Source organism: Phalacrocorax carbo, chromosome 2, assembly GCF_963921805.1.
Source record: "Phalacrocorax carbo chromosome 2, bPhaCar2.1, whole genome shotgun sequence".
NCBI lineage: Eukaryota > Metazoa > Chordata > Aves > Suliformes > Phalacrocoracidae > Phalacrocorax > Phalacrocorax carbo.
Window position 1 is genome coordinate 26160947 of NC_087514.1, and position 129414 is coordinate 26290360.

The following is a 129414-nucleotide window of genomic DNA, read 5'->3' on the forward strand; positions in this document are numbered from 1 at the left end:
ATAGAGCATATCTAATTGACTATTGTTTGAACACTGTATGGACCCCCTCCTTGAAAAGACCCATTTCAACTCATCTGTTGGTGTACAACATGAAGTATCACTTTTCCCTTGAACATGCCTGCAACATGAATAAATGGAAGAGGCAGAAACACAAGATGCAAGCTTAAACAAAAAGGATTCTGATTTCTTGACTCCTCACACATCTTTACTCTCCCCTGCCCTCAGCTATTCTCCAAAGGGAGAGTCAATGGGCTTAGGACAAGGCTTGTGAAAAGGCTGTTGAAAAAAAGCACTCCAGATCACAAGGAAATCTGCAGTTGGAGAAACCCTAGGTCACATTTAATCAATTATGCTTAGACAATAGCTACCTCAAGTTGTGTTCTTACCAGGTTTAAGTAAATGTGCACTTGTTGGTTGTGTCTTGCGTTTCCCTTTGCCTTACTCACAGAGCTCAACTGAATGAGCTATTTGTTTTATGGATAAGAAGCCATTCCTTTTGGTCATCTGTGATCTTCCTGCTCTTGACCAAAATGAACAATCAAGACCTTCTTTCAGTGTAAGTCTGGAAATTTATGAACAATTTACAAGTTCTCCTTGCATCAACAGCATGCTGCTGCATCTAGGGGCTTCCACATGGATAAACGTAAGCAAGCAGAACCCACTCGCCACCAGCCCAGCTGGGACAAGTTGTCCACGCCCTCAAATGCTCCTTTCCCTGAAGACATAAAAACCTTAGGGAAGCAGAAGCTGCAGCATATCTTAGGCCCTAGTTCAGAAACAAATATTTCCAACCAGCAGGATACAAAAATATGTAGGACCTAGAAACTCAGAAGCATGTCTTGGAAATTCAAAACTCACTCAGAGATAAAGAATTGCATTCATTTTTTGAGAATTTTTTTTCTCCTTTTTGAAGCTAAAATGAATGTGCTCCAACCTTGTGCACATGGCCAGTATAAATTGAACATGTAACCTTAAAAACATGCAAAAGGTGGGATTTCCAGCTGTACTTAGGGCTTGCTTTATTGTGCACCCACTGAAGTCATGGGAGTTTTCTCACCCGTTTCAACAGGCTACAGGTGACAGTAGTTACAATAAGGGTTTGGGAAATAACATAGAGTGGTACCTTGATTGCTTGAAAAGACATTTCCCTTATCTGCTCAATAGGGATTCAATACCTGCCATTTTTTCCCACCCAGCCCTCTCTTACAGCTATTACTCTGTCCCTCTTTTGCCCTTCTACATTCAATAAGAATGTTGAAATTGTGTTTGGGAGGAGGCTTGGTAATATATTAGTAGGCCATGCATCAGGTTTTTAGTCATACTTTAATCTTACATTCATTATTTTAATTACACTGAATCAGAAATATTTAATCTTCTTTTAGTTTCAAAGGAGACCTTCAGCAGTTCAAAAATAATGCTAATTTTTCATACACAGAAATAGATAAGTATGACCTACCAGCACTTAGCTTCTTAATCATCAAGAAACGTACTTCATGTGTCACCACTGATCCATCACACGATGGTAGATGTAGTGAAAAAATAACCAGAGGAAAGAAAGAGATGATAAAGTTTGGATGTTCTGCATATACACTGGTGGACAGTAGACTTGAGAGTTGGCTAATTTCTTTTCAGATTCATTAGTTTGCAATGTGCATGGCTTTTGCAAGGAGACAAAGCTCTGTAGAACTGTTATAAAAACAATTTATTTGCAAAGGGTTGAGGTAATGTGTGGACCAGCACGTGACATTTCACACTCTTATAAGAAAGTCAGAGTAAAAATACGGGATTTCCAATCACAAATGCTATGATCATTCCCAGATGGTGTCAGACAATGACTGTGCAGTGATACCAAACAAGGAACTGATCGCTCTTCCATATATTGAAGAAAGAAATAATGTGTGCTCAGAATATCAAATGAATCTCAAACTTCTCCATGTGTTTGTGCATTCAGATGCACATCCTTTATGCACAGATGGAAGTATATGGTGGGAAGAGGTAGGCAGGAGGGAATTTCTTCCAATTATGAAGCTTTCCACTAAACAAATCACACCCAGTCCAGTGACTATGTTAACAAACAAGTGGGCATGCTCCAAGGAAATAAAAATTTGAATGTACATTTGTGGTGGGTTGGCCCTGGCTGGGAGCCTGGTGCTCACCAAAGCTGCTCTATCACTCCCCTCCTCAGATGGACATGGGAGAGAAAATATAATGAAAGGCTCATGGTTCGAGATAAGGACAGGGAGATCACTCACCAATTACTGTCATAGGCAAAACAGACTCAACTTGGGGAAACTAATTTATTACCAATCAAATAAGAGTAGGATAATGAGAAATAACTAAATTTTAAAAGACCTTCCCCTCACCCCTCCCTTCTTCCCAGGCTTAACTTTACTGCCCATTTTCTCTACCTCCTCCACACAAGCAGCACAGGGTGACAGGGAATGGGGGTGGGGGTCAGTTCATTGTCTCTGCCGCTCATCCCTCCTCAGGGGAGGACTCCTCACACTCTTCCCCGGCTCCAGCGTGGGGTCCCTCCCACAGGAGACAGTCCTCCACAAACTTTCCAGTGTGGGTCCCTCCCACGGGCTGCAGTTCTTCACGAACAGCTCCCGTATGGATCCCTTCCCACAGGGTGCAGTCCTTCAGGAACAGACTGCTCCAGCGTGGGTCCCCCACGGGGTCACAAGTCCCGCCAGCAAACCTGCTTCAGCATGGGCTCCTCTCTCCATGGGCCCACAGGTCCTGCCGGGAGCCTGCTCCAGTGTGGGCTTCCCACAGGGTCACAGCCTCCTTCGGGCATCCACCTGCTCCGGCATGAGGTCCTTCATGGGCTGCAGGTGGATATCTGCTCCACCATGAAACTCCATGGGGTGCAGCAGGACAACCTGCTTCACTGTGGTCTTCATCATGGGCTGCAGGGGAATCTCTGCTCTGGTGCCTGAAGCACCTCCTCCCCCTCCTTCTTCACTGACCTTGGTGTCTGCAGGGTTGTTCCTCTCACATGTTCCACTCCTCTCTCTCAGCTGCTGTTGTGCAGGTTTCTACTCACGCTTCTTAAATCTGTTATCCCAGAGGCGCTACCACCATCGCTCATGGGCTTGGCCTTGGCCAGTGGCGGGTCCATCTTGGAGCCAGCTGGCGTTGGCTCTATCAGACACGGGGGAAGCTTCCAGCAGCTTCTCACAGAAGCCACTCCTGTAGCCACCACCTCCCGCTACCAAAACCTTGCCATGCAAACCCAATACAACATTCAACATGGTCTATTCTGGAAGGACCAAGAGGAGAAAAATACTTTTAAGTTACTTAAAATACTTCAAGTGTTTTTGTCAGGAAAACACCCTTGTGCCCCTCAGCTTTGCTGAGGTGAAGGCATCATATAGCAAACCTGGTGCAACTCAGACAATTTTTAGACAAACAGAAAATGTATCAAACTAGTGAACTTTGGAAAGAGCATAAACTTATAAATGAGTTTGAGTCACGTTTGGAAAAATAATTTTGGCTGGGATTAAAAAATGGATTAATTCTTTTTTATGTTGAAACTTTTCATTTAGCAAAAGAAATATTTGGTTTGGGAAATGTTGAAACATCGTTTTTTAATATTCTCAAACAGAAATTCATCAGCTTTTCGTTTTGAACTGGTGTCTCTCTTTTTAAAAATTAACTTGTAAGTCTGTGTAGGTGACAAAAGGGAGTGGAGGTAAAGACCACTTGACTCACATCCACCAGGAAAAGAATTGTGGTGTGAAGATATGGCTAGGGAGCTGTAAGTTGAGATCTGCCCTGTAAAGGAGAAAATGTGCTCATTTTGGCCAGAGAGCTCCACAAAGCCCTTCTTTCGGTATGCACACACGTCTTGAGCTCTGGATTCCGAAGGCCCCTTAGTTTTTGAGTAGTCTCAAAAGTGTGTTAAAAGCTTAACAAAGATGACAAATGTTGCCTTTAAGGTTTTACGGGCCTTAATCACACAATCTGTTACACAGAAATGGGCCTTTCTATGCTCGTCAGAAGTACCGCACATTTATATAGTATTAAGTATAAAAGTGGCCTCAATTTCATACCTATTGGCGAATGGGGGTGAAATTATCTCTAGGAATGCAGGAGTTCGTATCAATTTATCATAACTGATTTTTTGACATCCGTGAGTTTCTGATATTTTCCCAGCTATTCCATTTCTAAGTTATAGGTTTTTCACCACATTGTTCTTCATGCACCTTATTGTTTTGCATAGAAGCAGGTAAGAGTGGTCCCAGAGAATGCCACAAAGGTGCTCAAAAGGATCACGTTAGCAGGTCAGGTCCGAATCCTGCAGTCTCCTTGTACGGCCGGCCAGCATTGCTCCATGGATTTCAGTGGCATTTCTCATGTCTGCCAATGTCCTCCTGTGTTACTCAAACTACAGGATCAGGGTCTTGGTCAAAGGAGATGGTCACAGGTTTTTAAGGGATCTGCACTAGAATTTTTATCATACTTTTTATGTCTCCAATGCGAGCGTGGTTAAATAACCCATGGACTACAGCCACTGAACATTTCACTTAGCTATCCAGGGGTGAATATTACCATTTATTTGGGGACTTGTCAAAGTATTATTTTCATTACACTAATAAATACTGTAAAAGTCAAAATAAAAAATGTTATAGGTTCTGGAACATGTCTTATCTAAATCTATATGATCTGGAAATATTTAGCAAGGGAGTTCAGTAATACAAAACAGAAACAGAAAGGGTCCTGGGTAAAGCCTTAGGGAAATGCCAAACTATTAATTACACATTAAGTGGATGGTTTTTATTTTTCTGTTGAAACAGCAACTATTCAAAGTCTATGCTACAGTGCAACAAAAATTATTCTCTGGTATAACTTAGAATAGGAGTTCAAGCTATTTTGATCCCTAGAGTCAAAGTGCTTTAAAAGATGAAATAAAATTGTGTTGGGACTTTTTTAAATTAGGAAATAGGAGAGACAAATTCTGACCCATTAGCACAGAACTTGGCAAACACTAATGATAAATCAAAGCTATGATCTGCAAATATTCTTGCAAGTTTAACTGTATACTTGCAAATTCTTTTTCCCACCTAAATGATTCTCCCAACTTGAATTTAATATTTATAAGTATCACCAATACTGCTAACAGTTCTGATGAAGTCAAAAGGACTGCCTTCGTGTGTTTACACATGGGCAGTTTTAACTGCCCATACATGAGAACATTTGCCCAATTAAGCCCAACAGCTGTTACATGTTGTTGCTTGCACTGATGGCCATCCCTTAATATTAATTATAAATAATGACGATTATCTAAAAAGGGATCCCAAAATACTTCACAAGGCATGGCCATAAGCCTCTTCACACTCTGTACAAACATGGGAATCTTGCTTTTGTGTGCAAAGCCCCTGCAGTACCCAAGTCCTGTATACACTTGTGTGTGTTTATGCAAAGGCACAAGCTGCATCATCAAAATGCAGACACTTCAAGGATGGAGCAGAGCCTCTAATCAGAGTATGGTATGCTTCTTTGCTCTGGGGAAAAGGTTACATTTTGGTCAGGACATGGGGATAAATCCTCCCCTCGTATGTAAAGCACTATGGGATCTTTAATGTCTGGGCTGAGCAGACATGACCTCAGTTTTCTAAGGTTTCCTTAATTCCTCAACTCCCACCTGTGAAAGGTCACAGAGCAGTTCCAGTGTTATTGAATTTGTGCTTTGCTTTGGATTTTTGGGAGGACTGTTTTGGGTTTTAGGGGTTTTTTTGACCAACCTGTTTCCTCCCCAGATTTGTCTGGTCTTCAGAACCATGAAGTCAGTTTCTGTGAATGCCTAGGATCTGGTGTGGAGGGGGAGAGGTAATCTGGGATCTGAAACCAGACAGGACATATCGTTCCATGAATCTGTGCTCATCTATGTCCTTTTCAGCTTTTAATGGAAGCAGCCTGGAAGCAGCAAAAGTACAATAATATAAGGATGGATCAATTTGGACAGTATGGAGAGGAACTGGAGAAGTCAATGTTCGAGTTACCCACAAAATCAAGTGAAAATGAAGACACAAATCTCCCTTAGAGCAAAAATACTTCCCGCACTAACTATAGTCCTTCAGGTATTCTGCTGTGAATGAAACCCTGTGTGTTGAACTCACCATCCAGCACTGAAGAGACCTCAGGAGCCCCTGAATGTCCAAGAGAGTGGAAAAGAATTGCAGAGAAATTTACAAAAGAAATCCTCAAAGATTCTTGTTTAGTGGAGACCCTTCTTCTGAGGCTTCCCACCCAGGAAAGAGGTACCTCTCTCTTTGTTCATCATGATTTCTGCCAGCTGTTGCAAGTGAGCAACTGCCTTCCTCTAGGTGTGATTAGTAACCTACCTAAGCACCTGGGACTCTTAGCACTGTCCAAAAGCTCTTCCACAGAAGATGTGTCTAAGATTTGCAAAGGTGTATGAAATTTCTATGACTACAAATTAACAAAGTTCCCATTTCAAAGGACTGCAATTTTCAGGACAAACCTGTGATCCCTTCCCAGTTATATCCTGAAATCCATAAAACTGCTGCATGTGAAAGAACTGAAAAGCGTGGATCCCTGCTCACTAGAGGATGCACTGTAATTCATTGACTTGGAGCTGGATGCAAGCTACAGTGACTCTAACACCCTGCAAGTCCTCCATCAGAAAGTAACATGCCAGTGATGAATGCTCCTTCCAATGCACATTCTTACTTTTTTGTGTGTGCGAGCATTCTTCTTTGTGGTCTCCCAGGGAACCTGAGAGAGGATATTCATTATTCACCCTCACAAAATCCTCCCTCCCCACCAGGATATTGTCCACTTGACTCACTAGTTAAGGTCAACGTAACCTTGAGGAAGTTATCACGGTAAAGCTACATGCATTTGTCTACAGCAGGAGGAATAGCCCAGCACTCTGCAGAAGCAAGGGTTTGCTCTGAGGAACTTCACAGACCTGAATCAGGTGACATCTCATAAAGTGCCAAGGCCAATTTAAACCCGCAGCTGATCTGTGTCCGCTGACACGGAGGGCTACCAAGGAAAACAGGGTGGAAGTCATTGCATAATGGTGGAAGGGAGGGACTGTCCATAGTAGTTCACCCTTCCATTTCAAAAAAGTCAAAATAAGCTTGCCAAAAGATTATTTATCTTTTTGTACTCTGTCTTATGTTCCTCTGTCTGCCTCCTCCCCTGAGTTCCACTGGTTACATCCTTTTCTTATTACACTAAAGGCTTAAAAAATTGTAAAAATACCTTCACCTATTGACCACTCTTAGATATCGTAGTCCACAGCTCCTTTAATGAAGCCCTCAGGCAGCATTTTCCTGTGTCCTTATCTGAGTTTGGTAATAAAGCATATCTTAAGCCAACCTCCTTTTACAATATATGAACTAGAGCTGGGCAAGCTTTTCATAGCACATGTTTTATTTAGTGGATTAAGCCTTTTGTTCTCTTTGTGAATTATTATGGACAAACTTTGACTTTAATTCATCTGGTTGTTATTCACAATTGTTCAAATAACTGTGTCAGTGAACATATTTCAGCTGTTTAGATTGTTCTGCAGTGATTCACTTCAGTTCTTTCTTTTGCTATTTGTTATATGCTATTTACTATTCAAAGGCTGTATTTGGTTTTACCTACCCCACCTGGTGACAATATTACATGATCCTTATATCACTGGAAGGTCTATATAGAGGAGCAAAATCAAAGAGATTTCCTAATGCCCTCTCTTCCTACTGTTCTCTTCACAACAGACATTTTGTACAGAATTTTGTACATAGATATAAATATCTATGCTGAAACCTATTTTCCACAAATAGCCTTTCAGTAAAAGTAATTAGGTATCCCCATGTTAAAGGAAACCATTAAAAGATCTGAGAATAACGTCTAATTGGACTGACAGGTTCAGTCAAATACTTAAGATTCCACCTAGAAATAACAAGGCAATGGGATACCACACTTCATTAGTTCTGCACCTCACTGAGCTCCTCCTTCTGTTGAAACAAGCATTTCTAAATATTTTTGTACAATATTCACCTGTCTTTAATGTGAACTAAGTAGCATACGTATCTTCAGATTTCCAATACTGCCCACAAGCATAAACCAGCAGTACTCCAATATAACTGCAGAAATATACAGTATGTTCCTGCAAGTATAAATCCAGTCAGAATACATCCCACTAAAACTATTTCAAATTATTTTTATTTTTATACTTAATATAATAACATATCATGCACATAATAATAGATAGTGCATCTATTTTTTGCATTTAAAGAGATTCCCAGAAACTGTAAAACTTTTATCCAAACCTAAATTTGACTTGCAGCAAAATTAGAGTGTACAAGTTCAGGCTTTTGGTTCTGATCCACATCATCTGTATTATGTGCCTCAAGGCTCTGAAAATACAGTTTCTACAATGGTTTCCTCCACACATGCACAAACAAACAAAAGCCATACAGATTTGTAAAAAAAATAGGCTAAAAGAACTACAATGGGCCAAATTACATCCTGAAGTCAGCACTGGAGCTGCAGGCACTTTTTTGAATGGAGACTTTAGCCCCTCAGTTCTCACGTTTGAGCAGAATATGTGGTAAGCTTTTTCTAGGATTCAAAAGTTTTGTTTTGAACCCTAATGAACTGTCATTCATTGAACCCATTAAAAATACTTGGCCAAAATCTCTTCAGGTGCTCACTCCTTTGTCAAAAGCTTTCACTTACTGTGTTATGTGTTCATATGTTTTCCTTTCAATCTGTTAAAGTTATCAGCCATGAGAATAAGTTCTTCAGATTTCTGCTGAAAAAAATTTTAGCTTTAACATTTACTGCATTTTAGCAATTTATCACTCTTTCTACCCTAGTATAGCATGAGGTCTTCAATTTGCTTAAGTAAATGTTGGCAACAAATCAAAGAAAGTAATGTAAGTCCATGGAACACAATTTTGAACTAACTATGGAAAGCCTGCCAGGGATAGCCATGATGTTAAATGTGTTAGGCTTACTAATTTTCCTATGTGGTATATTCTTTCCCAACTATATGCACACAAAGGAGAAAACAAAACCTAGGAAATGTTATATTGTCTAGTTCTTACAATACCTTCAGAAATAACTCTATCCATTTTCTTTCAAGGGTCACTACAGCACTACTTAGCACTGGCAACCTGACTAATGACATTTATTAATCTTAGAATCCCATTTCTGTAAAATTTTCACTAGTGACATTTTTCTCTTACATCTATACTTTCTACAGTGTAGTGTTATAGCTTTGTATTATGCTTTCTTGGTTACCAGGAACTCCAGCAGGGCACCAGAAAATAGTACTATAAAAGACAATTGGGATCCTGCCTGTGAACTTGCTAGGGCTTGCATACATCCACCAATGGATATTTCCACCAAAGTGTGGCTTGCAACATGCTAGGCACAAGCTGTGTTTAATTCAGCAGCAGTGTAGTCAGGACCCTGTTAAGCTCCCAGTGGAGTTACCCTGGATTTATACCAGTGTGATTGTGATTAAGATTTAACCCAGACTGTGAGATCTAGCTGTAAAAATTTCTCTCCCTCCAACTTCCAGTGGCTGTAGAGCTCAGCCTTCTCAAACACTTATCTTCTTTTCCATAAACTGCATGTAAACTACATGCAGGTACCCCAGAGCATATGAACACATTTAATACTCAAGACTCTAGTGTTGTCCTAAAGGAATTGTAATAAATAATGGAAAACCCATGACTTACCAAGAAAAAAACTGTAATAATCCATGATTCACATTTTCCATCAGATCTGTACAGAAAATACAGCCTTGCTGCAGGTGCAGTTTTACAGATATTGTCATTTCTTGCCTGGAAAATAATCACAATTCATCATAATGATTATAAAATGCATGATTATATAAAACTCCATTTTACATTCATCAGATAACTTTGCTTTTGCAGCCCAGATTTCATTGGATAGTATTGGTCTTCCCATGCTTGATATAGCATGGGCATTTGTAAAAACAAATAACAGAAGAAAATTTTAAAATGTACTAAAACTAATAACCTGCCTTCAGAGTCATACAGGAGGTTGGTGCTTGGGTGATAGGCACAGGCAACTGTTCACACTTTGGTCTCCAACAAACAGCAAATCCTCCCAGTTTTTCTCCTGGAGGAGACTTTTTTCCTCCCCCCTTGGTATTTGAATAAATGTAGCCTGTGATGAAGTCAGGAAGCACCAGGCAAGCACTTCTGCACCCAGCTTTGTCATGAAAGTGTTCCCCTCATTGAGATGTCTGCCCATCTCAGCCACCCTCATTCCTCTCCCATTTCTGCCTGCAAGCACAGCGGATCCTCCTCCCTCATCTCCTGCCCCTCATCCTCCGCTAGCTATGTCTTATCTCTAGGAACAAATCTTTCCCCTCTTTCTCCCATAGGAACCTCAAACTATTGCCAGTTCTCAAGGCTGGGAGGTGACACACTGTCCTGGTTTAGCCCCAGTCAACAACTCAGCCCCACACAGCTGCTCGCTCACTCCCCCCTGGTGGGATGGGGGAGAGAATCAGAAGAGTAAAAGTGAGAAAACTTGTGGGTTGAGATAAAGACAGTTTAATAGGCAAAGCAAAAGCCTCCTGCGCAAGCAAAGCAAAACAAGGAATTCACTCACCACTTCCCATGGGCAGGCAGGAGTTCAGCCATCTCCAGGAAAGCAGGGCTCCATCACAGGTAACAGTTACTTGGGAAGACAAACGCCATGACTCCAAAAGTCCCCCACCCACCCCCCCGCTTCTTCTTCCCCAGCTTTATATGCTGAGCATAACGTCATATGGTGTGGGGTATCTCTTTGGTCAGTTGGGGTCAGCTGTCCCAGTTGTGCCCCCTCCCAACTTCTGGTGCACCCAGCAGAGCATGGGGAGCTGAAAAAGCCCTTGACTAGTGTAAGCACTACTTAGCAACAACTAAAACATCACTGTGTTATTAACATTATTCACATACTAAATCCAAAACACAGCACTATACCAGCTAGACTGAAGAAAATTAACTCTATCCCAGCCAAAACCATGACAGTATATGCCCCTTATTCCATACCATTTACATCATGCTCAGGTCCCACGCTATCCAATACAACCTCATTAACCACCACCCCCTTCGCATCCTTTGATATAATACACAGATATCATTCCCTTTTTCTATGGACCACCCCTCTAAAATGTCTGTAAAATGTCCACAAAGTGTCCATTGAGTTCGTTTAGTCCATGACTTTGGGCTTCAGTACAAAACCCAAATACCAGGTAAAGCTCAAGGTCAGTGTTTTAATAATAAATCTCCAAGATTTCTGGGTGACTGGGGTTTCCTATTCAAGCCTGTTGGCTGATCAGTAAGCTGTATCCCTGACTCCAAAATCCAGGGGTTGACCTCAGGTCTCCCCTGGTGCTTTCTGCCAGAGGCTCCAGGGAGGGCCATTCTCCCCGGCTGCAGTGTAGAGCACATTTCTTACATCTTGTCCTGCCCGGACTGGCCCAAGGGCTACTGCATGAACTATCTCCTGTTTAATTTTTTCAAAAGCTTGTCCTCTGTTCGTTCAGGTGGTTCCTGCTATAGTAATTCCTATAACATGTAACTCAAACCACAGGCTACAACAATTTAAAGGTAGAACAATTACAATCTCCACCCCCCGTCCCTTTGGGCCAGGTTATAGGTTTTAACATTGCAATGAACTCCTCCCCTTGCTCCTAGCCTGGCTAGCAACAAGGGGTGTCTGCTAAAGCAATTCTCGTAACATGCAAAACCACTCTTTCAGGGTGGACTTCAGCAGTACCCACAGAATGAGCAGATGTTTATGCCTTGCAGGTAATCGACAGTTACAGCTTGGATTGTCTACAAATAAAAATACTGTGGAGCTGGACCTTCTCTCAAATGTACTCCCCAGATAAATGGTAGAAAGAGATTCATTAATCCCATCCCATTGAGACAGACACAAAGAGCTGCATATCTGCACTCTAGTCTTAGACAAGCAAGATTCACTAAGCCCAGCAACTTTGTGGTTCTGACAGTACAAGAAGCAAGGACTGAATGCTGAAACCTGCAGTGCCTGAATTGTAGGTGCTGAAATAGAAACAAACCCCTCCACAGCTAGGCTTCCCATGTGGGGAGTTTGAGTCAGAAATCCCAGGAAGGGATCCCAACACCCCCAGGACCAAGGGGATGTATATCTAGAGCTAGCTAACATGGAACATGGACTGCAATAGGGTGTCAGCAGCCTCCTTTCACCCCACAGCTGAAGCTCCTTTCTTTGTGCTGCAGAGCCCCCTTCTTGAGATCAAGAGCTCCAGAGTCACTCCTGAAGCCTTTCTTTCAGAAACTAGCTACAGATCATTATGGTCTTTAAAAAGCTGGTGTACAGAGATCCCACCATTAGTGTTTTACAGAGTAGCCTACTGGATAGAGCACTTCAGCAGTTCTTCCCTCTGCCTGAAAGGTTCAAGCTCCCTGACCTAACCACAAGACATCCCTCCAGGCTCTCAGGTGAAAATCACGTAAGCATGGCTGCATATCCTGCTGGGACACTCACCGGGAAAAAGTGGGACCCATGTTCCAGTGTGTTCTCAAAGACCTACAGAGATGTTTTCCTACCATTAATTATTCAATATGAAAGAAAAAAAAATCACTCTAAACACTCTTGGAGAAGTAGGTCCCTAAAAACACCTCAAAGCTAACTCCATTAATGTAACAACTAACAAGCATTAAATGGTACCCATTGAGTCTTGGGGGTTTTTTTGCACCACAAGAGGAACTGAGAACACCTCTCCAAACAAGAGAGACTAAATCCTTTTCCCAAAATGGGTGGGAAAAATAGTTCTGGATTTTTTTGAGCAGGGGATGGAACTGAACCGAGATTTTCCACATACTGGGTAAGGGCATTAATATCTAGGCTTTTGGAGTAGCAGCTGGTAAAAGAAGATATAGCCATAACCTGTGAAAGAAAGGAGGCTCTCTTTGCACCATTTTCAGGATTTATTGATGCTGTCCCTGAGAGCTGGGCTCTGAGAACACCTAGATGATCTGTCCCATTTTGAGACCTAGTTCTAGATCCCCACCTGGTTTAGATGCTATGACTCAGGTGTCTACGAGCTTGCCTAGCAGCAGAACTGCAGGCAGCTGAGGAAATATGAGATAAAAAAAGAAGTAGGCACCACTTGCAAAATCCCCAAAACTGCGGCTCCGATGCTGCTGCCTCCCTGAGGTGCTTAAATCCCATCTAAGTTTTAGGTACCTAAATCTACCTGGAATATGACCTTCAGCTGCAGATGTCCTGATTTGTTTATGTTACTGAGAAATGCTGACATTTAGTTGAGTGAAGGTGATGAGCTCTGTCATGCTCACACTAAGATAATTCATGTCAGTGCTTACAGGCGGCCATTATGTAAAGACTGTTACCCAACAACAGGAAAATATGAACTACCTCATCCTAGCTACCAGCAAGTGTTTAGGAGACCTGTCCAGTTTCCACGTTTCATAGAATTATCATTGGAATTGCTAGTACAGAGACATGTATTGTGTTTGCAATTCCCCTTAATCAGAAGAGAAAAAATGAGATAGTTCCATAAGGGTTATTACTGTTTATTTCTCTTCATGCTGCTTTTCTGGGTCACAATTTATATGAAATTTCAGTAAATTTGTTTTCTTTTTGACCTGCAGACTTTTTCAGACTACTGGTAATCCCACAGAAGCCAAGAAGGAAAAAGAAAGCCCATAAAAATATATACTCTGTAGAAAACAGAACTATCCTCAATAAACAACCAAACAAGAGAAAAAACATTAATTCATTTGGGATCAGAATATTCATTTAAAGAGTTTCAAAGAAACAACCTGCTCTTCTCCAGACACAACCAATTTCCAAAACATAAAACCGGTTTGGAAGGTGTCATTCACTTTCAATGGCATTAGACACGGAGAGCAAGGAGCAGTGGGGTAAAATCAAAATTGACATATATCAGGAGCACTTAGAACTTGTTATCTATAGAAATGTGTACTTTATTCCCACCTCAGATTAATGAAACACCTCACAAATGTTGTGCATTTGTGGAGAGCACACAGGTCTGTACGCAGCATACAGTGTGCACTACTCCTGAGCATTGCTTTCGAGCATCATCACCAGAGGCTTTTTAAGACTCTGCAGCCATGGAATTAGCTGTGGTATTGCCAGCCAGCTGTGTATCCTCCACGGACTTTGGAACAAGCTATAAAAGTAAAAAGAATAACATACGTTGCCAGCTCCTCACAAAACAGAGCCAGCGCTTTAAAACCAAGTGGGTCCTTTTCTGCCCGGCAAATCCTGAGGTCGGCCTCACAGGTCACCATTCGGGATTACGTCAGGGACCAACCGGTTGGGTTCAGGCAGGCTCGGGTTGGTCTGGCAGGCTGCGTGAAGCAAACAAAAGCCAGACCAAGACAAAAAGCTGAGGGAGTGGGATAGGAGGAAATGAAGAAGACTGTTCCAAAGGCTTTTAAATTATGATGGCCATGTTGCTGCAATATTGGAAAACTAAATGAATTGCTCCCTTCCTTAGACCCCTGCTGCTGTGGCTGTATTTCTTTTAGCCGAGACCCTGTAGTCAGTAAAGATGCATCCAATTTCCATGCTGTCCAAATGCTTGTAATCACTGCAGAAGCCAGATAGATTTCAGTAAACTGGGCTTTCATGATAAACAAGGCCGCTCATCAGGTGGCTCTTGGCCTTCAAAGTTTTCAAGACAACAGAACTGATGGGAGAGGGTCACAAATTTACCCTGGAAAGAGCTGATTTCCACAAAATTCCACTCACATATTTTCTTAAAAGCAGAGGACGTTAAAGAGTGTCTGTTCAGGAACCCAAAAGCTGAGGCACCTTTACTCTACAGTCACTACTGAAAAAAAGCAGACTATCTTTATTATGTTTTAATTCACAGTTACGTTACTGGAAAGCCAAAGGTTTTCTAGGCACTGTAAAACCACATAATAAAAGCAGTGCACATTTTCGGTAGAAGCCGGGGGCTCTGTAACTTCACAATCCATAATACAATTTGCAAGGACGCAACTACACGGACACCATTGCTTTTTTAGTACACCACAGTAAAAATAATCTAAATTTTGCACAATGTTTGAGCTTCACCTGGGACAGGTTGCCAGAATCTCATTGGTAGCGTTCCAATAAAACGCTACTTGTTACATACAAGACCTATCACCCTTTCTTGAGTTGTTCTGTGGCCATTAAACATCCCATGAGTGCCATGACAGCCATGTAAGCTAGCAAGTTCCACAAAGAACGATGTTAAAAGAAATTGAAACTGCAGAGCATGAGAAGTTGTGAATTTCATGGTGGATTCCCCTTCCTTTTGTTTGTCCTTCTTCTCCCCTTAAACACCCAATGTGTCTCTGTAAAAAGTGAGGGTTGTTTTCTGTTTTGAGTTTTGTTTCCTCTTACTTATATAACTCGTTGCAGACTTCAGGACAGTAACCCCTACAGAATTTGCTAGTGGCCCACAGAGCCAGCATAAAATAAAAAGTTACAAGTCCACATAACCTTAATTTTATGGTTATAAGCTATATTTACTGCTAAATCATAAGTTTGAAAAGACTGCTAAGTGTTCAGTGTGGGAATGCAGGGAATTTCTCTTAAGTTAGTTTTATGGAGAAATGTGTTGTTAAACTGTAGGAAAAGTTACGGTCCTTTCAAGTCCCCCAGAGCAGAATGCCTATTAGGTGTTTTTAGGGTATTTATAAAATACCCCAACCACTCCCTCAGTATCATTCATTGAAATTCAAATGCAGGACCTTTGCTCCATTCAAGTCCCGTTGGTTTTAACACCGTAAACTAACCTGAGTGAGAACGCTATCAAAAATCAAGGTGGAAGAATTTGCTTTTTAACCCTTGCCTGCCTGCACTTTTTTAACTTTGCAAGTGTTTCTCACCGCAGCATACAAATATGGTGCAGTCCAGTGAGCGTACAGCGTACTGAGACTGCAGCAACAGGAGAGAAGGGAGTGCTCTTGGTACATCTGTCCTCATTTTACCTGATAAGCCCGGGCAGGATACAACCTCCTGAGTGCTTCAACTTCCCCACTTGTAAAACTACAATGATAGTACTCACTTGCGAACATGCTGAATCCCCTAGTGACTTGCCAAAGAACAAATGCTAAGCAAGAGAAAGTACCGTTGCTCCACAAATATTTTGGCCTCCCCTTGTCCCTTCAATCCCTCACTCTCCTCTTCCAAGGCATGTGCCCAGCTTGCTGGGTGGCCACACAATAAGCTGGAGTAAATGCTGCCTGCAGACAGAGACCTAATGGGATGCCAGTGTTGTGGAGTCAACCTGACCATGTACAGTAAATCCACTGCCTCCAGAAAGTGGATTGGCACAACTGTTATGGGACAGGACTGGCCAGGATGTGGGGACAGGGTCAGAGGACACTTCATCTGCCCTGCATGGTAGCTACACCCCTGTCTGTCCTCCAGACATGCTCCTACCATGTAATGTGGGGGGCTGCAGGGCTTGGACCAGAACAGGCAGGAAAGGCAGAAACCCAGCACTGAAGGCTACGCGCTGCCTGTGGTACCTGGGTACCCCATCGCTTCGTGGTTTCATACACAGCTCACCTCTGTCTTTTTAAAAATCTCCTTTCTTATATCTACTTCTTGAAATTATGTTTGTCATTCATATCCACCGCAACTGATGAAGTTTCTCTCCTCTCCTTCATTTTTACTTTAATTCTGCATTTCATTTTTATAAGGAACAGTTCATTATTTTTTACATAATTTCAGGAGGATCTCAGCCTGAAACAAGCCTTTGCAATTCAGCCTAGAGTGTCATTTAAAACAGGAAAATAAATTGTGTGATAGAGACACTGAAGAGCAAATGCTTTCCGGCATTAGTTTTCTCTTTCAGACATTAGGGTTTTCTAGAGTGCAAGGGAAAATTCCTTTTATCTTCCAACTACAGAGTTCGCTAGCAGCATCTTTTGGTTTTCAGTGACCTATAATCTACTCTCCCAGTGGAGATCATTATAATAAATTTTAGACCGGCCAAACAGCCCCTTGAAGTTCAGTTTACCTTCTACCAGCTTGGCCTAAAAAACAGTAATGTCACCCTGCAATGCCCTCTGCTGGGAGACGCGACTTGGAGCTGGAAGGAGAGCTACCTGTTCGTGTCCTCACGCAAGGAACAGGTATTTGCAGTGAGATGGACTGGATTTTCACCTTCTGTGTGAAATCCTGACCCCGCTGAAATCAGTGGTGTTCTAGCTTTTAATTTTTACTTTGCCCTTAATCATTCTCCCTTTCGAAAACTGTACTGTTTTTAGCTACCCTGGTTTATTTCAAGTCCAAATGAAAATCTCATTACTGACTTACAGACATCTCCTTTTAGCATTTACTGAGCTCCCAGTGAGAGGTTTTATAAAGAAGCATTCAGCTGCAAAAGACATTGTTCCTCCCCATTTTCACTGTAAAAGTCTGTACAAAATCACATATCCAAGGAGCATTCATGTTACACAGGTATGATCCTGCCTAACATATATTTTCACTGAACAGGATTTTTGTACTGAGAAAAGGAAGCCGGGTGAATGTTATGCAGCAAAACAAAGGAGTATATCTGGAACCTGATGTGTGAGAACACCAACCCTCTGAACTGCCACCACCGACTCTGAGACGCAGCATCCTGGGGCCTGAGGAAGAAAAGTCTGAATCAGCCCTGCCGAGGAGCGGCATACTAGCGTGGAGTTCACGCAAACAGCGATCTTCCCCCTCACATGCATATTGCTGCCACAACCCCATGGCTTACAGGCTAGTTATTCCCAACTCACAACTCATCTGGAGAATCATCCCTCAAAAATATTTTCCAGCCTTGGCAAGGGTGATGTAACACTATCGTTGCTTTGGTTTCAGCTCCTGTGTCCCTCGGCTAGGATGGTCTTGCGTGTTGTTTGTCTCTCACCACAGCTGTGCAATGGACCGCAAGTAGGAAGTATTTCTCCACTACAGCCCCCAGTCCTCTCTACTGGACGCTTGCTCCTTACTACTCAGGTTCCACAGCTTAGGTCCTTCCTGGCAGGCCAATTATTTTATATTTACTACTACTTATTAGTTCTATCTTTCAGATGGAAACATTTTTTCCTTGTGATGAGATGTTTCCCCTGCATTAACCTGCTTGATCACCATGTGCCTCCCTCTGCCCTACTTTACAGGGACAGACACCCTTGGTGCCAGAGAATGCAGGTGCAGTAAAGCCACACCATGCCTTACAACACCATTTTTATTTGAAGTTACACATAATTATCATTGATTTGGAAGTGTGACCTTCTTGATACACAGCCTTACAAGCTAACAGTTTTTTTCCAGAAACGACTTTACAATGTTTATTATGCCCTCATGGAGATCGAAATGGCATGGTTATAAGCAGTTTTCAAGACTATGCCAGGTCCATTAAAAGGCCCCCAGACAAGTGGTTTTCTGCTTTGTACACTGCCCTGAAAGCCTTCTGCTTCCCTTGGTAAGCACCACAATGTTGCACTCATTTGAAAATGGGCACGTGTGGCTACAACGTCCAAAAGCATTGTTACCCCTGACAGCAGGGTCTCAAATCATCACTCTGGACACTTACCTGCTCTTCTCAGGAATAATTCTTTTGCAAGAGAACTGGGTAGCCAAGGGACCAGGTGGTGGGTGCTCACATACCCTAACCCTGCAATGATTAATTTGAGTAAAGGCTGAAAGTAACTGAAAGTTCTTCCAGTCCTGATGCCAGTCTGGTGCCTCATGGGTGAGGCAGCTGTGCCAGAAAACCAAACTGAAAATCCACCCTCTGAGCTGGCACCTTTGATGGAAGGATCAGCAGTGAAGTCCAAGACTGAGTTGGCCTCCAGCTTAAACTGTCCTCTGATCCAAGGTTGTCTCTCAACATCACAAACGAATAACGTTATATGAGGAATCTTGCACACGCTGCTATTTTTGCTGCCAAGCAGTCTTTCAAGAAGTTGTCTCCCAAGAAGTTGTCTCCCAATCTGATATCTCTACACAAAATAATTTCATCCACAGAAATTCTTGCTAGTGGTTAAATTATGGCCAAGAATTTACATTCAGCTTGAATTTGCTCATGTTGATGCATTGTACCACTACTGTAAAATAAGTGTAGTGTCACTCAAAATGATGTTATACTGGAGTGTGATCAGGAATCAGATTAGAGCAATATCCTGTGACTGGGAGCAAGAAGCTGAACTGGTTCTACATTTGCTGAAGGCAACAGAACACCTTGGTGAGATGCGGCCACTTTGCTACCTCCACCCCAGCTTCTGGGGCAAGAGATGTGAAGACACAAAGGGCTGCAACACGGCATCACTGCATCAAAGAGTGACCCCCTGCATTTATTACCCTCCTGGCTGGCAGCAGGTAGCACTAGGAAATTACAGCTTTGGTATTCCCTGGCCCTGCTGACCTCTATCATCACGCAAGCCCTGGAGAGTTCATAATTCAGAGAAGAGAGCTGAGGAAAGCTCTGCTCGACCTCAGTTAAGGCTCTCTCTACTTCCCAGAGAAAACAGAGGGGGCAAATTAACATTCTGCCCTAGGAAGTTCTTTTGTTCTCATCACTGTGGTGGCAAAATCCAGTTTTATCAACACCACTGAGAAAGCCTGCAGTAGCTTGAGGATTAGAGAACATGACGGCTTTCACCCAGGACAGCCTTCCATCTTTCTGTCCTCTTATTCCTAAGGATAGCCTGAGAAAGTATCAAAAATCAAAAACAAGCTTTATCATCACAGTGGTCATTCCATACTTTTCCAGCCCTCAGCAGTCAGTAACCTTTGTGTTTGCACAAATATAAGCCCAAGCTGCCAGTGGGAGACATGATTTGCACAAGCAAATTCGCTCATTTCCTGAGAGAGGGCAAAACTCAGGGCGTGACCTCAACTCCTTTCTCCTGGCCACAGCTTAGCTGAAGGCCCAGCATGTCAGATTCACCTCAGTGTGATTCCAGGGACTAGTCTGGAATCAATTTGACCCAGTAAGTCTCTTTGATTGCATCAGGCCTTTCAGAAATTTTGAACAACAAGGATCCAAACAGCAGGCAGCAATCTGCACAAAAACAATCTCTGCAGTTTAAGGAATTTTTGAAGGTCTGTGCCTCCTTTTTTTTCTTTTCTTTTCTTTTTTGTTTCAAGTGCTTTCCAACTGAGCAAATGCTGCAGTGGGTTCATGAGAGAAGGCCTTGAGGCACCCCTGACTTTGGCACTGTTATCCCATAGACACTCCATACATTTTTGGCACCTTGCAGCAGACACATTGACAGCCACGGGATTGATGGAAAGGGAAAGAAGCTGTTTTGCAGGCAAAAGAGAATGTACTCAGATTTCTAAGGCCATTTGAAAGAATGCCAGAATGATACTGGATTTTGGCATTCTTAAGCTCCTTTAAGATGATGCAGCAAGCGGTCTTTTCCACATGTGATGATGTATTTCAGGACAAGAGTTTCTTCAAGATTTTCCAAGCCTGTGGGCTCCTGATCCTTTTTCAAATTACAGAGATGATAGCATACCAGGGAGAATTGTGATTAGTTTAAACTCTCTACAGCTGCAAGAGATGAATGTAAAAATTCCACAAAAAAATCCACTTCTTCTGGATTGAATTTACCTACACGACACCGAGACCAAGGGACCACTTAAAAGAGCTGGAGCAGCATCAACACTATTTAGTTTCTTCCATCACATCAACCCAGGGAAGGCTCGCAACTGTTCTACCCAACACATCTCCCCCAGCAGCACTGCCATGCTACGGGCTGGGGTATTAACGAAGCTCTGAGATGTGTGGGGAGGAAAATGGAACGATGAAATACAAGCTTAAGTACAAGGGAATACAAACAGGGCTTGCAACTCATTACTTGGAATACCAGGAGAATTGTAAAACACCTTGTAACTGAGAGGCTTTGCTTGGAGCAGTTAAGGACCGCAGTCCCCACTTCATCACGGGCTGACAAATTTTGAATGGGCTTGGCAATGGGGGGGGGACGAGCACTGAGCTTTTCGTCAGCTGACCTGAGGAGACAGCAATGCTTTGCTTTGCTTAACAGGAGCTCTCTCCCTCTCAATTGCTTCCTAGGATTTCTAATCAATCATAAAAATATACAACATTCACCTCCATCGTGTCTCTCAAAGCGCTGGCATTGACAAAGTTGGCGGTGCACCCACCTTGAGATATTTCACCTTCTGCGTGTCTCTGAAGCACCCCCTACGTTCGTCTGGATTTATTAACACAGCAATAAGTGAGACCCTGTTTTATGGGACTTTCCTCAAAAAGGCTAAGCAAAGTGGAAAAAAAAAAAAAAAAAAAGAAATGCTGCTTGCTTAAGTTGCTTCTTTGTCAAGGAAAGGGAGACCCACAGTACTACTGCAGGAACCCCCAAAACCCCCACAGCCAAGCGGGCGGCGGCGCGGGGCTGCAGCTGCTTCCCTCAGCGCCTCGGCTGAAACTGGCCAGAACCAGTTGGAACCGGCGGGATCCAGCTGCCCAGCCCAGTACTGCCAGCATCGCCCCATCCCTGCCAGAGCCTGCCCGCGTTCCCCAAATGCTGCGGGGGACATCTGCGCAGGAGCGTACCTGCTTCTAAGGGGCAAGGGCCGTTCTCTCAACAAGTGTTTCCAATCTACGCAAAAAAAAACACCCCCAGGCTTCTCCAGCACCGGCAAAGTGCAACCGTTTATTTCTGCTCTAAACAGGCCAATATACAGCATACTGAACGGTATTATAAATACATGAAACATAAACTCTATTTTATGTCTTTCACACCACCCCATGAGGAGACATGCCCTCAGTACCAAACCATAGTCCTCAGAGTTGTCTCGGGTAACGTTTGCCTGACAGGCTCCCGAGGGCGGGCGGCCGTGCCCCTGCGGCCCGCTCCGAGGCGCCCGGAGCGGAGCGGCCCGGCCCGGCCCGGCCCCGCGCGGCGCGGCGCGGCGGCTGCCGGGTGCTTAGAGCTAGTGCGGCGGGGAGAAACAGCGCAGTATCTGTAGTCGTGGCCGAGTGGTTAAGGCGATGGACTAGAAATCCATTGGGGTCTCCCCGCGCAGGTTCGAATCCTGCCGACTACGAGCGGAGCTGACTGGTTCTCTTTTCTATTTTTTTGGTGTTTTTTATTTTCCTTTCACGCGGGTCACGGGGCTGCAGGCGGGGCGGGGCGGGGGCCCGGCTGCGGACAAGCTCCACAGGCACCCCCACATCCCGCCGGGCACGGAGACTCCGCCCCTGCCGGCGCCGGGGCCGCCTTGGCAACCGCTGGCGGCGGCAAGATGGCGGACGACTTGGACCGATTACTGGATGAAGTGGAGAGGCGGCTCTGCCGCCTGCCAGGGCGCGGGGCGGCGGGCGAACACCGGCACGGCGACGAGGAGGAGGAGGAGGAGGAGGAAAGGGCGGCGGCGGCTGCGAAGGAGGGCAGGTTAGCGGTCCTGCGCCCGTCCCGACCCTCAGCACCTCCCCGCCGAGCGGGCTGGGGTGGCACGCAGCCCGCCCTCTGGGGCGGGAGGGGGTCGGCGGCCGGCAGGAGCCCGCGGGAGCTGCAGGTACCGAGGCTCGGGAGCCGAAACGCTGGCCAGGGGTCAACGAATATCCCGTCGTCCTTGTTTCTAAACACCCAAGTCGTGCGCCCGCGAGCTGAGTAACTTCAGATAGTCTTTGTCTCTTAAGCGTATCCCAACCTCGGATTAAATATGGCGTTAAAAGCTACTCTAATCTGCTCGTGAGTTAGGATCGGGGGTTACTTAGCTCTCTAACTGACCTCGTAATATGTCTAAAATATCTATAAATCTTGAGATTTAGAGCGGGGAGAACTTCAGCAGTAGTATTACCAAACGTTCTATTCTGTTGATACTTCATGTACGTATTCTGTTCATACTTCTTCTAATAACTGTATCTTATACAGTAAGCTCATAACTTACACTCTACACTTTCATATATCCACCTCAGATTTCACAATTTTCAGAATGACAGTCTGAATACCGACAGTTTTGGTCGTGACAGGGTCATTGCTGACAGTCCTGCCAAGCGGTCTGCCACACCGCTGCCTGACCTCAGGTTTCCATCCCAGCCCTCACTGGTGTCTCAGACTCCGTATGGAAGGTGTGTGGACCAGAGGGGCTTGGCCAGATGTCTCCACAGGTGGGCAGCTGAGCGCTTACCCAACAGGCATCTCGGAGTCATGGGCAAGGATCTTGAAGAGAATAATACAAGACCAACAAGCCCACTACCACTGGCCACATTACTGGACTTCCCCGTTGTTTGCATAATGGTTAGATGAGCACCTAAATTTAGTCAATCTAATTACCATATTTTTAAAAAATCACTGTTTTCTTCTTTCCCAGGAGTAGATTTGTTCTTGATTAGTTGATTCAGGAGCACTACAGGCCTCCCTTTCTTTGACAAAGAGCTAGCAAACAGCAGACTTGAGTGACAAGACTCCTCACCTCAGTGAAAGCAAAGTGCAGGTGATCTCTCTAAATGCATACAGTTTGGCAGGAATTCCTTCAGAACCCCTGCAGTTGTATAGCACAAGGAGAGAACTCCCTCTGACCTTTTTATATTCCTGGTGCTAAGGATTAACATGAAAAATCAGGGCTGTCCAATTTGTTGCTCAGTAAGTGCTGCATGGGTTATATTATCATAGTTTTATTCAGGTTTGGAAGTGGTTGTAAATAAAAGCAAACAAAAATAAGACCTGTGATGGGATAGTTCAACAGGGACTGAAAGGCGTCATCCTGCAGTCCAGTCATGTTTTAGATGGTACTACAGAAAATTAGTTACAGCCTTTTTCTTCTAATATTTATGTTTTAATTTACAATTCTTAGAACTGCTCTGGTCGTGCTACAAAATGAAGGCTGATTTGTTTGGTTTTCAGATCAGCTAAACTGTTAATAAGTGCTGGCAGCAGTGAAGAAGATATAGACGACATTATTGATGAAATCTGTAATGACAGCGGCTTTGCCAAAACACCTCTGGTGAGTAGGAGTCTGGAGAAATGCAGAATGGATGAGGTTCAGCAACAGAAAGAAAAGCACCGTAAACTAAAACTGTTTTAAAGCAACAAAAAAAAAAAAAAACCACAAAAAAACCTAAAACAAGCTGTAGGGTAAACTTGGAAAATAAAGCAGAAGGGAAAATGCAACAATCCTATAGTGAGGCACAGGAGAGGTATAAAGAGGTGGTCTTACCCAGGCAGTAAAACAGGTAATTAAAGGAAATGCTAGTTCAAGATAGAGCACAGTGTGAAATATCACAGAATCATGGAATGGTTGAGGTAGGCAGGGTTCTCTAGAGTCATCTGATCCAACCACCTGCTCAAGCAGGGCCACCTAGAGCTGGTTGCCCAGAAGCGTGTCCAGATGGCTTTAGAATATCTCCAAGGACGGAGACTCTACAGCGTCTCTGAATAACATGTTCCAGTGTTTGACCACCCTCACAAGAAGTAGAGAAGTTTTTTCATCTGTTTAACTGGAATTCTTGTATTTCAATTTATGCCTGTTGCAGCTCCTCCTGTCAGTGGGCCCCACTGAGAAGAGTCTGGCTACATCTTTGTTCTTCCCTGTCATGTATTTTTGTACATTGATAAGATTCTTCTGATCCTTGTCTTCTCCAGGCTAAACAATTCCAGCTGTCATAACCTCTACCTGTATGTCAGATAGTCTAAGTCCTTAATCACCATTATGTCCATGTCAGTTTTTTACTGGGCTATGAAAACATGTCTGGAGTACTGTGTCCAGTTCTGGGCTTCCCAGTACAAGAGACAGATGGAGCTACTGGAGAGCCTCCAGCAAGGGGCCATGGAGATGATGGAGAATCTTTCATATGAGGAGAGGCTGAGAGAGCTGGGACTGTTCAGCCTGGAAAAGAGAAGGCTCCAGGGGCACCTTGCCAATATGTGTAAATACCTGTTGGGTGGAGTAAAGAAGGTTGCAGACTCTCTGTAGAGCCCAGTGACAGGACAGGAGGCAATGGGCACAAACTGAAACACATGAAATTCCATCTGTACAGAAGAAGACACTTTTTTACTGCGAGGGTGGTCAAACAGTGGGACAGGCTGCCCAGAGAGCCTGCAGAGTCTCCATCTGTGGAGACTTTAAAAACCGAACTGGACACAGTCTGGACAAGCTGCTGAAGCTAACCCTGCTTTGAGCAGGGGGTTGGCCTAGGTGATCTTAAGAGGTTGCTTCCAACCGAAATGATTCTGTGATTCTGTCTCATCAGCGCTGAGTACAGAGGAAGGATCACCTCCCTCGACCTACTGGCAGTGTCCCTCCTAGTGTCACCCAGAATGCTGTTGGCCTTCTGCAAGGGCACACTACTGACTCACAGGCAACTTATCATCGACCAAATTTCCCACAGCTTTCTCTGCAAAGCTGCTTTCCAGCTGGTCAGCCTTCTGTGTGCTCTGATACGTGAAGGTTATTCCTCCCCAGGGGCAGGAGTTTGCATTTCCCCTTAGGTGAGCTTCAAGAGGTTCCCCTCAGCCCATTTCTGCAGTCTTGTTGAGGTCCCTCTGAAGGGCAGCAGAGTCATCTGGCACACCACCTCTGCTCCCTGTTTTCGATCATCTGCAGGTGACTTCTGTTGTTTGTCAGCAGGAGATAGAGATGAAGCTGCAAATTTACATTGTCAAGACAGAGTGATAGAAGGCACTGAAAATAGATACTCATTTAGGTATCATCAGTAGAAAATTGTGTTATTTACACATCATAATGCCATGTGCAGATTCTCTTATTTTCATGAGCAATGTTAGGTTTGGTTTGTTTGTCTTTGATTTCTTAAAGAGTAGCTAAATCTGAACCAACGAAAAAACATTTGTATACCATGATATGTATGTCTGAATGAGAGAGAATTATGTCAGTAAATCTGTATAATTTTATCATCTCATATCCCTAGGACTTCCCATTTAGGACCTAGAATTCTAGTATTCTAGAATTCAAATAAACTGTTCTTTGAGCAGCAAATAAGGAAGTTCTTAAAGACACTTTATCTTTTTGAATAATATAAGTCCTTATGTGTTTTCAGTAAAACAAAAGCTCAAAAACATTGAGGGAGAAGGTTTCTAAATTAAAATTGTTTTTAAAAGCAAAATGATTAAGAAGAGGGCATGAAATACTAAGTCTTGATTGTAAAGTCAAAGTAATTATGTGGTGCTGAATTTCTTCAGACAGAGCTGGGAATTCAATATGGGAAGAGAAGCCTCATTCCTCATTTATCTGTTATTTCAGCAGCTTTTGCCTCAAGAAGCCTCACAAAAACCCGAGCAAGAAAATTGCCAAATTCTTAGTCCCTTTCTTCTGTGACTGAGATTTTCTGGCTCCTGCTCATTAAGTAAAACAGAATATTGTTACCTTGCTGTAATGCTGCCTTTCATTCTTTAACTGCTTTTTAAATAGAAATTGAAGCCTAACTCTGCAAGTCTCACACCTGAAAGCAATAGTGCTGTTGTTGTACAGGCTCATAGGAAGAGGTAAGTGAAAAATGTTTTGGCTAGTTGAACATAGCTTGATTATTGCTTGTTGCCAGTCTAATAATATTGCTACTGTTTAATCTGTGTTGACATTAACTAAGAAAGAAACTGAGTATTTAGAGAAACATTCTTTTTAAAGATAAACAAAGATAAACAGAAAGATAATTTTGAAGGATTACTAATGTGCTTTCATGTGGTCAAGTTATTTATTATAAATTTCCTCATTATTTAAGTTATTGAACAACAGCTTGCTTTGCCTTATGGACATACATATTTATCAAATGCTGCAATATATGGCCCCATGTATATTTGGTGCAGAGCATGGTTGTCGTAGAGCTTTTCTTTGAACACCTTGGTAATGGAAGTCTTAAAATTCCTTAGTTTGAAAGCATTTGGATGCTTTGCCTACAATTAACAAATATGATTGTAGAAGTGCCATGCTGTTAAACTAGGAGAAGCATTGTACTTTCTCCAAAATGTTTTGCTGTAATTTAAAATTTTTTAATGAAATCCATTCAGATGCTGTCCAGTGTACCTGGGTGGAAGCTCTTCACCACATGGCATAGGAACAAGTATTTCAAAAAGGTAGGAAACATGAAAAAAATGTTCTACTTACTTTATCGTTATTTTTATTCACAACTGTGTTTCTGTGGTGGTACAAAGTTCTGCATTTGAGCTGGACAGGAAAGCCCTATATTCATCTAAACATGTGGATGCCTGTAACTGCAGTTGAAGTCAGCTGGTCCATTCCAGTCCTCTGTTGTTGACCACTAGATCTTTTGCTTGTTTGAGGTTTTGAAGGACATGTGCAAATGAGACTTGAGACTCCAAAAATTAGTAACATGTAGTTAAGGAAATGGCTGCTGTAAAGTATTGTTATTTTTCCCTGCCTCTCTTTAGCTTTTTATGTGATGCTGAATATGTGACTTAAATCAGTGAGCTGGTTTAAATCATCCCAGAGCCTGAACTGAAATTAGCCAGAGTGCTTTGCAACTGCAGCTCAACTTAGTAGGAGAGGTACTTTAAAGATTGTGCAGGACAACCAGGGGATCAGGCCCAGCCAGCATGGGTTCATGAAAGGGAGGTCATGCCTGACCAACCTGATCTCCTTCTATGACCAGGTGACCCGCCTAGTGGATGAGGGAGAGGCTGTGGATGTTGTCTACCTGGACTTTAGTAAGGCCTTTGACACCGACTCCCACAGCATTCTCCTGGAGAAGCTAGCTGCTCACGGCTTAGACAGGTGTACTCTTTGCTGGGTAAAAAACTGGCTGGATGGCCGAGCCCAGGGAGCTGTGGTGAATGGAGTCAAATCCAGTTGGTGGCCGGTCACGAGCAGGATTCCCCAGGGCTCCGGGTTGGGGCTGGTCCTGTTTAATATCTTTATCAATGATCTGGATGAGGGGATTGAGTGCACCCTCAGTAAGTTTGCAGATGACACCAAGCTGGGTGGAAGTGTCGATCTGATCAAGGGTAGGAAGGCCCTACAGGGGGACCTGGACAGGCTGGATCTTCGGGCCGAGGCCAATTATATGAAGTTCAACAAGGCTCAGTGCTTGATTAGGTATTAGGCACTTTGGTCACAACAACCCCATGCAACACTACAGGCTTGGGGAAGAGTGGCTGGAGAGCTGTGTGGTGGAGAAGGACCTGGGGGTGTTGGCTGACAGCCGGCTGAACATGAGCCAGCAGTGTGCCCAGGTGGCCAAGAAGGCCAACAACAGCCTGGCTTGTATCAGGAATAGTGTGGCCAGCCGGAGCAGGGAAGTGATAGTGCCCCTGTACTCGGCACTGGTGAGGCCACACCTCAAATCCTGTGTTCAGTTTTGGGCCCCTCAGTACAAGAAGGACATTGAGGTGCTGAAGTGTGTCCAGAGAAGGGCAACGAAGTTGGTGAAGGGTCTGGAGAGCAAGTCTTATGAGGAGAGATTGAGGGTCCTGGAGTTGTTTAGCCTGGAGAAGAAGAGGCTGAGGGGAGACTTGTCGCTCTCTACAACTACCTGAAAGGAGGTTGTGGTGAGGTGGATGTTGGTCTCTTCTCCCAGGTTACTAGCGATAGGATGAGAGGAAATGGCCTCAAGCTGCATCAGGGGAGGTTTGGATTGGATATTAGGCAAAATTTCTTTACTGAGAAAGAGTGGTCAGACATTGGAAGAGGCTGCCCAGAGAGGTGGTAGAGTCACCATCCCTGGAGGTGTTCGAAAAACACGTAGATGTGGCACTTCAGGCCATGGTTTAGGAGGCCTGGTGGTGTTGCATTGATGGTTGGAGTTGGTGATCTTAGAGGTCTTTTCCAATGTTAATGAGTCTATGATTTATCCCCAATATCCTATAGAACATTATTGCATTTCCATGTGGGATTTTCTGTAGTAAGTAATTATGCATTTGATGCATATTTGGATGCTGGTCAGGTGCCATACCAGTGAGGAAGATGAAAGAGAATATATCAACAGAATATCCGTTTATTTTATGTATTCAGTGAAGTTAGGAACCTGTAAAAATAATACATGATCATATAGTTAGAACACATACAATAATGAATGTGCCAGAGATGTAAAAAATTTAAGATTTAACCTTGCTTCTAGTATTTCTGAGTGAGCGCTGTACTTTAGAACAGTTATGATCTGTGTAGCTTCTCTGATTGTGATAAGTTCTTGGAGCTTTCTGTTCTTTTTTGACCAGAACATGTGATCAACTACGTTGTACTGCTTGCGACTTCCGTGTGTCACTTTTCAATGACTACGTCTGGGATCAGTCCTGTGATTATCTTTTTTTCAGGTATGTCTGATGTGGGTTTGGTATTAGTATTGTGTTACTGTGCTTTGGGGCTTCATAGGAATGGGAGAGATTAAAAGTCCTGAGCATTCCTGTGTTACCTAAAAAGGAGCATGTGCGCAACCTGTTTAGTGATAAGGTGGGAAAGTCTGCAGGGAGAGGGATGAGACATCTCCCATAATCTGTTTTCATGCCTTTCTGTTTCTTCACCCATCACATTCTCTCTCTGCTTTTAAAAAGAATTCAAGTTCCATGGATCAAAAGGCAACCTTACTGCTGAAATAAGAAATAATCTGTGTGTTGGGTTGGCCTCTGTTGTGCCATTGCAAGATGCCTACAAAATAAATGCAGGCTGTTCGGCACATACTTCTCACCATACCTTCCGTCGTACAGACTGTGAATGTTTCAAGTCAGATTTTCATTTTTCCAGTATCAAGTATTACGCTCTCATGTTCAGGGAAAATCAGATAGTTTGATTTCTTAACAGACTTCTTATTGAAGCAAGGTTTCATTAAATGGAGGGGTTGGAATTTTGTTTTCTTCTTATACTGTGGTGTCTTTGACTTCAATTATTTCCTTTTTTTTTTTAAGACACTATAATTAAGGAGTTTTTATGTCCAGTTTCTCTAAAACTGTATCTAATGCCAAAACTTAGTGAAAGGTAGTGTAGCAGGCATGTTCCTAATACAGACATTGAATTTGAATTCCTCTTATTTTAGTAAACTCTGTATGTGCCTGTTGACTGACAGAAGTAGTGGATGTGTTCAGAGTATGTTCTTGGCCACGGGGGGGTGTGGCAGCTGGAGTAGAACAGTGGTGGATACATCATCTCCTTTTCCATTATTTTTCTTCTATTACAGGTTAGGTTTTTCCTTCCAGTTTCGAAATTTATATTTCTCTTTGAATGAATATCTGATTTTCCCATTATTTAAAGCAGCCTTAAAAATATAGTGCTGCACCAGTCCCCTGAGATTAATCTGGTTACTGGAAAGGTTAACATAATATGATTCTTGTATTTACTCAAAGTCTAAATCATTCTGCTTCTGAGATCTTGAAATTAATTAAATTTTAAAAAAATACATGAATGGCATTAGTATCAGATATTTGTAACATTGATCAAAAACTGTAATCTTAAGCAAGATATTTAACTACTTATTTTGACTAACCTGAATTTTAAAAAGCACACTTGAAGGTTCAACATTTGCCTTCTAAGAATAGGTGTCTGACCTCTTTTTTTAAAAATTCCTCCTTTGATATTTGTTTTGTTTTTTTTTTATTTAGCTGCACTTGTTAATGTTGGTTTTGAGCAATTCAGTGGCCACTAATTGATGGCCAGGAGGAGCTCCTGAGAGCAGGGATAGTTAAAATGCTACATTTTTGCTTGTTTTTTGAAACAACTTGTTTTTGTAATAGCCGTGCTGATTTTTCAGTTGTTGTGGTTGATGCTTGCACAGGAATTATTTGTGGTTTGATATACATTCTTCTCTCTGATGGCTACTTCATTTCAGTCTCTTTAACAACCATACGGAGTAACAGTTCCTGATGAAGTTTGACTCTAGTTGTATCTATTCTGCATAGGGATTTTTACAGTAAGTTTGATAAATTAAATACATTTTTTGATAATTTCTTAACATGAGAATTATCTGTACCTGGTTTTCTTCCCAACTCTTTCCCTGGAGGCTGACACTGGGAACAGAGAACACTGATTACAGAAACATCAGTCTCCAGCTGATCTGAGAATACAGCAACTACGCACTGAGACTGCTCTCAGGAAAGGATTGTGTTCAAAACAGAATTTAAACTTATCCGTAAATTAATTCATAACAGTGGTACTCAGAAATGTCTTAAAAGTCTTTCTGAATTGAAATGGCCTCATGAATCTTTTTTCTTGGAAAAAAAAAAAAAAAAAAAAAAAGCATGATCCTAAACTGAATTCACTTGATTGGCAGGAATAACATGCCTGAGCTCAGTAAACTAAGAGCGAAGATGAGAAAGAAGAAAGGAGCGCGAGCATATGCTTGTCAGTGCAGCTGGAGATCCATTGGTGAATTAACTGACCTCCAAACAGACCAGCAACTTCGATGGGTTTGTGGTAAACATGCAGAATGACGTCCTCGTGTGTGTGGTACCTACTTGTGTGGAAACAGGTCATAAACTCAATTTGTTTCCTACGCAGTTTTCTGAGAACAGATGGAAACCTGAATACTTGTACCTAGAAATAGATTATAACACCCAGACTTCAACCTGAAAACTTTTTTTTCAATTTAACTGTCTTGCAAGCAATATGGGGAGTTGAATTATTAGAAGAAACAACCAATTTGGAGGCTTCCAGAAGAAGCTAAATGAGGTTAAAGCTCACACTAGTAGTGTTAAAGAAAGGAAGAGAAAATAGACAGATTTGCTTTGCATGGGGCAAAGCACGTTGTGACTGTTCCTCATATCTAGCAGAGAGCCTTGTTTCGCATGTCTGCAAAGTCTTGGACTCAGAATGGTGGGTTGGGATGCAGCCATGAATGAATTTCTGCACGGAAATTAGTACTGCTGTTCTGCTTTGCTCATAGCTGTTAATGAGCAAGTGGTTGTAGATCTCTTAAAAAATTACTGCGAGATCAGCTCTCACCTCGAAGGTTTCAGCACACCCCAAAACTTTACTTTCTTTCACCCACCAGCAGCCAAAAACTGCAGGTGCTGGAAATTTCTTTCCAGTTCCTACTGCTTTCTTCAAAGCACTTTGTGCTGACTAAAGACTTTTACCACAGTGAATTTCTTGGACTTCCCTTCAGCATTCACTGCAAGAGGTGAACAAGTTATTGTGCAATTACTAAATATTGTGCAATTTTAAAGAGATTCTGAAAAGTATTTCTATCAATATTTTCAAGGGAAAAAGGTCTCAGGCTTTTAAGAGTGAGAAAACATATATCCCCACTGACATTCAAATTTGGATTTTTTTCACTTAGATTTCACTTCAGCTTCACTTCAAAATACTACATATTCAGAAGGTGCAACTGTCCTGTTTCAACACGCTCCCTTCCCCCAGTAACATTGTAAAACGACTTTCAGTATCATGTTACTTGGCAAATTGTCTTGGTTACAGTTAATGTCACTATAGTTTATTAGCGCTTTCTTTTCATGATATATTAATAACACAGGAGATGGATTTGGGGTTTGGGCAGGCAGAGAGGAAGGAAAGGATTACTAGTCCTGGGTATTACTACATTGAGAAGTGTCTCAAAATGGGAAGTCTGTCAGTATTTCTGCTATGCAGTGTGTGATATTGTACAGATAAATTCAAAATTACTTACTTTGTGCAATTCTCACTATACAGAACCACTTCTTTTTTTGTGAAGTTTTGCTCACAGTCCTAATCTGTACATTGTCAATCTGTTCTTTTTCTGAGCTTTTCCAAAACAATTGTATGATCTTCCTTATAGAGGCCATCTCTTGAATCTGTCGCTTTGTCTGTACCCCTCTGAAAGAGCAGGTCCCCATAGTGACCAGAGGCATAATGTGCTCTGCATCCTGCTCCCCTTCCCCCTCCGTGAGTGGATTTTTAGAACCTGCAGAGGACCAGCCGTGTTCCTGGGAGGCCTGGCAGTGCTTAGCACGCAGTGCTTCAGTGCTCTAGAGTGCATGTTCCCTGCCCCATGCGGCCTTGCGAGGGGGTCAGGGGTGAGTTGGCTTTGGAGGGGTACTACTTGGCGTACTGGTATAGACATATGTAGGGTTATCTATCGTTTTCAATGCAATTGGTGTTTCAGGCTGAAGTTCCAACTGCTAGAGTATAAAACTTCAGGTTCAGGAGAGAGAGACCCAGAGACTAGTTGATTAATGCTCAGTCAGCTACTGGAAGAGGTCTGCTTGCCTTTCTGTGGTTTGTGAAGAGATAGCCCCTGTGTGGACTGCCAGCAGTAAAGCGTTCCTGGGTTTTCTTCAGGTGGGCCTGAGCCATTTCCATTCCCAGAGGACATTAGCGCTAATGGTAAGAGAAGAACCCAGCAGTAGTATGCAATTTATTAACAAGCTGTAGAGAAGAATAAACCTACTTTCCGTTCTTCTTGAAGAAGAATGCATTTCAAAAAGAGGTGAGTTGCCTAGTTGCCTTGGCTTGCCTGGTCCAGGGCCATTTGAAGCTGACGACCAAGGAGCCCCACAGGATGCTCTTTTGGCCTGGATTTGCACTGGAACTTGTGCCGCATGTAGGGAACAAGTTAAGTTTGCAATTTGTGAGCAGGAAACAGGGAAAATACTGACACCCATCTCAGTTTGCGAGACCAAGTCTTACATGACTTGGAAAAGAAGCATATCTCCTGTACCCTGCTTTAAACAAACTGACAGAAATAGTCACCCCCTCTGGAACTGTTTGCACTACCAAGCGTGAGGAGCAAATTGGGCAGAAACAAAAGTTCAAGACATCTGTTCTAGTGATTTTTATGACAAGAGGACAGCCTGCAGCACTTGAAAAACGGAGGCTAGGAAGGAATTGAGACAAAAAAACTAAGTGTAGGAGAAGTAAAAAGGATTAACACTGGTATCTATTGACAACATTAGTCAGCATTTCTTCTCAGTCACCTCATCCCTCAGTCTTGTTAGCCTAGAGAGTTGTAGAAACAGTTCTTTTTCTGGATATTGTTGTCAGGCGATTGTATCACTAACACCATTAAGACTGCACTCCAAGCACTGAAAATGTGAGAATATAATGTTAATTGGTAAGTGGAAATCTGTGCATTCCCAGGAAATCATTGTGTTTATTCAAGTGTAGTTACTTGTTTCTGGCCTTGGTCAGAATGGTGGGATACGATAGCTCTTTGTCCAAGTGAATTTTAAATATGTGCAGAAATAGTGCTTATTGTATTGGGTTTTATTACAGAATTTAGCATATTTCTAGATCTGAGAATAGTTGCTATGTCATTAAATATAATTATTTTGTTGGAAAAAGAAATGGTATTAAGTATTTGATTTGCCTTCCTTTGCTTTCTTCAGTTACACGTTACAAACCACTCCAAAGCCCTCAAATGAAAAGAATGTAAAGAAAGGTAAAATTAGAGCTTGACTGTTCATTTGATGAAGGTATTGTAAGATTGCACGAGGTTTTTGAGAGGTACCCCAGACCCTAAGTGATATTTCGGTGTCGGTTATCTGAGATAGCAGGGCTTAACGTAAAGAATTTTGTTTAAGAATGCCATTCAGCTGTTGTCAAACTGTTGTCAACTGGAGAACAGTTTTGATAAGTATAAATGTGACCATTGTTTTCCCTCAGTTTTTTGCTTAGGGAGAAATAATACCATTTCTGTTTGTGAAATGGGCAAGGTGAAAACTTGAGACTTTCATTTTGCTTGGGTGATGTGCTTGGAAATTTTCTAGCCTGCAGCATTAGTCTGTAGCAGATCCTTCAACAAAACAAAAGCAATGAAGGATGACAGAATGAGAATCCACACAATAGCGTTCACTTGGAAATGTATTCAGCCATTTAATGTCGTACCAGCTTTTCTAAACCTGTGGTCCTGCAGTACTCCTGGATAGGAATCCAATTCTGATGTACATAGTACATCTTGAGAGCTTCTCTTTATCAAATTTTAATGTGCTGTTCTAAGTATATCTCACTTGTTTTACCTGCAAACTGTGGAGGGTGTCCAACCCAGATGCTGAATGTTATCTCAGAAGAGTAATTATTAAGGATCTTGCCCTGCCATAAAATTTAACTGACAGAAGTTTAATAGCATTACATATTGCAAGCTCTGCACTGCATAGAATTGAGTAGAGGTTTTGTTTTTCTAAACACCAATTTCAGTTTTATACTGAAGGTATTCTGCAAATGCTAGCCACTGGAAGCTGCCACTTGTTGAAAGACTGCTCGCATCTCTTGTTTCCTGACATGTGAGTCTTTGGATCGTGTAACCAGCACGTGTGGTAGTCACACAGTAGGGCAGGGTCTGTGCTGGGAGCTGCATAGGCAAATTTTCCTTTTCCTCAGAAAAAGAGCTGCCGGCCTCTCTTTGCAAAAGACTTGGCCAGTTCTGACTGTTGTGTGACACCCAATAACCGCAGACAGGCCAGCCTGGAAGGGGATGGAGTGAAGGAGTGTCAGGTGCTGCTTATTTGTGAGGGCTATGTATCCTGCCTGGGATTTGGCACGTGTGCTTCAAGGAAAGTATTTTTCAAATGTCGACACTTCAATTAAATGAAAAGTTGGAACAAATCTGAACTGTGTGTTGTGTAAATTCTATTGTGTTGTTCCTCTCCAAGAGAAGCCTTGTGAAAATGAAGAACCACGTTTTCTCTGTCAGAAGGGTTATGAAATGCCCTTAATATAAAAACCTTGCCCAGCTCCTAAGAAACAGTAAGTACTTGGATGTTTTCTCACATCAGTGGGGATATAGCAAATACCTGAGAAGTAAATGAGCTGTAACGTTCTTTACCAGATAACATGAGGAGAGCACATTAAATTAGAGAAAGCTCAGAGAGGTGGATGTGTTTACCATGTTGCTTGGATGTTTACTCAGAATAAAAGGTGGAGCCAGCTGCTGTGGCAGGTAGCATATAGCTGAACCTCTTGCAGAGTGGGCTGCTGGTACCCTGTGTATCAGTCAAGGCAGGTTATCACAAGCTTCATACTGGTCACTTAAAAGAGGGATATCAAGGAATCGCAGCATTTGCTGTGCCTGGATCTTGCTGTAGAAAACCGTTCTTAGCACCATGGAAGATGTTGGTCTACGTATGGGAGTTGGAACAAATCTTGTCTCTCCATCATGAAGAAATGCTGCATGGCGTACATTAGAGTCACAGACATAAATACTACTTGCATTCTGTTCTGAATTTGGCCTCCAGGGTTTGGTGCTATTCAGGCAGTAATTACATACCAGACGTAGTGGCCAGTGTGGACTTGGTGAGGAGGGCACACAGAAAACACCCACTGCCTCAGGAGTGCGCCTGACTTACCTTCCTTACGACTTGCAGTGCCCAGCGCACTGTGAGAAGGTAGCGGCCATGTTTGCTTAATTTACATCAACAACTTTTATTCTGTTGCATTAGATGTGCTTTAAAAGTATGCCATTTGGGGTAAAATGTGATTATATGATCTAGTCTGCAGAGGGCAGAGCAACACCACTGAGTGTTACAGTTCAGGCTCCTACTTCACTACTACAAGCTCTGGCTTCTTTTTTTTCCGGAATAGTGAAGGTTTACATTCAACAGACCGAGGCTTCTTGTATTTGTTTTCTAATGGTGTGATTTTAAGTGGGGTAGCCAGATCTGTGGCAACTCCATTGATTTTTCTGTGGCTTCATCCAAAAGGTCCTCAAGTGGTCCTTGACCAATACTGAAGCAGATCAACTTTTTTAGGTGTCAGCTGAAGAAGCATAAAAAGAAGGGGTGTGTATTTGTGTATATATATATACGTAAGTGTATGTATGTTTATCCTCTAACAACATCAATGGAAGAACTAAATTGCCTTTGGGATTTTCCTTTCACCCTGCCCAAATTAAGGTTCCCTGAAAATGTTGTTAAGCGGTTTTGGCATGGAGAGTTTGTGTACTTTACGTTCTCGTCACGTCCAACACAAAATTTATATAGCAATTTATATTGTCAAGATGTGACAAGATAGCAGATCTTAAAGAGCAAATTGTAAAAGGCCAAGATTTTGAAATACCAAAAACCTGTTTCCCTGTCTGAAAGCCGGGCCGATGACCAGAGATGCAACAGAGCAGTCTGAGTGACGGCAGTGAGACTCGTCCCAAGACCTGCAGCCTGCAGTTCATCGGCCACAAGCCCTGGCTAAGGTTTTGGGGAAGAGTGAGTTTTAAAAGGTTGTGCCAGCTGCACGTTTGCAAACACCCTGCCCCATGAACGTACCCACATGCACACGTACACACAGAGCGGTTCTTTCAGTCTGAACTCTCTTCTGGTTCTTTGGGAATCCAGTAAGTGTGAATGTACAAAGTAGATTTATAGAGGATGGAAGTAAACATGATCTCCGATAACCGGTGAAGTTGTGTGTGTTTCTGTAGAAGTGATGAGGTGCTTTTAACTAGAAGCACAAGCATATCTAAACCATGAAACTAGAGTTTGTTTATTTTACTGGTAAAGTAGGGAGTATCATCTAAATTTAGCCTAGTTACACCATAGGTGAGTGATCTCTGTAACACTTCATTTTTTACTTCCTTCCTTCCCTGTAATAGGAGAAATACTTGAACAAAAAGCTTTAATAGAGAAAATAGGACCAAGCAAGGCTGAGTAGCACACTGAGAGAGGCTGCATATAGAAAAGTTTTGTGAAAACATTTTTTCAGGCAAGAAATAAGCCATTGTTTTTTGTTTGCTTCTAAACTCAAGAAGACACACCTAAGTGAAAGAAAACAAAAGCAGCATGCTGTAGGGAGAAGTTCAAATGCCCACAAGCAATTTGCCAACGGCAAGGACAAAAATTCATGAGAGGTGTCCTTTCTCAGAGGCTTTTAAGACTGCAGTTCCAGGGGCTGGCCCAGAATCCATGCCCCATCCACTGCCCTTCAATCCCTTCCATCCCAGGAACCCGAGCTGCATAGGGAAGCAAAGTACTGGAGGGACTTCACCCTCACAGGCCACCTGCTTGCTTCCACGTGGGGATGCTGTGGAACACGGGAGCTGAGTGTGGGTCGTTTGGGTTTGGGGGTTTTTACTCTAAAATTTGCCAGAAGGGTTTCCTGCAGTATTTTGAAAGCTCTTTCCTGGTGATAGGTTTTGGAGACGAGCCAAGATACTCAGATATTATATTTAGGTATTACAGTTAGATAAAAGAGCTAAGATATTCAGGGCTGCTAAAATCCTCTTAGACAGAGGTTTATAACTGTTATTCAAATACAAGCAAATGATCTTGAAGTTTTTTATGAGAGTTTAGTGAAACTGAAACCCTTACAGCCTCGCAGCTTGTACTAAAGAACTGGGAGGCAGAGAGGAGGAAGACATTTTCATACTGGTCAAACAAACATAATATTCTAGCTCCAAGTACATTAAATACATCTATTTTAAAATACGGTTGTCTACAGAAGGGGAAGAAAGTGCTAACTAGCTTTTGAATGGTGGTAGGATATTTATAAAGTAGCCATCGAATTTTTCAATACTGAGGGCAAGCAGTATGGCCTTACTCCAAGACAATGCAATATATGTGGTGGTAACCAAATACAGTGAGCGTACATCTTTCAGCTAACGCGAAGAAGCTTTGGAATAGTCAGCAATCTGACTGTGCTGGGAATACTGTGTCCTGACCTCCTCCTGATGTAAACAGCATTCACAGGAAGAGGGAAGCAGCCACCAGAGACAGGAAGGTTGAATTTAGCATCAAACTCCTTATCTAGGCAGAGCGGGCTGCTCAGGATGCTCATAAGAAGCAGCGTACAAATTGCTACAGCAGACTGTGATAGCTGCCTGGCCCTTCCTGGGAAGACCATTCACACTGATGTAATCAGGGTACAATCTTGTGCACGCAGATGAGTTTAGGAAAAGATTATATCCTGGGGCCAGTTATCTAAAATAATGCTTACCTCGGTGTATTACGGTCTCATTCAGTCTCAGTTACCATGACTTGCAGATTGCAAGAGATTGATATGCGTGCTGAAGTGGGAAGGTGTGCATCTTTTAAAAATAAAAACTTTATCGTAGTAAGAGTTATTATTAGTTTTATTAGCCCTAAAGAAATATAAGCCTTTCCTGAATCCTAATACACACTGCAATATCTGGTTTAATTTTTAGATTATAGGTTTCGTCTCAGAGCTGGCACAGCTCTGCTTCCAACACTTCAGAGGTAAAAGCTGTTGCGGCATTGTTTTACGTGCTTTGGATCAGTGAAGTGTCTTGTTTACAAGTGGAAGATAAGCAGCTTCAAAACACTGTGCAATGTAAGAGGTTGCTCATTAACATACGATGCCCAGTTTCCTTTTGATTTCTGTGTATATCTCAGGAAATCCATCTGCTCTGAGCTGTCAGCCCAGCAAGGCACCGTTCAATCAATACACGCTCCTCAGTGGCTGAAATTAAGAGTTTGCACAAAATTGCAGCATCCTCTGCATTGACGTTCCTATGAATGATGACTCTTATTTCTCCCATCTTCCCCACAGTATACTGCAAAATTATGTCGGATTTTCTCAAAACTTTATTCAAGCTAAGATTGAGACCTGGAAACTCTTTAAAGCAGGCTTTTAGTTGCATCTTCCCACATATGTCTGAAACACCTTTTTTCATGTTTTGTTTTTTTTTTTTTTCCTTACTAGATATATATTTAGTTCAATTCCAGTAAGGAAGGCTGGAAAAAATTAAACTATGAAAAAGAGAGCAGTATAAAAGAGTCTACCCGTGTCCTGAACAGCAATAAAATATATCTATCCTGGGTAACTGCAAAGGGAACATTCTGCATTTGAGTTGCTAAAACAAGTACAGCCAAGAAGATATTGGGGTCCATCTGTTCTGCTAGCTGAATGTGGGCACCGCACATCACCAGTCTCCTGAGCACAGGAGGATACGGTGACACAGCCGTCAGCAGTCTTAGCACCGAGCACCCAGCCAGGTGCTTCACGCCAGGGTTGCTAGTGTAAGCTAAAATCCTTAATCGCTCTGTTTTTGCAAAAGACTTTTTTCCCCTGTGGTATATTGGAAATCCCTCCTAAAACCTGGAGATCATTACTTCTTTATAAAGACTATGTTTGTAAAGTGGATAATTTCCAGATGTCAAATGGTTTCTCAGACCTTGCAATAACAATTCGCTACTCAGGGTTCTCAGCCAGCGCTGGGCATGTGGTTACCTTGGGTATTTTCAGGATCCATCGTAAGGCAAATGACACCTTTAAAGAGGGGAAAAACAAACAGCCTAATAGGCACCTCACGGCAGAGAGCACCTCATCAGGTTTGTCCCAACACATTCTCACGTCATTGTTCGATAGGGTAACAGGCCATAAAAGAACGAAGCAGCTACTTTCCTTTTCTGTCAGATGTTGCAAGTTACTCATATTTCCTGTTCTGCTATTTAAAGGACTAAGGGCTGAAAATGAACTTGTCTGAAATGAAATATTTTCCTATCTTTCTACAGCCACATTCAAATGAATGACATAAATGCAGGCCTGGAAGGCACCTCTGAGGAGCAGGTAGTGCCTTCTGCCCTGAGACAGGACTACCCGTGCTGTAAGCTCAGGCTGAGCCCCGGTGCAGCTTGCCACCAGAAATCTCCCTCCGATCTGCAGGGGCGCTGGGTATAGTATAAGTCACAGAAAGAGAGACCAGCAGTTTCCATGCCGGCTGTCCAGCAGGTCCCAGGAGGGGCAGGAGGAACACCTCTCTCGCCCTGCTGCCTGATGGGTTGGACTGTATTTTGGCCAAGAACAGAAGTACATGGGAAAATGTGGGAGAATTTCAATAAGCTAGCACCAGTGGTATTTAGGCACCAAATCCCTCTCTGTATTTTTGACAGTCTCCCCTTAATAGAGCACATTCACACTTCAACCATTTAAAATTAAATGTTGCTTCCCACACTTTTTTTCTTTTCTGTCGGCTGTTTTCTTTACAAACTTGAAACTATGCTTATTCAACCTTCAGAAAAAAATGTTATCTCCATCTGGACGGCCTGGGAAAAGCTCAGGGCACGCTTGCAATGCAAACTTTGAGGAAGTAAATTTAGTTTCTCAATGAGTCTAACCAATTCGACTGTTGCATTAGACAGCCGTCCTTCTAAACTTTTGACAGAGAAGGCGTTTGCTGCTCTGGGATGTGCAGTCTGGTGCTGCAGGCCCTGACGTAGCTTTGCGCCCCAGGAGGTCACAGGCCACATCTGAGAGGCCCAAGAAGGGTAACTAAGAAAAACAAATCTGTTGTCAGCAGCCTTAAATTTTCTGTGCTGGAGTCTGTACTGCTGGGGAAAAAAAATGTAAAGGTTTGCAGATTGAAAGAAAGGTCTGAGAGCAAGGCCACAAGTAGGGCAGCAGCAGCTGTGATGTTTTCCAAAATACAAAGGCAAAGTCTTCTTGAAATGCAAAGATGTTTGCAGGAAAATCTTTTCACTCTAATATATTCTCTCAGCACCAGTATGTAAACTATAGACCATGAACATACTTGTGTACAAATGTCCTCATGTGAGTTCCTGCCATCTGGGTAGGTGTAGGTGAGCACTGAGGAGCCTGTTTACTGGAAAAGCACACCTGAGGAGCTCCCCTCGCTCTGCTAATACTCTAGGGATATCTAAGAACACTCTAGGAAGCTTTGATGTATGACACTAACCCATCCTGCTGACTACTGGGCTCCATTTTCTAATTCATGTACCTAAACACAAAGAAAAAGGCTCCCAGCAGGAGCTCCTTGGTGGTTGCTGCTAGAAGAGTTGCAATGGGTTTGAAAAGGGAAGGAGATGGAGGACACTGCCTGGGAGATGAAAGCCAGCAGAGATCCTGCCACACATCTCACTCCCCTAAATCCCACACAGGTAGTGGGGATTTGGGGCTCTGTCTTGTAAGAAGGAGCCTGGCAAGCCATGAATGTGCTGAGCCTGGGGAAGGCTGACACCAGCAGCTGGAGAGCAGGGCAAGAGGAGAGGGAGGAGGCAGGGTGCAGTTTTTTAAAAGTTTGGGGAGTTCACACAATAAACTAATGACATGCATTACTTACCTTTTAAAATCTCTCCATAAACTGCTAGCCATTAAAAAAAAAATTTAAAGATCACACCTCTCAGTGAGGAAAGCAAAAAAACCTAAAAACCACAAGCATTAGAATAAGCTACAGCCACATCCTTAAATCAATGTAAATAAAATGTGGTCCTGACCCAGAGACTTATAGCCTTGAGAAATTATCTTCATTTGATTCATAAAATAAATCAACCTGATGCAACCAGTATCAGGAACTTAATAGTTTTGAGAAGAGCTGATGTTAAAATAAGGTACTGAAACACCTCCCAGCAGGACGGCCTGACGTGTGGTTGTGTAATGGGGATAAGTACAGTATCTTTGGAGCATTAACCTGAATTAAAGGATGAAATAGCTGGGCAGGGATCAAGCGACACTCCTGGTCGCTGCTGAGGCCTTGAGAAGTATTAGACAAATTGCAAGACCATCTTTTAAATACAGAAACTCTCTACTGAGGAGCGCAGCAGTTCTCTTGCAAGGGATATCTTCTCCCTGCAGGACCAGATTGGCTCTTAGGGCAGCTGTGGCTGGAGAGGAGGTGGTTCAAGGAAGTGTTCAGCATCTCCACTATCACAGCTGCACCCAGCACTTGAAGGGCACGGCTCCGGTCCGGCCCTGCTCACCCCGCAGGCTGCAGTGGCTCTTTGCAGACCTGGGTGGTGCTTTGCAGAGCCGGCAACTGGACAAAGCATTAGGGGCTGATGCAAAACCAGTTTATTCTGTCTATTATGCAGCTGCGTCGGGAATTACATACCTAAAATACCTGTGCATCACAGTGGGGGAATGCTCCCCACGCGATGCTGCTTGTTGTCAGTAATCCTCTCAACTCGCTGCTCAAAATACAGCGTGCGGCAGTTGCTGCCACGCCATGGAAAAAACGTGGTACGCACCAAAGTCACGTAGAGCCCGATCTTCATCTGGGGTCAGGCCATGTGAACCAGGGCAATGCCGGCTGCAGACAGTCCATCCCACTGTGGGCATTCCTTCCCGTGAGAGTGGCAGCAAGGCCACACACCGACAGGAGGCACCGCTTTAAATCCGGAGCCCTTCAACAGGATTATTCCAGATTTTCCTTGGGGAGCTAAAATCTGAATGTAGCCATTAGCACACAGACAAATGCCATTTGCTTGAGTTAAATCCACCAGCTTTGCTTCAGTTTGAGAGCTACCTCCAAGGAACAAACGTCTCCACGTACTTTGCAACTTGAAAATTGACTTTAAGATGCTACTGCCTGCATTAGACCTGCAACAAACTGTGCCCTTGCATAACTGCCTTGTATCTAGCAAACAGCACAATCATCGGCACAAGCTTAACCCTGTCATCTCCGTGACAGCACACTGTGTAGACTTACTGCAAAGGCTGCCCACAGGGGTGGTATTTGCCTTCAGTAAAGGGAAGACTGGTCCTTGTGTAAACATATTTTTAAGGCACATTTTCAAATTATAGAAAAATGACAGTCAGAGGTCTTGCCCACTAGATGAGGACTTTGAGGCTCCTAAACGCTGGCTTACGCTGTTTCCAGCAGCCCCGGGTCTGCCAGGTTTCCTCTGCTGCTGATGTTAATACAGCTCCCTGGTTTAGTTGCAGTGACTTTCACGCTTATAACTTCCGGACGGGATGAGCAGGAATGCCACACACATATCCCTTCAACTGTCACCACTGCTAGCTTCTGGGGGGCTTCTGCTGTCAAAACCACCTCCCAAAATTGTAACAGAATAAGGCCTGAGTCAAATGACATTAACATGTAATTGCAAACCAAAAAAAACAAATCTTCCTTTGCCACTGATTAAAGGAAACATGAAAACATTTGGCTGATGTGTTCCCCTAAACTGATCATGTGTCTGGTAAATAGGCAAGTCAAGCTGCCTTTAGGAGAGCTTCCCACTAGGACCGGTTTAACGTGTGCTGGGGAACAAGTGATGGTGCCTCCACTTGGTTTAGAGAGTGCCAGTTACATCAAATCACCTAGGATGATTTTGCATCATCCTTTTCAGCTCTGTCGAGAGCTAGGAAGCCAGAAATAAGAGTCATCCAGACTTTGATACTCTCCTAAGAAAACTAGTTTGAGAGACATACCTCAGGAGCTTATCTAAATGTAGAATTACATTAATTCAACAGAAACAATTAAACTAATTGAAGCTTTTGCAAAACGCTATTCATGTACTCCTGCCTTCATACCTGCCTCCACTATCGCTTGCTCCAGTGGTTTTCAGTGTGTGCTTCCTACACCTTCAGACAGGTCCAAAAAAACCAAGAAAAGCAGTTTGGCAACAGGTTTTAATTCCTCTGGGGTAAGCACCTGAAAGTATCTGGGCAAACGACAAATTTTAAAAGATCAAAAACCCACCAGCTTGCTTAGTTAGTTAAATGTACATGTAGCTAAAGCCTGGGGATAAAACCCACTGCTCCCTCAGGTGACAAGGCCTCGGGAGCGATGTGGCCAGCTCGCACTGCAGCACGGAGCAGAGGTGCTGTGGCAGGGTGGAGACTGAATAGCTACAAAGTGGGAACCCACCCTTTCACTTATTTTCCCTATGATGGTTGCCTCAAAAATAATCACAGCCAGTCACCACCCTCGCTTCAGCTAAGCCCACTGCTGCTCAGGTCTGCTGTGATATCCAGCGCATTGCTGGCCAGCTGCAAACCTGGCCCTTGCTCTCGGGCACTGCCCTTCCCACTGTCCCCTGCCAAGAGATGTGGTCCTGCGGTTTGGTGTTACAGGGAGCCCTCCGCCTTGCTGGTAGATGGCAAGTTGAGCCAAGCTGGCCCTTGGGGGAGATTTTGCGTGTGTGATTTCTTGTTCAGTACTCCCCACAGCTAAAATACAAAACGTTGAGGCTGAAGGGTTTACAGTCTGTGTCCATGCTAAAATGCACTGATTATTTTACAGAATTATTGCTGTATGAAAGCGTGCGTTTCAGATCCCCTCTAAGGCAAATTCTGGTGTAGTGACACATGGTGGGAAGGAGAGGGCTTACTGGGATTTCAATCCCTTTTCATTCTTTAAACCACATCTTCAAAATACAGAAATCATATTGCGCATCTCATCAGATCCCAGACTGGCAGAACCATTCCTGACAGAGCTGTTCTTAAAGTGTTTAACCTTTAGAAATAAATAGAGGTACATTACAAATAACTTCTGCCCATTGAAATGTCTGTTCACTTACCATACACTCACCACTTTTTCAGTTTGACAGATTTTTAGGAACTGTTTTTGCAGAGGCAAGAAAGTGGCATGAATAATCAAGCAGACTTTCATTGTCTTTCCCTGCTTGTGAATTAGTGGCATTTAACTACATGTTTAACAACAATCGCTCCTAGATACATCAATTATAGCTGAACCAATGGATGTGCTTAAATGTAGCTAATAAATATGGGAAATTTAGAGGGGAAAAAAAGTCTACCAAGAAAGAGAAGCTTTGGGGCGTTTGTGTATGTATATGTCTTTTTGCCAAACTGGTATTTAGATATCTCATAAAAGCGAGGGTCTGGAGCAAGGAGCTCACCTATTCCTGCAGTTCTTTAACATTCATTTAAAGCATTGTGCATTTAAAATGCAAGAGAATCACCTCTGTAACAGCAAATAACAATCTGCAGATGTTTCCTCTGATCAATGAAAGTGCCTGAAGCTTACAAACTTTTCTTTTGCCATCGGAGCAGATGGGCATTAAGGCAGGCGAGAGACTGCTTATTTGACACAGAAATTATCTATCGGCGGCTGCGCCATCACTACCACCAACACGCATTTGGCGGGGAGAAACAAGAGATGCTGCAATGAGGAAAGGTGACACTGAGGAGCGCAGAGCATGACTAGCAGCCAAGCAGTAGGCGGGATGCTGAATATAACTGATGAAGAAGCTTGAGGAGGTAGCACATAGCAGAGAAGAGCTCAAGTGTGCATGGGAAGTGCAAGACCTATCCGCCTTTCCAGAGGAAACACAGGGTGGGATGGGGGCAGATATCTGTGCAAAGGAAACTGCAAGGGACAGTGATGGATGCAGCACAGCAAAGGGTGACATAAATGCTCCATTAATCCTGTAGCCTCACGGCCTGCACAGAGGAGCCCTCACTAAACCTGACCGCAAGCAACAGGTCACTCAGAGCAGAAAGCCCCTTTAGGACATGGTGGGATGCTCTGCCCACCAATGCCTGCTTAGACATTGGCACTGTGGCAACTTTGGGAATAGCAAATTTACAAACATGCTGGATAAATTATGTACAGGTTTGAGCTCCTTCTGATTCCCGCTGGGAAATACTCAGCTTGCAGAAGAAAAGCTCAGGTACTGCAGGAATGAGAAAAGCCAAAAACCCTAAGAAGCTACAGATCCTTGTTTGTGACTCTGGTGCTCTACCCTGCATTGCAGTCCCATCCCTGCTACAAGCGAAAATCAGATGATCAAAAATGTGAGGTGAGTATCCCACTAAAAGACAAAATAAAAGCCAGAGCCTCAGCCTGTAAACCCCATGTGTGCCTCTTCCAGGAATGCCACAGCACTGCCAAACACTGGGAGCAGCAGGTAATACCCTTGCCTATATAACACCATTTTCATTGCTTTTTCTTTTTTTTTTTTTTAATTTAATCAAAACCTAAGCTCTGTTCGGAAACATCAGGCTGCTGGAAGAACATCCTCTAGTCCCACAGGGTGTTCATAACCAGGCAAGAGGGTGTAAAATGGCACATGGGCCTGTGGGGCCTGAAAAGCCCTTCTCCAACAGATGCTGCCCACATGCCAGACTGAAACCACCCCCGGACGAGGTGCCACAGAACAGGGGAAAACCGCCTGCTGGGCTGGATCAGGCTCCGCTTCTGGCCAGGGATGCTCATCAATGCTTCTTTCAGAGAAGCAAGTTTAGCATGAGACACCTGAGCAAATATCTCTGCGTTTCAAGGCTATTTGCATGTCCTGGGGTTTCCTGATGTCGCCCCCTTGCCACCTCAGGTGGCCCCAGCTTGGCAGCACCCTCCTTTGCACACCGTAGAAGCGGGACCCACATCTTTACCCAAACCCGCGTGCCTAGAGTGGTTCTGAAGCAAGTTTAGCCTCACAGGTACTGACTGTGCCGGCCCTTGATGCTTCAGCAGCTCTGACCTGCTCGCAGAAACAAGCACTGCTTTTTTTGATCAGGGAAATAGCTGTAGCAAAAGAAAAATGTTCATTCCTTTGGTTTTCTTCCCCTCTCAAGAAGACTTTCAAAAAGCAGCATTTCTGTGGCTTCAGCCTCTGACCCTTCTGAGATGTCTTTCAACCACAGCTTCTGCAATGGCTTGGGTGAACAAGGGGCATTCCTCTGAGCTTGCAGCACCTGCCCCTTGCCCCAACCGGTGAGCCCCTCGCCCCATGCCCTGCACTGCCATGAAGCTTTTCTATAGCTCGTGCCTTTTCTGGTGTGGGGCATTGCTAGTGTAAATATTAAAAAAAAAAAGCTGCTTTGGCTCAGTCGGAGTCTCTGTGAAGCATCCATATGGCAGAGCTGCCATGGGTGGGTTGCTCTTAAAGAGCTACAGAATTTATTTTTCTTGCACTAATCTGATTTGGAGCAGGTAATGCTGGGGAGGAAAGTCCGCATGTTTGGAGACAACTGTAAAATCAGATGTGCCTTTACACATGTCTAAAGTGAGTTTGGTCCAGAGAGGCCCATGCATCCATATGGGCCAAGATGGGGGACCTTATTTTCCCCACTGGAGAAACTCGTTTGAGAGAGGGCAGGAGATGCCAGTGAGGGGCAGGAGGCTGCAGCAGGCTGCTGCTCCCCATGCCATGAGTTTAATAACCCAGTTTTCTGTAAGCACTGTGAAAGACCAAAGACTGAAGATTCACACTAGCTGCACAAATATTGCAAGCTCAGGGAAGCCAAACTGCACCCTAGCCCAGCTCTCCTGCCCGTGGTTCACAGCAGTGCCACCAGGCAGTGCCCGCCTGGGGCTCAGTGCCATCCCTATGCCCCATGGGGATGGGACGGGGACCGGGAGCTGGCACAGGCACCATGCAGCTCTTCATCACAAAGTGCCTGGAGAAGGGTGGCATGGGCTGGCCCTGCGGCACCATGCAACCACCCAGGCAGCTCCAGCTCTCAGCCAGCCCCCATGTCGCACGTGCCGGCTCAACGGCTGCAATATTTAAAATTAGCACTGCCTCCATGGTGAGACCTTTCCTGACATGCAGCAGCATCTCCTGCGTTTGTAGGTCCAGCTGAATGTGAGTTCCATGAAGCACGCGCCATGCCAATTAGTGCTAATCACTGTTTACTCCCTGCATCCCCTCCCATCTGCCTACTTGCAGCAAGTTAAAATAAATGAATAATATTTAAATGAATAGTGCATTTGTGATTCCTAGCAATTTCCCTTGAAGTAGTTATGACGAGTGCATTAACTGGTACTAATTCATCATGCTGCTTGTAATTTGGCTGGGATTCAGACAGGAGAACCTGTTTTCATAACAGCTAATAAACAGTGGTTTATTGCTGCCCTACCAGGTGTCCCGTAGCCGCAGCCTCCTTCCCAGCACAGGAGCCATGAACATCTGCTTCTCTTGGCACGCGCTTCTGGTTAGAGAGATGATACTTTACAAATAGGCCAGGTTGGTTATGATTCAGCCCCAACCACCACAAACAGTCTTGCTGCTTCATCAAGGGAAAACTGGGTGGAGCAAACATCTATCCATTGGTTCCACCTAACGCTGTGCAGCTCAGGCGCATTAAACAGCACCTGGAGCCCAGGGATATGTTCGTAGGCCTTGCCCTAAAACTCAGTGCAGGCTTAGTAGATCAAATTATACAGTGACCTTGCTTATGCATCACGCTTACAGCCGTTTCAGGTTATGCAGGTGCCCCACACTCCTGGGGTTCCTGCTGAGACCGGACCTGTGATGGAGACGAGCCAGGCAGCACCGTGGGCTCCGACCCAGCGCCAGGAATTGATGGCAACATGGGGAGCCAAGGGAAAAGGTTTGCAAGGGGTTGGCAGGATCCCCAGGTCCACACAGGCAGTCAGGCTCTGCGCTTACCCCACCTCAGCAAGGCAGGAAATAAATTAAAACCTGGATTATGATGGCTGCGTGGGCTCTGTTGACTCACGCCAGGCTGTCAGATGAGAGGGCTCGACTTGTTAGCCGGAGAAATGGCAAGGCTATGAGAGGAAGCCAGGGCTGAGATTTTCATCCCACTCTTGCCAGCACACCCAAATGCTGGAAGGGACCGTGCTCGCCAGGAGACTGAGTGGGAACCACTTACAGCAGGAGGATTTGCTCGTTGATGAGCCCCTGTAATTTAAAAGGGTTTGTCCTGGTGCATGCGAGGACGAAGGGTGCATACCCCTAGGGGATGTAGGAGAGCTTGCCAAGTCCTTCCTTATGGCTAAAGATGCTAAGCCTCTGCTAAAACCATCAGTTAATAATAGCTAATAGGAAAAGAAAGAAAGAGAATTGGGTTTGGTGGTCCCGGTCAAGGCCATATCAAGACCCTGAGCCAGCAGTATGCTGGTGTTGCTAGTAGTGTCATGGAAAGTTGCAGTGGGTTTGCTTTGGATCTGCCTCTGTAACTGCACAGAAGCACCATCCCTGCCCCATGGGGTGCTGGAGCATCCCTATCCTACCCCTCCACTCACAGCAGCCAACTGCACTTCGTGCCTTGCTATGGAGCTGCCAGGTGGGGGGAAAAGCCATTCATCTGGGAGCAGGAGGCATCGCAAGGTCCTTGGGTTAGCTCTGGCTCTCCTCCTCTGCAGGAATAGTCTCATCGATACCAAGTGCTTCTGGCTGTCATAAGTGATAAGCAAGTCCTGGTCCATCCGCTTTTGCCCACTGCTGATGATGCGCTGCCCATGCAGCGATGGCGAATCTTGTGGGTATCCAGCCACAGGCTCAAAATAGAAAAAGCCTCACGGCTGCATGGCCACAGCGGTGAGCCCGACCCTCTCTCCATGCAGTCAGATGAGGAGCCGCCACCACCAGCGGGCAGCATGTGGGGACCATCCCAGAGGAGCTGCTGTTTGCAGCAGCACCCGTTCTTTGCTCTCCAGCATTTCAGAAGATGCGCCATGAAAGATGTTACTTTTTGGATCCAGGCTGGTTTTACTCACTCAATACTACTTGCAACTTCAGGAAGATTGCAACCAGGCAGACGAGTTCTGGGGCATTACAACAAACGTGTAGCTTTGCCTTGTAAAAGGACAGTCACTCCATGCCTCAAGCAGTTATTTTGCTTGATATCTCCCTACTCAAAACCTGGACAAGCAGCTGTGCAAAACAGGCTGTGGACACTCAGTGGGGTGCTGCAGGTTTATCTGGTATTTAGCCAGGCAGCAGCTTGTCCTTCACCTAACGATGAGGCTAAGTCAGGCCTCGATGTTAGAAACTGCATTTTGATTCCTCACATGCTTCACCAGACCACCAGAAACCGTGTCATTATTTTAAAAAAAAATGCAAAAGCAAACCACAGACACGACTGGTATGTTTTAAAGTGGGTGGGGATCATTTATCACACACTAATGCAGACTCAGATTCCTTCTCCAAGATGCAGCTAATTTCACGTTAATTATACTTGGGCATCTCCCCTGTTTCCGAGGCACAGGTCTCATCTAAAGTCCAATTGTCTCTGTTAGCAGCACAGAGAAGGGCTAGGGCCAGCCCTGCGCTGAGGGGTGAGAAGGGGCATTTTATAATCTGAAAAGCTACAGAAACCAAAACCTTTGTGCATTTTCTACCACATTATCCTGATTTTCTGCTGTAAATTCTAGAGAGACCTCACCCCTGCAACCTCTTCTGTAAGCCAAGTTTTTGCAGCTGATAGCTTGCTTGGCCAAATGACTAATCGGCACTTTACCCCTGCAGGTAATCCTGCCCCTCTCCAAGGGGCGGGCAGGGTTTGCTCGCCTCTCCAGCACCCTCCATCCCCTGGGGCTGGGCTGTGTCCATCAGTAACTCCGTGCCCACAGCAGCCACATTGCCCAGCTATCGCCCTCCCCCCACCACCCAAACCAGCAAAGGGATGGTGGCGGGCAGCAGCTCCTGTCCAAGGATGGTGAGACACTGGCATGGACCCCAAAATCATACATGATGAAGGGCTAAAAAACCACGTGTCTCACCTTAGCAAGGGGGTTCCCATTTGGGTGACAGGATGCAGGGAGCCACATCCGAGCAGCCAGCTGCCCACGAGGCTACAAGAAGGGCTGAAAAGTGCGTGTCCTTACTGCTTTTGAAATAGAAAAATCAGATCCCAGAAAATTTGTTTCAGTCAGGATGTTTAAATGGTTTTTGAGATGTCCAGAGGGAAAAGGGCTGCTTGAAGCAGGGGTTTTGGCTTTTGATATGAGCTGTGCTACTGCTGGGCTCCACTCAAGGTATGTGATGGGAAGCTGAAGGACAGGGATCAGCACGGAAAGGAGATGCACTCACGCTTGGGCAGACCCTCGTGCTGGGCAGCACCCAAAGCAGCAGGCTCACAGCCAGCCCCCAAACACAAAACAGTGATGGGGGCTCACAGGATCCAGCCCTTGGTCCTAATGGCGCCAGGGACCCCATGCTGCACCCCAGCACCTGCAGCCAGAGCACAGACCAGCAGTGCTGGCAGGGAAGAGGGCAGGGACAGGGCAAGGACCACATCAGCCCCAGCCCCAGAGGAGCACCAAACCCTCCGCTGCATTAAAATAGATGAGCAAAAGTGCTCCTTAGTGGACCCACTCCAGCTTCCCTCTCAGACAGGGTTTTTTATTAGCAGATTATTACTGATTTTTACATTATCACTGTCTACAAAACTACGGCTCTGTTTCCTCCTGCCTGGGGGAGAGACAACCCCACCAAGACGAATGTCCAGCAGGACAAGAGTTGTCCCAGACCAGTCTGACCACATCTCAAATCCTGGTTCTTCTTTTTTTTTTTACCCATTTTACCCTCTTGTTCTCTAATCTATCTTACCTTCCTCTTTCTATCTCACTTCCAGGCCTTTCTGTCCCTTTTTTCCCTTTGCAGACTCTTCCCTGGCTGTCCTCCCCTCCCTTTTTGCAGCATTGCAAGGAAAACCTTCACCTCTGAACATGGCTACTTGTATTTGCAGTGCAGATGATGGCCTCATGTGCCCCCCATGTAACCTTTACCCTGCAGGCTCAGCAGCTACATTGCAGACTCACAGCTCCTCCCTGTCTGCATCGGAGCAGGCAGCAGTTGAAAAAACTTTCTGGACCTTGGCAGGAGCCCACAAGGTGCCTCCAGCAGCGATCACACCACCAGTGGCTACCCGAAAGGGAGATGCCAGCTGCAGACCTCTGCTGCCGGAGCTTTGGCAATGAAAGACGCTCCTAAATTATTAAGCAAGAAGAGGGGACTGCCTTGTTTTAAAGGGTTCGTACTTTTAGACCATTACACCATTTGCCACAGAGGCCAAGGGTAAGGGATTGGCCCAGGAAGAAGAACCATAGGCGAGGAGAGCGGAGATGCACCCAACATGACAGAATCAGGCTTTGGAAAGGGCTTCAAAGCCATTAGCTACACCATGGCTTAACCAGGAAAGATACCAACCGAAGCAGCCAAATAGAAGAGAAGATAAAAAGCAGGAGCAGGATAGCACCTTGCACGGAGTTGCCATCTTTCAAAAATCCAAACATCACAGGTCACACTTAAAAAGCAAGAATTTACATATAATATACTTGGGCTCTTTATTTCTTCTTCAGATTGGGAGCCTTTAGGGTTATGTTTCAGTTTTCCTCCCAAACCACTTACTGCATAATGAAACCTGACATTTTGATGTACTTCATGTTACTCCGGGGAGGTGGAGCTTTAGAAAAACACCAAATATATCAAGAGCCGGCAGCACTGCTTTCATTGCCCTCTGCAGCTGGCTGCGATGCTAATAGCCAGCAAGAGGGCTCCTCCGCTGCGGGCTGCCAGAGCAAATTAACCGTCCTGACGTGTCTGCTGAAGGGGAAAGCTGTGCGGTGTTACCAACCCAAAAGAAATTACAGCAAAACATGAGAGGGGCAGAATCTGGTTGGGAAGGAAATTAACGACCAGCCGCATCATTCACTCACCACCGCTTTGAGGGAAGCATGGCTGAAGCAGCATGCCGCCCTCGCGCCGGGTGATGCTACGGCGTCGTCCTGCCCACGGGCAGGCAGGCACCCGGCCTCGCTTTGTGTTAGGAAAACACAGTGCTGTATCACTAACCGAAAATGAATGCACAGCGCTGCCGGGGGTCTCCGTGCACACAGCCTCCAGACAAACTCTTGTCATCTCTGAGGGCTCTTCTCATTCTTGGTTTCTCATCCAGTTTGTGTTTTGATACTCAGAGTCTAGCCCGACCTTCTGAGGAAAGCAACTCTTCTCTCTTACACTGCACACACACATGCCTAAATAGTATTTAAACCTGCTTACTGTATTTTAACATCATTTGATAAGGAAAATAAATAAAAAAGGTAGAAGCCTTGAAGCCTGTGGAAGTCTTGTGAAGACAGAGATAACAAATAAAGATCTTGCCATCGCCCTCATGGCAGGACAGGCTGATAAATTAAGCCAGCTTGCGTCAAGCATCAGGGAGTCCTGCAGCAGAGCATGCCCTCAGAAACCCATTTCTCCTGGCTCACACAGCTGCCTATTTACAGCACTTCTGTAAAACTCTTGCTATGGACAGTTAGAGTATTTCAGAAACGCATGCAGCATCTCTCTAGTCCTACGTGGCAACTGCTTCATGTTGCAAACAGCAGCTCTGGTGCTACATGTCAGCTACACGGGTACCAGTGGGGCTGAAGGGTTCAATGGAGAAAGCCCCTGGAGGGTAAGGTCACTCTGCATGATAATCAGCAGATGCCCTTTGTGCCACGGAAAGCACAGTGTAAGCAAGGTTATGGCAATGAGAAGGTTTCTCTGTGTGCAGCAGTCTCCCTGTGATGTTCTCCGCATCTAGGTGTTACCCAGTTTGAATCATGAGCCTCCTGACTGATTTCCTACCATGATAAGGCTTTTAATAACTAACTGCGTATACAACAAAGTAAATATTCAACCAGCTCAGAGCTAGATTGCAGATCAAATATCTTCAAATCTTTCTTCTTTCCCTTTTAAAAACAAAAAGCCACATATGCACCCTGCAGGGGAAAAGATTGCTCGCTTAGCACTTCCCTCAGCATATCAGATAAATAAGCAACTACCCGTTCTGTACTTTACAAAAAATAGGTGAGGTCGCTGCTCCACAGCATACCGTTGTAATGTGCTGGTGAAGGGCCTGATGCCTGCCAACGTGTGGCTCCTCTCCTGCAATTGCTCTTTAGCTCTGTCCTCCAGCCCAGAGTGCTGGCATGCTGGCACAGGCTGCCCGAGCTGTCTCTGGCCGGGAGAGGAGGCAGGTGCCATCTCTGGAGTCCTTCCTCACCGAGTGGTAGGGCTGCATTCATACAGACTTAGGCTAACGAAAAACAAGAGAGAGAGAGAGCGAGCATGGCTACAAAGCCCAGGCGCAAATCGGAGGGAGGAAAGAGAGAGTAAGAGACATATCCTCTTCCCTGGCTGTGGATACTGTGGAAGCAGGTGCCAGCCCCAGCATGGGCTGTCCCTGCAAGGACCAGACAGAAGCAGATGTCCACCCATGTCTGCAAACCACCAGGGCTCAGCGGGAGGACCTTCTGCAGGGCATGGCAGTGGCCAAAGGGGGTAAGGGGGGTAAACTCTCCTCCCCCCAGCACTGGGGTTATTTCACCTGAGGAGGGACACAGGTCCTTGCATAAAACATCGCATGGAAACAGCAGAGCGGGTTTGTGCCTAGCCTCAGCCAGATGTTCAACAAGTTACAACTTCATCAGAATCCCCGTCCCCAAGCCTGAGCAAAACGATAACCAGCACACTCTGCAAAGTGCTTTGGGTCAGCTGGGAAGTTACTTTACAGTCCCTCTCACCAGGTCAGGAAGCTCTTATTCATACAAGCTCGCAAACCAGACCTGTGACTGGCACGTGTTTGGGGCTGAGCAGTGGCACTTGATTTAGAGCAGTACTTTGTTGCAAGCAGCGAAACTAAGATGGGAACAGTCTTAAAGCTTCTCATCTGTGAAGAGTTGAAACTTGAGAGACAGAGGGAAAACCTAAAATTAACACTGCACTGTTTAAGCGCGGCTTTGGCTGCCCACAGAGCGTTAGTGACGCCTGTGACTGTCCCTCCACCTCTCATTCTGGTGGAGTAACACAGCTGGGTCTCACTAACAGCTCAGTATTTGCTCCTGTAGCACCAGGTACTAAACAATTTCCCCATGGGACAGTCACCTACCTACAAGCATTTTATCAGGGTGGGAGCTCGAGTAAATTGTGCATCTCTGTTCATGTGAGTTGTACTGCTACATTTGCTGTTGGGCCCACAAGGATAAGGATCCCCTTCAAGGGTGTCAACTGCTACCTCTGTTGAGAATTCTTTTGCAAAAGCAACTGGCAGCACCTAAAAACTGAAGTTTTCTTCCTTGCCCTCAGCTTATAAGCAAACAGCAGAAGCTAGCTGCCTTTCGCTTCCCCTCTGTACCTTTCCTTCTTTCCACTGCTGCATGCTAGGGGGAGAGCAGACAATTTTCTTTTACAGGTGCTCCTCTATGAACCCCTTGGGAAGCAGCCTCCATTTTCATATCAGGTGCAAGTGTTCCCATTTCTGTCATTGCTCCCCAGGTTGGAAAAGCTGCCCTCCTCGCAGTTGCAAGGAGTTTCATGCCTTCGCCTCAGCAGAGCACATCAAAGCAGAAGCATTGCACAGCCCCCACCTTGGCACAAGGAGAGGGCAGAAAATGGACGTAGCCCTGCTGCTGGGGAGCTTCCCACTTTGCAGCCGCCCACCGCAGTGGCTCCTGCAGCCCCCACCACCCCACATTGTTCTTAAACTGCATTGGAAATCCCTTACGCACAGCTCAAGTTATTGACAGTACCAAGCTAATGTGCAGGGGATCGCAGCATGCGCGAGGGGAACGGGAGGATCAATGCCCTCTTTGATAGGATGAATGAGTCTGGGTAGAGCGGGGGACTTACTTAAAGATTTGGGGGAAGGGTTTCTGAAGGCACCGGAGAGCTTGGTTGGAGGCTGCTTCTCACACTCCGCTGTGAACTAGGCCCCACTCAACCCTAGTCACATCCCTGGGAATGGACCGTGCTCAGCCCTGGGGACATGGCCGCTGAACAAGGCAGATGCCATCCGGGCACAGGCGAGCTCTGATGCAGCAGGGATTTAGATCGTTTACAAAGCATAAATTGCACCTTACATCCACCTGCTAGAAAAGCCCTGGCAGCTGCTAGCAGCTAGTACAGCAAGGGCAGGGCAGAGCGGGCACAGCCCAGCCTGGGAAATCCTCTCCTTTCCCTTTCACCTGCATGAGTATGCAATTCTGCTTTGGCTTCTCCGTGAATAGAGACCCCAGTTGCTTGGTCACTAACAGGAGTTTGCTTTAAACTGTACATACACAGCCCTCTCCCAACCCCCCAATACCCCTAAAACATCGCTCTTAAAGTCCAGTTAGCACCGTTGTATGGGTCACACACCCTATATGGTGGGGGACTAATGCAAAGAGGAGCCTGGTACAACTTTCCTGGAGCCACAGCAGCGCTGAGGGTGTTCCTGGTGCAGGGCAGGGGGATGGATTTGTACCCAGGTCCCTAGTACCATCATCCTTCGCCCTGAGACAGCTGAGGGTGCTGCTTCTGCGAGAAATGGGAGGTCGGGCCTTGTCACCAGATCGCTGTGATTGACTAGGGGAGGACACTACACACAGCAGAGAAAAGGAGACAGGAGGAAAGGAGCACACCAACAGCTCCAAACCCTGCCCCGGGCTTCTCTCACATTGACCTGAACCAGTTGTTTCTCTGTGACTCATATCCCCTTCCTCTTTATCTGCCCTTCTTTCTTCCAAACTTGTTAGAGAAGGCAGGTCTAGGCATTTATATGAAGTGAAGCAACAAAGAAGCCCTTATCTCAGCAGCGATGCAGGGCTGTTTCTGTAAGAGCCAGGGTGTTGCCTTTCAGAGGTGTTACAGCCAAGCAGGACCAGCACCGCTCCTCATCCCCGCCAGCCTCCCCACCTGCAAACTGGGTGATACCTGCACCAGCACACACTTCTTCTCCAGGGCAGACATGAGTGCTTAATGCCAAGGCAAATGCCCAGCCTCATTTGCTCGGTGGTTCGTTGCTTCAGTCCAGCTTCTGGATGGTCAGAAATACAGCAGCATTGCAAGCCATGCCAGGAGGGATATGGTTACTGCACGAGGCAGAATATTCCTCTGCCTGCATTAAACTGCTTTGGGCATTAAGGTCAAACACATTTAGGTGAGGAAAGTCCTCTTCCCATTACCATAATCTGCCATGGTACCAACACCCACAGATGTGCTGTTTTAGTAATAGGTGGACCCACAGGTGGGGCGTGATATGCTGTGGGCCATGCGTCATCTGGGATGCAGCCACCCCAAACGCAGCAGGCTACGCCAAGGTGTTTGATGCTTGAGCTCCAGGCTGGAGCAAATCAAGTCACCACACTATGCTGGCAAGGCCAAATTGAACCAATGTCAGCACTTATGCTACAAAACAGAATATGAAAGTATTTAAGAGGTTAGATAATAGTTCTCCCACCTAGAAAGAAATACAGTATGGGTAAGAATGCATGGCAGTGCAAAGGGACGGCAACAGGGGGAGGGAAACATTCTTGTATGAAAAACCTGGGTACAAATAAAGAAAGTACCAGTAGGTTTTAGAATCTCTTCCTCCATCTTTCCAAAACCATAAAAATTTAAGCTTACTCTTTTTTTTTGGGGGGGGGGGGAAGGATACGGCAACAACGGGGGACCAACAAAACTGAAATCAAGAATGAAGTTACCAAAAGTTTATAGATGTAAACCAGCACTTTATGATCCAACTTAATGAGGCAGAAACATGCCTTTGCAGCAAAGGCGGCTTAAAAGTTTCCCCAGCTGCATGAGGGAAAATACTGTAGGTGGAGGGAGGTGATCTGTGCTCAGCACAGGTGAGGCCACACCTGCAGTACTGGGCTCCCCAGAACAGGAGAGACCTGGACATACTGGAGAGACAACAAAAGGCCACAAAGATGATTAAGGGACTGGAGCATCTCTCCTATGAGGAGACACTGACAGAGCTGGGAATGTTCAGCCTGGAGGAGAGTAGGCTTAAGGGGGACCTTACCTGTGTGTGTAAATACCCAAAGGGAGGATGCAAAGAGGATGGAGCCAGGCTCCTTTCAGTGATGCCCAGTGACAGGACTAGAAGCAATGGGCACACACTGAAACACTAGAGGCTCCCTCTGAATATCAGGAAACACTTTCTCACTGTGAGGGCAACCAAGCACTGACACAGGTTGTCCAGGGAGATTGTGGAGTCTCCATCCCTGGAAATATTCAAAAGTCTCCTGGACATGGTCCTGGGTAGCCAGCTGTAGGTGGCCCTGCTTGAGCAGGTGTTTGGACCAGATGACCTCTGGAGATCCTGCCAGCCTCAGCCATCCTGTGACTTCACATGGGAGAAGGACAGGCACTGTCCTGCTTCCCCTCCCAGTTTACCCAAGTACAGCAAGATCAAGAAAACAGCTCACAAATTTTTCTACAGCCAAGGGGTCAGGAGAGCCCTGGCCTCGCATCACTGGTCCGACTGTCTCCCACAGCATTCTCCTGGAGAAGCTGGCTGCTCACGGCTTGGACAAGTGCACTCTGCGCTGTGTTAAAAACTGGCTGGATGGCCGAGCCCAGAGAGCTGTGGTGAATGGAGTCAAATCCAGTTGGTGGCCAGTGACAAGTGGTGTTCCCCAGGGCTCCCTGTTGAGGCCGGTCCTGTTCAATATCTTCATTGATGATCTGGATGAAGGGATTGAGTGCACCCTCCGTAAATTTGCAGATGACACCAAGTTGGGTGGAAGTGTCAATCTGCTGGAGGGCAGGAAGGCCTTACAGGGGGACCTGGTCAGGCTGGATCAATGGGCCGAGGCCAACTGTGTGAGGTTTAACAAGGCCAAGTGCTGGGTCCTGTACTTCACTCACAACAACCCCATGCAACGCTACAGGCTTGGGGAAGAGTGGCTGGAAAGCTGCCTGGAGGAAAAGGACCTGGGAGTGTTGGTTGTCAGCCAGCTGAACATGAGCCAGCAGTGTGCCCAGGTGGCGAAGAAGGCCAACAACAGCCTGGCTTGTATCAGGAATAGTGTGGCCAGCAGGAGCAGGGAAGTGATTGTGCCCCTGTACTCGGCACTGGTGAGGCCACACCTTGAATCCTGTGTTCAGTTTTGGGCCCCTCAGTACAAGAAGGACATGGAGTTGCTGGAGCGTGTCCAGAGAAGGGCAACAAATCTGGTGAAGGGTCTGGAGAGCAAGTCTTATGAGGAGAGGTTGAGGGAACTGGGGTTGTTTAGCCTGGAGAAACGGAGGCTGAGGGGAGACCTTATCGCTCTCTACAACTACCTGAAAGGAGGTTGTAGCGAGGCAGGGTTGGTCTCTTCTCCCTAGTAACAAGTGATAGGATGATAGGAAATGGTCTCAAGCTGCGCCAGGGGAAGTTTAGGTTGGATATTAAGAAAAACTTCTTCACCAAAAAGGTTGTCAGGCATTGGAACAGGCTGCCCAGGGAGGTGGTTGAGTCTCCATCCCTGGAGGTATTTAAGAGGGTAGACATGGTGCTTGAGGATATGGTTTAGTGGTGGACTTGGCAGTGATAGGTTAGCGGTTGGACTTGATGATCTTAAGGGTCTTTTCCAGCCTTAACGATTCCATGATTCTATGACAGAGGAGCAGAAGGGACCTCGCATGGCATTGCAGCAAGGGACCAGCTGCAGGCAACCACGTCATATATATTCTGTGGCCCGACGAGCTCCCTTTTAACCCTGCTTAGGTTGCCACTGCATGCTGTAATGAATAGTATCAGCCACAAAACCGGCAGGGGGAGAAGCTGGCCTCGGGCATTAGTCACCTGTATGTCAGGCACTAATGCTTGCACAAGTGGGAGGCCACCTACGTGCACCTCTGATGCTCTTCTGACACAACCGAAACAGCCTCTTAACACAGGTACCGCCAAAGAGCTCTGGATCCAAGACAGAAACTGCAGATGAAGCTTCTTAGGCAGCAGCTTCAGTGCCAGGTATTTATTGCCAAGCCCCACCTACTCGACCAAAACCAGGTGACACGTACGTGACATGCCGACGCTTGCCGCTATGAGCGGATTGCACTCTCTGCACTCGTTCTACTAACCAACTGCAGACTTCACCCACACCCATCTGTACCCCAGTGTGATCCTCCCTGCACCCCCGCACCAGCTCTGAGCTGCTCAGCCCCCCTCGGGTATGGTTTACAGAGGCACAGCCAGGCAGCAAAAGAGCTCTCAGCATTATTGAAGTGCTGCTGTAGAGCAGCCAACACCACTGGGCAGCCTGCTCCAGGGCAGACAGGCACGGGGCCTTTCAGATGAGACACAGTTCCTTCCCCATGTGTGGTTTTGGAACAGCGTGGTGGGAAGTCACCGGTCCCCAAAGCTACACCAAAGGAGCCTCCGGCGTTTGCACCCACTAAGGATCACACACTGCACTTTTTCAGCATTACTTTATACATACTGACCAGCGACAGCAGTAACTGTTTTTCCTTCCAAAATTGCTCCTGTCCCTTGGAACAACGGTGACAGGGATGGCATTCACATTGTGCTCATCCACCGCTCAAGACCTGCTGTCATCACCTGTAGGCCTGAAGCCACCAGCTTCCACTGTGCAGCACATGGGGGTTGCTTTATTTTAGGCATGGGCAGAACTGCACTGCGCTCATTTGAATCATATTAAATACTTCCTACAACAAGTAAAATGGGTTTATTCACAAAAATACTTTTTCTTGGACTTACCACATTTAGCTTCCATTAAGGGAGGTAACAAACCCTTTTCATTATGCGCGCTACAAACGCTAGGAAGCAAGTACCCCAACACAGGGTAAGTCTCCTCTGCTGCCAGAGATCTCATATGAGAGGAGCTCACTATCCATCACTATATCCATCACTAAAAGCCAAAAAAGAGAACTGTATTCAAAATGGGCCTTTTCATGCATTCCTCCTCTCGTACACTACTGTTTCAGTGTTGTCAAAAACATTACACAACTCTCCTGTTTAAAAGCCAGGCTGGTCCTTCCAACCTTTAAGACTCCTCTACTCAAAATGCCAAGTTATATATAATAAAGGTCAGGTCAGATGCGCACAATGAGTAATACTATCACAGACCTATTACCGAATGTCTTTTTTTTTTTTTAAAAATACTAACTTTAGCTGCAGAATAAAAGCCCCAGAGCAGCTTCCAGCCCCTCTAAGGCCCATTCCCACCGAAGCTGGTTGCCTTTCCTCCTGCACCTGGCAGTAAGCTCCACAGCACTTTGCATGCTCATGACAGACTGAGAGGTCTTCCCTTCCAGACAACGTGAATTTACTAGCATGTTCATTTTCTCAACGTAGCAATTAGCTCTGTTATCTTCCTTATTCCCAGCACACATGTACACATCCCACAACCCATCATAACACCGCAACAGCACTCACATCACCCGTGTCAGGCAGGAGAGGCAGGCTCAGCCCTCGGTTATTCACCTTACCTTCCTGGGCAATACGCTGATAAGGCAAGTATGAAACAAGCCAGGTAGGGAAGGAAAGAAATTACTCTACCTACATATTTATACATACAGAAGCAGGTATCCCCATTTCAAGCAGACCAAGCAGCTCCCCTTCCTTTGCTGCTAGACAGCCTTCTCAGAGCCTGCTGATGTTATGCAAACCCACTACAAGCTCACAGGTTAGAAGTCTTCAACAGCAGCACCAGGCTTTATACAAAGCATCCAGCAAAACCCCAACTCTTACTACAACGCAGACTACGATTAAATTTGCATACAGGCAACAGCTTTTGGAGAGAAAAATCTAAATATTACATCTAGCCAGAAGTTAAAATGACTTGCTAGCAAGCCACTCACACCTGTGAGCTGACCACACCTACTTTTCATCAGCAAAAAAAGCTTACCTAAAAAAGGTGCTCTGGAAAATCTGATTGTTGAAAGTTAAGCCCTTGAACTCATTAGTGTTATGCCTCAGAACATCTGAATAAAATGGGCTCTTGCTTTCTGCCTGAACACTACTTAGGCTGGGACATCGTCTTGTGTAAAAGGATTTCTACAGGTTTCTTTTAGATATGTTCTTGCCATTTAATCCAGTTACCCTCTGTGTAACTGAGAATGACCCAGTCATTCTGGGGACAGGTGGGGGTGGAATCAGGTGTCTCTGCATCACCTTCGGTTTTGCTGCTGCTGCTGCTGCTGCTATTTGGTAGCTTTTTATGCTTGCAGAAGTTAACCCGAGGCAGTGTTTCTTACAACACTATACACAAGCAACTGCAAGTTTTATAAATGTAAAACTTCATCCCAATGGAAAGATTATTCCACTTAGGCAGGATAAACAACAGTTAGATGCACTAAGTGGTCTCTTGCTCCTTCGCAGATTATTTCACTGTCAATTCAATGTACACTGTTAGTTTTTATCCTAAATGTGCCCAAGTGCAGTAGAAGTGTTGCAATTTTTACTCTGGGCACAGATAGTATTTTACAGACCATTAAAAAAAATCATTTAGAAAACAACTAATCTCCAGTGTGAAGGTCAAGTTTCAGACTTCTTATTCCTGATGGGGCTTAAGAACGTTTTTGGGTACATGCAGTACGGCAGAGCTGCCTGTCACTGTACAGCAGAGCCGTCGTCGCTGTGCTGCACTCCCCGGCAGCTCCAAACTCAATCACAGCAAGGGAACAGAGCAGAGATTCTTCCCGGCAAGAGCACCGGCTACCCGATGAGTCACGGGAGCCTGCGCTGGCAAGAGACCGGCTGCAGGCACAAACAAGTAGCTCAGATTTCATCAAATGAAAGGCAGTAAACAGCCACTTCCTAATATTTACTACAATAATTTGCTACTGGGGGAAAAAGATAAAATCAGTACTCCAACTCTGCTCTCAGAACCAGGCATTCTTCTATGGGTTCAGGGATATTACAGGAAAATACAAAAATCACAATAATACAATCCATAAGCTGCTTCCACTTACACATCAACCAGCAACGATGATAACCACCCTTTCATTTGCATTAAGAGATTAGCTAAAGCATGTCCCCAGAGGGAAGGTGCCACATAAATACAAGGTTTCTGCATGTCATTTTCATAATCTGCCTGTTACAGAAGAGACCATAAAAGCCTGGCTGCGAACTCAACACTCACTGATCCACTCGCCCTTGGTTTTTTTTAACTTTATTTTCAACTGAGTAATGGCGCTTGACCCTCACAGATTACTCATTAGCTACAGGAAGTTCAGCTGCAAACGTGAAAGGAAAAGAGTCTGATGTATCTTAAGATCAGCAGTTTAGGTGCAAAGGCTAAAATTAGTAGGCTTCAATTAAAACCTTCAGAAGAGAGACTTTTCCCTTTCCTTTAATATTTCCAGCAAACAAACTATGAAGTACCAGCAAAGAGTGTGCAAAATGTGAACTCAGCTAAAGCAAATAAGTACTTATTTCTTCTGTATAGCATCTTCTACAGTGCGGAAGCTGACCGCAAAGCCTTGCAAGAGAGACACCACGGGCACTGCTGCCTTTCCTTCCACTGGATGTGAAAAGCTTATCAAAAAAGAGCAGGTTAAGACTACCGCAAACCAAAAAAGTACATAAAATATACAGAGACTGACCATATTTAATCACTACTTTAAAATTTTAAGAGTGTAAAAGGTCTGGGAGAAGTACTAAGTTACTCTCTGCTTTGACACCATCAGAAGTTTCATCCCCAGCGGCGGTTTGACAGGGCCGAGCAGAGGCCTGCAGCGCCGGGGCTGGGCTGCTCAGCACCCTGCCTGCCGCACACCGGGGTCCTCCAGCCTCTTCCAGTGGCTTGGCTGACACTGGCCCAACAAAAGCCAACTTTGCAACACGCTTGGTCATCCTTGTTTTAAACAGTTACTCGATTGCATAAGGGTTTGGTTTTTATTCCTAAATCCGTAACTACATTTATTTCCCCTTTATTCTTAAATCTCCTCCTGTATATAATGCATACATTAAGTATAAACTTATACTCCCAGTTTATTAATCCCTCCTGACAGTGAATAAACTTGCTAAAATACTTGTCAACGTAAAAAAACCAGCCGCCCTGTTTTCTGTCACCCTTGAAGGCCCACACTTAAAGAAAATTAAACACATAGGCTTGAAGCTACACAGTATATTTGTAAATAAAATAATTTGACAGAACAAGATTACAAAGTACGAAACAAGCCCTTTCAGGAATTTGTAAGTACAAGAGAAGTCGATATTAAGTCCACTTTGTAAAGTTTTGAACAAATAACACTGCAGGATAAGAGTGTTACCATAAAACGCTTCTGTTTTTTCCTTAATGCTTTCTCAAAAAGCTTGGACCATATACATCCATTTCAGATTAAAAATCCCACAGACGCGCATTGGTTTGGTTACAGCTTCAGGGACCAGTGCAGCACAGTCCCAGCAGCAAGTTTCATTCACAGATAAAGATAAATTTGAAACAGGTACAAGAACATTCTGCAAAATATAGGATGGGATCTAACTTTTAGCAACCCTTTTCTCAGCCCCTAAAAAGTGCTGAAAAGCAAGCACAACGTATAGAAACACCAGGAAAAACACACAAGGAGACGGACTCTTTAACAAGATACGTTAATATTTGACAGCTTAAGAAAAAGGAAGCAATTGCATCAGGAAGAAAATGCTTGTTAGTCATCAGAAGGTGTGTACCAGGGAGGTTTGTACTTTGATTCTGCAGAAAAACTGAAGTTGACAAGTCTCCATTCCTGAATATTGAGTAAGAGAGGTACAAAAAGTAAGCACTATTAACTGAAAGTGCCTTCCCAGAATAGCCCGTTTTCACCTGCTGCAGGTCATCATTTCCTCATCTTTCAGGGAATACGTATACATAACTACTCATTTCAGCTAGTCTCTGAGTACACGCTATTGTTCGTTGCTTATCTGGCAGTTTTACAGAATCTCCCTGGTTCCTAGTCTCTATCAGAAAGCATTTTCCCCTTTTTATGTTTATTTCAAAGTAGGTCAAATACTCTTCAGTGCTTTAAAGAAAACACCCTTATTTTCAGAAATTTCCCAAGCCAGAAATATTAATGCAATTTCCACCTGAAGCAATGTATGGCAGACTGTTAATGCAGAGTGCCTCCCTAAAGACGCTAAGTGCATCTTTAGCTACCAGAAATCTCACAGAGGGCTACAGCTTTGAAGTGCTCTGTTAATTTTTATAAAAGAAATTATGACTGACATTTACAGCATACAGAATGGGAGACTAGTGCAATATGCAGCATTGATTGTTTATTCAATAAATATTTAACCCAATTATTGCCAACCAAGGCAAACAGTGCAGAAATTGTCACTTAAAGAGATACAAAAGTTTAACATTTTTTTCTATAAAGTCAGTTGCTACTATATTCATACAACTATTTCAAAGAGGTTTTTCTGCTTCAAAATTGACGCTACTATTATAAAAATATAGAAACATAGCATCTGGGGGTTTAACAGGTCTTTGCAGGTCTAACGTTTACATTTATATAGGAACATGACATTTCTGTATTCAAGAACTTATTAAAAGTAAAAATGAATACTATGGTAGAGACATTTTCTGCACTGACGATTTCATTATAGTTCTTAAATACATTTCTCTTGGTCCTTGGTATACATTTAGAATGAAATAACTTGCATCTCACATTTATCCTGAGGTCAGCTGTGTAAAAAGGAAAGCCAATTTTATAAGGAGACTCGCAGGCTTATTGTTCAAAATACGAGGTTCTTTTTAAACAAGCCAATAACACTCCTGGGGGCAAAAAAACCAAACCCAACTCTCACCAATGTTTTAAGAAGCAAATTTAGTGTCATTTTTGGGACTTATTTCCAAAAATATACAGGCTATCACATCCAAATGCTATCTAAATCACCCACCTAAAATTTCAGTATGCATCTGCCAAATTTGAAACTTCAAAACCATTCTGAAAAGAAAAATGTATAAATCCCCGCGAAGGGTCACCCTGAGCTTCTCATCTCAAGACCCTGACCCACAATGCGACTCCTGCAAGGAGAACCCCGCTGAAGCCTGTGGGAATCTGCAGAGTCTTCAGGTCTGCCTGCACAGGCGAGGACGTGTGACTCGGGTCTCTGTCACCCACCACGGAGTACAGTTACGACCTTGTCAAAGCTCCACTTTGAACACAGCAGTTATTTTCAATAGCACCAACAATCTCTCAGATACCAGCATCAGGCAAATACAGACAACATAGAACAGGTTTGTTTCTTCCTGAATCAGCACAATTGGTACAAGGCACTGCTTGGCATAGGAAGTCATAAATAAGAGCAAAACAAGACAATTTCCAAGTTTTGTGACATTTAAGTTTGCACGTTATGTCACATTTCAACTTACTATATACCATGGTTAAAAAAACCAAGATGGTCTAAGGGATTAACCAAAACATCACTGTTCCATGCATGCTTACAGTTTTCCTCCCCATATCTGAAAAAAACCCACCCAACATATCAATATTACACATTAGGGAGTATGGGTTGTTAAATTAAGAAAGTAGATTTTATTCTCCAATATTCCACAAAAGTCTAACCTAGACACAACTCAAGTATAAGAAGTTGGTTCTAACAACATTTGCAACAGTCTATCCCTGCAGAGGAGTGAAAAACCTATTGTCTAGAGAATTCAAAGATTGAGGCACATTGCAATTGAAGATATTCAGGCATATTTTATGGCTAGAACAGGATTTTTCTGAGGAACCTCACTATAGACTTCCCCAAAAGCAGCTCCATATGGTTTGAAACATAAATTGCAACACACAGGAAAACGTTTGGTCCTTAATCACTACTGTCTTCATCGTCATCATCATCAGATACATCATTTAAAGATGATTTAGGTGACTGGCTGTAGGAGTCTGATCTAGTGGACTGACAAGCAGCCATCTCCCCGCTAGAAAGAAGATCATAGCAGAAGTCGCAAATTCGGACAGGCTTGGAAGACTGGCTCGGGAGAAGAAACCTCTTTTCAGAGCAAGGCCCGCACACAACAAAGCCGCACTTGCGACAGTGGTGGCGGCGGTTGACGGGCGTGAATTTTGCTTTCTGACAGCGCATGCACACAGTGGCTTCCGAGTCTGGTACCCAGACAGCTGCATGTTCATTGCTAGGAGTCTTCCCACTTTTGGAAAGCAAATCGGAAACACACTTATTTATGTGGTTCATCCACTCAGACTTCTCTGTAGCAGTGGCAGCATAAACTGCAAAGGACTTTGTTGGTGTCTTGATAAGCCACCCGTTCCTTAAGTCTCCCTCATCCTGGATGGAATCAATAGTGACGTTTTCCAGCGGGATTATGTGCTGTTTATTGTATTTCTTCTTCTGGATGACAATGTTACCATAAACAAGAATGTCATTGAACAGGAAGAACTGCCTCGCTTTGGGCTTCTTCCTACACAGCTTTGTTAGCACTCCCTCTCCAATCAGAACACGACCAGGAATAGTCAGAGGTTGACCAGCTGCTCCAAAGCAGTTTTCCACTATACTTATTCTTCTAGTATTTGCCTCGCTGTTTGCCAAGCGATCCACCATCTTTCACAAGTATCCTAAAATTAGAAAAAAAAAGTCTGTTGTTAGAACAGGACTGATTCAACAGCAGCCTTCCCCAAGGAAGGTACCAACCCCGCATTTCTTAAAATATCTAACAGAACCCGCTGGCTCAGAGGCACCAACTTGGGCTAGATTTAAATAAGTATTAACACCTAAGAATTTTTAGCAACCAATTAGTCTTTTTTTCAACAGCAAGAATGTTCCATCCATCTGACAGCTATCTTTACCATGCAGGCAGCACCCACGGCACCGCTCTTGAGAGCCTCTGGCAAGAGTCTAGGAGGCTTCCCCTCTAACAAGGTTACTGCATCGGGTTTAATGCTCATATTTCTCTGCATATCCTCCTCCGCCTACTCTCTGGACTGCAAAAGAAAGTATCATCCATCATTCCAAATTCTAACACTGACAGAAACAACTTAACTGAGCAGCTTGGAGATCCACATTACTGTTAACACAAAAAACCAAAAATTATGTAATTGATGTTCACATAGGAAACCACCATACTCAAGCTCAGTATTACTCTTTTTTCAGTATGTAAACCTTAAATCGTGGGCCAAAACCACAGAAACATTTTGTATAGGCCACAGCTTGCACCCCCCCACCAGCTTTCATGGCAAACTCTTGAGCCTGGAGCAGGGAGCGAGTCAAGTCTGGTGGCCCATCGCCTGCTTGTTGCTGCCTTTTTGCGGTGGCCCCACAGTCCTTCCCTCCTTGCCTACTCAAGCCACATCTGCATCCATCACGATCAGGCGATGTACACAGCAGAGCAGCACAGAGGTCAAGTCACACAGCTCGTAACTGCTCCTGAGAAAGGCTAAGTGACCTGTACCAGTCTAAAGTTTAGGCAAGAAGGCTTTGTATTTCAGGAAGCTGATAAACTACAGAGTACGTACGTTCCAATTATGGATTAAAACCACCCCTTGTCCTTCCTCAAGTAGCAAATAAGACTTTCTCTTGTAAGGGTAAGAGATTCCTAAGGCATCCAACAGGGAACTGAAAATAAGAAGTTGGCAAAGTGATTCATATCTCTGCAAACCACTCTTAAGCCTGTCTTTTACCCTAGAGCTTCCTGGGCAGAAGTCAGGCAAAGGAAACTCCTGCCAGTGTGATCCAGATCTGCTCCCTACAAGCTCCTCCTGAGTACAGCCATGAGCACAAACCATGTGCTTGACGGATCAGTGAGACAGCTGGCAGAGGTGAGTACTAAGGACAGACCTGTCTCTTGGCATGCAGAAGACAGCTCTCCTGTGCCTTCCTTTCCAGTTACCACAGGGCAGACGGTTTGGTAGAAGTCAATGCTTTGAACAGGCCTGAAGGACAGCAGAGTAGCAAATACTCCAGTGCCTGTTACCTGCACTTCCCAACATGATCCCAGTTTGGGAAGTCCCCTGCATTCACCTACCTCTTTTTTTAGATCCACGCTGCCTGCCATCAATACAGCATCAGCCTATAACCAAGATGAAACTGGGCTGAAACAAGGCTCAGACTTGATGCTGCCCATACTCTCTTGTTCTGCCATAACCTGATCCAGTCAATCTTCTTCCTATAAATCAAAGCTCAGCTTCTCCCTTACAAAATAGGGATGAAAATTCCTGATAGAAACTTGATGGCAGAGAAATCTCTCATCAGGCCTCATCTAAATAAGTGTTACCCACGATTTCACAAATCCACATGCCTAATGTTTAGTGTGATTAAAAAAATAACTTATAAATTACTGTTTTGAGAGTCTAATTAGCTCCATGCTAAAATAGTTTGACAAGTGGGCTTACTCAGATACAACTAAACTGATCTTTTTTTAAAGACATCATCTTGTGTCAAAGTCTGACACTGAAGACAGAAGAATCTATTAAAGGTATTACTCAGCACTTCCTTTGAATTTTACATGCCTTACAGCATTTTTTACAATATGTGAGTATTGTGTTAACCAGTTTTATGGTTAGTGGAATTACAAAGCCACCAAATCTGAAATTATTTTGATCTGCAGAAGGTCAAGACAAAACACAAACTGAGTCATAAAAAGCATTCAAGAGATTTAATTGTGCTGCATCAAGGCACACAAGTACACCTATGCTGTTTCCACCAGGTATGAGTCAAACCTTAAACAAAAAAAAAGCCAAACAAAACCAAAACTAAACAAACAACAACAAAAAAAGGCTGACATCCTCCATTACCCTGTCCAGTGGCTCCCCATTTGATCAGTCAGGAAGTATTTTCTTAACAGTAAGCTTGAGTCATCTTTGCTGCAAAACAAATGTTTCTTTTTGTTCTTCAGACAGAATAACCATCACTACCTGCTTTATTACGCTTTCTGAGGACTAATGGGCTTGTCACCTATCTCTAAGAGAGAAGACTGGGAGTCCAAGTGGAAGGATAAAAAAAAAAAGAAAAATATAAACAACCACCCCACGTTATTTCCATCTCCTTCAACAGCCCTACTTTTCTGAATCATTACTCTCATCAAGGTTCTCAAAGTTTTTCCATCATTCTCCTTAAGAGATGCCCACAAAGGGACACTGTACTAAACCCCTAAATCCTTCTGCAACACCAGGCTTGGCTGATATGGTTCTGCTTTGCTTCCTTCTGATGGCGATACTAGTTTATGCTATCTGCCTCCCTCCCTGCTCCCTTCTGGCATTACAGAAGCTACACAGTGAATTAGATCAGAGGGCTGATCAAGCTGAGAACAAACCAGAGCTTTAGGGCCCAGGCTGGCAGGACAGCTGCAGTTAAGGGAGACCATGGAGGAATGGGAAGGGAGGTGCTTGCACAGCACCCTGCATAGGAAGTGCATTGGCTTAAACTGATCAGTAAACAGAAGTATTACAGTATATTATTTTTCTCCCAGAGAACAGCAGAAGACTCAAATTACATCAGTACAATTCTTTTTTTTAATGCTGTATCTATACAGGCCTATCCAAAATATACCTTTCAACAGACACCTTATTTCTTTCAAGTATTCCAAGCACCAATACTAATTTATACACATGGAGACACACAATACCCACCTTTATATGTTTTATTCAGCATTAAGATCTAGCCACTTTTTTTTTTTTTTTTATATACACCTCCCAACTACCTACTACCATATGGCAAGGAGGCACACTGGCATGCGTGAGTGAGTTTTCTGGTTAAGTGATTGGCTTTACTTCTACTACGGCCTTGTCTAATGCAGAGATACGACTCCACAGAAATGCTGTTGGCTTGTCCCAACTATTATCTCCCTATCTACCAAGGAGAAAGTACTAAGGAGGGAACAAAAAAGATAAACTAGGAACTTTCTGATGTGTATTTGCTTTAGTCCTAAACTCGAAAATCAAATTCAGGTGCCTGACTGCCAAAGCCCAGGGATTTGTAATGAGCGTTAACTGCCAAGTAACCATTCCCATCTAACAATATACTAGCAACGAAGAGCCTCTGCAAGAGTCAAAGCTGAACCAACAGCTGCTTTGGACTTAGAAAGCAAGAAGTCAGTCTGAAGTTATTTAGTAATCCCATGTTCCCTGTGAAGTGGGGAAGGAAATCAGTCAGCAGAGTGGAAAGGGGACAGACCAGAACAACATGCATTACTTCTAAACTTACATTTTAATACAAATTATCTGCAAGTTAGAGCAAGTTAAATGCTTTTGCTAGTCCACAAGGGCGACGCACACCCCACCCCACACCCCCCCCGCCAAACCCCACAATCACACTGATGAGTTTCAGTGAAGCAAGCTCTTGGTGTGAAGTTACAGCAACTTGTAGGAAGCACTCACTGTTCCACAACTCCAACTCGGCACTCTCTGCAGTCCCTGCCAATGAACAGCAAACTTTGTTCAAGGTCACCATGAAAGCTTTCAAAATACAAGTCACTGGGAGAAGAAAACAGGGGGAGAGAATGCTAAAGGTTTTAATTAACTGTTGTCTAGGACAACCTAAGAGCAAACAACTCTAACCAGGATCCTTTAATAATCATCATGGCTTGAAACCAAGACACATGACTCCAGAACTTGTGCTGAAGACTGTACTTTCAGCTTGTTGTGAAAATAATCACTTACTGGACTTAAAGCAAGAATCCAGGGCAAGTTAAGGACTATTAAGTCAGACAAGATAATAACATCTCTGCTAGATTGAAACTTTTGTCTATAACGTTCAACAAATTCTCACCTACCAGCCTCAGTTAAGGTAGTAAAAGCCACAGACTGCTCATGGATTATTCTACCTTTCCAGGGCATGAATTGTATTTTCCCTACACTAATAGATTAGACTTTTTAAAATAAGCACTCTAACATTTTTCTCATCAGTTTCTAGAGAACTAAAAATTAAAAATTCATCTGAAGTCCTACACACGCTAATGTTCATTCACTTTCAGCAGCCTTTTCTGAGAACGGAAGGAAGTTCAGAAATGGATCATGAGAAACTACCTGGAAAGTATTATGATTATAAATAATAATGAAACATGGTAAGATAGACCAGGAATACAAAAGAGAAGCTATCCTTAAGTCACAAAAGCTAAAGTTAGGAGAAGAGGTGCACCTCTTTGTCATGAGCACACAGACCAAGGAGATGTTAAATTAAAATATTGTCTGGACACACAAAGCAACTTTTAACCCCAAGACATCACAGTCCAAAAGCCCTGCAAGGTTATCAATTACCAGTCTTTTAAAAATATAATAACCTTTTCTTAAAGCATATGCAGATATATTGTAGAAGATAACAGATCACACCCTGGAACTGGGTGGCAATATCCTCTTCTCTGCCAGCTAAAACTTTTCTCTGAAGTTTCTACTGTTGGCCACTATAAGAACCACATACTGGGTTACTGTCCTCAAGATGCAGAATCTCAAGACCTGATCAAACAAAGCAATTCCTGAGTGATGGAAAATTGCTAAAAACATGCCCCAGTTCTTCCCAAAGCAAGTGAGGAATAAACCAGAACCATGTGCTTCAAAATGACAGGCTAGACACCCTTTAAGACCCCGTTAATGGGAGAGTGGGAGCATCTTGTACAGAGTCTTGGTTTATAGATGCTATGAAGTCAAAGAACCTCAAACCTATTGTTCAGACATATCACATTTGACTCCAGCATACAAACTTCCGAAGGTCCCCAGGCCCTTATGCAAGGACGACTCCATTTGTCTATAACAACCATCAGTATATCACATCAGATTCATTTTCTATGTTCAGCCTGCAGTGTAGTACTAGCTGCTAGTCGAAACATCACAAAAATAAATACATCACCTTGTAAGAAAAATTAGCTACATAGAGCTCCACCATGAGCAGGGTTTAGCAGCCTTTCCAAATAAATAAATCTCAACTCTCAAAATGCTCCAATTCTTCCAGTTTGTCCTCCTTCTCACACACATGCTCTCAGTAAGCCCATTTCAGGATGAAGATGCTAGGCAAAGGCTTTCATCTCTGTAGTGTAATATGCTATTTAAAGGTGACAAAAGATTTCATGACACAGAAAGCCCCAACCCCCCTACCACATGCAGAGCTGCCTTTGACACTAAGTTATTTCTACTTTTACTCACAAGAAGCTTCTACAGAAATAATTCTGTTATCAAGATGTCTAGATCTTCTTGCTTCCCTATTTCATGCCAGTTTTACATCTGTATCCTGTTAGTGAGCACAGTTATCTTCAAAGTGAGCAAACATAGATGTTACTGAAACCTTTGAAGAACTAACAAGTTGCCCACTTACAGAAAACACAATCCATGTTGAGGAAGTCAAATATTTACTAGAGTTATTAACATTCCAGGCTACTGCAGCAGGAAATAGATGGGATAGAGTGTAACCTCAGCAAGTTTGCTGATGATACCAAGCAGGGAGGAGTGGCTGATAGACCAGAAGTCTGTGCTGCCATCCAACGAGACCTGGACAGGCTGGAGAGCTGGGCTGAGTGGAACATCATTAAATTCAACAAGAGCAAGGGCAAGGTCCTGCATCTGGGGAGGAACAACCCCACGCACCAGTACAGGCTGGGGGCTGAACTACTGGAAAGCAGCTCTGTTGAGAAGGACCTGGGAGTGCTGGTGGACAACAAGTTGACCATGAACCAGCAATGTGCCCTTGTGGCCAAGAAGGCCAACAATATCCTGGGGTGCATTAAAAGGAGTGTGGCCAGCACGTCGAGAGAGGTTATCCTGCCCCTCAGTAGACTAGAAGACTGAGGGGGGTTTCATCAATACCTATAAATACCTGAAGGGTGGGTGTCAAGAGGATGCGGCCAGACTCTTTTCAGTGGTGCCCAACGACAGGACGAGGGGCAATGGGCACAAGTTGGAACATGGGAAGTTCCACCTAAACATGAGAAAAAACTTCTTTCCTGTGCGGGTGCCAGAGCAGTGGAACAGGCTGCCCAGGGAGGTTGTGGAGTCTCCTTCCCTGGAGACACTCAAAACCCGCCTGGATGCGTTCCTGTGCCCCCTGCTCTAGGTGTCGCTGCTCAAGCAGGGGGGTTGGACAAGATGATGTCCAGAGGTCCCTTCCAACCCTTATTATTCTGTGAAAATAATTCTGTTAGGATTGCTGTGCACTGACAAGTCACTTCCCACGTAATTGTTTCTTTCTGCCACCGTATCCTGGTGACCAAACTGATGATCTCCCAGGACTAAAGGCTTCTACAGAGCTTATTTAAAATAGGATGAAGTTTATTTTATATGCTAGCTCTGCTCTTGATAGAGGCCAGACTAAACTGCACAGAAGAACAGCTGTAGTTGAAGACAGACATAAGGAGTCAACTAAAAAGAAAGCAACCCTGACGGACATAGCTACACCTAATTCAACACTGCCAGAAAAGTCTTCCATTACATTAGCACTGTAGCAGCTGGCATGATCACCACAGTGCAGAACCATAGATAACATAAAGGTGCTGGAGGGGAGAAATGAGATGAAAAAAGCTATTATGGTGTAGTGATGCAGACTGCATACAGCTCAGCACAAAAATATTTCCTCACCTCAGCTCAGTGTGTGCCACCATCACGACCAGCACTCCCTTTAGACTGCAGGACAGGCACAAAATCTATGTAGGAGAGGGACACAACCTGAATTCCCAAGTTTCTTCAGCAATACAGCAGAACCAGCAGTGCTCCACTACTTTCTGGCATAGGCAAGAACAAGCCTTGTCCAGTACACAGTCCCTGCTAACAAGCATTGATTAATACGCACCTAAATTTTAGCATTATTTTTCTTCAGCACTCCTTCAAGGGAGGAAAACGCTACTGGCCTTGTCGTAACTGCCAGTTCATCTATCATCACTTTTACAATTAGCAATTAGGCTGTCAACAATCACATTTTACACACTACATTAATACCAACCAGCTAGTCTAGATTTCTCAGAGCCACGGTATCAGGATGGAGGCAGCTCATCCATTACTATGTATATTCACAGTTAAGGTGACAGCTTTAAAGAAAAAAAAAAAAAAAAGTGTATTTAAGCTGCTGTAAAAAGTACAAGAGCTCAAAACTAATCACACAGAGGCTCATCCAGTCCTAAAGCAGCAGTAGATCCTGGATGTTTCCAAGCCAGATTCAGTAACACAAGTTCAATAAAAAGATGTTACTAATCACAGTATCTGATCACACCATTAGAACGGATGAAATGAGATCTAGATATTGCTGCAGTGAAGCAACTGTAGAGAACAGAAAAAAGACGACTTAGAAACAGAGGAACACACAAGAAACAGAATAAAGAAAGAAAAGGTAGAAATAGTTTTAAATGAAAGCACACTGTACCTTGCCACTCAATAAACTTCTAAATAATTTTTCAGCTGTCATACAGAGCTGCTGTTCTCACACCTGCATTTGCACCTACAGACAACATCAGCAACTATGTTTCACCACATAAAAACTAATCCATTTTGCTTCTTGCCTAAGATAACATGTACATTTCATAAAAAAAGTTCGTCTGAAACGTTTTTTCATGTCTGACTCCACAACTCAAAGTCTCTGAATCAAATAGAGATTTCAAACAGAACTGAATCTTGCTTTATAATACTTAATCACACAAGTTAAACATACATGGAATGTACAGAAGATCAATAAAACTTTTACAAGACAGAAACAAATTGTAAACCTGAGACAGACAAGGACTATCTGCAGATCAGATACCAGATGTGCATTAAGTGACTGGTTTGTAAAATGACTCCTCTTTTGGATCCACAAAGGAAAAACATCACACTTTCCTTAAAAGAAGTTCATCAGGCAGAATCAGTCATTTAGTACAGTTGTTTGTTTGGGGTGTTTTTTGATTTTTTTGAGTTTGGGGTTTTTTTTTTAGTAATAGGTTTCAAATAATTGTTATATATTATATTATCACATCATGCTCATTCAGCTTTCCTCTTACACTTTGCCTATGCAAGGAAGACACACTAATTTGACTTACAGGTGAATAAACAAAGACAATTAAGTTACACAGAACGCTCATACATCCCTCCGATTTAAAGCTCTGTCTGAAGTAATATCACTACTTTTTGTGAACAAACTTTCAGCTCTAAAGGCATCTCAGTTCCGTACTCAGTACTCTAATCTCTATTAATATTAGATGTATTGCTCTTAAGAGAAACACTTGACTTTTTGCACCACCGCCAAGTAAAACAGTGTAAATTTCTTAAGTGCAACTTGTTTAAGGAACCTTATCAATGTCTAATGCTCTGCAAATAGCTTTAGTGTGGAAAATTGCTGAACTAAACACACGCACAGCAGATGTTCTAAGCTTCTGATAGAGGTAGGAAGATAAACGAGCAATAATTAAATCTTATTTTGGCCTTGCTAGTTGCAGCTCCTACACAGCCTCCTTCAATACATACAGAGGAGGATGATACCATTGCTTGTCCTGAATGTTCCACTGTGTCATCTTTGTTGGCAAAATTAAGCAATTAGGTCTGATTAGCAGTAATCAGAATCTAAGCGTTCACACACAAGTTAGCACTACCTGTCAAGGACCATAACTGTAATAACGATAGCTGGATTAAAGATGATGTAGAAATACCAGCAAGAGGTATTTAGTTAAATTTTATTTCTATCATCTGGTATGTAGAATAAAATATTGAGGAAAATGAAGTTTTACATATCCATTAACCCATTTATGAATTCATTAATATTTCATTCTATATTTTACTGTTAAACATCTATAACAACTAACTGCAGGTTTTCCAACATTTATATATTTCCATTATTCTCCAGTTGCTTTTTATAAAACAGTAAAGCGACCAATTTGACCATAAAGTTAAGTGAAATTAAAAGAAATTTCACCCCAAAAGTATTACATTGAGAGGAGATACAAGTATGACAAATGATTTCTGAAGGTCTTTATCGCTGCTAAAAGCTGACATGACAGTAACAACTAAACGCCTGCACTGTGCGGGAGCTAGCTGTCCTGGAAGCTATTTAAAACAAGAGACAACAACTGTCACTTGAGGAGAAATACAGCCTTCTAAAAAGCAGTTCTCTAATAATTCTCTTCATAGAAGTATTTCCAAAACTGCTGTATTTAACAAACTGCCTTGCTATTGCTACTGTAACCAGCTGGCTAGGATGCAGAGGATAACCTGATGATATCTGAAAGATATGAGTATCAAGAATGACAAAAAGCTACATCACGATACTGAAAAGAAATAAGGACCAAGAGAGTAAAGAGACGACACCAAGGTAGAGATGACAGCAGGAAAGGATGCAGTAAGATCCCTCTGAACTTCAACACAGTCTTTATCCAGAAGCCTTTTGACTAATCTGGTTCATAGCTGCAGCATTCAGGAAAGTTCTGGTAGCACGACAAACTTTGACTTGAATTACAGTCAAGAAAAAAAATTATTACCTTTTGCTTAAGGCAATGTACACTTTTGCCTCTTTGCAGAATTTTTCACACCCTTATTCATTATTGGCATTTAATAAAGTCAAAAAAACAGCAAGATAGAACACCAGAAAAGGATGGTGGCACTACCAAGGCTGCTTTGGGTTACTCTAAGGAAGCAAAGATACTTGTGACATTTTCACCAAACGCTATAGAGAAAACACAGCGTAAGCATCAATCAATACTACCCTGGCAGGAAAGCGGAGTAGATGATACTGTGGACCTCTCTCAAGTCCCATTTCTGTGATTCTCAGTGTAATGTTTTCTACACAAATGTAATTTTTTATTTTTCCTTCCCCACTGTGAAGACATGGCCTCCTGCATTGCACAAGCCTGTGGAGCAATAGATGCAGCGTGGGGAAACACAATGAGCTAACTCACTCCCTTACTGGTATATCCAGTATGAACGAGCAGTCTTAACCTTTCATTTGTCTCAACCTGTTGGCTAATGTTCTGGCATCAGCCAAGACTCACAGAAACCATGCCGGAAATACATTAACAGCAACCAAGTTACTCCATACTGGGTGCCCTGTGAATACTCTGCCTTGCCAGTATTTTGGAAGTCTTTAGGTTATTTCTCAGTCCAGCATTTAGTCGTGTCCAAATACATCATGAAAACAAATCCACACATTTGTCTAGTCAGATGTCTAGATCTAGATCCTAAACCTCTAATTACTGTAATAACCCAGACAGATGTGCTTGGTTTTTGTTTTTAAACTGCTGCAAATGACTGTCAAAAGTCTAGTCCCACTAAAACTCTTCTTGAGGGTACAATGCAGAAATCCCTATTTTAACTGCATAATCATCTTACAGTTTAGTAATTCTTTCAAAACATTATAGTTAATTTTAGCATACTCTAATTTCCAGCTTCCGAGGAAGGACTGCTGTTTCCCTTTAATTGATCGGTTGTGTGAAAGTTGCTCATGGAATGTAAAGTATTCTAAATAAAGAATAATCAAAAAAAAAAACCACAAACCACCCTTTATTATCAAACCTGCATGGCAAGTGCGTTACTCCTCAAATTTGCAATATCCATTATCCAACTAAGCTAAGAATGCCTAGAAAGGCCAATTTCATTTTGGGGATGGAGATCATCTCTAGGTATATCTTTCAAGATGTATGACCTTATATTCCCCAACCCACTCAGAAGCTAGTTTGGGTACAGGAAGCTATTTTCAGCAAAAGACTATCGGTTTTGCCAAGCAGCATATGTATTAGCACAGCATGAGCAGAGCAATGCTGGTTTACTATCCAAGTTTCTCTGCTGAACAAGTTAGCACACTGCCTGAGCTGCTATATGCAGGCAAAACCACCCAAGTTCCGCACGCTAGCTTCTCACGAGGTTTGGTATTCAACACAATGAACCTCAGCCTGAAAGAGAATGCCAATTCAACCTGCTTGTAAACAGAAAGAACAGCTCCCACATCCTGAATGAGTTGTAACGCTACATAATCATAGAGGACACCTGAGGAAAATAAAGGCAAGCGGAAGCAGGCTGTCCCACCAGACAAGTCTGGCCAGTTTGCAGGCTGCCCCATGCGAAGGGCAAGAGGAACCACCTTGGCCATAACACCACGTGCTGTAATGCCAGCACCCCTGCTCCAAGCAAGGAACGTGGCACCCATTAAAGAGAGACAAAAATCCAGAACTGTCGAGTCCCAAAGCTGTTCCCACTACCTTCTGCTGCTTGGCATTAATAGAAAATATGAAAGGTGGAAACCCAAACACTGCTGAATGGTTCATATCACAGGAAAGCGCATGATCAGGAGAGCCTCAGTCCACTCCTAGACCAACTAAAATGGAAGTGATTGTATTTTTCCCCCACCCCCAACTTCATTAGAAAAAGTCCCTGAATGCCTCCTCTTAGGGTAGAAGAGACCTCACTGCAGAAGCCCAGGAGCAACGTTCTTGTAAGAGATCCAGATTTTTAATGAAATCAGCTGCTTATTACCACTGTCAGGCTTCTATTTATAATGAACCATGGTAGCTAATATTGTTTTTGTCTCCTGGCATGACAGAGACAGAGCTGCCACTAGAAAACAATACACAGCTCTCCACCCCCCACCTCATAGTCAAGGGCTGGAGCAAAGAAGAGAGCAACTTCCTAAATTCTGTTCATCTCCATGTCCTTACCTGTCTGCCGACAAGCTGAGCACTTCCCAAGCACCGATACAGGCTTACACAGCTCTGAACAGCACACGTGAAACACAGTACTGCCAGCTGAACCGCTGACGGGAAAATTCTTAAGGCCTTTCAAGATGCAAAGGAAGAGGTAGCCAGCATGTGCATGTGGAAAACAGGTAATGGCTAGACTTAAAGGAATTTTTAAAAAGCAAAAAAAACCACCACCCCACAGCACACAGCCACACAACCCTAAAAGCTTGAGTTCTGCAAACAGAGGTGGGCAGGCAGGCCTGACCCACCATGAACAGTGTTTCCAGTTCAACAACAAACTCATCTATCAAAGCACAGAAAGCAAAATCCAGGCAACTATGGGCATATCAAGTACTTGCAGCTGTCAGCATACTGAAATGGGTGTAAGTAAAACAGCTGAGGTTTTGTATGTTTTATATAAATGTGTGTGTATACATAGTTTACAAATATATAGTTTTTATATATATATATAAAACACATATGCCCTTTGAAATTAACCAACAAAAATTAACTGAAAAAAGGCCGATATTCAGATCAAATTTTTGCCATCATGGGAAAATATCCTAGTATTCCAACTTTCCATTTGCATGTATTTAGGAGCACCGGCAGCGGTTAGCTTAGCCTCTGGTGCTAGCAAACTGCATCTTTCATCTTAACCAAATACTGGGAACATACACCAGAATAGGGTTTCAAAACCAGCTTCCGCAGATTTTGAGCCCAAAAAAGTTCAAGTTCCTTCCAAAGTTCTGCACAGCTGTGAGTAGCTAAAAGGCATCAGAAGAACAGCAGATAACAGACCAATACCTTAAAAATGTGCCAGAAGTGTTAAGGGCAGAGAAGCCTGGGATCCTGCTCCAGCAGACACAAACCCCATGTGTTGGGACGGTGCCTAAAGGATCAGTCGACCAGATTGCGATACCAACTCTGGAATATATTTTTCTGTTTGCAATTTAGTGTTTCCCTACTCCATTTTTTTAGCTGTTCAAAGAGTCTCTCCCAGCAAATGTTATTTTCCAGTTTGGCAGCAGTGATTTACCCCTCCCTTCCAGGCTGCCTGGACAGGCGCCAGGTGTGCCCTTCCCATCTGATACGCTGCCTGCGAAGGAACGGCTTAACTGACAACAGCCCCCTTCGGCAGCACCACAGCACCCCTATGCACTAGCAAACAACTTGCCATACACAAATACTACCACACTAAACATTAAATGGATATTGGGTGAGAGACATGAAAAATCAATCTAAAGGATCTGACCAGTTTCAGAACAAGCCAGATCCTGCCTTAAGTTTTGCTAACCCAGCACAACAAAGAGTATCCACAGCATCAACATACCTTTTAAATCTTGAAATATACAGATGTATTTAAATTCTTTTGTGGAAAGGACACAGTATCATTAGTATAGAAAAAACAGATCCAGATACAGCTGTTCTACAAGAAGTCTTGCCAAATCCATCTTGCATGCAGTTCTCCAAAGCCAGATTGGTTGTGTGGTTTGTTGTTGTTATGGATTATTGTATTTAGAGCACACACGAAGGCAACTTGGTAACAGCAAGCTAGACCATCTCTCAGTCAATGTGAAAAAGAGGATTTGGTCTTTGGTAACTGAAATAAACAGTATCTGCCAGCACACTTCTTGCAGCATCTTTAACCTACAAGTAGAGAATAATTACGGAAAGATTTCCGATGTGTATCTCACATGTAAGTATACGCTAAAAATAGCGCCTCCTAGATTTCAGAGCACCTGCATGTTTTAGCACTTGAGAGCTACCAGAACACCTACGTGTTCAAGTGAGCTTCCTCAAGTTCACAGAATTTTGTTTTCACTTTCTTCATGAATGCACACCTGTGACACACCTGACTGTTCACTGGCTTATGTCTTTTTAGAATGCACAGGTACTTAAAACAACTGGTGTAAAAAAAAAATTTCTTTTTCAACTTTTCTTTAGTTTACCTTTATTATCATTATGAGAGAAGCTACTGAATTTTACTAACAGCCCAGCAAGGACTAGACTATAGGTAATTGATTATAGCATGACTATGCTATAGGGAGAGTTACCAAGTAATCAAAGCTAGGCAAGAGCCATTAACTTACTACAAATTACTGCAACACAAAAGGACTTTTGCTTTTAGCCAAGCATGTTTTAAAACAGAGCAGTTTTCCCACGCACTCCCACAATTTACAAGCACAGCAGCATAACCACATCATATTTCATTTCATTATATCAACATTCATTATTGTCACATGCACGTGTCCTTTAAATTCAGATATCCTGTTATAGAAAAAGAAGCTGCATGATAAAGAGGCTTCTTTTACCAGCTCAGCAATTCCAAGCACTTCTACAAAACCAGAAAAGACACAAGTCAAATAACACTCAAACTCTTTCTCTGACCAGGTGTAATCACCTCAACTTTCTGCTGCTCTTGACCTAAGTAAGTTAAGAAATGTCCACTTCAGGGGGCAACCCTAGTACTATATTATACTGTAGAAATATGTTCAGGAGGCCAGGCAGCTGGCCGCTACTCTACAGGGTCAAATGAAGCATTGCTGCAGCACATTTTCAATATTATAGTAGGAAAACCAGAATATTCAGACCTACTTAGTTCCTTAAAATTCTTAACTGCTTTTAACAAAAACAAAAAAAAAGCCAAACAATTTCTACCACTATTTCACCAGCAAGAACAGACTAAGGGCAAGTATGGCTGGCTGCAGGGAATCTTCTTCCTATTATTTAAACCTCCTGAAAGAAGTTGCTTAAATCGGTACCAAAAAATGGCTGAAGCCCCAGTAACCATGTGCGCAGCAGGGCTGTTGTCAGGCTGCAAACCACCAGCCCAGCAGAAACCAGGGGGTCGCTGGAAGCCGAAACACAGCTTGGGGCTTGGAACAAACCACATATTGCGATTTTCAGGAAGCTCGAGAACTCTGAAGTGCCGCAACTGTGGACCTGTCACTGCCGACCCTCAGCAATAGTTAAAATGTATTTATTCAGCAATATTTAAAATACATAAGTCAAGCACTGCGTTGCTCTTTCTTGAGCAAGGGACATAAGCCCTTTTTTACACCAAATGCTGCTACCTGGTAACACATAGGTGGATGGCGACCTTCTAGAAAACTGACATCTGACAGCTATCAACAGAAAGCAAAAGGAAAGCAAAGCTTTAACAATGATACGGTAAATAGAACTTGTCAGTCTTCAATGTAACCAGCTTTTCAACCAGGACCTGTGTGTTAAAAGGGCAGTTCACTGGCCTCCTTGCTGCTAACCTGGATCAGAACTGGGGCAGGGGGAAATCACTGTCACACACAGCCTTCAGAACAAAAGTATGGTGAAAATCAGTCTCAGAAGTTTTACATTACCAAGTATTGACAGCTAAGTCAGGAGAAATTTAAAGCAGAAGGGGGGGAAGGAGTAATTTCCTGAAAGAACTCCGTGACACTGCAATACTGTAGGTGGCCTTCCTGGTAAATGCATTCCCTTTTTCCCTATTACTGCTTGTCAGATGTGTTTGATGTTATTTTGAAGTTATATGGAAAGCACTTGGAGTACAGACATGAGAACACTCGGCACAACCCAGTCCTCCGAGTGCGATAAACAGCATCCAGGGGCTCATGGTCCACGTGATTCTCATCCAGCAAGCCATTTTCCTTTGCTCTTAGGCACTTATTGCTGCAGCAAGATGACACAATCTAGAGGAAACTGAAAACTGCACAAGGCTTTGCACTGAAGTTAACCTGCACAGCTCACTGTTCTGAGAAAGATGCTATTTGACAACCTGAATGGCAGCGTGTACAGTACAGTCTTTAGTATTAATTTGCATTAACAAATTATGTGTACACTTTAGAAATGCAAATGTCAAAAGAACACGCTGTAACTTTTCCTTTTGCAGAAGGCATACTAAGTACACTAAGTACTTAAAAGCAAAACAGTTACCTCTAGATGATATGTTTGAGGTGCAAGAGGTACCTAGTGAAAGCTAAAGCTGCTGATAGAAAGATCAGATACATCACTGTCTCGCAACCCCCCCATATCCGTTTGAATCAGTACAACTTCTCAAGAGATTGCACCTCAACACAGTAACTAACTGCTTGCATGTCATCTTACTACATTCAGGAACGGAAGGGAGGTGTGGGGGGTGTGATGTAGAGAGAACATTCCTGTATTTGAAATCCTTACCTTGCAACTGTGTTCACTTCTACATTTACACAAAGTGCCAAAATCCTGCTATGTTACGTACACAATATATTTAACACTGTTTTATCATAAAACATAACAAGGCAAATTAAAAAAAAGAAAAAAAGCCACTCTCTTCAAAATAATCCTTAAGTTATTTCTCATCACCAGTAGGTTAAAAAAAAAATCATTACATCCAAGGCAGTAGGACTCTTACCTATTTACGTAACTTTAGAAACCCAAAGTAAACATATGACTGCATTTTTTACTATCTAGTGCTGAAATGTCAGGCTGAAAAACATGAAGTACTCTTCTGTTCAATAGTTATGCACAGTAATATCTTTTTTCATAAAAGGAGCATCTTTGTCTACAACTCTCAGTCAGGTCACTTCTCATGGAAGCAGACTCGTTTATTTCAACAGGACTACTCACTTGGCTCAGAATTTGCAGGACTACTTGCTAATGCAGCTGTCATCACATCTTATAGCTTACGACAATGTTAAAACAATCTTTAGTATGGTAAACATATTCTACCACACCTGTCTACAGAGTAGCTTTTCACCCCTCTCAACTATAAAAGCAAGTCCTCTGCTAAATCATGAAAACAAAGTTATTCTACAACAGCCAACTTTGCATTTGCTGCACAGGGAGAAAGTTTTAAATAGGCGGTTCTATTTCAAAAGCCTATTTTTGCACCTTATTTATTCTCTTTTGGAACAATCCCAGTTATCACACTTCCATCAAATTACTCAATCCTTGCAAGTAGTAAAATATGCATATAAAAAGCATCATCTATCATTAAAAAAAAGGACAAAAATTAAATGGAAAAGTAAGCTTGACTATTAACAGAGCTTGGAATAAGTCACAAATGTACCTATAGAACTTGAAGCAGCACCGAACAAGGTTTAATTTCTTAATACAAAACCCAAGAAGTTAACTAAGTTTCTCTAAGTATCTAAGAAACTTATCCATTGTTAATGCTGGGGTTTCCGTATTTGACATTGCCCACTAATAAATGGCCTTTAAGAACAAAAACTTGCATGCCATTTGTTTGCTTGACCAGCACTTCTAACATTTTGCCTAACAGATACTTTTTCAGAAAATTATATCTGCAAGTATTAAAATCCTCAACTCTGCCTCATCCACATGTCATGCCTTGACCCTAAGCTTTCATTTTAACACCCCTAGCCCTCTTTGACAAGCATGTTACCAAAAATGCCACAAGTGTAAGCCAGTGTTTGTACACTGCCAGCAGACAGCACTTTATTGCCCTCACTTATTTACCTCTTGGGGAGGTAGATGAGACATGCCAAGCTCCATCATATCATATACCTCACCTGAAACTGCAGTTCCATATCTCTTTACTGCCGTGACTCAGGAGAGACAAAACCTTCCTGCATCCTAAAAATGCTGAAAGCTGAAAGTCACAATGCTGTTTGACTATAAAAACTATTTTACCAATAATAATTTTTATAAAATAATGGGCTTCAGGATGTTACAGGTAGATGTCCTGTTTATCCAAGGACATATGTAATACTAGGGTTAAGTCTCAGCCCATAATTTAAGGGAAACAGAATGCAGCTCTTGCTAAATAATGATTTCATCACTGCATATAACGAAAACTTGCTTCTAGGTGAAAAGACACTACTCCATTTCTTTTTAGAAGATATGGCAGAGGAAACCGATCCAGCTTCCCCAGCTCCAAACTTCCACTAATGGGTTTTCATTTTGCATTTAAGAGGCCTCCTCTGTGTGGATTTCTGTGCAGGGCAAAACTAAGAGATGCTCCAAAAGGCACGTGGCCAATTTATATTGAGAAGCAAGAATTCAGGACTCAGGCTTACAACACTTCACTTTCACTGCCTTTTTCAACATAAGTAACACAGCCCTAATACAACTAGGAAAATGCTATTTAACAAACTGAGCTGACATACATGACATTTAACTACATAAAGATTCTTATTTGTCACTTGATTAGTCAACAAGTATTTAGATTATACAGTTTAACAGCAAAAACTTCGCCTTCTGAGCTGAAGAATTCCCTTCTGCATGTTGAGTGCATACAAACCAAATAATCTGTAGCATCTCAACACTGATTGCACTGCCATCTTTAAATACTTCCCTTCTTTCAGATAGCCATCCCTAAAATAATCCAATATACAAGTCTTAGAGCTTGAGAGCTGAGTATTTAAGTTTTCTTTATTTCAGGAGAGAAAGAGGAATTAGCAATCTCAGTTCTAAAACCGATACCAGTGTTGTGGGTTTGATTTTAGACTTACTTTGCCTACTGTATTAACCTCATCTCAATTCAAGCTGTTAGGTACATCAGAGCCTCAGATGTAGTCTTTGTCAAATAAGCATCAGCCCCTAGAGTAAGCACTCAGCACACTGGACAGCCTGAGTTCAGACTTAATGGACTTCTGGAACCACTCATCAATTCATCCAAAACAAAGGCAAATGAATACTCTTAATCTCTGGCTAAGGATATAACCAGTCATTTTGGTTATCAGCAACTATTGCACTGAGACTTCGTGTCAAAACTTGAGCTATAGCCGTTTCTCTTAGCGGCGACAAAGTCGATGCCAAGACGCGCTGCTCAGCAGACTCGCTCTTCGCTTTCTTGCTGTGACGAGCAGTTTTGCCATTTATAAATATCGGTGTCTGTGCACACAGTATTTCAAATGAGGAGAGAGGAAAAACATGTGGCCGTCTTTTCCTGAACCGCTTTCAGAAAACATCTTATGCGCCACATGGATCTTAAGCAGACCAGTCAGGTTCCTCTCCCAAAATACAAGAATTTCACAGGAAAAAAAAATTAGCACCTTACGGTCGCAGCCGCGCCACTCGCCGTTCCGCTCCTGGTTTTTGTGGGTTTTTTTTTTTTTTACATCAAGACTTTTCAGGCGACTCGCTCCGAGAAGGACGAAGAGTTTAAAGGGGGGGGAGGCTAGGCGCTTTCCCCGCGGCGGGCGCAGCCTCCGGGGCAGCCCGGCGGGGCCCGCCGGGGAAGGAAGCGCCCTCCGCCCCGTCCCGTCCCGCCGCCCCACGGCGAGCGGCCGCCGCCCGGGCCTCGGCGCCAGTCACGAGAGGGGGAGTTTCAGGCATTTATGTAACACCGCGGGGCCCGTGCCGTTGTTGTTTCCCCCCGCTCCTGACGGCGAACTCCTCTCCGAGGCCGCGCAACTCCCTCAGCGCCCTGGGACAAGCCAGCGGCCGCCGCCACCACCACTCCTTTCCTCCCCAGCTCCCTCCCGCCCCGCCACCTCCCTCCCGGCCGGGACCGCCCCAGCCCTGCGGCGGGGCAGACCCCCGCACAGCGGGACAAACCTCAGCACGGCGGCGGTTCAGCGGAGCCCGGCGCCGCCTCCCGCCGGGGTAAGCTCCTTCCCCGCCAGGCAGCCCCCTGCTCCCAACATGGCCGCGGAAAATCGGCCGGAGCCCCGGCGGGAAAGGGCTCCGCGAGGAAAGTTTCCCTCTACCCTGCCCGGCGGCCAAGCCCCCCTTCACCCAGGACGCGGCTGGGCCCGCGGTGCTCACCCGGCGCCCTCCGCTCCGGCTGCCGCCCCAACGCCCGGCTGCCGCCAACCCCGCCGCCCTCTCCCCGCTCCGCCGCGGTCATACACCCCGCCGCCGGGGGACGGGCTCCGGGACACCGCCCGCGCGGGGCGGTGCCGCCGCCATCTTGGGAGGAGCCAGGCGGCGGGAAGGGCTGAGGCGGTGGCGTCCCCTCCGCCGCGGGCCTGGCCCCGAAGAGCCGCCCTCCGTGGGGAGAGCAGGGCAGGGCCCGGCGCTTCTCAACCGACGGGTAGCACCTCGTGGAAGAGGAATTCTCAGTACACGAGAACATTACCTCAAGTTTTTTTTGGAAACTCCACATTTCCATTCTTTGTGCACTGTCCCGGATCCATGTATTCTGTGCATGGCGCCAAGCACAGTCTTCCACACGATAGTGACGTTTTTCATTACCTATCTCTACATAAAGCTTTTACAGCACCTGGAAGGGAGTTATGTTTTAGTTTGAAGGGTTGCCAGTCAGATCGGAGAAACTACAGCTGGCAAGCTAGCACGACTCCCACCAGGAATGCTGCTGGAGGCACAAACACAAGAAGCCCCTTCCCTCCTCCATATCATCACTTTTCAGCATCTCTGCATCAAGCCAACCAGAGCAATATTTTCGAAATCTAGTGTGCTGATCAGCAGCTAACCAGGTCCTTTCGAGATTCCCAGACGTTGGTGGGTGCTACCAGAGTGGAAGGGCAGCTGGGGTGTTTTGGGGAGCTGGGAGCTGTGGGGCAGGAGGGAAGGGGTCACAGCTTCCCTGTTTTGGCGGTAGCACTGTGTACTGCTACGGTGCCCCTGCGGTGCCCAAGTCTATGCTCTGGAAAATGGCCCAAGGGGGTTGTTTTTTAAAGAAAGCGTCACTTACATGCAATACAGCAGGGTTTCATTTTCCGAATTTCACATTATTGGGCAATAGCTTTTCTGGGGAAAAAAATAGAGTAGTTAGGTGGTGGGGCTTTCCAGTGGTAATAATGAACCCACTGAAGTTCCTGAATTTCATCTGAATTTTTCACCCCAGCTCAGATGGGGACACGGATAGGTAAGAGCCACATCAGCGAGCTGGGTCTCTCCCCCTGTGAGAGAGGGACATGGAGGGCTGAGCACATGTGTCCTCCCACCGGGCACCACGGCAGCCTGGCCATCTGCTCCTCCCCTCAAATCCAGCCAGTGCTCAGCTCAGCCCGAGCAGAATGCTGCCCTAAGGGTTTACTGAGGGACAAGAAATGAAGGAATGGTGCTCTTTCACTGTTGTGACAGATGTAGATTCTGGACAGGGGGCACATTCAAAAGCTTCTGCATGGGAGTGTGACAAGTGACATGGACAGCTGTAAGAGACTACTAACACGTTCAGGTATGTTCCCAGCTCTGTGAGTGGATTTCCTACAGAGCCAAAGCAAGCAGGGCTGCTGAACCCACATCCCTTCTACAAATAACAGATCTGATCCCTTCCAGTGGACCATGATGAAGAGCCAATAAACGGTGCTAAGGAAAAAGCTCCTGGTGAAGGCGAGCAAATCTCCCACTGAGACAAGGAACCCTTGGCAAGCTGCTTGAATTCTATGCAGAAAGCAAACAATAGCTAGAAAACCAAGCATGCATGAAAAACATTTTTATTAATGCTTTTTCTTGCTCTGAACAATATTGTGGTAGCTTTTTTAAGCCCTGGTGTAGACCCATATATGTTGCCTATCAACAACAATTTTATTTTTTTAGAGCGTTTCTGTAAAATATGTTTTCTTTTTCACTCTTATCACTTTCTACTTTTTGGGATCTGTTCATTTTTTTTGTAAAAGAAAACAAAAGAAAAATAACCCCAACAAATAAAAACTCCATAATGGTCAAAAGAGGCCACTCTGTTCTTGAAACTCAACAGCAGCCATAAGTGGTGTTTGACATCCCTTTAACTTTGTGCCCTGTCCCCAACAGTGACCACTAGTGGAGGCTTAAGAAAACCAAGTAAAAATAGAGCAATTAAGTATTTATCTCATTAACTGAGCTTCTAATAAGTCTTTTTTTTTTTGGGGGGGGGGGGGGGAAATGTGGGCTTCATGTGATAGAGGTTGGAATTAGTATGCTCCTTAATAGACACCAGCTGATAATGAATCCCTAAATTTATCAAATTCCTTTTTTCACCTTCATAATGCGTAGATTTATTTATTCTTTGAAAAGTCATTATTCAATGATTGAATGATTCAGTTCATTATTTCAAAATAAAATATATATTATCTATAAATAAGCGTTACTAACATTTTGCCACCATCTATTTCTATACATTCTATAGGATCCAGCACAGCTAAGAGTATAGTTGGTATTTGGAAAATTATTACACTTGATTGCTAACCTTTGAGCCGTTAGTTCTTGGCAAACCCACCACAGCTGACTAGAGGCAAAGATGAACTGCAGAAACTTGCTGTTAATCATTTCTGAGCACCTTGGTTCTTTGAACAGAACTCAGGTCAATGGGTGTTTTACCTTCAGCTTGGTCAACACAGTGTTAGAATTTTACACTCAGCATAGGAAAAAAAAAATTGTTAGAAGCAAACAGACCACAGTTGCAATGGAAATAACTGAGTGAGAAGTAAAGATTCTTCACACCATTTGTATGGAATTGCATTGAACACTGGTAAAATGTATGTATTATGGCTCTTGTTTTCCATGTAACACTAATGAGAACAGACAAAAGAATTTGATTTGATAATTGGCTTTAAGCATTTCCCTTTTAAAAAAATAACATGTACATGTATGGGCAGAATTCTTTTTGCTGTGAAAAAGCACAACATTTATCTATCTCATGTATTATAAACAACATGTCCAGTAAAACAGGACCATCTGTAATTTTATATAATTTGAAAATGTTTTGTCAAGCTTATGTTAGTAACATGAATTTCTGGCTGTTAGATATCTTCCAAAAAATTCATTGCAAAGGTTTTGAGAGTTGCATTAAAATTACACGTACCGTTCCATACCGGAGAGCTTGCACTGATGTATTATTATGAGAGCCAGTATCTGTACATGTGCAATAGAAACTAAACCTGGGGACTCAAATTCAAGACCACAGATTGATTCCCAACTTCTCTGAGTTCAGATTGCTTAAGTGTGTTCTGTAAATTTAGCCCCAAGCTGTGAACTTGAATTCGGATGGATAGAATCTGTAGTTTTTGTCTCCGTTTTTGGTTGAGCTCCGTCCATGTACAACTACTACCAGAGTTTAACATTTCAACCTACCCTGAAAGCTAAATGGCAAATTGATAGGTTGCTTTTGACATGAGTTCAAAATAGTCTGCAATGCAGTGCTTTTTGTTTTTGCCCCTCTGCTGTATGTACCATACGGGTGAGACTCAGCAGTAACCATTTATCGCCAGATCTCAACAAATGACAGAGCCAGAAAGGCACAAGCCCAGCTCATTTTCCGATGGATCACTTCTCTGCCACTGATGGACAGGGTTCGCTGGCTTTGACACAGTAAGGATTCCTGCTCACCATCTGTATATTCAAAACCTCTTTGGAACTTGAGGGCAATTCCTGATCGGCCAAGGGAAAACTAACAAAATCCATCCTTTGTGATCCGAGGTTTCGTATGATGAGAATTCATCAAAACCAGAGGCTGCACTCATTGTATGCCTAAGGTAGGAAAGAATTTGGCAAAGAAGTAGCAACACCAAGCAAGGCCTGTCCCTAAAAACAATGTTTATAATAGAAATTCATATAAATTCATATAGAAATTCATATAGACCAACCTTTCATTCATTTGGTGTTCATCCCTTTTTCATTGCAGAAACTCAGTTCTCTTCCAAATAGCGTTCTTTTTCCTCTGTTTCCACAGCCAAACTGCTTGCCACCAGCCTGAGAAGAAAGGTCTCAGAAGCTGAACCAGAACCTCTCTGTTTCTGAGTGTGTCTCATTCTGTCCCTGCAAATATCCATGTCATTTTTAACTTTAGCTTTCATTAAATAATCCATAATGCTGAATTCTAAACTTGCACTGTTGAAAGCAAAAGATGATTCTCTACTCCTTATTAGAAATTAATCTATAAGATAGATTTTTTTTAAGGAGAAACTTCAGTAGCTCCTAAATTTTATATTTTTCATCTTTCCAAGTGCCATAAAGGCATCATATTTTTGCAGTTCAAAGTGTATTACCTTACTAAAAGTTTAGAGTATAGGATTTGTTAAATATATAAATCATATTAATCTGGTTTTGGAAAGCGTTCTGCAGAACACTGAAGGAGTTCAGTCCCACACGTTCATTTCTGAGTAAGCCATTTGCTGAAATTTGGAATTCCATCCTTAAACTGTCGTGGTCAGAGCCATGGTTTAAGAAGATGAACTCCTGTGTTCACCTGGAGGAGAAACAAGCAATAGCTCAATTAAGTAAATGTAGATGGACAAATCTTTAGGGTGCTTTTTCATCTCCTGACACTAGCAGACAACAAATAGATGTTACGCTGTATTTGAGTTTTGGGGATTTTTAAGCAATTTTTACGCAAGTGTCGGACTGTGGGTTGGCAGGGAAGGAGTTTCAGACCTCCATCCCTCTGGGAATGGTTTGCAATGAACCTTCCCAACTGACTGAGGCCCAAATCCACATCTCAAAGGCAGATAAATGCCTACTTCCAAGCCTCAGAAGCAGACATCAGAGCTTAGTGCTGCCCTCTCAGAGGTGACAAATACACCACTAGGCCTGCACAGTCACGGTGCCTCTCACCTCTTCCCAAATGCACTGCGAATCCTGTGCTGCATCGTGGTGTAACTCCAGTGGAAAAAGCTGAGTCACACAGAGCAGCCTGTGTACATCTCTGACGGCTTCAGGTTAGCCACCTCCTGGTGGATAAGGTACCCTCCTGCATGGGGAGGCCTTGAATGCGCTGCAAGCTAGAGGGAAGCTGGGTTGGAGTCTCTCTTCCTGGGATGCCTGTGACAGATGGCAGCCACGGCTGTATTCTGTGAAAGCCCAGCCATGCTGTTACATCCACAGCTTGCTGAAGGGCTCAGGAGGCCTCGGTGGAAGGATAGCGTCTATCCAGAGCCTGTATGATGTGGTAATGAGAGAAACTGATTCAAACTACATGCACTGGGACAGCTCTGAGCTTGCCCAGAGACACAGCTCCAGGCACCTCAAGAACTTGAAAGGCAGGGGTCTGTAAAGGTTAGTGACAGCTGTTGGGCAGCAGAGTTACCTGCTTTGTGATTTTAGATTTATGGGGTGAATTCCTCCTCTGCCTCACATTAGTTGCTTATGTCCTTCACTTACGCTACACAAAAAGCAGCAATTGCAGGCAGACAGACTTCATGGAACTTCTGCAGCTATAGTTCATACCTCTCATTTCCAAATATTGCATCTGTTATGAAGCCCCTTACACACATCCACCGTTGGCTCAGCCCTCCTATGGAGTTTGGGTTTGGCTTTTTTTGCAGGGTGGGGGTGGTGGGGGTGGTGTTGCTGGGTGATGGTAGGGATTTTTTTTGTTGGAGTGAGAATATCTGGGGGAGTCTGACAGAATCTGGGAATCTCTAGATTTGTATGGAGTGAAACCAGCAGCCAACCTTTGCTTGGACTTTTTGGTTAGAACAGAGACCAGACTTTTGAACCAGAATGCCATATGCAAAGACTTTGTTGATGGAACATGGTCTTTCTGACACTGAAGAAGCCCAAGAGTTATATCTTAACTATTTTTCCTTCTCCTTCATTTAATTTTATGCATATTTAAGCATGGAAATCTAAACAGGCATGGATGCCCTAGACCACAACGTTTTGCTCTGCCTGGGGTAACTCAAGAAGGTGTGAAATTAGGTATTATAAGCTTTCACACTTCAGCCATAAGTGATTATATGCAGGAATATATCAAGGAACAGTATCTAGATACGCTCTGGCAAAACTAGACATGCACTCTGAATTTTCAAGTGTTTGTTTTTTTTTTTTAAACTACCCCTAAACTGAGTAACTTTAAACTTTTTTAAACTACTACTAAATTGAGAGAAGTCTGAACAATATACCCACCCTAGCCCCAACGTTTTGGCTTTGATTCTCCAGAGCACCATGATTCTAATGTAGAAAACCATACAAGATGGATCAGTATACATTTCCCCTCCCTGTTACAGCCCCTCTCCCATTGGCACAGATTAAAGACCAAGTAGTAGCAGGCAGCAAACACAGTGACAGTCACTGTGCGACTGAGAGTCACCTGTGGGTGCACTGCCATCCTTGCTCCGCTGACAACCCAGTGTGATTTAAAACATCCTTTATGTTGCTTTAAAACAATCCTGAAGAGTAGCTGTAAATCCTGGAAAACTTAAAGCAAAAATTACTTTGAGTCCTTTCTGCCATCTTCCAAAACTGTTATGAATTATAAATTCTAAATCTCTGACAATTAAAAAAAAATAAATCCTGTTATTTAATAAATAACATAATCCATTTAGGCATAACATTTCATCCATAGAATGGATAACTGGATGGTACAGCTATAGTTGGGTCTGCAAATAGATGGACTGGTACTTTAATGAATTCCCAGGGTCCCTTATGGCCCTATTTTTATGATGCCATACTGAATATCTGAGTGAAATCATCAAGATGTTTGCTTAACGGATCTGCACGCCCAATTGACGTGATTTGTTCCTGCTAAGATACTGCCTATAGGGAAAAGCCAACAGAAGACATGCATTTGTGGCTATTTAGGAAAAGGAGATCTTTCAACCTATTAGAGTAAGTTGTCGGTGAACATGAAGGTTGAGTGGGCATACTGATTCATTAGGTGCTTAAAGAAAAAATGTTTAGGCTGATGAACTACAGCTGAGCTAATTCAATGAAAGGACAAATTAATTAGAGCTGAATTAATGAAAACAGTCACACGCTGCCTACCTGCGACTTGAAATAAGCTGCGGATTTTGTGCATTATGTACAACGGGGAGGGGGTTGTGTGTGAAAGGATTTTTGTTCTTTGGCAAATTCCAACCTTCCAGGTAGCGACTGACAGTTAGAGCTTTACTTTTTTTTATTATTATTCCTTTGGAGTCATCAGGTTAGTAAAATACAAAGTTTGAACACCCTGAGTGAGATGGGAGTATAGTCAGTGTAAGATACACAGCAAAATAATCCTCAGCTCCAGAGAGCAGCACATGGGTAGCTGCTCCCAGACCTTACAGCAGGTTATCCAGGAGTAGTTACCACGTACAAGTTGCCTTCCAGAGCCGACCTGCCAAAAAACCCTCCACCACTTACTACTGAACAATTAAAGGTTTCCGAAGTTCCCCCTCTAGTATGAAGAAAGAAAACCAGCACCCTCCTTTAAAGACTTACAGCTTTTTATCCATGAAACAGACATGTGCATCTACCCTGCCTTTCTGACCGTGCTGATCCGGAGGCCCATCCTAGAACAGGGAATCTAAAACATCCATAGATTTCCCCATTGCGTATATAACTTGCCTCTGCTGGAGCAGGAGACTAAACACCATTTGCTTCAGCTGAGAACATAGGTCAGTGAAGGATTAGCTGCAAACAGTTGCCTGTTTATAAGGGCAAATACCAATCAACACACACTCTGAAGCAAGTTTTGCCTGTTTTATGTACCTGTGGATGTTATTCATGACAATGTCTTACTTGATTGACTTCAATGGATTCAAAGTGACTGAGGATGAGCCACATTAAAAAAAAAAAAGTCTGTAGACTTAAAGCAAGATTCATAGAAGCTGCAAAAAATTATGTTTTCAGACAGAAGGACAACTGTAGTTTTGAGAACGCACAACTGCCGTCAGCAAACGCAATGGAAAACAGGTTCTGAGAACATTCAGCGTAACACTGTATCGCCCTTCTAAATCCCTTTATAGCTGAACATTTGTAGTTCGGGTCTTAACCTGGCATCAGAGCAGTAAGGAAAAACATCCTTTCTATTATGGCAGACTGCTTATAATAATCTAAATGGTTCCTCTTGTATTTTCCTTTGAAAAATACCGAGGCAAGTGTAAAAGACTACATGGCCCTCCCCTTTTGCAGTATAGCAGTTCCTACGTTTATGGCTGGAAAGCATTTTCTGGTAGTGTTGAATGTTGTGACACTAGAGGGGACTGAAATAAGATGCAGATATTCAGATGCTAAGTTGTGAGGGAAGCAGGGACAATCTGGAGGATGTATTTCTCAAAGGCAATGATTGAGGGTTTTGCATTTTTTCTTGAAAAGTAATCCTTTCTTTGGTTTGTTTTTACTAAGACTATTAGATGGCTAAATGGGAAACCAATTAAAGCAAGATCACTGGGCAAGTGATGTCTGAGTTTCAATTTGGACAGCACTTCTGACCCCACAGCTGTTACCCACTGCGGACAAAATACAATCGGTTACAGAAGTAATACAATTCTGATGTTTTGCTATCTTAAACCTGCAAGCCTAAGTGGAAAGAGACTCTGGAACAGACTCCAGTGAAGTGCTCTGAAGAGAAACATGGAGATACGATTCTATGCCTAACCAAAAAAAAGACGCCCGTAAAGATACACAAAATATGTAAAGTCACTGAGGAGGATACTTGTGAGACTACTGCTTTACGTGGACCAGGCTAACTAGATGATGTAACGAGGCACAGAAATTGTTTTCCAAAGCGTAATTAGCAGGTAACAGATCTGCTAGTTTTGCTAGTAGCTTTTCTGAGAAAAATGACCAGTAGGTTAGAACCAATGTGAGAAAATATTTTGTCAGATTAAAAAAAGAAACAAGCATAAATTGGACGAATTTTGGTAGGATGTGTAATTATAATTTATCAGAACTGATGAATGGAATTTCTTATATCCACCAATCACTAGTGAGAAATAAAAGGATATAATACTAGTGAAAGCAGGCAAATTAAGACTAACTTGAGTGACAGGTATTTAATGCCTCCGTTCACAACTTTGTCTCTAAGGCCAGAATCAGGCATGACCATCCGAGAGAGAGCTGTTTCCTGAAGGATACAAGGGAAACACAGATTGCTTATTCAAGCAGCCTCCCACCATTTGCAACTCCCAAGTGCTGCTTTACTTTCTGAGGCCACTCAAACCTCTCTTGTGACTGAAGTCATAACTCGACTTTATTTATTCCATATCCTGTTTGCTAATTCACTGATAAATCCCTCTCACCACACTAACCATTCACTGCATCACATGGCTTCTTTCCTACACTAGAACAAATCAGCCCTTCCATTGATGCCTTTGTCAGCACATTGTCAGGATTTGTTCCACTTCAACACCGTAGCAAAGTGCTGGCCTTGTGGCCTGGAAGCAAGATATCACCGCAGCAACCCAATGTACCAGTGATACTGCATGGTTTTCCTTCTCTTCCTCTTCACGGTACCGCACTCCTGCCAAAAGTTAACTTTACAGGAGAGCAACCCCTTTTGAGAGGGCAGACAGGGCTGCCTCTACTGTCCTGACTCAGCACACTCAAGAACAAGAGGACCAACTGCAGAAAGAGACATTTGTAATGCTTTCTCCAGAACATAAAATAGAGAGAGTGAATGCGCAGCTGGCCTGGTAGCAGCAGTAGAGCCTAACTAAGCCTTTGCTCTTCTCATTTGGCAGGAAGACCTGCGGTGCCTGCATAGGAAGGAAATACTTTCTTTTCCCCAGACTACTTTGCCACATTCAAGAACACCAATGATAAGATGCGGCAGCTGACTGGAGAAGTGGACAGAGCCTGTTAAGATTTTACTTCTAGAAAATAGCCAGTATACTGCCAATCCAGTATACACGGATTTTTCTAGGTTCCTATCAACGTTGATTATTACACCTCTAGTAATATAGAAACCAAGATCCTGAGCTGAACAAATTCAAAGAGAAATGTCTTATTCAGGAGTAGGAAACTGCAGAATTAACCAAGAAGTGTATCACAAACCGACTTCATACAAGACAAATAAAATCACCGAATGAAGGATTTAACATTGGGCTCCTAAGATTTCTACCATGATGAGTTTCTGTGATTAAAAAAAGCAACGAATCTTGGTCTCAGAAATTCATTATGTAGCATTGTACACTAAAACACAGGATGCTGTTATACAACCAAGCATCTAAGGAGATTAACCCTGATTTAAAAAAAAAAAAATCTCTGGGAAAAGCAGCTATTTAACAGAACAAGGATGATGGCAGAATAAACTACCGGATTTGTTCAACTGAATCAAGTTGGATATTAGGAAGTATTATTTTACCGAACAGCAAATCACACAAATCACACAAATCTCCCAGTAATTCCCACCAAAAAAAAACCAGTGCAGTATCTTTACAGAGAGGGACAACTAAAATGACCTGGAACACTCAGGAATATGCTTCTTCACAGTAACAAAAAAAGGAATTCAGGGAAGCCTTGCAGGAGGGTGTCCTGAGACATGGTATGAAGAAGGGGCAGTCAAACCCACACTGCAGCGACAGCTGTGGGCAACAACAGACACACGAGAGGGCAGGAGGAAGGTGCTGCCAAACTAAGAGCAGACTGAAAGCCTTTGGCTGAGGTGGAGAGAAAAACTGTGTAAGGGTTCCCCTCCTGTGTTGTAAAGCTATCCTCCCACCACCTATACTCACTTCAAGCTCAATCACAACACCCAGTTAAGTAATTTCTGTCCTACAGCTCTATTTTACCATTCTGAAATTCTACATAAACACTGTAATTATAACAGCTAAAGCTTTTCCTGACAGTATTTTTGCATTCCAATACACATGCTCATTCTTCCAACTATGAAGCATCATTAACACTTTTCTGCTCCTTGCACTAAATAGAATCGCTTAGCTGATTCTGGGAGACGTTTACTGTAACTGCTTTCAGGCACAAAACAAGCAAGTCTTTTTTTTTTCTTTCTGGTTTTTGGGTTGGGGTTTTTTTTCCTTCAGTGAAGTGTCAGAGCTGTCAGAATTATCCATTAGCAAAGAATTTGTCCAAGAAGAATTCTATCATATTGCTGTTATTACAGGAAGGACAAGAAATGTAATCTCAGACAAGGACACAGGACTTGGCAGACATGTGAAGCAGAGATATCAGCCTAATATTCCAAGAACAAACTTTACTGCCAGCAAGCTGACAGCTACAGTTCATGCGCATCTGCTGCTTCCCATGTACTGCAGTGTGCAGAAGTGTGAAATTAGACACTTAACAATTCTATCAAGTTAAGGCATTAAAGAAAAAACCTCAGCACTCTGAACCCATATTAAAAAAAATTTAATATGTTTTTTTCCAAGATCTAATATATAAATGCAGTGGTAATAAGGTACTCTTCTTTTGTAAGCTTGGATGAAATATATTGAAGTCCACTTTTCGCACATTACATAAATAATCATCTAAAGCAACCTAGAAAAGAAGGAAAAAGCTTAGTCCATATGGTGCACACAAATAGTTGGGCATTAAGTTTGAAAAGCAATGCACGAAACTGAACGAGGAACTGCAAAAGGGCTTGACAGTTTGCCTGTTCTATTAAATGGTAGTGTAACCATCACATTCAAAGGATTAAAAAAAGGCAGGTTTTGTGAAGAGAAGCATTATCTTTTATTAGACCAAACAGCAAATTGTAAAAATAGGCAAGATTTTGGGCCCTTGCATCAGAACAATGGCCTATGAATATACAGACATCTTGGGCAAAATGATGTAGTTAAAGAAGGATTAGAAGCGTTGATCAAAACCATGAGGTTCCAGAGTCAGACACACATTATGAGACTGAGAAGTTTTACGTATTACATCCTCCCAAAACAGACACATGAAGCATTACTTAACCATGCTTAATTTGATACTCTACTCTTCACAAATGTATTAGCACAGAAATTAGTCCATTACTTTAGAAGTGCATGATATCACACCCACCGTACAGAAAAAAGCAGGATATGCCTTCACAGGAACTTTCTTACTGAAAGATCTAGCCTGAAAGTAAATGGGGTAAGGTGGGAGGGGAAAAAAAAACAACAAAAACAAGAACAAAAACAAAGGTACTTATCAGGAGAATGTAACATTTCAGATTAAATAACAAGTACTACACATAACGGCTAGAGCCAACAGACTGCATTACAAGCTTCATCCCTTTTTATTTTGGCATCCTGAAACTACGATTTTCCATTATGTGCAAGGCAGCACCATCTCTCGCTCTACACAAAAGCGATTACACAGAAAGTATGTAATACTGGGAGCAGCCTGCTAAAATTCTTACATGTTTTGACAACCTTACAGTCTGCATACAATAAACCAATGTCAATTAGCATCCCTTGTTCCAACAAAGTTCCAAGTTGCATCTGATTTAATAAATACAGTTTAACACATCCCCCCTCCCCCCACACACCAAATAACTCTTTGCATCCCAAGAGACAGAAATGATGGAAGACCAGAACTGCAGTTCTCTGAGTGCATCTTTTTGGTTCGGTGCTGCCATCAGTCCCAGAAGTCCAGTTATGCTCCATTTACATTTATGGGACTTCAAAAGGATCTCAATGCCTCGGGTCCTCAGTATCTACATATAGTCTAAACCACGGCTGAATCAAATCTACAATTCAAAGCCATGTACAACTCAGGTGCATCTCACAGAGCTGAAGCAAATTGTCCTGTAATGCTTACTTATAAATACAAAACCCCTCCTTGGTTTGGTTTGGTTTGTTTTTGGTTTTTTTTTTTCTTTTTCTTACAGGTTAAAACAAACAAACCCTCTATGAATACTGATGAGAATATATGAGTTTCTGTTAGTTTTCTGTGGATCTTTCCAGAAAACAGAAAAATCAGGCTCAAACTTTGAGGGGAAAATACTGTATCTTTCCAAAAGGAAAATTATTTTTAAACTTTGAAATGTTATCATGTATGTGTGCATGTATGTGCGTGTGTGTGTGTATATATATATCTCTAAAGGAAAATGCTCTTCCCTGATCTAATGCTCTGCCTTACAGTTATTAATTATAAGATGAAAAAAGAAAGTAATCTTGCTTGACCTTCTTAACCCAGAATGGGTTGCAGGTCATTCAGAAAGCATGTTATTTTCCTTGGTATATTGAGTCCATAAGGAGCTAGCATAATTGAGATAAACACAGAAAGCCAAAATGAGACCCTCTTTTAAAAAGAGGGATGGGGGAGGGAATGCTTAAGGGAAAGAAGGGGAACATGTAAATGTACTCACAGGCTTTCAAAGGGATCACCGTAGGACTGACAGAGCACTTTTATTATATGCTTTTTTTCCAATAAAACACACAATTCCTAAAGAAAACTGCAATCTTCATTATCTTATTTTGCCCTCTGCTGGTCATCAGTTGAAGTATCAAGAAGAGCTGGCCATGCTTCAGACCACGCTTCATACACTTTTCTCCCAAGATTAAGTGCCACCTTACTACAATATGCTTCATATAATATAGCTGGGACTTAATCTAGCATTTGAGGATTATATTTCTTCTGATCCAAAGTATGTGGTTTGTGTAACAAATGCCGAGATTGTTGAAACCTCTCTGCAGGTTTAAACTTTACCCTACACTGTAATTCCAACTAAGATGGAGGGTAAGTGGCTGAAAGACCCTCAGGCAAAACAAGATGGTGATTTTATACAGGAGAACAGATGCATTTAAAGGCACCAGCCCATTACATTCACATAAACTCTTGAAATACCCAGCAAATGTTGCCAGCAAAAGCTTATTTCATCCATTAGGAGAGAAAGTATCTTTATCCTTGCATTAACAAGGACCATCTGATTATCAAGGAGGCTGATACCCTGTTATTACTGCCAGTTATTGCCAGCTCAAGTGGTCTGAACACTGCAGAGATCACTGTCAATTACTCTTCACTGATGATGATGGAGGCTGGAAGCCAGTATTCAGAGAGGAATTTTTTAATTTTAATTAAGATGATATAACCCATCCATTAAAAAAAACCAAAAACAAAAGCGGGGGGGGGAAGGGAAGGTGCCAAGATCAACATTCACTTGAATAAAATGCTAATGCTGCCCTAATCTGGTTTTCTTGTGTTTATACTTTTCTGTATAGTCTCCAGTTACATGATCACATTGCATATTTTCCATAGGACCCTCCCAGTGCATAACATGGGCAGGGCTCTGGGAATGGAGTGGGAAGAAAGGGCGTGGGTAAGTTTGTGCCTGTTCTCTTCAGGAGCTGGCTGGCATGTTGGGAGGCAGGGGACTAGCGCACTAAGAATCATCAAATTATCTGAAAGGCTCTGAAGAGCTGAATTCTCTCCCTGCTTCTGTCCCAAAGTTCCCATGCAATACCAGCAACCAAATTTTAAGTAGCTGGAGAATTAATGCACATTGCTTGTTCTCCATGACTCCCAACCCTGGTATGAGGCATTTCAGGCCAGGTACTTGGCATTTTTGTAAGCTACAGTTGCAACCAAAGTCAATGGGTTTTACATGATGTGCATTATGGATTGAGGGGTGTGGAATTTAAAAAAAAAAAATCAAAATATTTCAGCTTGAACAAAGATAGTGGACAATTTTCACCTTGTATTGTCTTTGTCTCTGTTCCCTGCTTCTAAATGGAATAAACAAGTTTCCTTGGGCATGTGACAACAAAAACTGAGACATGATGTGAAACATGAACAGGAATGCATTAAATGCAAATTATAAACATTCTGTATTAAAAATAAAGCCCAAGACTACATATTATTACAAAAATTAAAAACATTAATCAACTAACTAACCACTGACTCAACAAAACAGGGATGCCTCATTTTACCCTCAGAAAAAACAAAGGGCTCTCCTATCTCTACCACACAAAATACTGTGATCACAGGTAATACTGTAATTGAGGATTATATTAATGGTGTAAATACAGAGGTAAATCTGGCATGTCTTTACTTCAAAGTGGTATCTTTTCAGACTACCTTGATTGGAAGTTTTGGGTGCAATACTCAAAGCATATGTGTACATGTACTTGTAGACATAAGAAACTCTTCATGGTGTTTCTTGCAAGTTCTGTCTTCCACATAAAGGCAGACTCAGCATTCTTTTGCTTTTGTATTATGTACCAACAAGAAATTCAGAGTGTAGCTAAAATAAGAGCATAGAAGAAAAATAGACTAGGACTCCGCAGTTCTTCAGGATTCATTATCTGCTGTTCCAAGCAAATAAAAGTCCTTCTTAATTCACCTGGCTGTGAGCCAGAAAATAAACAGAAAGCACCTTTCCCAACATAGCTTTGGGCATGGCTGGCCATGTTAGGGAATGAATCCCCCCTCCTGCGCAGACTAACCAGCAGTTAAAGGCAACATGCTCTGCTTTCCTGGCAGCCGTTCCACAGCACTGTGAAATACCATATGCAGAAGTGCTTTCTATGGTGCTGATCCCATGCTGGCATGTAGTTGCCTTTATAGAAGGCTGCTTGAAGTTTCTCTCCCAGTAACAAGGCTTTTAGGCAGTCTTTATATATATATGCATTTGGACCTGGCTGTGAGTAAACTGCTTCCTGTACATACAGATAAATATAACATTCATACAAAAGTAGTTGTAATACTTAAAGGTTTTGTGGTGGTTTTTTGTTTTAATTTAAACTCTCAGAGTCATTAAAGGTAAAATATCTGAAATGAAGGATGCAGCTCTAAGTATTCTAACAACACATAGGCACAATGCTTTGTGAAGATGAGCATCAATTATATTTATTTAAATAAATAAAAGGGAAGGAATCTCACATGTTCTAGATGAATATGGGCCTGGCTGGCAATGTCATAAATTACATCTCTCACATTTTTCTCTTGCTTGCCTCTTATGAAATCCTCTTGTGAAACTCCATGCTAGACATAGGAAGGAAAATTAAAAAAAAAAAAAAAAAAAAGAAAAACCCTCCATAAATACCAAGTTTCCATTTTAACTTCTCAAAAATCTGTCCTGGCAACCGAACTAATGACACAAGACTGAAACAGCCTAAATGTTTTATCACTGCCCCCTCTTTTTTTTATTTCCCTTTTTTTCTCTTGTCAGTCACTTGGGAAAAAAAAAAAAACAAGAGAACAAAGAAAACAGTTGGTACAGACTCCCTCTGCATGAATTTGTTCCCTAAAGACTTTATGGTCAGTCAGATTAACAAGTCAGATTTTAAAGTTTTGGGAAATTAGATCAGTTTAGATGTTCAATTTTAAAAACCATAATCCAAGAATTGATATTAAGCAAAAGAAAGCCAGTAACAGCTAACACAGAAGCCATGCTGGCTTACAAAGCTACAATTATCTTGGGATTGGTGTGCGCCACTAGGCTTGCAAAAAACCCCAAACAAAAACAAAACAAAAAAAACAAAACCACCATTAAAACTCCACCCCAAAAAACCCATAACGCCAGACTTATTCTTTGACTATAGTGACCAATATAAGACATAATATGGTATATTCAGAAATGCACAAGTTGCCTGTTCTTGACAACACTCAGACATGTAAAAGCTGTATAAAGATAGGCAGGTAGGCTGCACAGGAGACAGAGCCTCCAGCAGAGCTCTGCGATACTTGCCAGCAGCTGAAATGCTTCCAAGATGCTCAGTCTGCACAGAAGGGATGCAAGCTGTTTTTACAGTTTCACTGTAAAACACCTTCCGTGGCAAGGAATGACCGTGAATTTTCCCAGTCCCAGAAGGGCTGAAAGCAGGGTGCAGCTCCTTCCTGCAGTCTTATAACCCTGACCTATATTAGTATCTACAATTTTTGCAACTACCTAAATTACTAAACTTCAAATCAAAACCTTCAGTTGTACTGAAATGATACTCAGAAAATACTAACACAACTGCCTTAAGGATCACCATAATTACATGATTTTTGGTTAAGTATAAAAAGAACAGCATTAACATTTGAAAATAAAGACTGGAGATGAAGGAATAACAGCTGCAATGCCTACAGATATAGCCAGAGAACATTAAAGCTCAAATTTCTTCATTAATCTCATTTTACCCAAATTGCAGGATCTGCTAAATTCCAATGCAAATTAGGCATACAGTTTAAATTGGAGGACTATACCATCTCCTACAGCAATGTACAGAATGCATGCTTATAGCTATCAGACATGTAACAACAACAAAAAAACCACACACTCCCCACCCCCCACCCCCTCCCCACCCCCCCGAAAAAAAAAACCACAAAACCCAAAACCACCAGCACATTTATGAAAAGGCAGTAAAGAGAAACCCAAAAAGGTTGTTCACAAGTAAAATTTCTCACAGTGCTTCCTTTATGGGGATAAGAAAAAAAGGGGGTGGGGGGAGGGTGGGGAAACATGATGACAAAAAAACACCCCCAAAACCAACCAAAAGCCAATCAAAAGCCAGGCCCCATTCCGTATGTGTATTTCTACACATTAATGGAAAAATTCATGAAAGCTAAAATACCACTACATTTAATAAATAAAAAAGAAATAAAAAATCAGAAACCCTAGAGTTTCATGAAGGTCAATCCTCTCACCTCCCAAAAGATATAAAACCATGACAATGGCATATTACTAGGCCACAGCAGAAAGAGTTAAAATAAAGAAAAAAGGGGTTCTGTTTCTGGCCTAATAAATTATGATCTCATATCTAGCATTGAAAGACACAGTTAGAAACACTACACTGTTCAATTCCATACAACTTGCTTCTCTTACCAACATACAAATGTCCATGGGAAGAAAGACCTTTTGTCTTGCACTGTGATACGGAGTTGCTCTTAGGCAGGTAACTATGCCTTGTGCTTTCCCAATGTGACTGGCTGCATGGTCAGCATGGATGTCCCTCACACCTGAAATTGCAGAAATAATACTTTTAGAAGATACTGTCAGGCCTTCTGAGTGATATAGTCTTCCCTGATGTGTACCACGGTCATATTTAAGGAAAGCTAAGTGCGTTGGTCCATAACAGAACTGTCTACGTTCATTAATTGCTTTGAGATCGCATCTCAGAGATGCAAAGCAGCAAGCAAAGTCATTGATTTCCACATTCAGGAGCAATATGCCTCTTAGCTTGTTGCAGCTTCTGCAGAGGCTACACTTAGTGGAGATATTCAGATAATATATCAGTACACAAACTCATTTTCACTGGCATGTCCTCTCCCAGAAAAATCATTCAAGTGCGAGATTCCTGACAAGCATTAATGCTTACAGCATGGTTTCATGATTAGCTGCAGCTAATTCAGCAGTGTACTGAAACCAAAGAGAATGGTCCTATGCTCCCCCCCCACACCCATATTTCTGCCACCTCCCTTGTGCTGTCATGGGCAATGAGGCAGTAGCATGGCAAACTGAATCAGGTCACCAAAGCAAGGGAAAACTAACTTCAATTACTGCATGATCACACAACTATTAGAACTGAAAGAAGAGGGAGATGAGTGGGGCAGAGCAGCACTACTGCTCTTCATACAAGATTGGCTTAGACTGATCATAAAGTTTTCACAGGACTGACCCAGGATAAAATGAAATTTAAAGGAAAACTGAAATTAAAGTTTACAAAAGCACTAACAGAGGCAGAATTCTACAAAGAAAGAAACGAGGAAAAAGGAATTACAGACCAATGAGCCTAACTGACACCTGAAAATGATACTGTGTGTACCACATTCACTGCCCAAGCCTGCCTGAGGCCTGCATGGGCCTCGGAAGCCTTTGCAAAAGAGTGGCTATAGGTAGACTACATGGACTTATTTTCGCAATGGCAGCAGGAAGCAGAGTGTGGCTCAGAGGAATCAATGGATATAATTTACTGATACTGACTGGGCAGCTCAGGCTTTACATATAACTGGGAATTAAAAAAAAAACAACCAAACCACCACAACCAACAAAACAAAAGCCACCCAACCTCTGAGAGTAAGATTCAGCAGTGACTCATGCTCAACCTGGGAATATATCCCAAAAGTGAGGTTCTGAAGAGGTTTAACAAAATTATTGGGTAGTACCAGACCCCTAACTACTTAGGCAATGAATCGGAGCACACAATATTAAAATTTTTAAATGACAGGAGCTGGAAGGAAGCACCAAGACTTTGGATGACAAGATTACCAATCAAAATGAGCTTGACAAAAGTAGTAACCTGAAATCAGTAAGAATAAAGCAGCACTACTACTGGGAGAGATACACAGAAACTGGAGACAGGTCAGGAATAGAGAAGCTAAAAAGCACAGGAAATTTAGCAAGCATGACCTGTAATGAAACCAGGTCCCCCTAGCCTAGAAAAGACTGCTCATGGGGAACACCAAGAAAAGGGCTGTGTTTGATTAATTTCTCCATTTGTGGAAAAGCCCACAGGAGTTAACTGTTTCATATGCAGCAAAGGAGACTTTTGCTTAGATATTTTGTTACACTGGTATATTTAAGAGAAGTTAAACACAACAATAGGGCACCTAGAAAACGCAGAGCCCCCCATAACAGATTTTCAAGAGGAGGATCATCTGACTTGTACCCCGAGTGACACAAGCTTGACTGAACTTCTTCAGCATCAAAGACATTTCTCAGAATGGAAGACACTAGTATTTCTCATAGTCCTACGTTTCTTCAATCAGGAGTTCAGAAAGACACTTGCAACATTTCACCAGTTTCCTACTGAGGAAGTGAACATCAGATGTAAGAGACAGGTTCCTCGTTTCTTCCCAAGAAGAATGTGCTCACCATCTCTCTCTCACGCTCTTTTAACCTCAGCATTGGCCTTCCATCAGGCTACTCTGATAAGCAGAAGGAAAACAGTGCTACTATAATACTAAATACTACTGAACAACAATAATTCTCACCCTTCTTTTACATCTGAGATCATACAGGGAATACTTCCATAACACAACAGACATCTAAAAGAAAATCACTCTCTTCTTCACTGCAAATGAAAGTTCTTACCCAATCTTACTCTTTTGTTCAACATGAGACAGATACTAGCTCAACGACAAGGATCATATCATCTTTATTGTGCTTTTCCTAGCTATTCAATTATTGATAGTTAACCTACTTTTAGGAAGGGGAGACGATACAGACCCCAATTTATAACATCTCCAAGGGAAGTTTATAGGTTGGGAAGACAGCTATTTCAAGGTAACCAGTGTACACCACTGCAATATAGAACAGCAGAATAACTACAGCACTTTGTGTTCTGACAAGCAGGACAATCAGAAAGCACGGTGAAGGGCTTAATTTACCACACCCTGTAACAGGAGCAAGAAAAGAGAAAAGAGTGTTAAGTAACAAAGAACAGAGCAGTTGCTTAACTGAGACCACACTTCAATGAGCTTTCCACTGAGCAGCTCCTAAGGCAAGCACATAGTTCTAGGACAGGCGCAGTAAGATTCCAGATCTATGGTTGAGCATTCAAAGGGTATCTAAAGTACTACCTAAGACAATTTCTACTGAAATTAAACTCCAGTGGAAAAAGAGAGGGCTTTTTGAAACATCAATAAACGTTGTACCTGCACTAATGAGTCATCAGCAAAATCTAAAGAGGGGAAAATACCTACCCAGCATTTCCAGGGTGAGGTACAAGAGAGCACTTTGAGTGTTCTCAGCATACATTTCAAGCTCCTGGATGTTACGGTACGCTCTATCATCCAAATTCTTCTCCTGTCATATGAACACAGAACTTCATTAAAACGTAAATATAACTGCTGTTTGTGCAAATTTACTACTACAGTCAGGTCAGCCTAATCCACTATTAGGGAAAAAAAACACAAAACAAAAGGACAAAATTAAGAGCTAGAAAGCGAGTATAAACTTGGACAGAAGCAGTCATTAAAGCTTATAGCAGGTCTAACATAACCAAATAACTGCATGCAACTGCAGCCAAGACTGGTTACTGGAGCAAACATAACCTTTTGCAATAATAATAAATGAGAATTCTTCATAAAAAAAGATATGACCAAAACAAAACATCATACGGTATCCTTACACTATGGGCTTGCCACTTTTAATACTTAATTTGCATCTGAAGCACAGAGATAGGTTTAGGATAGCGTCCTATTTAGATAAATAGGAATGCATTTTTTAGAACATGCACAAAAATAAATCCATAAAATAAGTACATGAATTTCAAACTCATATGCAAATACCCTCAAACATATAACATCCTTCAGCATTCTTCCTGTCCTAGCGGCTTTTGTGGTTAAAACACACCAGTCTTAAGATTAAAAAAACCCTCTGGAGTCTTTCATAACGACGACACTCCACAAGTAACTGACCATCAATTTTCTCAAGGTATAACTTCATGAGACATGAACTTTAGCAGCAAAGCTAGCTTATGAAATTCCTGCCCTCAGTTATTCATTCCTGCCCTTGTGTCAGAGCTGGTAGCAGCATCACTGTACCAGTGAAATTCTTCCTCTTGGTTTTTCTCGAAAAACGGTAGTTATTTTAAAATTCATGTGATTTGAATGCTCCAATTTACAATACTTAGAAAAAACTCCACAGCCACAATAAGAAGCAGCAACTACAGCTGGCAGAACGGTTCAGACAGCTCATTTAATTTTTGAGATTTTATATCCATGACTCATCACAAGAGAAGGCTATTTTGGGGCCAAATTGATGTGGTAAGAAAAGAGGTGAGGAGGAATAAGATGATGCCAATGATGTAGATTTGTGCAACTTTTTGCAATATGCAAGATGTCCTTTCTCTTGGGGCAGGACTGGAATGGCACAAAAAGAGACAACATATGGATTTCCCTTCTTGCACGTCTTCATTTCCACTTCTATTAAAATGTAGTTTTCCAGAATTCTTAACAGTTGCATATAGAGACCTTACTACTAAATCCCACAGGATCAAACTTCCCTCACTTACATACAGAAAGGTATCTAAGTGTTAGTCCCACTGGATTACCTCTAGGGGTAACCACTTCAAATCAGGAAGAGAGACCAGCAATGGAAAACACAAGCACAGAATACACTGGTTATCAGAGCAGGAAACAAGACAAATGTCAGTACACAAACTACATGTATTTTAAAGCAAAACTAAAGCCATTTTGGGCAGAAAAAGGTGAAATTATGACTAGGGGCACCAATGGAGAGTTTAAAGGAAATATAGCAGTACCATTCTTAAAGAGAAATACTACTATCTGGAAAAGGTGAATTACTTAAGCTTTTGTTTTACACATAAACACAAAAAGTTAAGGGGAAAAACCCCACATACAAATAAATCCAGAAAAAGACCTTGAAAGGTAAATACTTACCCTTTCATCAATGATCTTCATGAGCCACATTTTAGTCAAGTTATGCCTCTTGACGGCCTGAAAATTGTCAAATAAAACATCCATGTTAATGCATACAAAGTGATGATAGTACTGCATTCTGAAGGCTGAAATATATTTTAGATAATCCTTTTCTTACAAGGATTGTATTCACTTGGTTAAACCAAAGTGGCATGTCAGTACAAAATCATAGAATCACAGAAACATATGATTGGCTTCTTCAAATACAAAAATTTTCAACTAGCATTTGTTACAAGTTGTTGCACACAAAAAAATGAAAACTTGGACATCAAGACAGTTAACTAAAAGAATTGCTTTAAAAATATTTTTGAAAGTAATTTTTTCTTTCATGAAGTCAAACGCTCCCACAAAATACTTGCAGTTAACTATGTTCACTCTCCAAAGTGAACAGTTTCCTCCAGAGTCAAGCAATAAAAAGATTTCCCCTGTAAACTTTCAGGAAAACATCAGTACAAATACCAATACATGCTGTAAAGCCAGCATCCTAACAAAGTAATATAAAAAATATGGTTTTGTTTAAAAAAAAACCCAAAGCATCCCACAGCATCTCTTTCACATATTCTTACTTTGGCTTTTACCTTGTATTTGACTTTCTTCCTCTACCACTTAATTCTATCAACTTACCTTCAATCCTCCCACACACACTGAATTTTGCAGACCACACTGTCGGAAAGGCTACAGTCACACATATAAATATTTATAAGCAATATTATGGAGTACGTTTCTCAGAGTCTTAGCCTTTATAGCTCACTTTCAACTTCTTTTCATCTGTATATTTGTAAATATTTTTTTCAAGTTTGACAAGACTAGATCTTCTTGAGTCAACAAAATCTGTTTGAGGAAGTACTTGGTATATGAAAAGGCAAATTTAAAATTACAACTACAAACGTCAGTTTTACGTCTCACTTGTTGTCTTGAGTATCCTTTTGTAAATTAAATCCTTGAAATATTCACAGTTCAACACTTAAGCACCAAACTCGGTTTTGCTGAGTTACCCAATTTGTACATCACATCCATTTTGAGCTACCTTACTTCAAACACACAGATGCTCATTTTTCAGACATTTTGAAAATTGGCTTCTCCCACAGAAATGATCAGAGAATTAGGCCTCACTTTTTGTACGTTAACAGACAGATAAGTAAGAACAAATATAATACAATTGACGTATAAATTTATATTAAAGTCACTGAGAATTGAGCCATTAATAATTCTAGAAATACTGTTAAAGGCTATTCTGGGATATACAAAACTTAGGCACACACAAAGCGCATTTAACATGACAAATTAGTATTTCTTCTGCAAAACCAAGACTGTCCTCATATGAACTGAGAAGCAAGAAAAGAGCATACATAAAATATGCAGTGCAAAAGACATGCTAATTCTATTAACAGCTCTGCAATACTTGTGACTTCAGGTATCTTTCCAAATCCTTCTAAGAAATGCAATGATGTTCTTGAACATTTGTGAAGCTGAGCTCTTCAAATAGGTCATTCTTAGGGTATTTGCTGAAGTGTAGACGTAAAATCACATCTTCAGTACAAAGGTCACCAGGTCAGGTTGGACCATTAGGTTGCTCCAGCGCCCTGCAGTGTTCAGAGCTACCAGAGCTCCTAGAAATACTTTCTGAATTATTTTTCAACATCTTATTTCACAATCAGTTCTGTTTGGATTGTCTTATACTGTTCTTCCTTTACAGAATACATATGTAAAGTGAAATCTTACCATGGAGATAGGCTAATTCTTTCTTCCACTTCAAAATCAATTCTCTGTTTTGTGAGAAAAGAGTATGACTGGCAGTCTTAGCTGTTGAAAAGGGCTGCAACTGATATCTCAATATCCAAATGATTTACATCTCAATGTTGCACTGGTTTTGGCTGGGATAGAGTTAAATTTCTTCACAGCAGCTGTAAGGGGCTGTGTTCTGGATTTGTGCTGCAAACAGTGTTGATAATACATGAATGTTTTAGTTGCTGCTGAGCAGCACTTACACAGAGTCAAGGCCTTTCCTGCCTCTCACCCCACCCCACCAGTGAGTGGGCTGGGGGTGCACGAGAAGCTGGGAGGGGACAGAGCCAGGACAGTTGACCCCAACTGACCACAGGGATATTCCATACCATATGTCACGCTCAGCAATAAAACTAAGGGGAACTGGGGTAGATGCTCAGGCACTGGCTGGGCATCAGTCAGTTGTTGGTGAACAATTGTTTTCATTTGCATCACTTGTCTTTTTTGGGTTTTGTTTTTCTCTCAGTTATTTTTTCCCCTTTTCCTTACAATTTTTATTATTGTTATTTCTTTTTAATTATTAAACTATTTTTATCTCAACCTACCAGTTTACCCTTCTGATTTTCTGAGTGAGTGAATGGTTGTGTGGGGCTTAGTTACCAGCTGGGGTTAAACCATGACAATGTTTTGGGTTTTTTGTAAGTTACTGTTCTGCTAACAAACATCTCCACGCCACACTGATACACACACAAGCAGTGTGAAATTAAAAATGGTCAAAAGAATATATACAGTCATACCCAAACCTAACTTATGCCTAACCCACTCAGACAACTAAATAAGTATCTTCCAAAAGAAAATTAAGTTAAGCTACACTAAAGCAAGTTCCTCCTTGGAAAGGAGACAACAGCATTTTGCAAGAAAACGGTCTTGTTCCTGGGAATTTTGCCATATGCTGGAAGAGAGACAGAAAGAAGGAAATAAAAAGCAAAGGCACAGACAGATTGACATGTAAAACAACCCATTCTGCATTTTAATGTCTGCATTAAAATATCACCCTAGGTGCATCTTCAACTCCCATAATCCCATAAAAAGGCTCACAACATTTGCCAGTTTTCATTCTAACTGTATGAATGCTTTGTTGTGGCTAAGGCACACACTTCATCTGAGCTGGAGACACCTATGAATAGCTCTGGTCCTCCTAAAAGTGACTGTAACAGGTGTTTTTCTTTTCTTTTACTTCTTGGCTTTACCTATGCTTTCTCTTGGTTAATCTGTATCTTGTTTAAAACCCAATTTTAATCTAAACATGAGTGTTGACATCCAGGAACAAATGCTCACTTATGCTTTATTTCACATTTTAAGGAGGGAGTCAGGGAGAGGCCAGTTTCAGCACTGCCAAAAATCACCGAAAAAGGATTTGGAAAGGACTGATTTTTGTGGTCTCAGAGGTGCAGCAGAGCAGATGGAAAGCCAAGATAGCAACAAGTGAAACGCTCTAATCCCACAGGAACTGCATTGTTCTAACCCAGTGTTACAGTGAGTGTCCTGCTTTTCCCAGGATTTTAACAGGAACAATGCAGATGAATACTTGGATAAGGACTCCACATTTCACTGCCTGTTTTTCACCAGGTCCATAAACTTAACTACCTATGGGATCTATGTTAACTGTATTCAGCTATTGAGATCTAGACAAACTGCAGCTTTTCCTGTCCAGGAGCTCAGATATCTTTAGTTTAAATGCAAGTTCTGATCTTACGGAGGCCTTACAGTAGCTGCTCTTTTGGAAGGTTCTAAGACTTGCTGTGGCCCATGGCCACAAGTTGACATGTTAGACGACAAGTTAGCAACGTATGGAATTTCCATTCCCAAAGAAATTCAAAATTCAACTCAACGTGACCCTGACAACCTGATCTAACTTTGAGGCTAGACCTTTGAGTGGGAGGTTTGACTAGATGACCACCAGAGAGCCCTACCAACTAAATTATTCTGTGGTTCTGTAACAGCATCAAGGGGAAATCCATTTACACGTCCTTCAGTCCCTCAATCATCCATCAAATGTATCAATGACAGTCCTAACTACAAACAAAACATTTTGCAAGAAAGCCTCTGTTTCTTCAGCCAAGACCATCAGAGGAACAGATCTGTAGGTGTACTTTACGTGTGATGTTCTAGTGTCTGCAGAACTCGGGCACCTTGGTAAAAGTAAACTTGAGTTCACAAGTACATTCCCTGTTACTCAATGCACACAAAAGGATCTGTGCAAAACATAATATGTAAATAGAAGTCATCAAGCAACTCCTGATGCGAGTTGAAAACTGTATTAAGATTCTTCCTATTACCCAGTAAGTAAGCATGAAGGTCTTGGCTTTTCCTCATACTCTATTTGCTAGTTCAAACTCTGTGCTTAGTCTCCTGTCTTTTCGTACAGCTTAATATCTTCAGGCAGGACTAGCATTGGCTCAGAAAAGTACACTTACATACTTCACTTGCTACCAACTTACAGCTTACCACAATTTACTCTGTTCTTCAACTAAACAGAAGAGAAAAAAGCAGATGGCTCACAGGATTCTGACCCTCCACGTCAGTCCTACCTAAACATCCTACTTCTTCAACTCTGCTCTTTGGCAATAGGTAACTTAAAACATCACACAGAGGCATAAACACAATTTACGTTGTCTGTTCCATATAAAATAATGCTGTTAACTATGCAACACAGCGCATACAAAACAATGACATTATTTCACACTGTAATATTTTACTCAGGTGAATTTTAGGACAATAAAGGTCTATCTTACCCTCCACAGTTCTGTAGCAACTGGCTGATGTGGTGGGTTATCACAGTATATATCTTCCACAGCCTCTCTCCAGAACTGCATTCGCATCAGACCTATAGTCTTCTGAGTTATGGAGTCTTTAATCTGGAAAGGATACATCTGGAGTGAAATTCAGTGGCTTTAAGGCACTTGGTCTATCTACACTGAAAAGACAGACACAGGACATAGCCAAACTCAGTAGGGAAGGTGCTCCATTCTGAATTTACTTTTATTCCTCACAAAGCATATGAACACTACAGAGAGTAAAAAAAAAACAAAACTAAACCAAACCAAATGAAACCTTCACCACAACCTGACTTTGAAACCCCTGGAGATTAAGTCCTGGGCAACCCGCACCTTAGCTTTCTTCCCAGAAGGAAAGGAATCAGTGGTAACAGCAGCACGGGAGGGCAGCACCACGGATTGCCAGAAGCACACCCCACAGAAGCTGATCTAGGATTTTGCTTGGCCAGCACATTTCCTGGATTGCTCCTTTCTGGCAAGTATAACTAACTTTCCTGGTTGCACTGTCAGTTTCTGGCCACCTAGCAAAGGCAAGGGACTGCAGCCACTCCCTTCCCATAACTCTAATTACAAACTTCTCTCCCAGCAGTCTTTCCATCACCTAGCTTCTGCCAACACAGACCTGGGACTTATATTATCCAAGAATTTGACAGACCTTCTACAGCTAGGATTTAGCTGCACTTTACCGATTCAGTCACTGCATTTGAAGCTCAGACATAGATGCAATCACACAACAGTATCAAGGACCACAGCTTGTTTGTTACAATTTAATTTTAAGATGCACGAAGAGGAAAGTCAGAAAAAACTATATATATAGATGAAATAAACTGGGAGAGGCTGGCTACTTTCCAAAGGCCATTCAAAACTAGATGTTTGTATTCCTGCCCCTTATAGTACAAAAAGTTAATCTTGGGAAAACACCACCTACTAGTGTAATTTAGAATATTGAAACTGTTATTTTACATTGCCAGAGTTCACAAATTTAATACCTGCCTGAGCCAGTTCCACATTGAAGGCTCTCAAAGCAAGAGCAGAGGTTCGAGATTCCGCAGGCAACAGCAGAGAACACAGAAACCCTTCATAGTCACGCTTTCTATAAAAGGATGAAAAAGCTACATTTATTATTTATAGCTCTATGTAAATTGGGTGTGCTACTGCTTAGCACTGAACTCCTAAAATAGTAGCAGTAAGTTGTAGTTCAAAACTCTGACTTTGCAAAAGTAGCAGCTTTTAAGCTTATTTTAAAATAAGACAAACTCCAAGAAAGAGGGGATGCTGCCTGAACTCTCCATGAACCTCTCAAATCCAGATCTCAAGATATTTGGCTAAAGGCATGGAACAAGGCTGTGGCACAACTGCAAATAGAATCCAGACTGTCCAACTTCCAGACTTCTGTTCCAAACATGAAACCCCATTTCTTTAAAAGATTGTGCTTTGGAACTTGGCAGAAGAGTTTCTGCTTAACCAGTAAGTTTTTGTTTATTGGCAACTATATTCAAAGCATAAAAACTCTGGGTCTTGGCAGTTTTGCTGCAGGTAACTTGTTGCCAATCTAGTGACATGCCTTTGTTTGGCCACTTGGGTGTGCCATTAAATTAAAAACAATCACAGTGCACAGAATCATAAATTGCAAAATCATACGTAACTGTAGTTAACAAAAACACTTGGCCACCTCTGAAAAGCAAAATTGATTGTTTTGAACAACATTTTTGTGTACTTTCTGATAAGCCTGTAATCTGATTCTTCATTAGAGCAAGACCAGCAACTCCAAGTTTTGCATCGAGATTGGAAAAGCAGGTGTCAAGGAAAACACATTTACTCATTTTCATGAGGTCTGCTGTTCTTACATGTACTCATATTTGTTTAGAACATTAGCTTAAAATAGCAAGGCCAAACCAAAACCAACTGTTATTAGGGTTGCTACTTTTAGCATTGAACAACAAAGAAATTAATTTAACAGAGGTTCTTACCCCTACAAGGCACAGCAGCTGATAACTAGCAAATGCTTAAAGTTTTCACAACAGTTGTGAAGCTTGTTTTTGAACTTGATGCAAATCCAGAAGCACCAACAACAAAAAAAATAGTTGTGAATTTCAGCAGGCTTTAAATGTCACCTTCATATTAAAGAGCAGATGCACCAAACATCTCTCAATTAAGACACTTTCTGAAAAGTATTATCAGCTCAAAACCTAGTACTTTTTTCAAAGCTGACTGTAGTAATACCCAGTATTGTCCACCCTGGGCAGGTTTACAGCCACATTTTCCTAGTTCCGGTCATGAAGTTTGCCTGGGTTGTTCACACAACACAGAACCGCCTCTACTTCCAGAAAGGAAACAATGAAACATACCACACAAAGTAAGCAGCAGCACAACACAGAAATTTGCCTTCCCCCTAGCAATGGTGTTGGCATGTTGGGTTTGTGGTCTGTCCGTGTGTCGTCGTCGTCCATCCCACCCCCCCGATTGTTCTAAGCTTAAAAATTAAGTGTAGCAAAAAACAACTAAGGGAAAAATCAGAAAGGAATGTGACTTTTATGCTGACATACCCTTGGACATAACAGTAGAAAAGCAAATCCATTAACCCTCAGCCTGTAAAATAAAATTGATATTGCTATAGATCATGTTCCACCCCAACTCTCTTTGTGTATTCCAGTAAAGAATGAAGGAGGGAATGACCTCAAGTCTGGTACTGAGTGTCTTTTGTAGTTTCCCCTCTCAAATAAGTATAAACTTACATATGAACCCACAGATGGAAGAAAAGTCTGTTATGACCATCACTGGACTTTCAGTATAATGAAAAATTTAAAGTCATAAAAAGAATTTCTGCCACGATCCAAAGATCCATAATACCATGAAGTCACAAGATGTAACTCGTCCTCCTAAGCAGGCATCATAAACAGCAAGAGACAGAAAACATACCTACCAGGGAAACATATTTTTAATCAAATAGCTTAAAGCTACTTGTAAAAGAGTTAACATAAAAAGGAAAACCAAAGAGAAAAGCCATCTGGCATATCACAGAAAGTTGCACAAATCTACATCATTACAGTATAACTCAGTTCTTGTTGTTCTTAATGTGTGGGAGACAAATTCAGGACTGGGGAGTTGCTGATGCTTGCATAGCCTCAAGTATTTTATCTGTTTGAATAGTAACTCCTTCTTCTTCCTTGTAACTCACGATTTCCATGCAACATGTGAGCTACTGTGAACGGCTGCTTCAATTAAATTATGCCAAAAACATAACCACCTTTCATTTTTTTATTTTGAATGCTTGTGTATTTTTATGAGCAGTCCTTTTTATGGTTTAACAAAAAAAAAAGTTTAAATTCACCCATTTCAGCTTCTGTGCCTTGGAACCTAACTATTCTGTGCACTGTTGTTTGTTACTGAAAACATTTTACCTGTATATGTTACCTTTACCTGTAGACTAACGCAGTCTTCAATTTCCTGAGTAACTGGTAAACAAATTCTAGGTAGAGTAACCAGGAAAACAAAGCCGCAATCTGAAGTTTTATCAAGGAAAATGCAACCTGGCTATGCATTCTGATACACCTGTAAAGGTCTGCTGCTTGGTGCTGCACAGAATATTCAAGACTGTCACACTTCTTTCCATTAGTTTTCCTACTTCAAACATTACTGCTGACCACACAGCTCTCTATCTTTTACAAGCATCAGTCTGGAGATGGTCCTGTTCCACTTTTTTTTAATACATGCTTGGAAGCCTTCTCCCTGCTTTTGTCAACCGTCTGGGACAACTGTATCCAGAGACAAATTATTTAAGTCTTTACAAAGGGACTTGTTTAATTTTTTACTTAGTACTTCTGAACTCTTATGGAGTAGAAAGCAGCTAAGGGGCCTTGCACATTGTTGACAGCCCAGAAGCCAAGCAGGAATCGCTGCCTGGCCTGGAAGTGTCTGAGCTGCACTCCTGCTCCTCTTGGAGCATTTTTGGATTTGACCAAAAATGGATACTTTCAAAAACTAGACTTCCTGCCCGTCCTGCATTCAGGACAGAAAAGCTACTTGAGCTGTCTGTCCAGCTGTCAGATCTCCCCTGCTCTTGCTTATTTCCTAAGAAGTACTTGGGAAGCTTGGCTGCTTCCCAGTAGCCAAGATCTGAAAACACCTATTATTTTTAAACATCCACTTCGGTGATCTTTCTCTCCAAAAAGCCAAGACAGTGAAATAGAAACGTCCAATATTTCAGAAGAAAAGCAGCTGTGGAAGAAGCGGGGGAGGGAAATTTCCGTTTACAGGTTAAATCATCCACGTAGCTTAAATATTTATCTAGTTTCCCTTCCTGCCCGCCGAAACGACAGGGTCCCGGAGCAACCCCATCCCCAGGAGCCGGTCGCTCCAAGGCCCCAGGGCTTTTTTTCGCGGCCGGGCGTGCCCAGGCGAGGCCTGGGGGAAAAAAACAGTCACCTTTTGCAGGAAACTCGGCAGCCTTTCGGCCCGGAGGGAAGCGCCCGCAAGCCTTCCCCTGACAGACTCGCTCACCCCTGAGGAGAGGGAAACCCACGCGTTGCAGGCCTCCCCCGCCCCGGGCACTCACCGCACCAACTCGGCACAGTACTGCACCTCTCCTCCGGGCACCGGGCGGCTCCAGCCCGCCGCCGCCGCCCTCCCGCTGCCGAGCCCGGGCCACCGGAGCCCGCCGCGGGCGCCCGTCGCCCTCAGCATGCGCTGGTGCCGCAGACCGCCCCATACCACGGCGGCTGCCGCCATGCTGCCCGCCGCTCCGCCCCTCCCGTCAGTCACCCTAGGCCCGCGGGGCCTCTCCGGTGTAAACGTTTAACGGAGAATATACCGGTAGATGGCACCCGAGAATGCGCGGTGTCGGCCCGGGGTTTTGTGGGAGCGATACGGCCTTTTGTTGTCTTGCAAATGGCGTCCGTCGTGCTGCCTTTGCCTCAGTTTCCTCCGGCTCCCGAGGCGGGGGTTTTGAGGTTTGAGGTGAATTCCTCTGCTCCCTGGGAAACTAGGCCCTTGGGTTTTTAAACCGGTAGCCCGCAAAAAATGAGGAAGCTGAATTGTAAAAATCTCCTAGCTATGGGCAGAGTAGTGCAGGAGACTTACCGGAGCGGCTGTAGGACTGGGAAAACCTTTGGGGCAGTTTGCTCTATGAGGGAGCAGGGCAGGGCAGTTCTGCCTGGGCAGCAAAGCTGACCCCAGGGCTCAGCCCTCTGTAAAACATTGTGCAACAGGAGCCCTTTTTCCTTCTCTTGGCAGGGAGGGGGACTCCATACTGTTCAGGCTGGCTGGAGTTTGTTTAGAGAGAGGATGGTCCTGTTAGTCTTGTAGTCATGGACAGAGCATCTGTGCTCCCTTAAAGTTTGGCCTATATGGGGATAAGCCAGCAAATTCATACAGAAGTGCTACCATGCTTAAGAGCAGTTTAATCTTAAAACTATGCCTGCCCAACCTAGTTATTACTAGAAGCAACATCTGTCTGGCTTTTCTTTCTGTCCCCACCCTTGGCATCCTCTTCCTTTGTGCCAGCTTTGACCTTCATTTTATAGTACAGTGAGCTGATCGAGGTAGTTAAACCAGCAGAAACCCACCTACAGCTCGCTTTTGGTTTTCCTGAGTTCGTTTTCTGCCAGTTTGGTGCCTTGAATCAGTTCACTGTATGGTCAGCTGAGCATCAGCACCAGCACGGGGCGTTAGTATGAGTAAGAAGCTGTGGGCTGGAGAGAGGGTAGGATCTCCTGGTTTGTGGACAGTAACACATATGTTCATTAGCTTAGCTGTAAAGGGAAGCCACGCCGTAAATATGGGGAAAGTTTTGAGTGGGCAGCGACATTCAAATGACAAAACATCTGTTTGGCCATGAGAGCAAGCCTTTATTTTGCATCACAGAGATGAGGAGGAGAGGGAGGTTAGGGATCTCACTTAAGTATTATTTATTTTATTGATTAGTGGCTCTTGCGGGTTTTCCTTTGTCTCTAGAGTTCTCTGTCTTGAAACTCTGGACCTTGTTTTAAACCCTTGCTATGCCTTGAGCAAGGTTGATTGTTTGTCAGAGCACCCAAAGGAGGTCATTTAGCTTTGGGTGGAGGCTGAAACTGCTGTTGTTTCAGTGTTCAGAGAGAACCCCTAGATAAATGAATCCAGCTCTTTCAGCTGCTGCCAATTCCTGGCAGAAGGGTTACATAAACATACTCTAAACCTCAAGGGTATTATAAATAAATCTTATAAAATATTAACTTTTGTTAATCTCTGAATGAACCAAAATGGTGCTAAACTGATTTAAAGCCTTAGCAAGAAAAGAATAAACCAGGTGTAAAAAACAATAATCCCGACCTCTTTCTCGGTGTGCTGACATTTGTTTCTTATTGTTCTATACTTCTACTGTTCTCATTAAATTAAGTTTTTTTTCTTTAAACAAGTATTTTGCGTCCTTTATAGCTTCTTCAAGTCTGTATTGATTCTAATAAGTTAGCTTTTTGTGTTGCCAGTGCAGTGGGACTAATGATTTGGCTTAATGTTTTAGTGAGTTTTTAACACTATACAAAAATTTAAACTTAGTAAGGGGCGTCTACAAACTCTTAATTATCTCATTATGTTAAAGAGCACATTTCATCACCTTTTTCAATATTGCTCTCAGAAGCTGAAAGGCGATTGCTTGTCTCTCCGATGCGTACTTCTTACTTAAGTATTTTGTCCCACGGACTCTGAAATCCTTGGGCAGCGATGCTAGTGACAGCAATGGCTGGTTTCGGTAGGGATAATTCAGTTATTGCTCTAACCTGGAATTTCTGGGAAAAAAACCCCACGTTTTGTGTCAGGAAATACCAATCAGTTATAGCCAATCCTTGTTAAAAGAACATCCAGATTTTCTTTGTCAGCATATAAATGAGAAGAAGAGACCTTCAGCTGTCCCGTGATAGCCAAACATAGGCTGAAGGTCTATGTATATTTGTGACGTATATTTGAGCGCTTGTACCAAAAAAAGTCTTCATACAGAGGAGATTGGGGAAGAGAAAGAGACTCGCCTCAGAATATCCAGTGGCCGGAGGCTGAGGTGTTCACTGGGATCCCTCATCTGTAGCAACGAGAGCAGAAATATGAACAGTGATCTGACAAGTCTGTTCCCTACACTCATATCGGCAAGGATATAATCTCCCTTTCTCTCATTTTCCTCTTCTGATTAATCCTGGATTCATTCCAGTATCAGACTTAAGGAAAAAATCTGTCATAACAATAATGTTTCCTGTCCAGTTCCATGCCACAGCAAACAGGCGTATGCAGTTATTTTTCACCTGGACTACTAAAAACATTCAACCAAAAATCTTTCTTTAAAGGAGTATACTCAGAAAACATGTCTAACTGCAGATGTTACACTCCTGGCCACAGAATAATACATTAATGTGTGTGGTAACAAGCACTGGGCCACTTTAAAACACAGTTCACCCTTTTTCCGTGGTTTAAACATCTAGGTCTTTAGTTACAAAGTAGATGGAAAGTTCCAAAAGGATGTTGCAGTGAAGGGGTTTCTTCTTTGTTGCTGCTGCATTTGTTGGGGTTTTTTTGTAGTTTTGTCTGTAAATAAATGTGCTGGTAAACTTTCATTTATTTCTTGTTACCATTGTGCTCTTTCACTCCTCAGTTTCAGGCGCAAATAAAGGTTGTAAAAGGTGCTATGCTAACAGCAGTGGGAAACAAAGGTCTCAGTGACTTATGGAGGATGAGGACCACTGTGTGCTTCATTGGCTGTGTGCTGCAGGACTGAGCTGGAGCGTCTGTCCTTCAGAGTGGGGAAGTAGACACTCCAGAAGGGAGAGCTGCTCTGCAGAGAGATCTGGATATGCTGGAAGAGTGGGCCAGCAAGAACCTTATGAAGTTAAACAAGGAGAAGTGTAAGGTCTTGCACCTGGGAAAATGTAATCCAGGAGTGCAGCACAGACTGGGATGCACCTGGCTGGGGAGCAGCTTTGTGGAAAGGGACCTGGGGGTCCTGGTGGACAGAAAGCTCAGCATGAATGAACAGTGTGCTGCTGCAGCCAAGAAGGCCAACAGGATGCTGGGTTGCATCAAAAAGGGCATCACCAGCAGAGATAAAGAAGTCATCATCCCACTCTACTCAGCACTTGTCAGGCCACACCTGGAGAACTGTGTACAGTTCTGGTCCCCGCTATACAAAAAGGATGTGGAAAGGCTGGAAGGGGTCCAGAGAAGGGCCACCAAGATGATCAAAGGACTGGGAAGCCTGCCATATGAGGATAGGCTGGGAGAACTGGGTTTGTTTAGCCTTGAGAAAAGGAGGCTCAGAGGGGATCTCATCACCGTCTACCAGTACTTAAGGGGCAGCTACAAAGAAGGTGGAGACTCCCTTTTTACACGGAGTCACATGGAGAGGACAAGGGGTAATGGACACAAGTTGCTCTTGAGGAGATTCCGACTGTACACAAGAGGAAAATTTTTCACAGTGAGGACAGTCACCATTGGAATAATCTCCCCAGGGAAGTGGTTGACTCGGCCACGTGGGACACCTTTAAGAGTCATCTGCACAGGGTGCTGGGCCATCTTGTCTAGACTCTGCTCTTCCCAGAAAGGTTGGACTAGATGATGCCTGAGGTCCCTTCCAACCTGGGATTCTGTGAAACACCTCTTTTTCCTTATCCACTGACCCCTTTGCCAACCATGGGCATACTCCACTGCACTCAACAGGAATTGCTGCTCATCTGATATTCTTAAGCCTCCGGTGGTTTTACCTGAGATCCAGTTTTACTCCATGAAACAGATGGATCTGTCAATGCACTTTACATACACTCTCAGGTAAAGGCCAGATATTACCAACTTTCAGTTACTCCTGATTCAGACTGCAGACTTGTGAGTGAAACAGTGGGTATTCAGGTCATGCAACTTTTGTTGCATGATACCTTTTGATACTATCTTTTGTTAGGATAGTCTCTTATCTCTTTTTAGCCAATCGAGTAAAATAGGGCTTCTACAGAGGGTAGTTCAGAATAAGGACATAGCTTCAGCATTCAGATCACGCTAATTAACCTTAGTCACTCTACTGGTTGAAGGCTACTGACCCTGTCTGACCAGGAACCTCTCCACAGCTGTGCCACATTCTCTGAAGACATCAACAGGCAGAAGCAGAACTTGGGGCCAAATTTTCAAGGGCTTAGTGCATCCTAACTGCCCAGCTTCCACTTTGACATCAAAATAAGACCTTCAGAATTAAAAATCCTTTGCTATTAATTTAACAAGTTCCTTTTGTTTCTAGTTTTTCAAGAACCATCACAAAACCTCCATACTGTCATGAGAAGAGATGACTTACCTGGCTGCCTCTGCGCAGAAGCGCAGGCCCACACAAACACAGTTTGGTTCTGTGTTGTTGCCTGGGGTGACATGCATACAATATCAAATGCAAATACAGCGAGTATTTGAATGGAATTCACAGACTGTGTGCTTTTAAGATAAAGTAGAGCCAAGTCCTTCTACTGCTGCTTTGGATGCAAATGTATTTGTAATGAACTCTTGGTTTTGTACGCATCCCTTACCTTGCACCTGTTATCATCTTTGTTGTAGAAAGCTTGGGGTAAGCTTGCCAAATTATATGCCCCATCTGTGCTACCTGGATAAACAGTGTTAGGAAGAAACATGCAAACTGAAAAGCTGCACATTCTTGATGGACAGGTCAAGGTCTCTCATCAAGGGAGATGAGAGAGAGAGGAAGCTGAGGGTGTAAAAACTCGGTTTGTCATGCAGGTGAAGCCAACTGTAAATATAACAAGGATTTCGATGGAATCCACCAAGTGAATGTTTTTTACCGGAGCTGAAATAGAACTAAATGTTGTGTCTGCTGTGTTGGAGGCAGGTGTATTTGCTGTGAACGCTGCTCTTGTTTATACCTTTTTGCTTGAAGCCCTGCAAATCAGACTAGCACTCAGAAGGATGGAAGGTGAATAATTGGAAACTGCGCCACTAGGAATTGTCCCTGACAGGTCTGGAAAGAAATGACAAAATATATAGCAAGGTGGGAGAGCTCTCGGGCATTTTGGCAAAGAGGCAATAATAGGGGAGAACAACTTGTTCCAGAACCTTACCATGTTCTACCGAGATCTCTACATTTTCCTATGTTTTCTTCCTTTTAGGAACTTGCAAGAGGGAGCACTGTTGAGTAATTGAAGCACAAGGCTGGCAGCTTGGCTTCTGAAGTCCTGTCACTGAGTTCTTATGGCAACACACGTACTGTCTGCGATGGTCACATCTGCGAGTGGCTGACGCTTCATAGTGCCTGGACCAAGTCATTTGAACTGACTTGCATCTTTAGCATTCACAACTCAAGGCCTTTTGGGTGCACAGGACACATCAATACTGCATATTAGCAGGGACACAGGGTGGTATGAGACCTGTCCCACCGTGGAAACATCCACAGGCCTGTTTCCACCTTTGCTACCTGAGTCAGAGGGGATGAGCCCAGCAGGACTCGGTATGGCTGGGTATGGGCTGCTCCCTCTCCTGCCGTTCAGCTGCTGCCTTGCACTCCCTGCACAGGCATGCTGGTGCTTGCTGCTTTTGTGTGTTAGAGCGAGGTAAAGCGTAGAACTTAGCATCGTGAGTGCCCTGTCCTAGACCTTGAGCTGTAAGGGGGTTTCCCCGATGCCATTCCACAAAAACAACAGACAGAAGCAGGACTCACATTCCTTTTGCTGCCACCACATGGGGTCTGTATCCGCAAGAGTTACCCCACCCTGATCTGCCTGAGCCTTGTCAGTCAATGAGGATAATTCATAAACTGCTTACCCTGGCAGAGTCCCTGACGATGGCATCTTTTGGTGGTTGAATACATTCCACCAGACACAAGTCAGGAACTTCTGCTGTCTTCTGCTGTTTTAAAATCCGGTGGCCTGAGGGGATCCCTCTTCATTATGGTCAATTCAGCTTGACCCCTGACCTGTCCAGGAACTTTAACCAGGCTCCAAACTCTTGCAGGGTTGAGTGTGCTGCCGGGCAGCTGAGCAAAACATTACAGATTTGCTGGCAGTGCTACAGCATCCCAGGCACCCTTGCTGCCTTGAAGGCCCTTATAACAGCTTGTAAAAAGCTCAGCGGAAATTTTCTGTTCAGAACGGGCACTCCTGGGGCGTTGCAGGCCAGGCAGTGTGCCAATCTTTGGGGACGAGACAATGCTTTGGGAAGCTCACCTGTAACCCATGGCTGGCAGCAACTTGTCCAAAAGTTATAAAGCCGTAAGGATGCAGACACAGATTCATTCCTCCTTGACATTTGCTCTCAACCTCCCAGAGCCAGCCTCCTTCCCTGCTCAAGGCATGAAACGAGCTTCCTCTCTCTCTTTCCTCCACCCCAGCCCCTCATGGCAGGTGCCAGGTGGTCCCAGTGAGAGCGGGCTGTGCAGTCAGCTGCTTAGTGGGCTAGTGCCCCAAACACTGCAAGCTTCTTTTTGAAAAAGTTTCTTTTTGAAAGCCATTGTGCAAGGGCGCAAGGCTGCCAACCCAACCGAATGGATTTGACAATTTTATACAGTGCAGACCACAGGGAACAATTGTAGGGACAGGACTGCAGAATACAGTGTAGAGACACCCATGTAGGCTCCTGAGACAGTGCAGCACTTGTTCTATTTATGCTAATTTTAAAATTATTGTTGAGAGGATACAGGGTTTCCTGGGGTTGGTCCCTAAGGTGAGGAAGGGACGCTGGTGTGCAAGAGATGCTATGACAGCTGGCTCTACCATGATAATAGCACCTACAGCCATGTGCAGAAACAGGATCTTGGGTGCCTAAGAGTTTTTTCTGACAAAATCCTGGGCACTTACAGATCCTCAGATCAGCAAGCAGGCCCTGATTATCCAGTCAAACTGCTTTCTGCCTAGTCTTTACTTTAGGCAACCATGTCCCCTTCTGAAAGTCAGCCTGGTTTCTCAGAAGTCACACAGTCTGCTCCATCTCACATTGGGATCCTGCTCTTTCAACCATCCACATGAGCATTCGTGTTTGCATGTTTTCCCCTTACATGACAAAAGGAAGCCTGAGCATGGGGTAGAGAAAAGCTCTAGCTGGCTCTGCTTTGAGCAGGCAGGGTGGACTAGATGGTCTCCAGAGGCACCTTCCAGCCTTTGAACAGAACCCACTGATTCTGCCATTCTGTGACTGTGAAAGATGTAAATGGTAGTACCAGTCCTCACTGGATCGACAGAAAGCACCTGAGTGCCCTTGGGCAGAGTATGTACAATGTAGCAGAAATGGAAAGTACTGAGGAAGCCTGCAGAGGACCCGCTGACATTGTGGTTGTGGACACCGAAGTAACTGAAGTTACTTATTAAGGGCTTCAGGGAAGTGGACAGATAGTAAAATATCCATGTAGCCAGGGAATAATGCTAAATCTATTTTGAGGGGTTTGGGGTTTTTGCCTTTCTATCCTCTGGCCCCGAGCATGTGAGAAGCTGCAAAGCAGAGCCATCACAGGTGGGGAAACTTCACATCCTTCGGAAGTTAGCATCCTTGTTCATTTACAGATGGCATTGTTACTCCTCAAAGAGAATCTCTGCCAACTCTGCCTGGCCAAAGTGATTTGCCAGATCCAGGGGGCCTAGGAAAGGGGACACACTTGGGCAGGAACAGGGAGGATCTTCTGCAGAGGACTTCAGGGCTCAAACATACACAGTATTTATAATACTGAAATCTGCAGTGGTAGGTAGAGACATTCTCCCCCAAAAGCGCCCCTTATCAGCTGACCATAATCACTAAGTACAGCAGTTGCTGGAAAAATGAGATGTCTAGCTACTGCCCCACTTTTCATTTTGCCACATTTTTCTGGTGATGTGGGATCTCAAAGCATTTCTAAAACACCTTTTAAAAACCAACTGTTTTCAAATCCACAGTCCAGAGTTCAGTTCTGAGCATTATAAATGGTCATGCTAATTAAATGCAGCTAAAATAGTGAAAAGAGTTGCAGGGCAGACGAGATCAATGACAAAACACCCTTAGAGAGCACAGAAGGGGAAAAAGTGCTGATGTAGAAAGGTGATTTATGGCGATTCTCTGGTTGCTGAAACAGAAGAATTATTGAGAACCTTAAGGAGAAAGGAGCTTTAGGTTGGAAGATTGACGACAAAAAACCATGGGGAAGTAATCCTTTCTGCATCAGTGTGGCAAAGCTTCAGTGCTGGGAGGCAGGTCAATGTAGGTCAGTGCTTGCACTGGAAATGCTAAGCCGGGGAACTTCTCTGGTCGCCTCCTTCCCACACGTTGCCTCCTCCCCGCCCCCTCTTTGACAAAGGGAAGCCAGTGCATTGCAGGGTTGCGATTTCACGTACTGAGCATTCAGCTCCACGGTCTAATTCCTGACCAAAGACTCCAGCACTCAGCAGCCTGGTGCAAAGATAAAATAAGATACTCTGAGTATGGTGATTCTTATTTTAGCCTAGAGTTAGCAAGCTATTAAATGTGGCTGGTGTTGGAATTTGGCATCTGTGAATGTAGGGGGTCCTTTCCTCACCTTTATTCCTATATAGGCCATTATAATCTTTTAACATAAAAACATTTCAAGATCAATCTCATACACATGCACAGCTGTGAGTTATTCACACACAACTCTGAGTTACTTTGAGGCCCCCCAGTAGCTGCATTAAAAATAAAGCGGGGAGAAACTTTTATTCAAAGTGCCATTTTTACACTTTCTCGTAATCTGAAAACATTGTGTGAAAAGACCACCACTCTGTGTTCTACACAATAAGTACTATTCGAGCCTGGTCTGTCATTCCATTGCAACACAGGATGAGAATCTGGGAAGAGTTGGCATGTTGGTTTTCGAAACTTCTAGATTTCTTTTGGATGAATGGAGTTACATATTTGAACAATCATACTGTTATGTTTGGACAGTTATATTATTACATGACCATTATAGGCTGTAATTAGACATAGCTGTCTCACTTTAAAGATACCATTTTCTTTGTTTCAGGAGGTTTCAGCCAGCAATTATTGCAATTGGATGGCATTTCAATAGCCGGTCTCTAGCAAACTCCTATGATGAGTCACAGCATCGGCAGAACATGGCAAGTGTGGTAGTGTAATGTCATGTAACAGCAAGCCAGTGTCTTCTGCTAATATTTTAATGACAACCATCTCAAGTAGACCAAGCTTTCAGAAAGTGTTTGTTATTCACACACAATGATCTGGGTTGCAAAAATGCCCTTGGGGCATAGAGCTAATAAAATAAGCAGCTAGTTAGTACAAACTTTTTCATTTAATTTTATTGTGTGGAAAGTAACATAGTTTTCTCGCATGAGAAAGGCACTGCTGTTGTCTGGAAAGTTTCCACGTGGCCCTGCAGCTTTCAGATTACTCCAGTCAAAGGTGTCAATCAGGCATTTGCTGCACTTTCACTGTCGTTGACTTGTACATCTATATGCATTTCACAGATTGGCTTTATTTGAAAAGCAATGTATAGCTGTAAAGTATTAGTCATTAATCTGGCACCATTTAGCTGTGAAGTATTAATCATTAATCTGGAGTCATTACATGCTGGGTTTGCATTCTAATTTCCTTTGCTTCATCACAAAATAATGTATTGCAAACAAAATACAAGCTCACTTTTTGTTTCCTTTGTTCCAGAGATGCATTTCAGAAGCTGCCTGTTGTTCTCCTTTCCATCAGAGAAACAAGCAAACCTGCCCGGCTTAGCAAGCCACGGCACTGCTTCCTGCTCGCCATGACTAATGCAATTACACCAGAAGGAAGTTTAAAATAATTTTGTTAGCGTTTGGAGCATGAGGTTCATCTTCAGCCAGACCTCAAGCCATGCTTTCCACACTGTTTGGATCACTGAAATACTCTTATATAAGCCTAATTGACACAATTAGAAGAATGACTCCTTACAGATGTGTGTTGCTGTAGCAACCTGGGGGGAGGGCAGCCAAAGTGCCCTCCATAATTAGCAAAATAATATTAATCATAATAGGTAGAAGCACTTTATCCTTTTATAAGGCGCTTGCTCAGGAGCCAAGTACCTTAGCGTGTTGCAACAAGGAACACTGTAATAGACTTGAAATAATTTGAAGGCAGGCTAAAATTCTCTCAGTAATAACCAAAATTACACAGAGACAGAAATATAGATAAATGTTGCCCAAATCTCCCAGGATATAGGCAGGAGGTTTAGCTGTTCAAGGCTTTGATTCTGCCATTGTAGGAACACTGGGGGAAGAAAAATGCCAAAGGCATCCATGAAAGCAGGAGGTGGCCTAAATTGCTAAGCTTGTCTCAGATTTATCCCACCAAAGGGCCCAGTCGTTCAGTGAGATCACTGTGGGCAGACTTTAGATCCACCTGCCATCTCCTTTGTGTTAGAGGGACTTCAGGTCGCTCCATGTTGTTGGCAGTGGATATGGGTATGTATGCAAGTGTTGATGGGTGCTGACAGCGTGGTGAAATAGTAACAGGTCTCCTGCTTCCCCGGTGGCACGCCCCTTTGCAGCACAGATCCAGATGGGTGTATTCCTGGCTCCGTCTTGCCTGTCCCAGCAAACTTGCACGTTTCATCCAAACAGCACGCTCTCTTTGAAGTGTCAAAGGGACCACGTGAAT

General features: G+C 43.1%; 3 protein-coding genes and 1 non-coding gene across 14 annotated transcripts; 2 read left to right on the plus strand and 2 right to left on the minus strand.

The window, feature by feature from the left end:
* The first annotated feature begins 21984 nt into the window (after window positions 1-21984).
* On the plus strand, window positions 21985-36198 carry CFAP418 (cilia and flagella associated protein 418). Its single transcript, XM_064442359.1, has 6 exons — window positions 21985-22418; window positions 23874-23973; window positions 26395-26468; window positions 26988-27053; window positions 29151-29246; window positions 31193-36198. The coding sequence occupies exons 1-6, from the start codon at window positions 22270-22272 to the stop codon at window positions 31350-31352; spliced, it is 645 nt and encodes a 214-aa protein (XP_064298429.1). The 5' UTR covers window positions 21985-22269; the 3' UTR covers window positions 31353-36198.
* TRNAS-AGA (transfer RNA serine (anticodon AGA)) lies at window positions 21990-22071 on the plus strand. Its single transcript has one exon. It is a non-coding gene; the product is annotated as a tRNA-Ser (tRNA).
* Window positions 36199-64051: 27853 nt separating the features above from the next.
* Window positions 64052-87292, minus strand: PLEKHF2 (pleckstrin homology and FYVE domain containing 2). 5 transcript variants are annotated; one of them, XM_064442360.1, is made up of 2 exons: window positions 87185-87292; window positions 64052-67490 (listed from the first exon to the last, which is right to left on the minus strand). In XM_064442360.1, exon 2 carries the CDS (start codon window positions 67474-67476, stop codon window positions 66727-66729), a length of 750 nt encoding a protein of 249 aa, XP_064298430.1. In that variant the 5' UTR covers window positions 67477-67490; window positions 87185-87292; the 3' UTR covers window positions 64052-66726. The 5 variants fall into 5 exon arrangements, with proteins under 5 accessions (XP_064298430.1, XP_064298431.1, XP_064298432.1 ...); XM_064442361.1 differs by having other exon boundaries at window positions 86975-87269; XM_064442362.1 differs by lacking the exon at window positions 87185-87292 and adding an exon at window positions 86470-86892.
* Window positions 87293-98352: 11060 nt separating this feature from the next.
* Window positions 98353-118623, minus strand: NDUFAF6 (NADH:ubiquinone oxidoreductase complex assembly factor 6). 7 transcript variants are annotated; one of them, XM_064442366.1, is made up of 9 exons: window positions 118412-118623; window positions 114850-114949; window positions 113815-113937; window positions 109256-109312; window positions 107555-107657; window positions 104736-104869; window positions 102809-102910; window positions 99005-99061; window positions 98353-98497 (listed from the first exon to the last, which is right to left on the minus strand). In XM_064442366.1, the coding sequence occupies exons 1-9, from the start codon at window positions 118582-118584 to the stop codon at window positions 98369-98371; spliced, it is 978 nt and encodes a 325-aa protein (XP_064298436.1). In that variant the 5' UTR covers window positions 118585-118623; the 3' UTR covers window positions 98353-98368. The 7 variants fall into 7 exon arrangements, with proteins under 7 accessions (XP_064298436.1, XP_064298440.1, XP_064298437.1 ...); XM_064442370.1 differs by having other exon boundaries at window positions 114846-114949; window positions 118412-118553; XM_064442367.1 differs by lacking the exon at window positions 99005-99061 and having other exon boundaries at window positions 118412-118620.
* Between the last annotated feature and the right edge of the window lie 10791 nt (window positions 118624-129414).

Bases quoted from the DNA above. Each gene is read 5' to 3' on its own strand.
- CFAP418 (XM_064442359.1), top strand. From the start codon at position 22,270: ATGGCGGACGACTTGGACCGATTACTGGATGAAGTGGAGAGGCGGCTC. The intron at 26,469-26,987 runs GTAAGTGAAAAA...AAATCCATTCAG, and splicing joins GTACAGGCTCATAGGAAGAG to ATGCTGTCCAGTGTACCTGG. The intron at 27,054-29,150 runs GTAGGAAACATG...TTTTTTGACCAG, and splicing joins GGAACAAGTATTTCAAAAAG to AACATGTGATCAACTACGTT.
- PLEKHF2 (XM_064442360.1), bottom strand. From the start codon at position 67,476: ATGGTGGATCGCTTGGCAAACAGCGAGGCAAATACTAGAAGAATAAGT.
- NDUFAF6 (XM_064442365.1), bottom strand. From the start codon at position 118,584: ATGGCGGCAGCCGCCGTGGTATGGGGCGGTCTGCGGCACCAGCGCATG. The intron at 113,938-114,849 runs GCAGGTATTAAA...TATCCTTTCCAG, and splicing joins TCAATGTGGAACTGGCTCAG to ATTAAAGACTCCATAACTCA. The intron at 109,313-113,814 runs GTAAGATAGACC...GACAATTTTCAG, and splicing joins TTGCTACAGAACTGTGGAGG to GCCGTCAAGAGGCATAACTT.